The sequence below is a fragment of the Chlamydotis macqueenii genome, chromosome 6, assembly GCF_036417535.1.
Source record: "Chlamydotis macqueenii isolate bChlMac1 chromosome 6, bChlMac1.mat, whole genome shotgun sequence".
In the NCBI taxonomy this organism is placed as follows: Eukaryota; Metazoa; Chordata; class Aves; order Otidiformes; family Otididae; genus Chlamydotis; species Chlamydotis macqueenii.
Window position 1 is genome coordinate 45,561,381 of NC_141561.1, and position 140,002 is coordinate 45,701,382.

Genomic DNA, 140,002 nt, shown 5'->3' on the forward strand with positions numbered 1-140,002 from the left:
GCCATCTCTGGGGACCCGTCTGGAGCTGGCTGGGTGCTGCTGCTCGTGCTGTCCCGCGATGCAGCTGCAGCTGAAAGCCCTTCTCAGAGCCCTGAGTGCCCTCCTGAAGAGGGAGGGCCTTTGCCGTTGAGCCGGGGCATGCGGGAGGGTTGCAATGCCTGTCGGGGAAGGAGAGCTGTAGGTGGCCGGAACACGGCTAGCCGTCTTGTGCGCAGGGCGACTGGCCTGGCCTGGGTGCTGCTCATCGGGACGGCTGGGCCTGGCCGGCCCTCAGCGGGGCAGCGCTGGACTCGGGGACATACCTGGGTCCTCCTCGGGGACGTCTCTGCAGCTGGAGGAGGGCGGTGCGCCACCTCCGTGCTTGGAGGCCACCTGCACAGGAAGAGCAAGAGCACAGACAGGGGATGGAAAGGGTGTCAGCAGGATGCCCTGGAGAGCACCAGGCATCCCCCTGCCATACAGACCGTGGGCGCTGCCACTGCCTCCGGCGCCTCGGGATGCCCGGTGCTAGCAACGTGTGCTTGGCTCATCTGGTGCCAGGGGTCCCGAGCCAAGGGAAAAGTTGCTGCGTCCCCTCTGTCCTCCTCATCTGGGGCAAGGCGGGTGGTGCCAGCATCTGCCGCAGGGTTTTGAGGCACTGGAGGAGCCACGGAACCCTCATGCACTGCCAGGATGACCCTGGCTTTGCTGGCCCCTTCTTGACTCTCTTCAGACGAGGGTGCAGCCACGTTTTCTCCTTCCTTGCATGCCCCTGGGACAAGAGAGGTTGTGCTGGCCTCTCCCTGAGGCTCTGCAGCCAAGGGAGCCTCAGCGTCCTGAGGTGCTGCAGGTCTTCTTGCTGCCCTCGCTGCGTCCATGCTCTGCGCCAGGTCCCGCTGCTCTGCCGGCCGCTGGCCGAGTTCCTGGGTGGCAGCCACAGCCTCGCACACATCCTGGCTCGCAGTGCACTGGGCTGTGTCCAGCAGAGCCACGATGTCGGCACTGGGGCTGTGCAGGGCAGACGGCTGCTTCTCCACCTGTGCTGCCGTGGCCTGCTCATCGAGAGCAGGAGAAGCTGGTGCCTTTGCCACCTCTTGTGCCCTTGGAGCAAGAGGCGCGCTGTGCCCCTCTTCCTCAGGAGCTGTGCCCAGGGCAGGAGGCACACTCTGCAGGGGCAGGGCTTCGCTGTCCTCCTCCTCCTCAGCCAAGGCCCCTGGCTCCCCCTATAAACACATGAGGAACAAGAAGAGAGCTAAGGAGAATTTCCGTCCTTTGTTGGACAAGGAGGGAAACAGTGACTCAGGCCGAGGAAGAGGTCGAGGTAGTTGATGCTGCCTTTGCCTCTGCCTGTAACAGAGCAGTTGTTCTCAGGATACCCAGCCCGCTGGGGTGGAAGACTGACGGGGAGCAGAATGAAGCCCCCATCATCCAAGAGGCAATGCTTTGCGACCTGCTACCGCACTTAGACACGCACAAGCCTATGGGGCCAGAAGGGACCCACCCAAGGGCACTGAAGGAGCTGGTGGAAGCGCTCACCAAGCCACTTTCCACCACTGCCCAGCAGTCCTGGCCAAGCGAGGAGGCCCCGGCTGACTGGAGGGCAGCACGCGTGACGCCCGTCCACAGGAAGAGCCAGAAGGAGGATCCAGGGAACTACAGAGGGATCTGGAGAGGCTGGATGGATGGGCCACACTTGAGGATGAGAGCGGAGGGTCCCCAGGGCGAGGGAGGAGGGTTGGGGCCATGGGCACCGTGTGTGGGCCCTACAGAGAAGCAGGGCTCGCTGGTGGCCAGGAGGGCTGGAGCTCTGCTGGGACGCTGGAGGGCTGCCCTGGCGTAGTCCCTGCTCGGCGACAGCAGGAAGCCTCTCAGCAGGGACAGCGAGGCCATGCTAGCCCCACTGATTCTGAGCCCCTTTGCTCACACAAGCCTCCTGCCAGTGCCACGGCCAAGAGTCCCAGCACGGGGGGAGCTCATTACCGTGGTCATGCTGATGCTCTCTAACGAAGAAAGTGAGCAGATGCTCCCACAGTCCCAGAATCTTGGTCTGAGGAAGGGATTCTCTGGATGCTCCTCTGGCAGTGTCTGGCCTAGGTGGAGGGCAAACACGCAAGAGCTGTTAGCACACAGCGCTGTTGCCAACACGCTTCCCAGACGGTGCCAAGAGCTGTCAGCTCGGCACGGCTCAGGCTGTGTTGGGGCCGGCTCCCAGGCCCCAGCAGCCCTGGCATTCGGGCACCACCCTGTCCCCCGCCCACAGGACCCCTGCTGCCAGCACACTGAGGAAAGGAATCCCGGCGCTGAGCCGGTTGTGCTCACTGGCCTCGACCCTGCCCAGCCCCGTGCGGCCCTTCGCTCACCGGTCTTCAGCGGCTCGACCATGGTTATCTCGTAGGGCTCCGGCGCAGAGCTGCTCTCCTGGGAAGCCCCCAGCTCCTCCCAGGCCACCCTGGGGCGGCTGGGGGGTCTCTTTTCCATCCTGTGAAATGGAGGAAAGTGGGGGCAGAGGGGGAGCAGCGGCCCCGTGCCCGCCACGCGCAGGGCACACACTGTCCTGCAGGGGACTGGGAAAGAGTGAGTGTTGCTGCAGCACATGCCAGTAGTGAGGCTTACAAGGGAGACCCGGAGCAAGATCTAGAGCAGGCTGAGGCCTCCTGATCCTGCAGGACAGCAGTGTGCGGCCAGAGCCTGCAAAGCCCCCTCCCACACCGTGCCCACAGTCAGGGAAGCTGCCCTGCTTCTAGGATGCAGAGCCAGCCCTGCCAGCCCAGGAGAAGAGGAGAGCCGGCTGCCAAAATCGCCCCCTGAGCCGACTGCAATGCCACAGCTGCCTCATGGAGGACCCCAAGGCTGCTACTGGCCTGGCTGCCGTGCAGGAGCCCGGGAGCGGCCAGCACCGCTTACCTGGTCTTGGCAAAGGGAGTGGAGGCGCAGTGGGTGGTGGTGGGGCTCTTCTTGGGGCTGGGGATTCTGGCAAAGGCAGAGCAGCACACGCATTAACTGCGAGGGTTTGCGTGATCGTAATGCTCTCGCCAGAGATGCACGCAACAACAGGAGCCAGGAGCTCCGAGGAGGTGAGGGGCTCTTGCCCTGCACAAGGTCACGGCACGGGGCTGGACCTCTCCCTGCCACCCTCCTCCCAGCCAGCGCGTGCGCACGGGCATGGGGCTACGTGGGCCCAGCTCCTTCCAACAGGCAGGCACGTGCTACCAGCCCTGTCCCAGATGCTGAGAGCAGGGGACAGGGGCCGGGAGACACCGGGCGCTCTCACCTCCGGTAGAACAGCAGGTAGGCCTGCTGGGCCAGGACCACTGAGATGTTGCTGGGGCGGACCAGGTCATCGTCCATTTGGTACCACTGCCCGTTGCTGGCCTGCGGAAGGAGAAGAGAGAAGGGGGTCGGGCTGTGTCCGGGGACCCTCCTGGCCTGAAGAGCAGCAGGAACAGCGCCCGCCAGCAGAGCCCCTCCCCCCAAAACCCACAGGCGGCCCAGGGCAGGCAAGGGGACTCTGCGAGAGCAGACCTCCACGCTTCTGTGGCAGAGCACAGCCTGCACCCCCCACCCACTGCTCCACACCACTCCATCTGCTGAGCACCCTCCTTCCTGCGCCCCACCAGCAGGGACCCACCAGCGGCCAGCAGCCCCCAGCCCAGACTGGAGCCAAGAGAGCGCCGCGGGCTCACCTTCACGTGGCAGTAGTAGTGCCCTGACTGGCTGCTGGTCCCAGCGTGCACCAGCACGGCATAGAGCCCATACACAACAGGATCCCCGTTCTCCTGGGACATGTAAGGGCGGACGTTCAGGAGCTGGGGATACGGCACGTTCTGCGGAGAGAGGACGCCTTGGGAGCCTGCACAGCAGATGGCTTTCTTGCTACAGCAAGAGCAGCTCAGTGGTCCTACGCGTCCCATCGCTCGAGGGAGGGGGACGCGCTCTCCCCAGGCAGAGGTCACGCTGAGGAAGATGCCATGATGAGCCAAGCTCCCCCCGCACCACACAGCTGGGGAGGGGCTGCAGGACTGCAGCAGAGCTCACGCTGTGCACAGGACCCCCTCCCACCCTGCCCTGGGCAGTGGGGCCTGGGGCCAGGAGACAGCCCCTCATCGGTGTTGCCAAGCACTCACCTTTGTGATTTTGCCTCCACCAAATTTAGCAACGCGGTTCAGCCTGAGCATGAGAACGTTGGAGGCTCGGTGGATAGTGAAGCCTTTGCTTGCTGACACTTTCTGCATGCACCTGGAGAGGAAGAGCTGGAGCTGTGTTCCACCACCCAGATGATTGCCAGCCCTGGCCAAGCGGCAAACCCCACAGAAACGACCCTGACGACCCCAAGCACCGCTCCAGGGCAGCTGCTCACGGCCACGTCTGCTGGCCCACGTCCTGCTCACGAGGGGAGGGAGCTGAGGAGTGGCGGGCTTCATCGCAGGCTTCCATGGCCACATACTTCACGGTGTGGCCACGGAGCAGGTAGAGAAGCCCTCCCGTAGAGCGACAGGCTTTCCACCTGCTTCCCACCAGCACACCCGCAGGCCCCTTCCCGCCCGCAGCCCCACACACTCACTTGGCACATGTGTAGGCGTTCTCCCCGCGCAGCACAGCCGGCCTCACAAAGTGCTCCAGCGCCTGCTCGAGGTTTGCGGCTTGCTGCAAGGACAGAGCAGAGGTCAGGGCACGAGCGGCCTGTCCACACGACAGACCAGCTCCCTGCCGAGATGCCGGCCCCAAGACAGAACCCAGAACATGAGCACAGGGCCACGGACGGCGCCAAACCTGTGAGCCGGCCACCAGCTAGCCGCTGGCCAGCATGCCGCGAGGGACGGCCCCACTGCCCCTCACCACCACAGAGCCCCGGCGGAGGAGTCGTGGCTCACGCTCAGGCAACGGGCACTGCTCTGCCCGGCACAGAAGGCAGCGCAACAACGGAAGCTGCTTCCCCATGGCCTGCAGCGTGCCTTGGCACTGGCAGGTGAAGGAGCCTTGAGAGCAGGCACGGGGCAGCTGCAGGAACATCCCCGCGAGAGCAGAGCTCCTCCCCGTCCCCGACCCTGCCGCACTACCTCGATCTCCAGCGTCAGGTCCAGGTACGGGTCATAGGTGTCCGAGACGCCCTTGCACAGCGAGCACTTCACTGCGACAGAAAGAGGAGTGAGCACAGCCTGGCACCACACCTGCACCCGCCACCAGCCCAGCGCAGCGCAGGCAGCTGCAGTATTCCTGCTCTGCGGGTGTGGGCTCTGGGATGGCAGCACCGCGATTCACAGCCTGGCAAGGAGGAAGGCTGGCAATTCCACGGTGCGCTGGGACAGCAAGTGCTGCTGGAAAGCTGGCAACACAGGTTCCTTTGCTGGTGGCAGCGAGCCGGGGACCCGCAGCCAACAGCCTTTTCCATGGCTGCCACAGGGGCCACCACCCACTGCTGCCGCAAGACTGAGCAACTGCAGACACCCAGCTGTGGGGAATTTGCACAGCTCAGCAATCTTCCCAAAGATTTGTACTGCAAGGCTGTCAGGGAAGCAGCAGCGCTGAGAGTCACAGGCCCAGGACCTGGCGGCCAGCACTCACCACGGGACCGCAGGTAGCCGCCAAAGATCTGGTGAACCAGCGTCGTGGCCTGGGTCTGGCGATCCAACCTAGAGACAGCAGCACCAGATCACGCACCACCCCTCCACAACGGCCGCCCCCGCCGGCCACCGCTGTCTTCTCAGCGCAGCTCCCCTGCGCGCTCCGGCCAGCCAAGGGGCTGCAGAGCTGCGGGAGCAGAGGGAAGTCGCAGCCTCTGCCAGGCTGCCCTCCCAGTGCCGGGGCTCACAGGGTGACACCGGGCTCCCACGCGCACCTTCCTCTAGAAGGAGCAGAAACTCCTGGCCGCAGCTCAGAGCTGGGCGCTGCACACAGAGGCCACGCAGGCTGCCCGGGACAGAGGGCCCAGGGGAAAGCTGCTCTCCCGCAGCCACAGAGCTGGGGCTGCCCTAGCAAGCACGCCTGCATTCCTCAACCACTGGGACAGCATCCAAACCCGTAGCAGCCTCAGCATTTGGGGACAGGAGCGCAGCTGTGCTGGGGCAGAGGGGTCAGGAGAAGGGAGAAGGCAGAGCTGTGTCACAGAGGGGCAGAGGGGGGCCATGCACCCCCAGGCCCCTGGAGGCAGCACCTCCCTCTAGGAGTCCCAAGTGGGGGACACGCTCACCCTACCGTCCCCTCCCGCGGGCGCAGGGGACCAGCGAGGGGGCAGCGCAGAAGAGCAGCCGTGGGCCGTCAGAGGCCCCACATACCTGCTAGAGCCATTCAGGCAGGCCTTCTGCATGGCATCAAGGGTGCAACACAAGAAATCATGCGCGTCCTCCTGCCTGCCGAACTGCATGTGCCAGGCAATCCCTGCAGGAGAGGGAGGAATCAGCCCCAGCACGTGATGCAACAGATGCAGACCTGTCCTCCCTCCCTCCCTCCCTCACTCCCTCGGGGCAGGGACTCGGGGTCTGAGCCCCCTCAACCCAAACCACACGACAGACTCATGCCGGCCACGGAGGAAGCTCCATGCAGCCCCTGGCAGGCTCCGTGAGTCACCTCTGAAGAGCCAGCTTGCCAAGACCCGCCCCGATCTCCCGCCTTAGGCACCGCGCTCCTGCACGGTGACGGGAGGGGAGGGAAGGGCAGCCATCCTTACACTTGAGGCCCTGGATGATAGACACTGGCTTTATTGCTGTGCCGCTGCTGGAAAAAGCCTGGAACGTGTGCTTCTCCATAACACACAGCATGCAAAAGCCTCTTCGCTGGCCTGCAGCAGGAGAGAAGACAGGACGTCGGGACAAACCCCGGAGAGATGGAGGCAGGACAGGGGGCAGGGGACCTCCGGTCCAACACAGCTCAGCCGCGCTCAGTTTTCCCTAGGAGCTCTGTGCTCCGGTGCAGCTCGGGGGCATCCCGGGTGCACAGGGACCACCACACGCCACCCCAGCTGGCGCAGCCCGAGTCACAGTACCAGCCAGCGCAACCCCCCAGACGAGACACTGTCCACGTGGACGGAAAACAGGTCACAGGGACGCGCTGGAGGAGCCCAGCGCTCGGCCCTGAGGGGCAGATCCCAGCAGAGCCCTACGCACAGGGCTGCGAGCCCCGCGTGCTCCCCTTGGGCACAGCTGGGAGCGGTGCCCGCCGGACTCCCTTTCAAAGCCCCCCAGCAACAGCAGCTGCTGCCTGCACGCAGCCTTGGGCCCTGCCCTCACGCGCTCCCCGCAGGCAGGGGCTGTGTGGGACCCCCAGCTCAGCCCCCAGGAAGCCAGCAGACCCCCTTGGACCCATCTCAGTCCTGGCTACGCCCAGCAGAGACAAAGCCTCCCCGGACACAAGGATGACCTCTGGACGGAGAAACAGGCAAGGAGGGAGCAGAGCAGGCGCATCCCGACACCCGCACGGCCCTGGCCAGAGCCACGCACAGAGGTGCTGAGCGCGGCGCCGGGAGCAGGACAGGCGGGCACTCCTCCTCCCCTGCCGCCCGCCGAGCCGGGCCTCCCCACTCACAGGTCTGGCTGTGCTCCCTGGAGAGCAGGTAGTTGGCGAGCGGCGGCGTGTGGGTCAGGCACTGCAGGCCGGCGTTGAGGAAGCAGGTGTTCCCCACGTTGTGCAGCCCGGCGCCGACTGGGTACATCTGCTCCCACTCCATGGAGAGGCGCTCCGCAGGGAAGAGCACCTTCTGGGGTGCGGGGATGCCATCTCCCACGCTCCCCAACTCACGGCCGCTGCCTGCGGGGAGAGGGGCGGTGAGCCGCAGGGCTGCGAGCGCGGGGAGGCTCCCCCTCGCCCTCTCTGCCTACCCTGCTTGCCAGGCAGCCCCTCCTCGGGGCCGCGCTGGCCGTCAGCGGCCTCAGCCTGGGGGCCGAGCAGCGGGTACTTGCCCCGCAGCTGCTCCCATGGGCAGGAAGAGCTGCGGCTGGTGGGCTCCAACTCCATCTCCTGCAGCTTCTCCAAGGAGGCAGCCAGCAGCCCACCCAGCTCCCCCTCCTCGCCCGCCTCCCTGCGGCCCAGCTTCAGCGCCTCCTCCATCTTCCTCCCGGTCAGGATGATCCAGTCCAGTGGCCCTGGCTGCACAGCCAGCAGACAGGTGACCGGGCGTGGCCGGACTGTTCTGTTTGGTTCCGCTCGTGGCGCCAGGCAGCGTCTTGTCGGGGCAACGGAACGTGGCCTAGAACCACCGCTGGCCCAGCCCCTCTGCTTGGTGCCCCTAAAGCCCTGGCGGAACGCTGAGGCCGGGGCACCGCAGTCGCCGTAGCCACCAAACACACCGGCCTGGCAGCGCTGTGTGCCAGACAGGGAGTGGAGGCCGAGCCGGGGCTGCGTGCCCCAACTCAGAGCAGAGCCCAGGGCCCTGTGTGCTGCGGTAGGCGCTGCTGCCGAGGACACACCGCCTTGCCCTCACCATGTCCTGCCTGCACTATAAGTTCTCCTCCAGCCTCAAGTACCACACGCTCATCTTCAACGGCCTGCACATCTCCCTGCGCGACCTCAAGCGCCAGATCATGGCCCGGGAGAAGCTGAAGGCGCCCAACAGCGACCTGCAGATCACCAACGCCCAGACCAAAGAAGGTGCGTGGGGGCGGCGGGCGCGGGGTGGGAAGCGACAATGGGATTCGCCCTCCATCCCTAGCTGGGACTTGTGCTGGGAGCCCCACAGAGCTGTTCCTTCCTCGCGGCTCTTCTGACAACCACCGCCAGAGCTGTGTTTCAGCCACACAGCCAGGCTACAAGTGCCCGCGCTTCATGTGCAACGTGGAGAGCTCACTAAGGTTTTGCTTTCCGGGAATTCTTCAGGGAAAATGATACGGAAATGTGGGAGGATATCTGATAAGAACAGGCTTGCCAGATTTCTTTGAAATCTGCTGGAGGAAGCTGAACGGGATGGCAATGGAACAGGTGGCTGGCTTGAAGAAAAACAGCGGGTTTGGTCACTTAACTTTGCCTTCAACTTCTTGTACGCCGCGGCACTGGAAAACTGGTTCTGTGGCTGTTGCAGAAACTGCTCCCCAGCAACATTTTGGGTCAAGAGTGCAGCTGTGAGTTGGAATCTCAGCAGAGCCCTTAAAGCCATCGTGCACTTGAGTGTTGGCTGCCTCTGAAGGACAGTTTGGCATTTCTTGTTAATAGAACTGCTGCTGTACACCAGGGACACTGCCACGCAGATGCTATGGAGCATCAGTTCATCATTCATTTCTAACCGTGGGTGGTTTTTTCCCTGATAGTGCACGTTAACGGTGTCGGGCCGGTACTGAAGTTTTGTGGCAGAACATTTATGGTGAATATAAGCAAGAAGGATTCTTAGAGAAGTCATAAATTCATTTAAATCTGCTCAATGGTGCTTGATTCTTGGAGCTGATAATGGGTTTGTATTACTTAGTATGATGTTTCCGTTTGGTGATCTGCCATCTTGAGGAGCTTGAATGTGATTGGAGACTTTGGGATGGGATTTTCAGAAATAATGAGACTTGTAAATTGTTTTCACTCCTTGAACATTATCTTTTTTCCTTTAGTTCTCTGGCACCCTTACAACAGTCTTTTCTTTAGAATGTGTTCTAGAGTTTTTTATCTCTTCCTGATTTATTCCTGTATTGCTTTCAGAATACACAGATGATGATACCTTGATTCCGAAGAACTGCTCGGTAATTGTGAGACGAATCCCTGCTGGAGGAGTTAAAGCTCCCAGCAAAACCTCTGTCCCGTGAGTGTCCCTAAAGCATTGTATTCTTTGGTAGCGGGTGCAGTCTGTTCACTTTTTCCTGGATATTGGCGTACAGAGGCATTCAGATTTCTCTTTCCTGTTAAAGCTGCTGTTAATTTTTGTTGTGATGGGGTAGGTTTGAACGTCCCAAAGCAGACGGACATTTTTAAGCCTGCTGGGACAGTACGTTTGTCACAGGACTCCTAAATCACACCAGATCCTAGGAACTGCTGTCAGGTGACATTTCTACTCCTGTTTTCAGCCCATGCAGCAGATGTAACACATTTGGTATTTTTGGCGCTGCCATGGCTAAATATGGTCAGGTGACTGATCTTTTTGCGCTAAGTACACTTGCCCTTCGCAGTGTCTAGGCCATCACTGTTCTTTCTTAGAAACTCAGTTCTGTATCTGGTGCCTGTTTGTAACACCAGGGATCTACAGCTTGGCTACAGTTACCTTCCTGGTTTGATGGCTGGTTATTTAAGAACAGGACACTGTAGCACAGATTTCCTGGTTTTGATACTTAGAGAGCAGAGGCAAAATACCTGAGGACTTCCTCTTGCCCTGTTGTGTTCTGTCCCTGGAAGTCTTGGAATAATTTGTGACAGAGTAGAATTGGGATGTTTGTGGTTGTTTTTAGTGGCACTGGATGTTCCAGGAGAGAACAGTTTATGTATATGAATAAATTCCCACATTCGCTGGGCTATCAGTACATAAGGTGCTGATGTTGAGGCTTTATAATCTGTTTTCACTGCTTTCTGTGGGGTACAAGTGCTTTATTTCAAGTTCTGATCACCTTTCTTTCTTTCTTTTTCTAGAAGTCCAGCTGAGCCAGTGAGCGGAACACCAAAAGCAGTATGTAAAAACACACCCTCACACTTGTTCCTACACACCGCGCTTGATTCCATACCCACATACACACATACTTGTGCACTTTATATAAAACACACACACACCTGTGTCATTTTTGCCATTTTCACTTTGTGTCCTTCGCTTTTGTTTTAAATACTTTTTTTTTTGCCTAATGCAGTTTACAGACGTTATCAAAAACCACTGAGAAACCACTCTTGTTAAAGTTGGTGCTGTTCCTTACATGGGACTTGAGGTTCCAACAAATACCAAACCCAACACATCCCATCCATGTTGAGAACAGTTCTGTGAGGCTAACTGATTCCTTTTCACATCCTTCAATACTTGGGTCTTTATTCCTAGAACTGGATAATTGAAGTGATGTTGGTTGGGCCCCTCTGAGGGCTTAAACTTCTTTAATAGATTGCGGTGGATTTAACTCTCGTTGTGACACAAAGTGGTCTTCTACAGCTCTGCATTTGATCTTTCCACTTTATCTGATGAAGCAGTTCAGTTTAGCAGTTTGTCTGCAAATGAAAATATCTAAAACCCAGTGTGGAGATCTTGCTGCAGGGTTAGAGCCGGGTGCACCTGTGGGTAAAATCCCCGTCGCTTTCCTGAACTTCTGCCTGCAGCACATTTTTGGATCTGGGTGACTTCAGGGTTGATGCTGCTTTAATTTCCCAAAGGTGAAGCCTTTCTTTAGTGTACTGCCACTTGGAATTTACCCGTGGAGAAGGGACAGCATTTTTCTTCAGAGTTGACAGCACTGCCATTCGGCTGCTGAAATATAAAGAAGTAACAGAAGGAGATACTTGACTGGTGATGGTCGAGATCTTGATTTGTCACTCGGGTCGAATACTATGCGTAACTACGCATTTCAAAATAGTCCTGATAGCAGAAAAGTTACTAGGTGGTGTTTTGTATTTTTCACCTTTCTTTTAAGGATAACTGCTTTCTCTTCTCTGGAATGGTGAGAGGCGTTCCTCTAACCCTGGATCATTGGATCTGATCCTGGATAAGCTGTCATCTAATCCAGAAGTTCATGAACAAAGTATAAGCTTTTGTGCATACTTGCTGCTTTTGATATTTGTTTAGGAGAAAAGAGTGCCACCACTTTCGTAAGAAAATCAGACTGTTGCCTGCAGGCCATACAACAACTGCTTCCTGAAAAAGGACAAGAACTAATTAACAGTTTCTGAACGGTTCCATTTCAGTAACTGGTCGATGATAAACTGTTTAATGCTGGACTCCAATAGACAGCTTTCCTAATTTCTTGTTTGCTTTCCGAGGATTGGGCCAGGGTCCCTCTCCGAGATATTCTGGAGCAATAGGTTGATCCCAAGCGGGTTTGGTTATTTTCATTTCTTCTCAGGAACCACAGAGGCACTCTTCAGCGGTCATAGGCTGGGACTGTGTTTTGAACAAACTCAAATGACAGCAGGTTGGAAATGCCTCTTTCAGTGACACTCAGAGGACAGAGTGCAGACGTTCAGACTACAGCAGAGGTTCACTGTTGCTGTGTTTTGCTTGTAGAACTTGACTATGTGTTTAATGTGTTGTGAACAGGTGCACGGCTCTTCCGCATCGATTTCTGTGTCCCAGCTTACACAGGTATAGATATGTTCTGTCAAATACTTAAAAGAAAAAAAGTGTTTGCTCGGTGTTTTTAAATGTTATACGGTGATGTACAGCTGTGTGTATATTTGATGCTGTCGTGTAAAGAGTAGTTCTCAGTTTGGGAAGACACCTGAGCAGCCTCTACATAAGGCTGCATAACATCAAGTATTTCAGGAAAATTCAGGAACACGACACAGAGCAGCTCAAAAGTGTTGCTTTAACCTCTTTAGTGCAGACTGGCAGTGTGTGCGGGCAAGGTGCTAACAGATTTCTGGTTTATTATTGCTAATCAACAGTCACTCCCTTACACCCTGCTGGTATCCGGACCAGTGTGTCATGAAAACATTTGAGCAAATACTGCTTAAAAAAAAAACCCAGCTGCCTTCAATAATGTGAACACGTAGTTCTGTGTAAGGTTGATGTTACAATTTGAATGTTGAAAGGACACAGTCAGCTGGAACAAAAACCTGCAGGTTGTGCTAACTGTCGTTAAATCACTTAATGTGAAGACGTTAGTAGCGGGGGAACGCACAGTTTGGCCTGCCTACAGCACACGGTGGCCAGGTTTCTACTGAAAAGAGTATTTTGTCCTGATGAGGGATTATAAAAAACCTGATTCCTTTTAATGCTTCTGTGTCTGAGGCTGAATTTCAGCAAGCAAAAAACAATTTTCCTAGTCTTGTGTGTCCTTTTATTGCTGTAAAATGAAATAAAGATACAGGCATACATCTTTCTCAATTCAAGGTACAGTTGATACCTTCTCCTTTGAATATCTGCAGATAAATTCCAGTTTAAAAATACTGGAGAGTAGAAATTGTTCTACGCACAGCTTCTCTTTGAAGAAGGCTGGATGGGTCACACACGTCTGTGTGTAAGGGGCAAACAGAGCCCAGGGTTCTGAGTGCCCCAGAGCGCTCTTTTCCAGGGGGTTCACAGGCACAGAAACACCATGTAACGGCGTAAGGACCCCCAGAACACCGTCGGGACACCTGTGTTTTGTATGAGCAGCTGTTTCTGCGCAAGCGCAGCCAGCGCCGTGCTGCTCTTTACAGCAGTGGGTGAGTGCTGGTGTCGTTGGCTGTGTGGGCTGAAGGGTGTTTCTAATGTGTGTCAAATAATTCCCCGTTACACAGACTGCCAACCTGGCTGAAGCCAGTGCCACCGAAGAAGAGAAGATAAAAGCTATGATGACGCAGTCTTGCCGTGAATATGATCCAGTCAAGTAGGTGTTGATAATGTCAAATGTGTTCTTTGGAGCCTGTGGACAAATTGTAGAGAGACACATGCATACCTTTTTCTTTTTTTTTTCCCAAAAAACTTCTAGTTACGTGAAGAATCCCTTGGCTGCCCCTCCACCATCATATACTTGCTTCCGTTGTGGGAAACCTGGCCACTACATAAGGAACTGCCCAGCACATGGGGTAAGACCGTGGGGGATTTGTGGTGTTACCAAGCTTTTAATTTTTGTGCCGTGGCACTTAGGTAACAAATCCGTGAATGCTCACGTTAAGAGTTGTTTCTCCTGGGGTGAAATACAGAGCTTATACGGCAATGCTGCAAAGGCCTTCAAACTGGAAGGGAAACCTGGAATTATCAGTGTAACTGTTTTGGATTTTCTACGTCATGGACATTAAATTTGTCCACAGATGTTTCTCTGTGAACTTTCGGGCTTATTTTTCTATATTTCAGTATTAATGGAAATTTTTCTGGTTTTAGGTTTTTTTTTCAAAGACCGTTCACAGTTTTTAGTATTTTGTGTAAACACAAGATGTTTCTGTTGACCCCATCTGTGGAATATTTGCTGATGTGAATTCCACAGCCTCTGGTTGAGCATTCCTGCCATTTAGCGTTGGGCACTGAATGGATATGCATGAGGTGTGAATCCAGCCTTCCTACAGAGACAGTGAATGTCAGTTTCCCCAGTGACTGGTTCAGAGCACTGAACTGAGCTCTCCCTCTGAACTGCGCTTTGCAGGAGGAGCGGGTTTGTGTCTCTTCTCTGAGTGGAAGGAGCCAAGGGATATCTCACCCTTAGGAACCTGAAGTTAAGCCAAAGAACATCGACTGAGTTCAAAGCACTGCTCAAGGCTTTGGGTCATCCTGGCTATAGTCATTTAGGAAATAAGTATTTCAGCCGAGCAGCCCCTACGATAGGTGAAAGGAGAGGAGTAAAGGCTTTGCCGCCTAAAATCATCATTGAAATGTCATTTTGCGTGTGGGTGTTAAGATGAGAGATGTCTGCGTTTCTTTTCTTAACAGGACAAAAAGCTGGGGTCTGTTCCCAGACTGAGAAAGAGCACAGGAATTCCAAGGAGTTTCATGATGGAGGTGAAAGATCCCAGCACAAAGGGCGCGATGATAACCACTGACGGAAAATACGTCATACCATTTATTAATGCGTAAGTATGGAATTAACTGGACTGACCAAGAAGCGAACGAGGGAAAGCATGCGTAGATGTCCGAGTGGCAGTGCAAGCCAGCTGGCCAGGCTGTGTCATTTCGAGGGAGGAAACACTGTCGTTGTATCCTCACCTTCAAATCCGGGATCCTTTCCCATATGGAATTAGGGTGGTACCAACTGCTCGTGCCCCTGGAAGTTGGTTAAATTGCGGGTACGCTAAGGATCTGTCTGTCTGCAGAACATTTCAGTAGAGTTTCCAGGCAAGTCGTTCTCATTGAGAGCTCGTTTTGCTTCTGGTTGATCTTTCAAAGGCTTCTTGCAAAATTTAACCAATTGCTGTTGGACAGAGATTTCCTCCCGCTCTGACTTTGATCAGATCTCATGTGTGAAGCAGACTGAGGTTTTCCTGTGACTCTAAACTAAAAAAATCCTGCTGTGTGCTGAGAAGAGTGGCTGTTTGACAATGCACGTGGCAGCACTTCCGTTCTTCCGTCACGGATCTCCTTTAGTGGAAGCTGTGACATAGACTTCTGTCATTTATAAAATGTAGTTGCACAGAGATAACTTTATCCTGAGCCTGCAGTTCACATTTCCCCTCTGGCAAAGGAGAGGGGGGTTCGTTTCACCTGATTCCTAGCTGTCCAAAAGTTATTTTCCTAGTCTGAGCTAATCTCTTAGTTGATCCAATGAATGGGAGAATTCTGCAGAAGGAAAATTGTTCCTCCCTCCCTCTTGTAGTGCTGTCGCTGTAGAAAAGTATTTTGAACAACTAAGCCTGTGTTTTGGAAGGGGAATGTGCAGGGAGAAGAATTCCATCTGTTATTCAGGACATGGTTTAGTAGGCGTGGTGGTGTTAGGTTGACAGTTGGCCTTTATGATCTTGGAGATCTTTCCAGCCTTAAAGATTCTATGACTCTATGATCTTGCTGTGGTAAAATCCAAAGCTTGGAAATGTTTTCCTTTACCCATCTTTAACTTTTGTCTTTTTCCTTCCCCAACCCCCCCAGGGAAGCTTATGCTAGAGGAAAGAAGGAGAAGCCTCCTTTTCTGTCAGAGCAGCCACCCTCCTCCTCCTCAGATCCCGTTCCAGAGGAGCTGTTGTGTCCCATGTGCAAAGAGATCATGACTGACGCAGCTGTGATTCCCTGCTGTGGAAACAGTTACTGTGATGAATGTGAGTGTTACCCCCATGTTTGTTGATTCAAAAGATCACATCTGACCTTCTGAAAGCAGATACAGGAGATAACGGCTGTACTTGGAGACCAGTTCTGTTTCACACTGAAGTACACTGTGACTAGGAAAGGTCTCTTCTTGTATAAAGGAAAAAAGGCAGAAAGCTTTTTTCCCTTTTTACCTGTTGTTAAATCCTCTTTACATGTGGAAAGATGAGTGGGAGGAGAGTGCGGAACTGTGCAGGTGATTACAGCGTGAGATCTTGAAAGCATTGAGCTTGTCCACAGCCCGTTCTCTCATACAGAATTCTGTAGCCAGCTCTGGTGATTTCCTGTGGTCTGCAACCAACAGATAGTCAGGCATTTAATGCACATTCTTCTCCACGGGAGAGCTGGATAAAACCCTCAGAACTGGAACCTACTAATGTTTTTTGAGATGTGTTTTATTCGTTAATGTTGAGCTTGGGGATCGCTCGCTGTACTAGACAGCTGAAAAAAGTCGAGTCAAAACACCAGGACAGAGCCTTCTCCACAGCTTCCAATGTTACAACAGTGAAATATCAAAACCGTACAGGTATTTGCTTCGTACTAGACATTTTGTACGCTGTTGGACAATTAGAGCTCCATGCTCTCCATTCAAGACCACATTCACCCATTAATCAGAGATGTCTTTTTATCATTGGTTAGAACTCACAAAATATCCATGGTTGGGCTAAAATCTGTGTTGATGATTCTAATTCTTCACAGGCATTAGAACAGCGCTGCTGGAATCTGAGGAACACACCTGCCCAACGTGTCACCAGACAGACGTTTCTCCAGATGCATTAGTTGCCAACAGGTTCCTACGCCAGGTAACGTGATGACGTTTCCGTAAACTGTTTGTCAGAAAAGTCTACTTGCAAACAGCTGGCAGGGAAGGAAGCATTCACTGACACGGCCTTAAGCAGGGCTGGATTGAATACGGCTCAGTTTCCTGCTCAAGTACATGATCTGCTGTTACAGAAGCTCACAACGCTGTGGAGGCCATGGGGCAAATTCAGGTCCCGCTGTTGTTTAACAGGATTGCCTCCCTTTCAAGTTTGGTGTTAACAGTGAAGGCCCTCAAAGACAGAGACTCTGCGTTGCCAGTCATTGATACCGGTGTTTAGTGCCATCTGTTCACACCTCTGTGTGTTGATTTATTGTAGGGCTGATAGCACGGACAGGAATACACAAGGGGTTGTACCCTGTGGAGGCTTTTCTTCGTACATCTCCTGAAGTTTCCTGTCACCTCTTTGTAAATGTTTCTCTGCCTCTAGGCTGTGAACAGCTTCAGCAACGGAACTGGCTACACAAAAAGGCGCTCTGCGCAGATTCGGGAGCCGCAGCAGCAGCCGCCGCCACTGCCACCACCTCCACCACCACTCCTGGCTGTTACCCCTCCTGCTGCTCTGGTGAGTGCTGCTGAACTCGCTACATCTTCCTCGCTGTCCGTCGGCAGTGTGTTGGAAGAGAAGCTCAGTTTTATGTCAACACAAGCAGCGAGTCTTGTATTTCAGTAGAGCTTATTTTGCAACTCTTGCTTGTATTCACAAGGGCTGTCAGGCTCCTGCACTGAGACAGCCAGCACTGCCGAGTCTGCTGGGCCCCCCAGGACAGCCCATACCCACAGCTGGTAAGTGACAGGAACTTCAGAATTTCTTAAATAAAAAAATCTTCAGATAAACTGAATGGGATTTTTTTTCCCTTTTCCCTCTCCCCACTCCAAAAGGTCACCCCATGAGAGCCACTGCAGTTCACTGCTCAGGTGCCAGACCGGGCTGGGAACGGTAAGTGTTCTACAGAAATGCAGTAGGTGACTACTTGTCACCTGTTAAATGAGGCCGTAACACATCACTTATACAGCAGCTGATTTATAATGGAATACGTATGCGCAGAGAGCTGTGGAAAATACAGGCGGTAATTAATTTTTAAATGGCTTAATTGGACTTGGCTTTAACAAAGGGGTTCTGTGCTTGCAGTAAGATTATTTTACAAAAACCTCTGCTACGTGATTGAAAAGAGGACTCTGAACAATGAATACTTTTTGAGCAAACCATAATTACATATAAAATCTAAATCTAATTAAAGGATCAGGTGGAAAGCCAGGCTTTTGATTGCTGGCTGAACAGGGCTGTAGAAATTGATTTCCCAATAGAAATCAGCCTCCGACATGATTCCTTTAACAACTTAGCCGATACTGCTGGAGCAAATGATTGGAAAATTCCACACTGTTATTTTAGGACAACTTCAGGGATGGTGACTCAACCACTTCCCCGGGCAGCCGGTTCCAGTGCCTGACCACCCTTTGGTGAAGAGATTTTTCCTGATATCCAATCTAAACCTCCCCTGGTGCAGCTTAAGGCCGTTTCCTCTCGGTTCCTCCGTGAAGGAGAAGCAGATTGTCTAGAAGGATCAGGAGGAGTTCCACTCCACCTCTCTGTCGTCAGATGCAGTGGATGGTTCAGGAGATCAGCAGTGATGGCAGTTTCATGTGTGGGTTGCCAGCTCAGATACGGCAGCGGTTACAGGTGACGGACAGTTATAACTGGGCAGCAGTTGTTAAGGAACAAGCGTCGCTTTTGCTAAAGCTTCTCTGTAACGACAGCCTTCTCCTCCCGGCAGCCATGAGGAGGCTAGAAACTGAATAGCTGTGGCTGCTGGATTTCCTGCGTCTCCCTGTTCTGCTTGTAAGCATTGCCTCAAAGCACCGGGGAGGAGATACATGAGAGAAATTGTCTTCATTTCCTCCTTTCTGTATCTCCTGTGGATACATGGAGAGATTTTAACCGGGACTCTCTCTTAGTCATGCTGTCAGGGTCTTTCCTAGAGCAATGGCATGGAGTCGTATGACGAGAGGCGGAGTGTAGAAGCGTTACGATATGATTTTGCTTGAAATGCGATCGCTGTCCTTGGTCAGAGCGAGAGGTATGTGCCAGATTTTGCTGGGACACCTGGCTAGAAGTGTTGATCAAATAGCCCTGTATGTAGGATTGCAGGACAAGTATTTTTCACCCCGTTCCAAGCACCACCTAAGTATGAAGCGAAGTAGACTAAGCTGGCCTTTTAGAGTTGAGCTTTACTGTCTCCAGGCTAAATCACGTTTTCTTGGTGTTTGTTACTGCCCTGTAGCCGTTAGGACTTGCTCTTTTTCTATCTTACTGCAACACAACTGATTTGCACTGGATGTAGTTGTGGAGCAGTGAAAAATGTGCACGTTCACATACCAGTAGCGGCCAGTATGCACCAGTTTAAATCAGTCAACAGCTATGGTCGTTCATGGGACAGACCATACATACACTGACCCTTCCTGTTTGCTTTTCCACTGACAAAGCAGCAGTTGTGGAGAGGTAAAGAAACCAAACCAAATTTGGGAGGTAAAGAACTGGGGAGAGTGACTGTTTTGAATTAACATCATCTATTTTTTGTGTGTGCTGTGGTTTTTTTAAGATCCAAGTCTCCTCATCTTGCTTCATCTTACTCTTTCAGCTACTCCAATTCAAGATCAAGTTCCTCCCGCACTAACTCCTCCTCTCGATCACTTAGCCATTCCCGTTCCCGTTCCTACCTGCGATCACCACCTCATCCAAGAAGAGGCAAAGGGAAGAGCCGTAACTCTCATGCCAGGTCAAGGTCACGTGGCTCTCGCCATTCCAGATCAAGGTCACCCCCCTACAGAAGATACCGTTCACGATCGAGGTCCCCAGGGTTTAGAGGTCGGACTCCCACTGAACGGACTGTACCTGAAGGGGGACGAGAGCGGGGGAACGTTAACAGATACAGAGGTGTTCCACCATATCACAGGAAGGCTTATGAAAGAAGGAGTAGCCATAGAGAAACAGTGTGAAACAGGAGTAGAAACAATATGGAAGAGTAGTATCCAGTTTCATTATTAGTATGTCTTAAATTCCTTAATTTTGCTATAGCCTTACTAATGTTTTGTGGGTTTTGGATGTGTTTTGTAAACCGTTTCAGTTCAGACAAATTAGTAATGTATCTGTAAAGTGTTTTGTAAATGTTAATGGAAATTATTTTGTAGATGTCGATCGCGATTATGTTACTGTGGGGAAAAGACTGTGTATATGAGAGAACCATTTATTAAAATTTTGAAACGAGTTGGAGTCTTTGGTGAATTAATGCATATGAAGACGAAACCATGAGTGGTTGATCTGAGCGACAGGGGCTTGAAGGTCCAAATAACCGACAGTCACTCCCTTAGACCCTGCTGGTGTCTGGACCAGTGTGTCATAAAAACATTTGAACAATTCTACTTAACAAAAAAAAAACCCAACTGCCTTCAGTAATGTGTTCTGCATAAGGCTGATGTTACAATTTGTATGTTGAAAGGACACAGTCAACTGTAAAAACCTGCAGGTTGTGCTAACTGTCGGAAAATCACTTAATGTGAATGCAAAATTAATCTCCCAGCTCCCAACCTGTGTGTCCTTTTATTGCTGTAAAATGAAATCATGACACTTGCATCTGTCTTTCTCAATTAAAGGTGCAGTGGATAGCTTCTCCTTCAAATAGTCTGCACCTTAAATACCAGTTTAAAAATGCTGGAGACCATAAATTGTTCTACGCACAGCTTCCCTCTGAAGAAGGCTGGATGGGTCACACACGTCTGTGTGTAAGGGGCAAACAGAGCCCAGGGTTCTGAGTGCCCCAGAGCGCTCTTTTCCAGGGGTTTCACAGGCACAGAAACACCATGTTTCGTACTTCAGCCCTGACCGGGACCAGACCACGCAGTCTCTCTCTCGTTCCCCCACCCTCCGAGAGAATAGGGGGAGAACTGGTAAACAAAAAAAAAACAGAAAAACACGTGGGTTGAGATTGAACAAAAAGTAAATTTAACAGCAATAACAGAAAAACAAAACAAAACAAAACAGTGATGGAATACAAATACAGTATAATGGCTTACAAATCTCCACACCCAGTTTCTTCCAAGTAGCAGGAGGCTCCCCTCAGCACCCTCCTCACTGACACCCTGAGCAATGTCAGACGGGATGGAACAGCCCTTGGGCTCAGCTGGGTAAATTTACCCCAGCTGTTGGCTCATTAGTTAACTATCCCAGCTGGGTGCCCCAGCCATAGGGGCCACCAGCTCCAGTTCTCTGCACAGCCCAGGTGAATATTAACTCTGCTCTAGCCAGAACCAGGACACCCATATGCGCTGCCGCACTGTGGCAGGAGATTGCTGCCCGGCTGGAGAATCTGGTTGTAAAAGTCCGTCACGTAGATGCTCACGTACCCAAGAGTCGAGCCACGGCAGAACACCAAAATGACCAAAGGATGGATCAGGCTGCTACGATTAAAGTTTCCCAAGTGGGCCTAGACTGGCAACACAGGGGTGAGCTATTTTTAGCTCGGTGGGCCCATGACACCTCGGGCCATCAAGGAAGAGACGCAACATACAAATGGGCTCGTGATCGAGGGGTGGACTCGACCATGGACACTATTGCACAGGTTATCCATGAATGTGAAACATGCGCTGCTATTAAGCAGGCCAAGCGGTTAAAGCCTCTTTGGTAGGGAGGACGATGGCTGAAGTATAAATACGGAGAGGCCTGGCAGATTGATTACATCACACTCCCACAAACTCGTCAAGGTGAGCGCCACGTCCTTACAATGGTGGAAGCCAGCACTGGGTGGCTAGAGACCTATCCCGTACCCCACGCCACTGCCCAAAACACCATCTTGGGCCTTGAGAAGCAAGTTCTCTGGCGACATGGCACTCAGAAAGAATTGAGCCAGACAACGGGCCTCATTTCCGAAACAACCTCATAGACCCCTGGGCCAAAGAGCACGGCATCGGGTGGGTATACCACATCCCCCATCACGCACCAGCCTCTGGAAAGATTGAACGGCACAATGGACTGCTGAAAGCTACACTGAAAGCAATGGGTGGTGGGACCTTCAAAAATTGGGATAAACATTTAGCAAAAGCCACCTGGTTAGTCAACACTCGGGGATCCACCAATCGAGCTGGCCCTGCCCAGCCAGAGGGCAGAGGGTGATAAAGTCCCTGTGGTGCATCTAAGGAGTATGTTAGGAAAGACGGTCTGGGTTATTCCTCCCCTGGGCAAAGGCAAACCCACCCGTGGGATTGCTTTTGCTGAAGGGCCTGGATGTACTTGGTGGGTGATGCGGGAGGATGGGGAAGTCCCTCGTGTAGCTGAAGGAGATCTGATTTTAGGTGAAAATAGCCAATAATTTGACCTGTATATAATCATTTCTATAGTCCTTACATGTCACGTCAAAGGTATTGCAGCAAGGAACACCCTGATCAGTGAAGAATGAGCTTCAATAAAACCGAGAGAGATGCAACGGTGATGGAACAGGAACTGGCGCCCAACAACTTCCTCAAGATCAACATCTTCCACTCGCAGACCATGGGCATGATACACCAGCCACGCAAGATGTACCAACTGCGAGTTCCAGGTGCAGCAGGCAACAACCCCACACTACATACCATCTCTCTTGTCCTGAAAGACTGTCAGGACAGATGGAGCCCAAAGTCATGGACTAAATGAGCTCAACAGACTGAAGGAGTTACATCTCTGTGTATATACACACACACGTATATATGTATATGCATGACGTAGATTGTATGGAATAAGGGGTGGACACTGTCCGGGTTTTGGCAGGGATGGAGTTAATTTTTCCTCTCAGTAGCCGGTGTGTTTTGGATGCCCTGTGTGAAGAATGTTGATAAACACCCTGATGATATGAGTTGTTGTGAATGAGACCAAGGACACCGTCCTGCTTTCCAAGTCTCGCTAATTTGCAGATGCGGGAAGCTGGGAGAAAGACAGACAGAATAACTGACCCAAACTGGCCAAAGAGAGTGTTCCATGCCTGAACGCCATGCTCAGTAGAGAAGTGGGGGCTGGCCAGAGCGGGTATCTGCCTTCCTGGCATCCATCTTCCTTCCTCGTTTGCTGGCATCGTTCCCTCTCCCTTGCTGGCTCCCTTTTGCTCCTTTGCTTGCTGCTCAGTTTTGTTTCCATGATCGCTGCTCGGGACGGGCTCTGTCGGTCATTGGGACATCGGGTGGTGAGAAAACACATATTGTTCACTTTGTATATTTTAATATCCGTATATTCTGTTATTATTGTAGTTTTCCCTTGTTATTTTAGTAAATTGTCTTCATCTCAACCCATGGGTTCTCCTTCCTTCCCCACTGGGGAGGGGGAGTATGAGCGAGAAACTGTGTGGTAATTCGGGCTAAACCATCACAAAGGAAAAAAAAGGTTGCAAAAATGAGCAAAATGATTAACGCTTTGATGGCGCTTTATTTTGGGGCACTTTTGATGTTGGGCACTGCTATGCTTGTGTTGGTTTACCTGTGTTCACCTTGTGATTGTCCTCATGAACAATCACCCTCCTCTTCTGATCCCCCAGAGCCACAGGCCTCAAACTTGGCCTGGGACACATTTTTAGTTTGGTAAGATAAAACGTTGTTAATTAGATTTAGAGATGTTAACATAATTTACTCAGATAAGATGTTGTTAAGTAGATATAAGGGAAAATGTTAATTAGATTTAGATATGTCCTCCTTTTGAAGGCCCGAATCATCATTTTTCATTGCCAGCCTTCATGTTTAGGGCACAAAGCCTCATTTCTTAGTCCAAAGCTGCATCTTCAAGCCACACAATCCTATTTAAAGGGCCCCAAATCCTCAATTTAGAGACTAAATCATCACTGTTCTGGTTTTGTTTAGCGAGGGGGGCCTAAGGTGGCAGCTTCTATCGGAAACTGCTAGAAGTTGCTCCTCTTTGTTCAGTGGACTCGGCCGGGACTAGGGCGGACCCGCTGCTGGCCAAGGCCGAGCCAATTGGTGTCAGCACGTTCCATGATAACGCCTCTGCCGTAACACATTTAAGAAGGGGAAAACAGACAAAAAGGAAGTAGAGAAGATGTGAAGGAGCTGAGCAGGACAGAGAGGGGGAGGCGCGAGCCTCGTGGGCCTTGCAGGTTTCACCCTCTGGCCTCCCGCCGGGCGGCAACTGGGCCCAACTGGGCCCAGCCCGGCTGAGAGAAGTGGGGAGGAGAGGAGATGTGAATGAGATGTAAAAACGTCCTGAGAGGTGTCTGCCAGCCTGTTGTGAAGAATTTTCCTTGTGAGAGGAACGGAGACTGCGTAGTTTGGTCCCGATCGGGGCTGAACTACGACAATCATTTTCCGGGTCAAAGGGCTCATTTCAGTGTCCAAAGACCCAGTTTTAACATCTGGTCACATGTTTTTAAAGTTCAAACTTCAAGTCTCATTTTTAGGGCCCAAACTCTCATTTTGGTTGTCCAAACAGTCATTTTCAAGATCTAAATTCTCATTTTTAGGATACAAACCCTCATTTAGAAGATCAAACCCTACTCCAAAGGTTCAAAGACTCATTTTAAGGGCCCAAAGTATCATTTTTATTGCCTCAACTCTGATTTTGAAGGTTGAAAGGCTCTCTGTTAGGGTCCAAGGCCTCCTTTCCAGGTCCAAACACTCTCTTTAGCTCCCAAAGCTCCCATAGTCTAATTTGTAGGATCCATTCTGGAATTTTTAGGGCTTAAAGCCTCTTTTTTTTTTGTTTTCTTACAATACGATAGAATAGAGTATTTAAGTTGGAAGGACCTACAACGATCATCTGGTCAAACTGCCTGACCAGTTCAGGCCTGACCAGGTTAAAGCTCGTTAATACCGACACTGCCCAAGTGCCTCTTAAACATTGACAGGCTTGCGGCATCGACTTCTCATGGCCAAAGCCTCATTTTTATTTTCCAGACCTCAATTTTGAGGGCCTGAATTCTCTCCTACAGATTTCAAAGCCTCGTTTTTATGGTCCAAACCTTCACTTTAGGTCCAATGTCTAATATGTGGCCTGACTCCTGATTTTCAGGGTCAAAGCCTCAGGTTTAGTTTGCAAAGTCTCCTTTTCAGAGCCCAAACATTGCTTTAAGACACTGAAGCTCATTGCAGTGTCCAAAGCCTCATTTCCGTTTCCAAACCATCCGTTACAGGGCTCCAAGCTTCATTTCTGGAGTCCAAATTCTCTTTCACAGGGCCCTAACCCCACTTTTACAGCTCAAAGCCTTCATTTTAGGAATCACAACATTATTCAGGCCTAGAGCTTCACTTTAAGCATCTAAACTCTCATTTTTAGGGCAAAGCCCACTTTTTATAGGTCCAAAGATGCACCGAGAGAGTCTGCACTCTCACTTTTGGCCTGCAGGAAAGGCGGCAAGAGTGGAAAAAGCTGGGCACCCTGCAGGGGCGGGGCAGGCTGGCTCCACCAATCACGCCGTGTGGGAGAGCAGCACGTGATGATTGATAAGCTGTCTGACCCGTCATTAGATGGGAGGAGCAAGGGGGAAATCCCAGGCAGCCAATCAGAGGAAGCATTGCCCCAGGTGGAGGGCGGGCACTGCAGCCCAGCAGGCTGACCACCCGGGGACAATCACAGCCAGCATTGCCTCAGGGCAGGACCAAATGAGGGCAGAGTGACAGCCAAGAGGACCAATCCCAGACAGCATTGCCTCAGGGCAGGCCCAAACGGGGGCAGAGTGACAGCCCAGCGACCAATCCCAGGCGGCATCCCCTCGGGCGCAGGCCGAGCACCGCCCCCGCGCGGCCGGGCCTGGTCAGCAGCTGCGCAGGACGCCAAAGACGCCGTGAGGGTGTGCGGGCGTAGAACTGGCAGTGCCAGCGCCCGGCGAGAGCTGAATCTGCCGCTGCCGTGAGAGAGCGTGAAAGCTGTGTCTGCACAGACAGGAGCAGCAGCAGCAGGGCTGAGGAGAATCCCCGTCCCTGGCGGGGGAGGGGCAGCGCGGGGACAGAGGCTGAGGAAAAGGCTGCGGCGCTGAACGCCTCCTGCGCCTCATCTGTGCCGGCGAGCTGTGCTCAGGGTGCCCAGCCCCCGAGCCAGAGACCGGCACGGGGAGCACGATGCAGCCCCCACCCCCCGGGGGAAATGGTCAGCGCCCTGCGACCGCACTGCGACACACACAGATCTGCGGGGCCGGGCGGGACCCGCCCGTTGGGGCTGAGGGTGCTGGCCGAAGCGCTCGGCAGGCCACTTTCCACCACTGCCCAGCAGCCCTGGCCGAGCGAGGAGGCCCCGGCTGACGGGAGGGCAGCACGCGTGACGCCCGTCCACAGGAAGAGCCACAGGAGGATGCAGGGAAGCACAGGCCTGTCAGCCTGGCCTCAGTGCCGGGGAAGGCTGTGGAGCAGATCAGCGTGAGTGCCGTGGCCTGGCCCGGACAGGACAGCCAGGTGAGCGTTGTGAGCTTTTCTTGGCCTCAGAAAGTGTCATGGCTGAGGGAAGGCTGTGGGAACGTAGTCACGGACCCCCGCTGCATGCTAAGTGAAATCATTTATTGTTACAGCTTATGTGCTTATCTACCCTCCCATCGCCCATCCACCCCCAGATGTCCTTTCTCTTGTTTTCCTTCTCTTGGAAAGTCCCTTGTTTCTCATTCTCGTGGCTTCTTGTTTCTCATTCCCGTGGCTTCTGATACTCGTCGTCCCCAACAATTCCCCCTTCTTGTTTAAAGTAATTTTCTACTACAGCATTCTTCTGCTGTTACAGACATAACAACTGCAGCAACCTCCTTACCTACAAAGCCAGTGACTAGTTTTTTGCAAGCCTCTGTTGAAACAAGCCATAAGTTCTGCTGACAATGTCTTGTATCCTAAAGCTTCCCTTCTCCTGCCATGGCTTCTTCCTGCGAGCAGGATTGTATCCCTCCCCCAAGGACGGTGCGCTTTCACTGGCACCGTACTGGCTGGAGAAATACCCACATCTCCCCTGCTTTGTTTCTGAGAAGAGGCTTGTTCCAAGGCTTTATCTATTAAAGTCTGCACACATTTCCACACGCACGGAATGCAGATCAAAATGCACATCTAAAAGGAATGAATGAGCATCCTACAGCTACTTGTAGTAAGCTTTTGTCAACCCACCAAAAAGATTTCTGGATACATCAAAGCCATCCCTTTGTTGCCGTTTCTGTACTCCTTTTTGCAAGTTTTGAATGCTTTTGTGAATGGATTCCGAATGATCAGACAGATTCACGCAGCAAAGCCCATCAAAATCCTGGCAACCGTGATTTTGTGCTCATAATAAAAAATCTATTGCTGCTCTGTTCTGTTACCACCCCGACTACACCGGAGACACCGCCGAGCAGGAGGGTGCTTATCAGCAGGGTCAGGGCAGAGAAAGGAGGCAGGCGCAGCACCTTCAGGGCTCCCCTGTTGTTCGCAGAGTGCGCTCTGGGCCCTGTCTCTCTCCTGCGCCCCGAGCCGCCTCTGTTTATCCCCTCGGCAGATTCAGAGGAAGAGTACTGACCAGACGCTGCTGCACGCGTGGCCAGCGCACGCAACCAGGCCTGTCAGATGTGCTCTGCAGGCTGACAGCGGTTCTGTTTTGTACAGTAGTGTCACGTGCAGCACCTGCATCAGTCAGCAGCGCTGACAGTGCCGATGCAGTTGCATTTGTTTGCTTAGCAAGCCAACAGCCCAATTTATTTAGCGTAGCGAAGCCTGGGCACTTGCCACACCAAGTGCAAAGACTGGAGCAGCAATAATTTCACTTGGGTTCCCAAACTCTGTATTGTCTTGGCAGTCAGATTCAAAGCTACGTGTACTTCGTTTAGGTCTTTTACGCTGTAAAATCACTGCGTTATTGGGTGTAAACATCCCCAAGGTTCCCATGGTGCAGGGCCCCCCATATGGGAGGGCATCCCTGCCCATGCACGGTCCCCACATATGAAAAACCCCCATCAGGGCGGGCACTGGAGTAGTGCTGGGTTTTGATAGTTCCCTACACATTTCTGCTTTCCGTGACTGATGTCCACGGAGCTGCCACACAGCTCGTTAACAATCCGATGAACGCGAGGCAGCCTGGAGCGCCGGTCGTACCCATCGCGCAGGGATCCACGTGTTCACTGCTGCTGTAGAGACACAAGCGTATCCTTTTCCCCACGTTACAAGAGGGAACGGTCCTTCCCAGTTCCCTGCTTCCAGATTCTGAACCATCCCCGGAGCTTGCCCTCGGATGGCCTCAGGTACAGGAGACGATCCAAAATGTTTCTGTATTGGGGAAGAATTGTCACTCCAACCATTTAGACAACTGAGCACATACATTGCTTTCGCTGACTTTTCGTTTGCAGATCTCCCTTCCGTTCCCCCTTCTTGTTCTAACAGCATATTTTTAAGTGTGCCATGGGCGCGTTGAGTGACGGCCTGTCCAGTGGGGTTGTGCGGGATACCAGTAACATGCTGGGTGCCCCACAGAGCAAGGACGTTTTGGACTGCGCGAGAAGCATACGCTGGCCCGTTACCTGTTTTGACATGCGTGGGAACCCCCATGAAAGCAAACGCTGACGTCCAGTGTTGGCAAACATCTTGAGCACGTTCTCCTGCATGAGCAGAGGCAAACAATAAGCTGGGATGGGTGTCGATAGTTACATGCACATATTTGTGTGGGCCCAATGACGGGACGAGAGTTATATCAGATTGCCACAATTCTTGAGAGCACAAACCACGCGGATTAACCCCATATCAAGGGGGCGTAACTGTGTTCTGGCAGCTGCTTCAGGAACGCACAGTTGCCCGAGCTTGTTCCCGTGTCAGCTGTAATTGTCGTTGAAGGGCTGCAGAGTTTTGGTGATAAAATTCATGGGACAGCTCAGCCTGCGTGAGTGTGTTTGGAACGAGGGCCGCGTTAGTGAGAGCATCTGCTCTCGCGTTACCTTCTGTGACAGGTCCTGGGAGCGGGGTGTGAGCTCTCAGATGTACAGTAAAGTGAGGACGATCCCGCACATGTAACACCGATAACAGCTGTTGAAACTGGTCATACAGCAAAGGATTATTAATTTCCTTTAGCACTGCCCGCTCAGCGCGTTGTATTACATTGAGCACACGGGCAGAATCGGAGACAACACTGAGGGGTTCATCTTTCCACTTGTACAAAGCTCGTACCACCGCCGCAAGTTCTACAGTTTGGGTCGAACCTTCGACCGATTGTGCGTCATGATGCCACTCACCATCCTGCTTCCAAACCATTACAGATTTGTGCGTTTGTCCTGATCCATCTGAAAACATTGCCAAGGCATTTTCCATGGGAGTGTAACTGAGCAGAGTTGCTGGATGCAACGTTAACTCTCCTAAAAATTGCAGCACTGGTTGCTGGGGCCAACGAATGGAAATCTGTAGCAAAACTGTTTGCAATGCGTCTGTGCTTCTGGGGTGAGTCTCCTAGGAGAGGGTAAATCTGAGTCTCCTTTACGCGTTTGGAAGAGTGGAGAAAGCAATTCCGTAGAGAGGCCTAATCCCGGGCGTACCCAGCTGACAGCTGCCAGCAATTTCTGCAAATCGTTTCAGGTAAACACTGTTGGAGGGGTTTTAACTTTTGCGACACAATTGTTCTTTCCATAATTTGTCAGCCGAGATACTGCCAGGGACACACCTCTTGAATTTTTCCTTGAGCAATAGCCAATTTAAATCTGGATAATGCACTGGTGATAGCATTAAGAACTCTGTCTACCAGAGAATCATCAGGTGCTGCAATTAGGATGTCAGCCCTATAATGATAAACGAGGCTATTCCTATGCAAGCACCTTACTGGTGCTATGGCTGGTGCGACGTACCATCGGCAGATGGTTGGACTATTTTTCATACCTTGCGGAAATACCGTCCAGTGATATCGCTGGCTGGGTTCTCCCATATTGGTTGAAGGCACAGAAAATGCGAGTCATGGACCATCCTCAGGATGCAAAGGTATAGTGAAAAAATAATCTTTTAAATCAATAATGACAATATTCCAGTCTTGAAGTATCATTGAAGGAGATGGTAACCCCTGTTGCAAAGGTCCCATACCCTCAATTACCAAATTTACTGCCCTTAAATCCTGTAAGAGTCGCCATTTACCTGATTTTTTTCTGTATTACAAACACAGGTGTATTCCAGGGGCTGTCTGTTGGCTGTCTGTGTCCAAGCTGTAATTGCTCGTCAGCTCACTCATTCAAATGGTGCAGCTTTTCTCTTGCTAAAGGCCACTGGCCGACCCAGACAGGAGTATCTGTAACCATGTCAGGTTTTGGGTAAGCTGCCCTTCCCCGCCGGATGGGGAGGGTGCCTGGCGGTGGCCACGGCCCTGGGCACATAAGAAGACAAAAAAAAAAAAAGGCCTGAGGTTTGAGACAAGAACAGGGAGAGATCCTTAAAGCTCCTGTTACAGGCAAAACAGACTTGACCCGGGGAAACCATTTATTACTAAAACCAAAGCAGGACAATGAGAAAGGGAACAAGACAACCTCCCCCCCAACCTCCCTCTGCCTGGACTTAACACCATCTCCACCTCCTTCCCACCCCTGAGCGGGACAGGGCAGGGGTAGGTGGGTAGAGGGAATGGGGGCCACAGTCAGTTAAGTAAATGTTGCTTTATGCTGCAGGTTACTAAGAGGAAACCTACAATAATAACAAAATATAAGAACATTAATATATACAAAATGAACAATGTACAATTTCTCACCACCCGATGTCCGAATGACCGGTACGCTGTCTGCCTTTGGCCCAGCTCCCTGCACCTGCTCGTTAACGAGACTTGGAAGGCCAGACAGTGTCCTTGGTCTCATTAACAACAACCCTAATCATCAGAGCGTTTTTATCAACATTCTTCGCATACAAAACCCAGAGCTACTGAGAGGAAAATTAACTCCATCCCTGCTAAAACCAAGACAGTATTCACCCCTTATTGCACACCATTTACTTCATGCTTACACGCACACACACAGACTGCCTGTGTCTGTCTAGGAAACTTTTAATTTCCGCCGGACTGTCATCTGTTAATTTGTCTGTTTGCACTGCCTCTCCGTTTCCACTTAGAGATCTTATAACTTAACGCTGCACCTTGCACGGCAACAATACCAACCTGGATGTATCCCTTGTTCCAACGGGGTCGACCTGCGACACCGCGCACACCAGAACACTCAGCTGTAGCGCAAATAGAAATCAGCGGGAATAAGCTGATGTCCACACCAACAGCACTGAACAGTAACAAAAACATGACACTGTCGACACAAAGGACACAGACACAAACACGCCGCCTCTGTAACGAGGAAGACTGGAGGCTCCTTTTCCAGATCTATGGGACCTGGATCAAAGGGATTTTCCGGCTCGCTGTCAGTCTTTGTTTCCACGAGCGGAGGAGCGGACAGGGTAACGGGTGCTGTCGGATCCCCTTTCTGCGCGTGATTCTTTAAGGCTTCAAACATTACACGCCACACCGGTCATAACCTTTGAGCAGCAGGGTCACCCCGCGTTGCACAGGCCCACTGCTCAACACTTACACTGTCCCAGGTGCCCACCGTGCAGACATGAGAGGTGTTAGCATTTGATATGTGGGCGGACACCCAAACCAACAAGCTCTTCAGGTCAGGGTTATTAATAGCACAGTTCTGTTCCTCTAACGCTTTTGTTAGAGTCGTTAAAATTGATTTCTGTTCCTTTGAAGCAGCGCTTCTCGTCGTTCCTAGCCGTGTTGCCTCCCTTAGTCGAGGTAAGGGATACTGCACAGACTTCCCCAGTTCGGCCAGGTTTCTTTAGAGCCGCGCTCCCTTCGTTCCCGGCCGCTTACCTCCCTTCCTCGAGGTAACGAATTCGCTGCGCAGGCTTCCTACCAATCGGCCGGGCGTTCCCACCGGAATCACAATCTTCTAATCTTCACTACTTCTAACAAGTCCCTGTTCGGGTGCCATTTGTGGGAACATAGTCACGGACCCCCGCTGCATGCTAAGTGAAAATCATTTATTGTTACAGCTTGTGTGCTTATCTACCCTCCGATCGTCCAACCACCACCAGATGTCCTTTCTCTTGTTTTCCTTCTCTCAGAAAGTCCCTGGTTTCTCATTCCCATGCCTTCTTGTTTCTCATTCCCATGGCTTCCAACACTCGTTGTCCCCAACAGAAGGCTGGCAGCACGACGTCCTCAGGGCAGCTGAATGCCTGGGGCACTGTCAATGCACCCATCCCTCGTGTGCCTCCCCACGCAGCTCCCTCTGGGGGCTGTGCAGACTCAAGGCCAGCTGCCATCTACGGGCACGCGGGTTAACTCCTTCCTTGGCAGGCAACGGGGCTAAGAGTTGGCAATCGGGACAGGCTGCAGGAATACTACGTGCCTGCGTCATGGTTAGCTGAAAATGCCTTTTAAGTGCTCTAGCATTTTGATGATGAAAGGAATGTGACAATTTAGCTTGCTCAAATCGATTGGGAACTATCGCAGACATGGTGTAGAAATCTGCTAATTGATTACTTTCCATTATAGGACCAGGCAAATCCCTGTGAGAGCGAACATGCATCACATAGAAATCATGCTTTCTTTGATCTATTAAGGACCAAAGCATGCGAAGTTCAGCCATTAAAAAAGAGCTATCCACATTCTTAATCACTGAATAATCAAGTCTCGCTACTATCCCTGCTACATAAAATGAATCTGTGACAAGATTAACAGGCTCATCCTTAAATTTTAACAAAGCCATGTTTACTGCAACCAACTCAATTACTTGAGTTGAGCCTTGCGGAACAATTTTTACTTCATGTGGCCATTCCGCCTCTTGGGATGGTTTCCATCCCACGGCTGCTTTCCTTGAGTTGCCAGAGCCATCTGTAAAGACAGTAATGCCTTGTGCAGGGCTTGGTCTGCAACGTAATTTTGTATACAGGGGCAATTTAGTAACTTCAGCCCAGATTCGATGTTTGGGATAATGAATAGAGATTTGGCCTTGAAAATCAGCTAAAGCAATTTGCATATCGAGATTCTCAGCAAGAAGCCAATTCAGATTTTCTTTGGTTGCAGGAACAAAAATTACACATGGATCTATTCCATCAAGAGCCTGTAATCTGGCCCTTCCCTTTCGTATCAATTGAGCGTAAGCTTCAAGAATTGTTACCACTGTTTTTGATTGAGAATGTGGCAAAGAGAGCCATTCAATTACTCATAGAGGGTCTTTTGCACTCTCTGCCCATTGAAAGAGAACTGCAAAAGGCTGAAAGACATTAGCAATTATTGCCACCATGATTGGTAGTTCAAGGAGACTTTGCCATCCTTGCCGATTTTCGATTGCCTGTGAAAAGAAGAAATAGTGAAAAAGCAGTCCTTTAGGTCAATCACTGTTAAAAGCCAATTGGCTGGAAGCGTAGATGGTGAGGGCATCCCTGGCTGAAGAGCTCCCATAGGCTCAATTACAGCATTAATTGCTCTGAGGTCATGTAGCAAGCACCATCTACCGTTCTTTTTTGGAGTACAAAAACCAGGAGTGTTCCAAGGGCTCACGGAGGGCGTGATGTATCCAGCGGCCCAACTGCTCCTCCACCAGTCTATGCAGTTGTTCCAGGCGTTCTCGACGTAGGGGCCATTGGTCGACCCACACCGGTTGTTGTGTTAGCCAGGTGAGTTTGAAGATGGGTTGCTGCCAGGCTCTGATCGGTTGTTCGATGGTCTCTGCATACAATTTCTCTGTTTTGGTTCTGCTGTGTGGACCGTACTTCCGAACTGTCCAAGCACGTCTCAACCCCATAGGGTGCACGGAACTGGAGCAATGAACGGAGCAGCACGGGCTACCTGTCCATCTGGTCCAATGATCACTCAAAGATATGCGCTCTGTTTTGGTCGCTTCCACAATCGTGGAAGCAGGGTCTGCTGTGGGCCATTCTGACGGCCAGGCAGAACTCTGGATTACAGAGACATCCGCACCAGTACCTACAAGTCCTGCAAAACAAGGTCCGTCAATGGTGCATGTTATCATTGGTTGTGTCCCCTTTATAGATTTTGTCCACAATACCTGCGGTTTTCCAGTGCTGTCAAAACCTTTTTTACCTGAATGTCCAGATTCCCCAGCAGTTTCCCCTTGAAAAGGTACAAGCTGTGTGATACGCTGTCCTGCCGGGATAACACAAGGAGGCACCGGTGTCCATGCCATGCTTTGAATTTCTCCACTGTAATCTGAATCAATGATTGCAGGTAAAACAAAAAGTCCCAGTTTAGTGGTTGATGATTTACCAATTAACAAGGCATGCATCCCTTTTTCCATCAGACCCCAAACTCCCGTCAGGATAAGAACTACGACAGTGGTTATTGTGACTGAGTGGGCAGCGGCCAGGTCCAGCCCCGCACTCCCTGCGGTGGCTGGAGTGAGGTCGCCCACCACACAGTGTGACACGGATTTATTTGACTGTCCGGGGCACACAGCCTCGCCCCCCGCCTCACGTTTCCCGAGCGATCTGATAAGGGCTGCCCATCAGCGATATCTGGAACGACATTCATTAGACCAACGTTTTCCTTTCCTGCAACGAGGACAGTCCCGGGGCGGAAGAATTTTTCTGTCTGCTTTTTTGGGGCAATCTCTCTTTAAATGTCCCAGAGCACCACAGCGATAGAACCTGCCTTGTCCTGACCTTTTATCCGATATCTTTAACGGTGCTGCGAGGGCATCAGCTAAAGCGTCAGCTTGGGGTCCTGTTGAGCCAATATCGACACGCTCTGACCATTTCAGCCAAAGAGGGAGTACGGCTTTTCATAGATTGCAATACGCGCTTACAATCATTGTTAGCATTTTCAACAGCCAATTGTAATAGCAACGGCCCTCTTGCATCATCGTTGTCGATCTGCCGCCCTGAAGTAGCTGGCAGACAATCTATGAAATCTGCATATGGCTCATCAGCTCCTTGCGGCACCTTAACAAAAGATTGAGGTCCTTCGCCCCTTGATGCTGGAATTCTTCGCACTGCCGGAAGAGCAATATGTCTAATTTGAGCATACGCTTCCCGCGTGAACTGTGCCTGCAGGAGCGGGTTACTATGAGCACCTTCTCCTGCCAATTGTTCGTATCCTATGGAAATCTGTTGATTTAAATTTGTATCGCGTTGCACAGTACATCCCTCCTTAAAGTCTGCATGCCACATGATGAATTGTGTAGGTGTTAACACCATTCTCATTAACGATTTCCAATCATGTGCAGCCAGAGTATGCGACTCTGCTATTGCCTCAAGTAAGGTTGTGGTAAAAGGAGAATGTATCCCTCCCTCCTTTACTGCTCGTCGCAGCTCCTTTATGGCATCATAACTAAGAGGCTGCCGAACCGGCTGCTGATTAGCTTGGTACATAATCAGACAGGCTAAGGCAATTTGCCAGTCACCATTCTGCAGTGCCGCTTTCTTACGCTCTTCCCGGATATTGCGCATTTCAGCACTCACAGCTGCATGACTAGCATTCACATCTCGCGGAGGAGGGAACAGATCAGGTTTCTTTTCAGAGCCTACTGAACCCACATTAAATAGATCTACCTCCGGAGAGGTTTTGTTATTAGCAAGCGCAGTATCAGGAAAAGAATTGATAGGTGGAACCCGAGGCAAATCTGGCGCGAGAGACTGCGGCAACGACAGCGACAGTAAAGGCGCGGAAGCAGGGTTTACAAGCCGAGGTCACAGGGGAACAGGAATACAGCACGGATTTTTCTGCACAGACCCGCAGCACGGAGTTCTCTGGGCTAACCCCGCCCCCCCACCAGTTTCTGGGGAGATGCCGTTGTTACCGAGGGACGCGCTCACAGGTTGAGGGTCTGGTAATGGGGGTGCCGACGCCTCAGGCAAAGAAGTATCAGTAGATTCTGTTGAAACATTTCTGATGGTTAGCATGATTTGTACCCAGGTGGCTAAGTTTTTGCAAGCTAGGCTGTCTCCTGCTGTGGCGGCCTTTTGAAGGCTTGCACCCGCTCCTTCCCAAGCCTCTAGTTGAAAAGTCCCATCTGCAGGAAATTGTGGATGATTATCACAAATCCACTCTAATAAAGGCATTAATTGTGGGCTGGTGACAGTCCTGCCCTGCGTTTTTAGCATTCTTCCCATTACGTCAATGCCTTGCATCTGCTCCGAGGATGTTTTCCCTCCCATGGTTCCCGGTTGCTCACCTGTATGCAGGTGATGAGCACGCTTTCTGATGTGTGGATCCTCAGTCCCGGTTTCTGGATGCCGGCCTTTGATTCAACTGGGCTGTGCCACCAGTGCGGGCTCTACTCAAGCCTCTTTTGAAGTCTCTGTCCCTGTTCGGGCGCCGTCTGTGGTGTATTACGGCACGCACTCACTCATGGTGCAAGTGAGACAAAGTGAGGGCAAAGTTTATTTTTACAAGCAGTGTTTTACACTCTTTACCCGGATGCTCTTTGTCTACGATTTCTATTCCTATAGGGCAACTATTAGCACAAGCTCTACCACCCCACCATTTGTCCAATCAGCTTCACGCTCCTGATTGACGTTGTAGCATTGTTCTTCATCACGTACTTCTTATTTTGTCCATCATACCGATGCTTCTCAGCACGTACTCCCGCTTTGTCCATTGTTCTCAGATCCTGTTCATTTCGATACATTCACCCATATTCCCAGCCGCATAACTCACTTCGCTACATTTGCTCACATCGAAACACTTGCTCACATTCGCATCCACTACACAAGGCCAGCAGCCATCTCTGGGGACCCGTCTGGAGCTGGCTGGGTGCTGCTGCTCGTGCTGTCCCGCGATGCAGCTGCAGCTGAAAGCCCTTCTCAGAGCCCTGAGTGCCCTCCTGAAGAGGGAGGGCCTTTGCCGTTGAGCCGGGGCATGCGGGAGGGTTGCAATGCCTGTCGGGGAAGGAGAGCTGTAGGTGGCCGGAACACGGCTAGCCGTCTTGTGCGCAGGGCGACTGGCCTGGCCTGGGTGCTGCTCATCGGGACGGCTGGGCCTGGCCGGCCCTCAGCGGGGCAGCGCTGGACTCGGGGACATACCTGGGTCCTCCTCGGGGACGTCTCTGCAGCTGGAGGAGGGCGGTGCGCCATCTCCGTGCTTGGAGGCCACCTGCACAGGAAGAGCAAGAGCACAGACAGGGGATGGAAAGGGTGTCAGCAGGATGCCCTGGAGAGCACCAGGCATCCCCCTGCCATACAGACCGTGGGCGCTGCCACTGCCTCCGGCGCCTCGGGATGCCCGGTGCTAGCAACGTGTGCTTGGCTCATCTGGTGCCAGGGGTCCCGAGCCAAGGGAAAAGTTGCTGCGTCCCCTCTGTCCTCCTCATCTGGGGCAAGGCGGGTGGTGCCAGCATCTGCCGCAGGGTTTTGAGGCACTGGAGGAGCCACGGAACCCTCATGCACTGCCAGGATGACCCTGGCTTTGCTGGCCCCTTCTTGACTCTCTTCAGACGAGGGTGCAGCCACGTTTTCTCCTTCCTTGCATGCCCCTGGGACAAGAGAGGTTGTGCTGGCCTCTCCCTGAGGCTCTGCAGCCAAGGGAGCCTCAGCGTCCTGAGGTGCTGCAGGTCTTCTTGCTGCCCTCGCTGCGTCCATGCTCTGCGCCAGGTCCCGCTGCTCTGCCGGCCGCTGGCCGAGTTCCTGGGTGGCAGCCACAGCCTCGCACACATCCTGGCTCGCAGTGCACTGGGCTGTGTCCAGCAGAGCCACGATGTCGGCACTGGGGCTGTGCAGGGCAGACGGCTGCTTCTCCACCTGTGCTGCCGTGGCCTGCTCATCGAGAGCAGGAGAAGCTGGTGCCTTTGCCACCTCTTGTGCCCTTGGAGCAAGAGGCGCGCTGTGCCCCTCTTCCTCAGGAGCTGTGCCCAGGGCAGGAGACACACTCTGCAGGGGCAGGGCTTCGCTGTCCTCCTCCTCCTCAGCCAAGGCCCCTGGCTCCCCCTATAAACACATGAGGAACAAGAAGAGAGCTAAGGAGAATTTCCGTCCTTTGTTGGACAAGGAGGGAAACAGTGACTCAGGCCGAGGAAGAGGTTGAGGTAGTTGATGCTGCCTTTGCCTCTGCCTGTAACAGAGCAGTTGTTCTCAGGATACCCAGCCCGCTGGGGTGGAAGACTGACGGGGAGCAGAATGAAGCCCCCATCATCCAAGAGGCAATGCTTTGCGACCTGCTACCGCACTTAGACACGCACAAGCCTATGGGGCCAGAAGGGACCCACCCAAGGGCACTGAAGGAGCTGGTGGAAGCGCTCACCAAGCCACTTTCCACCACTGCCCAGCAGTCCTGGCCAAGCGAGGAGGCCCCGGCTGACTGGAGGGCAGCACGCGTGACGCCCGTCTACAGGAAGAGCCAGAAGGAGGATCCAGGGAACTACAGAGGGATCTGGAGAGGCTGGATGGATGGGCCACACTTGAGGATGAGAGCGGAGGGTCCCCAGGGCGAGGGAGGAGGGTTGGGGCCATGGGCACCGTGTGTGGGCCCTACAGAGAAGCAGGGCTCGCTGGTGGCCAGGAGGGCTGGAGCTCTGCTGGGACGCTGGAGGGCTGCCCTGGCGTAGTCCCTGCTCGGCGACAGCAGGAAGCCTCTCAGCAGGGACAGCGAGGCCATGCTAGCCCCACTGATTCTGAGCCCCTTTGCTCACACAAGCCTCCTGCCAGTGCCACGGCCAAGAGTCCCAGCACGGGGGGAGCTCATTACCGTGGTCATGCTGATGCTCTCTAACGAAGAAAGTGAGCAGATGCTCCCACAGTCCCAGAATCTTGGTCTGAGGAAGGGATTCTCTGGATGCTCCTCTGGCAGTGTCTGGCCTAGGTGGAGGGCAAACACGCAAGAGCTGTTAGCACACAGCGCTGTTGCCAACACGCTTCCCAGACGGTGCCAAGAGCTGTCAGCTCGGCACGGCTCAGGCTGTGTTGGGGCCGGCTCCCAGGCCCCAGCAGTCCTGGCATTCGGGCACCACCCTGTCCCCCGCCCACAGGACCCCTGCTGCCAGCACACTGAGGAAAGGAATCCCGGCGCTGAGCCGGTTGTGCTCACTGGCCTCGACCCTGCCCAGCCCCGTGCGGCCCTTCGCTCACCGGTCTTCAGCGGCTCGACCATGGTTATCTCGTAGGGCTCCGGCGCAGAGCTGCTCTCCTGGGAAGCCCCCAGCTCCTCCCAGGCCACCCTGGGGCGGCTGGGGGGTCTCTTTTCCATCCTGTGAAATGGAGGAAAGTGGGGGCAGAGGGGGAGCAGCGGCCCCGTGCCCGCCACGCGCAGGGCACACACTGTCCTGCAGGGGACTGGGAAAGAGTGAGTGTTGCTGCAGCACATGCCAGTAGTGAGGCTTACAAGGGAGACCCAGAGCAAGATCTAGAGCAGGCTGAGGCCTCCTGATCCTGCAGGACAGCAGTGTGCGGCCAGAGCCTGCAAAGCCCCCTCCCACACCGTGCCCACAGTCAGGGAAGCTGCCCTGCTTCTAGGATGCAGAGCCAGCCCTGCCAGCCCAGGAGAAGAGGAGAGCCGGCTGCCAAAATCGCCCCCTGAGCCGACTGCAATGCCACAGCTGCCTCATGGAGGACCCCAAGCCTGCTACTGGCCTGGCTGCCGTGCAGGAGCCCGGGAGCGGCCAGCACCGCTTACCTGGTCTTGGCAAAGGGAGTGGAGGCGCAGTGGGTGGTGGTGGGGCTCTTCTTGGGGCTGGGGATTCTGGCAAAGGCAGAGCAGCACACGCATTAACTGCGAGGGTTTGCGTGATCGTAATGCTCTCGCCAGAGATGCACGCAACAACAGGAGCCAGGAGCTCCGAGGAGGTGAGGGGCTCTTGCCCTGCACAAGGTCACGGCACGGGGCTGGACCTCTCCCTGCCACCCTCCTCCCAGCCAGCGCGTGCGCACGGGCATGGGGCTACGTGGGCCCAGCTCCTTCCAACAGGCAGGCACGTGCTACCAGCCCTGTCCCAGATGCTGAGAGCAGGGGACAGGGGCCGGGAGACACCGGGCGCTCTCACCTCCGGTAGAACAGCAGGTAGGCCTGCTGGGCCAGGACCACTGAGATGTTGCTGGGGCGGACCAGGTCATCGTCCATTTGGTACCACTGCCCGTTGCTGGCCTGCGGAAGGAGAAGAGAGCAGGGGGTCGGGCTGTGTTCGGGGACCCTCCTGGCCTGAAGAGCAGCAGGAACAGCGCCCGCCAGCAGAGCCCCTCCCCCCAAAACCCACAGGCGGCCCAGGGCAGGCAAGGGGACTCTGCGAGAGCAGACCTCCACGCTTCTGTGGCAGAGCACAGCCTGCACCCCCCACCCACTGCTCCACACCACTCCATCTGCTGAGCACCCTCCTTCCTGTGCCTGACAGGGACCCACCAGCGGCCAGCAGCCCCCAGCCCAGACTGGAGCCAAGAGAGCGCCGCGGGCTCACCTTCACGTGGCAGTAGTAGTGCCCTGACTGGCTGCTGGTCCCAGCGTGCACCAGCACGGCATAGAGCCCATACACAACAGGATCCCCGTTCTCCTGGGACATGTAAGGGCGGACGTTCAGGAGCTGGGGATACGGCACGTTCTGCGGAGAGAGGACGCCTTGGGAGCCTGCACAGCAGATGGCTTTCTTGCTACAGCAAGAGCAGCTCAGTGGTCCTACGCGTCCCATCGCTCGAGGGAGGGGGACGCGCTCTCCCCAGGCAGAGGTCACGCTGAGGAAGATGCCATGATGAGCCAAGCTCCCCCCGCACCACACAGCTGGGGAGGGGCTGCAGGACTGCAGCAGAGCTCACGCTGTGCACAGGACCCCCTCCCACCCTGCCCTGGGCAGTGGGGCCTGGGGCCAGGAGACAGCCCCTCATCGGTGTTGCCAAGCACTCACCTTTGTGATTTTGCCTCCACCAAATTTAGCAACGCGGTTCAGCCTGAGCATGAGAACGTTGGAGGCTCGGTGGATAGTGAAGCCTTTGCTTGCTGACACTTTCTGCATGCACCTGGAGAGGAAGAGCTGGAGCTGTGTTCCACCACCCAGATGATTGCCAGCCCTGGCCAAGCGGCAAACCCCACAGAAACGACCCTGACGACCCCAAGCACCGCTCCAGGGCAGCTGCTCACGGCCACGTCTGCTGGCCCACGTCCTGCTCACGAGGGGAGGGAGCTGAGGAGTGGCGGGCTTCATCGCAGGCTTCCATGGCCACATACTTCACGGTGTGGCCACGGAGCAGGTAGAGAAGCCCTCCCGTAGAGCGACAGGCTTTCCACCTGCTTCCCACCAGCACACCCGCAGGCCCCTTCCCGCCCGCAGCCCCACACACTCACTTGGCACATGTGTAGGCGTTCTCCCCGCGCAGCACAGCCGGCCTCACAAAGTGCTCCAGCGCCTGCTCGAGGTTTGCGGCTTGCTGCAAGGACAGAGCAGAGGTCAGGGCACGAGCGGCCTGTCCACACGACAGACCAGCTCCCTGCCGAGATGCCGGCCCCAAGACAGAACCCAGAACATGAGCACAGGGCCACGGACGGCGCCAAACCTGTGAGCCGGCCACCAGCTAGCCGCTGGCCAGCATGCCGCGAGGGACGGCCCCACTGCCCCTCACCACCACAGAGCCCCGGCGGAGGAGTCGTGGCTCACGCTCAGGCAACGGGCACTGCTCTGCCCGGCACAGAAGGCAGCGCAACAACGGAAGCTGCTTCCCCATGGCCTGCAGCGTGCCTTGGCACTGGCAGGTGAAGGAGCCTTGAGAGCAGGCACGGGGCAGCTGCAGGAACATCCCCGCGAGAGCAGAGCTCCTCCCCGTCCCCGACCCTGCCGCACTACCTCGATCTCCAGCGTCAGGTCCAGGTACGGGTCATAGGTGTCCGAGACGCCCTTGCACAGCGAGCACTTCACTGCGACAGAAAGAGGAGTGAGCACAGCCTGGCACCACACCTGCACCCGCCACCAGCCCAGCGCAGCGCAGGCAGCTGCAGTATTCCTGCTCTGCGGGTGTGGGCTCTGGGATGGCAGCACCGCGATTCACAGCCTGGCAAGGAGGAAGGCTGGCAATTCCACGGTGCGCTGGGACAGCAAGTGCTGCTGGAAAGCTGGCAACACAGGTTCCTTTGCTGGTGGCAGCGAGCCGGGGACCCGCAGCCAACAGCCTTTTCCATGGCTGCCACAGGGGCCACCACCCACTGCTGCCGCAAGACTGAGCAACTGCAGACACCCAGCTGTGGGGAATTTGCACAGCTCAGCAATCTTCCCAAAGATTTGTACTGCAAGGCTGTCAGGGAAGCAGCAGCGCTGAGAGTCACAGGCCCAGGACCTGGCGGCCAGCACTCACCACGGGACCGCAGGTAGCCGCCAAAGATCTGGTGAACCAGCGTCGTGGCCTGGGTCTGGCGATCCAACCTAGAGACAGCAGCACCAGATCACGCACCACCCCTCCACAACGGCCGCCCCCGCCGGCCACCGCTGTCTTCTCAGCGCAGCTCCCCTGCGCGCTCCGGCCAGCCAAGGGGCTGCAGAGCTGCGGGAGCAGAGGGAAGTCGCAGCCTCTGCCAGGCTGCCCTCCCAGTGCCGGGGCTCACAGGGTGACACCGGGCTCCCACGCGCACCTTCCTCTAGAAGGAGCAGAAACTCCTGGCCGCAGCTCAGAGCTGGGCGCTGCACACAGAGGCCACGCAGGCTGCCCGGGACAGAGGGCCCAGGGGAAAGCTGCTCTCCCGCAGCCACAGAGCTGGGGCTGCCCTAGCAAGCACGCCTGCATTCCTCAACCACTGGGACAGCATCCAAACCCGTAGCAGCCTCAGCATTTGGGGACAGGAGCGCAGCTGTGCTGGGGCAGAGGGGTCAGGAGAAGGGAGAAGGCAGAGCTGTGTCACAGAGGGGCAGAGGGGGGCCATGCACCCCCAGGCCCCTGGAGGCAGCACCTCCCTCTAGGAGTCCCAAGTGGGGGACACGCTCACCCTACCGTCCCCTCCCGCGGGCGCAGGGGACCAGCGAGGGGGCAGCGCAGAAGAGCAGCCGTGGGCCGTCAGAGGCCCCACATACCTGCTAGAGCCATTCAGGCAGGCCTTCTGCATGGCATCAAGGGTGCAACACAAGAAATCATGTGCGTCCTCCTGCCTGCCGAACTGCATGTGCCAGGCAATCCCTGCAGGAGAGGGAGGAATCAGCCCCAGCACGTGATGCAACAGATGCAGACCTGTCCTCCCTCCCTCCCTCACTCCCTCGGGGCAGGGACTCGGGGTCTGAGCCCCCTCAACCCAAACCACACGACAGACTCATGCCGGCCACGGAGGAAGCTCCATGCAGCCCCTGGCAGGCTCCGTGAGTCACCTCTGAAGAGCCAGCTTGCCAAGACCCGCCCCGATCTCCCACCTTAGGCACCGCGCTCCTGCACGGTGACGGGAGGGGAGGGAAGGGCAGCCATCCTTACGCTTGAGGCCCTGATGATAGACACTGGCTTTATTGCTGTGCCGCTGCTGGAAAAAGCCTGGAACGTGTGCTTCTCCATAACACACAGCATGCAAAAGCCTCTTCGCTGGCCTGCAGCAGGAGAGAAGACAGGACGTCGGGACAAACCCCGGAGAGATGGAGGCAGGACAGGGGGCAGGGGACCTCCGGTCCAACATAGCTCAGCCGCGCTCAGTTTTCCCTAGGAGCTCTGTGCTCCGGTGCAGCTCGGGGGCATCCCGGGTGCACAGGGACCACCACACGCCACCCCAGCTGGCGCAGCCCGAGTCACAGTACCAGCCAGCGCAACCCCCCAGACGAGACACTGTCCACGTGGACGGAAAACAGGTCACAGGGACGCGCTGGAGGAGCCCAGCGCTCGGCCCTGAGGGGCAGATCCCAGCAGAGCCCTACGCACAGAGCTGCGAGCCCCGCGTGCTCCCCTTGGGCACAGCTGGGAGCGGTGCCCGCCGGACTCCCTTTCAAAGCCCCCCAGCAACAGCAGCTGCTGCCTGCACGCAGCCTTGGGCCCTGCCCTCACGCGCTCCCCGCAGGCAGGGGCTGTGTGGGACCCCCAGCTCAGCCCCCAGGAAGCCAGCAGACCCCCTTGGACCCATCTCAGTCCTGGCTACGCCCAGCTGAGACAAAGTCTCCCCGGACACAAGGATGACCTCTGGATGGAGAAACAGGCAGGAGGGAGCAGAGCAGGCGCATCCCGACACCCGCACGGCCCTGGCCAGAGCCATGCACAGAGGTGCTGAGCGCGGCGCCGGGAGCAGGACAGGCAGGCACTCCTCCTCCCCTGCCGCCCGCCGAGCCGGGCCTCCCCACTCACAGGTCTGGCTGTGCTCCCTGGAGAGCTGGTAGTTGGCGAGCGGCGGCGTGTGGGTCAGGCACTGCAGGCCGGCGTTGAGGAAGCAGGTGTTCCCCACGTTGTGCAGCCCGGCGCCGACTGGGTACATCTGCTCCCACTCCATGGAGAGGCGCTCCGCAGGGAAGAGCACCTTCTGGGGTGCGGGGATGCCATCTCCCACGCTCCCCGACTCACGGCCGCTGCCTGCGGAGAGAGGGGCGGTGAGCCGCAGGGCTGCGAGCGCGGGGAGGCTCCCCCTCGCCCTCTCTGCCTACCCTGCTTGCCGGGCAGCCCCTCCTCGGGGCCGCGCTGGCCGTCAGCGGCCTCGGCCTGGGGGCCGAGCAGCGGGTACTTGCCCCGCAGCCGCTCCCATGGGCAGGAGGAGCCGCGGCTGGCAGGCTCCCACTCCATCTCCTGCAGCAGCAACTTCTCCAACGAGGCAGCCAGCAGCCCACCCAGCTCCCCCTCCTCGCCCGCCTCCCTGCGGCCCAGCTTCAGCGCCTCCTCCATCTTCCTCCCGGTCAGGATGATCCAGTCCAGTGGCCCTGGCTGCACAGCCAGCAGACAGGTGACCGGGCGTGGCCGGACTGTTCTGTTTGGTTCCGCTCGTGGCGCCAGGCAGCGTCTTGTCGGGGCAACGGAACGTGGCCTAGAACCACCGCTGGCCCAGCCCCTCTGCTTGGTGCCCCTAAAGCCCTGGCGGAACGCTGAGGCCGGGGCACCGCAGTCGCCGTAGCCACCAAACACACCGGCCTGGCAGCGCTGTGTGCCAGACAGGGAGCGGAGGCCGAGCCGGGGCTGCGTGCCCCAACTCAGAGCAGAGCCCACGGCCCTGTGTGCTGCGGTAGGTGCCGCTGCCGAGGACACACCGCCTTGCCCTCACCATGTCCTGCCTGCACTATAAGTTCTCCTCCAGCCTCAAGTACCACACGCTCATCTTCAACGGCCTGCACATCTCCCTGCGCGACCTCAAGCGCCAGATCATGGCCCGGGAGAAGCTGAAGGCGCCCAACAGCGACCTGCAGATCACCAACGCCCAGACCAAAGAAGGTGCGTGGGGGCGGCGGGCGCGGGGTGGGAAGCGACAATGGGATTCGCCCTCCATCCCTAGCTGGGACTTGTGCTGGGAGCCCCACAGAGCTGTTCCTTCCTCGCGGCTCTTCTGACAACCACCGCCAGAGCTGTGTTTCAGCCACACAGCCAGGCTACAAGTGCCCGCGCTTCATGTGCAACGTGGAGAGCTCACTAAGGTTTTGCTTTCCGGGAATTCTTCAGGGAAAATGATACGGAAATGTGGGAGGATATCTGATAAGAACAGGCTTGCCAGATTTCTTTGAAATCTGCTGGAGGAAGCTGAACGGGATGGCAATGGAACAGGTGGCTGACTTGAAGAAAAACAGCTGGTTTGGTCACTTAACTTTGCCTTCAACTTCTCGTACGCCACGGCACTGGAAAACTGGTTCTGTAACTGTTGCAGAAACTGCTCCCCAGCAACATTTTTGGGTCAAGAGTGCAGCTGTGAGTTGGAATCTCAGCAGAGCCCTTAAAAGCCATCGTGCACTTGAGTGTTGGCTGCCTCTGAAGGACAGTTTGGCATTTCTTGTTAATAGAACTGCTGCTTTACACCAGGGACACTGCCACGCAGATGCTATGGAGCATCAGTTCATCATTCATTTCTAACCGTGGGTGGTTTTTTCCCTGATAGTGCACAGTAATGGTGTCGGGCCGGTACTGAAGTTTTGCGGCAGAACATTTATGGTGAATATAAGCAAGAAGGATTCTTAGAGAAGTCATAAATTCATTTAAATCTGCTCAATGGTGCTTGATTCTTGGAGCTGATAATGGGTTTGTATTACTTAGTATGATGTTTCCGTTTGGTGATCTGCCATCTTGAGGAGCTTGAATGTGATTGGAGACTTTGGGATGGGATTTTCAGAAATAATGAGACTTGTAAATTGTTTTCACTCCTTGAACATTATCTTTTTTCCGTTAGTTCTCTGGCACCCTTACAACAGTCTTTCCTTTAGAATGTGTTCTAGAGTTTTTTATCTCTTCCTGATTTATTCCTGTATTGCTTTCAGAATACACAGATGATGATACCTTGATTCCGAAGAACTGCTCGGTAATTGTGAGACGAATCCCTGCTGGAGGAGTTAAAGCTCCCAGCAAAACCTCTGTCCCGTGAGTGTCCCTAAAGCATTGTATTCTTTGGTAGCGGGTGCAGTCTGTTCACTTTTTCCTGGATATTGGCGTACAGAGGCATTCAGATTTCTCTTTCCTGTTAAAGCTGCTGTTAATTTTTGTTGTGATGGGGTAGGTTCGATGTCCCAAAGCAGACGGACATTTTTAAGCCTGCTGGGACAGTACGTTTGTCACAGGACTCCTAAATCACACCAGATCCTAGGAACTGCTGTCAGGTGACATTTCTACTCCTGTTTTCAGCCCATACAGCAGATGTAACCCATTTGGTATTTTTGGCGCTGCCATGGCTAAATATGGTCAGGTGACTGATCTTTTTGCGCTAAGTACACTTGCCCTTCGCAGTGTCTAGGCCATCACTGTTCTTTCTTAGAAACTCAGTTCTGTATCTGGTGCCTGTTTGTAACACCAGGGATCTACAGCTTGGCTACAGTTACCTTCCTGGTTTGATGGCTGGTTATTTAAGAACAGGACACTGTAGCACAGATTTCCTGGTTTTGATACTTAGAGAGCAGAGGCAAAATACCTGAGGACTTCCTCTTGCCCTGTTGTGTTCTGTCCCTGGAAGTCTTGGAATAATTTGTGACAGAGTAGAATTGGGATGTTTGTGGTTGTTTTTAGTGGCACTGGATGTTCCAGGAGAGAACAGTTTATGTATATGAATAAATTCCCACATTCGCTGGGCTATCAGTACATAAGGTGCTGATGTTGAGGCTTTATAATCTGTTTTCACTGCTTTCTGTGGGGTACAAGTGCTTTATTTCAAGTTCTGATCACCTTTCTTTCTTTCTTTTTCTAGAAGTCCAGCTGAGCCAGTGAGCGGAACACCAAAAGCAGTATGTAAAAACACACTCTCACACTTGTTCCTACACACCGCGTTTGATTCCATACCCACATACACACATACTTGTGCACTTTATATAAAACACACACACACCTGTGTCATTTTTGCCATTTTCACTTTGTGTCCTTCGCTTTTGTTTTAAATACTTTTTTTTTTGCCTAATGCAGTTTACAGACGTTATCAAAAACCACTGAGAAACCACTCTTGTTAAAGTTGGTGCTGTTCCTTACATGGGACTTGAGGTTCCAACAAATACCAAACCCAACACATCCCATCCATGTTGAGAACAGTTCTGTGAGGCTAACTGATTCCTTTTCACATCCTTCAATACTTGAGTCTTTATTCCTAGAACTGGATAATTGAAGTGATGTTGGTTGGGCCCCTCTGAGGGCTTAAACTTCTTTAATAGATTGCGGTGGATTTAACTCTCGTTGTGACACAAAGTGGTCTTCTACAGCTCTGCATTTGATCTTTCCACTTTATCTGATGAAGCAGTTCAGTTTAGCAGTTTGTCTGCAAATGAAAATATCTAAAACCCAGTGTGGAGATCTTGCTGCAGGGTTAGAGCCGGGTGCACCTGTGGGTAAAATCCCCGTCGCTTTCCTGAACTTCTGCCTGCAGCACATTTTTGGATCTGGGTGACTTCAGGGTTGATGCTGCTTTAATTTCCCAAAGGTGAAGCCTTTCTTTAGTGTACTGCCACTTGGAATTTACCCGTGGAGAAGGGACAGCATTTTTCTTCAGAGTTGACAGCACTGCCATTCGGCTGCTGAAATATAAAGAAGTAACAGAAGGAGATACTTGACTGGTGATGGTCGAGATCTTGATTTGTCACTCGGGTCGAATACTATGCGTAACTACGCATTTCAAAATAGTCCTGATAGCAGAAAAGTTACTAGGTGGTGTTTTGTATTTTTCACCTTTCTTTTAAGGATAACTGCTTTCTCTTCTCTGGAATGGTGAGAGGCGTTCCTCTAACCCTGGATCATTGGATCTGATCCTGGATAAGCTGTCATCTAATCCAGAAGTTCATGAACAAAGTATAAGCTTTTGTGCATACTTGCTGCTTTTGATATTTGTTTAGGAGAAAAGAGTGCCACCACTTTCGTAAGAAAATCAGACTGTTGCCTGCAGGCCATACAACAACTGCTTCCTGAAAAAGGACAAGAACTAATTAACAGTTTCTGAACGGTTCCGTTTCAGTAACTGGTCGATGATAAACTGTTTAATGCTGGACTCCAATAGACAGCTTTCCTAATTTCTTGTTTGCTTTCCGAGGATTGGGCCAGGGTCCCTCTCCGAGATATTCTGGAGCAATAGGTTGATCCCAAGCGGGTTTGGTTATTTTCATTTCTTCTCAGGAACCACAGAGGCACTCTTCAGCGGTCATAGGCTGGGACTGTGTTTTGAACAAACTCAAATGACAGCAGGTTGGAAATGCCTCTTTCAGTGACACTCAGAGGACAGAGTGCAGACGTTCAGACTACAGCAGAGGTTCACTGTTGCTGTGTTTTGCTTGTAGAACTTGACTATGTGTTTAATGTGTTGTGAACAGGTGCACGGCTCTTCCGCATCGATTTCTGTGTCCCAGCTTACACAGGTATAGATATGTTCTGTCAAATACTTAAAAGAAAAAAAGTGTTTGCTCGGTGTTTTTAAATGTTATACGGTGATGTACAGCTGTGTGTATATTTGATGCTGTCGTGTAAAGAGTAGTTCTCAGTTTGGGAAGACACCTGAGCAGCCTCTACATAAGGCTGCATAACATCAAGTATTTCAGGAAAATTCAGGAACACGACACAGAGCAGCTCAAAAGTGTTGCTTTAACCTCTTTAGTGCAGACTGGCAGTGCGTGCGGGCAAGGTGCTAACAGATTTCTGGTTTATTATTGCTAATCAACAGTCACTCCCTTACACCCTGCTGGTATCCGGACCAGTGTGTCATGAAAACATTTGAGCAAATACTGCTTAAAAAAAAAACCCAGCTGCCTTCAATAATGTGAACACGTAGTTCTGTGTAAGGTTGATGTTACAATTTGAATGTTGAAAGGACACAGTCAGCTGGAACAAAAACCTGCAGGTTGTGCTAACTGTCGTTAAATCACTTAATGTGAAGACGTTAGTAGCGGGGGAACGCACAGTTTGGCCTGCCTACAGCACACGGTGGCCAGGTTTCTACTGAAAAGAGTATTTTGTCCTGATGAGGGATTATAAAAAACCTGATTCCTTTTAATGCTTCTGTGTCTGAGGCTGAATTTCAGCAAGCAAAAAACAATTTTCCTAGTCTTGTGTGTCCTTTTATTGCTGTAAAATGAAATAAAGATACAGGCATACATCTTTCTCAATTCAAGGTACAGTTGATACCTTCTCCTTTGAATATCTGCAGATAAATTCCAGTTTAAAAATACTGGAGAGTAGAAATTGTTCTACGCACAGCTTCTCTTTGAAGAAGGCTGGATGGGTCACACACGTCTGTATGTAAGGGGCAAACAGAGCCCAGGGTTCTGAGTGCCCCAGAGCGCTCTTTTCCAGGGGGTTCACAGGCACAGAAACACCATGTAACGGCGTAAGGACCCCCAGAACACCGTCGGGACACCTGTGTTTTGTATGAGCAGCTGTTTCTGCGCAAGCGCAGCCAGCGCCGTGCTGCTCTTTACAGCAGTGGGTGAGTGCTGGTGTCGTTGGCTGTGTGGGCTGAAGGGTGTTTCTAATGTGTGTCAAATAATTCCCCGTTACACAGACTGCCAACCTGGCTGAAGCCAGTGCCACCGAAGAAGAGAAGATAAAAGCTATGATGACGCAGTCTTGCCGTGAATATGATCCAGTCAAGTAGGTGTTGATAATGTCAAATGTGTTCTTTGGAGCCTGTGGACAAATTGTAGAGAGACACATGCATACCTTTTTCTTTTTTTTTTCCCAAAAAACTTCTAGTTACGTGAAGAATCCCTTGGCTGCCCCTCCACCATCATATACTTGCTTCCGTTGTGGGAAACCTGGACACTACATAAGGAACTGCCCAGCACATGGGGTAAGACCGTGGGGGATTTGTGGTGTTACCAAGCTTTTAATTTTTGTGCCGTGGCACTTAGGTAACAAATCCGTGAATGCTCACGTTAAGAGTTGTTTCTCCTGGGGTGAAATACAGAGCTTATACGGCAATGCTGCAAAGGCCTTCAAACTGGAAGGGAAACCTGGAATTATCAGTGTAACTGTTTTGGATTTTCTACGTCATGGACATTAAATTTGTCCACAGATGTTTCTCTGTGAACTTTCGGGCTTATTTTTCTATATTTCAGTATTAATGGAAATTTTTCTGGTTTTAGGTTTTTTTTTCAAAGACCGTTCACAGTTTTTAGTATTTTGTGTAAACACAAGATGTTTCTGTTGACCCCATCTGTGGAATATTTGCTGATGTGAATTCCACAGCCTCTGGTTGAGCATTCCTGCCATTTAGCGTTGGGCACTGAATGGATATGCATGAGGTGTGAATCCAGCCTTCCTACAGAGACAGTGAATGTCAGTTTCCCCAGTGACTGGTTCAGAGCACTGAACTGAGCTCTCCCTCTGAACTGCGCTTTGCAGGAGGAGCGGGTTTGTGTCTCTTCTCTGAGTGGAAGGAGCCAAGGGATATCTCACCCTTAGGAACCTGAAGTTAAGCCAAAGAACATCGACTGAGTTCAAAGCACTGCTCAAGGCTTTGGGTCATCCTGGCTATAGTCATTTAGGAAATAAGTATTTCAGCCGAGCAGCCCCTACGATAGGTGAAAGGAGAGGAGTAAAGGCTTTGCCGCCTAAAATCATCATTGAAATGTCATTTTGCGTGTGGGTGTTAAGATGAGAGATGTCTGCGTTTCTTTTCTTAACAGGACAAAAAGCTGGGGTCTGTTCCCAGACTGAGAAAGAGCACAGGAATTCCAAGGAGTTTCATGATGGAGGTGAAAGATCCCAGCACAAAGGGCGCGATGATAACCACTGATGGAAAATACGTCATACCATTTATTAATGCGTAAGTATGGAATTAACTGGACTGACCAAGAAGCGAACGAGGGAAAGCATGCGTAGATGTCCGAGTGGCAGTGCAAGCCAGCTGGCCAGGCTGTGTCATTTCGAGGGAGGAAACACTGTCGTTGTATCCTCACCTTCAAATCCGGGATCCTTTCCCATATGGAATTAGGGTGGTACCAACTGCTCGTGCCCCTGGAAGTTGGTTAAATTGCGGGTACGCTAAGGATCTGTCTGTCTGCAGAACATTTCAGTAGAGTTTCCAGGCAAGTCGTTCTCATTGAGAGCTCGTTTTGCTTCTGGTTGATCTTTCAAAGGCTTCTTGGAAAATTTAACCAATTGCTGTTGGACAGAGATTTCCTCCCGCTCTGACTTTGATCAGATCTCATGTGTGAAGCAGACTGAGGTTTTCCTGTGACTCTAAACTAAAAAAATCCTGCTGTGTGCTGAGAAGAGTGGCTGTTTGACAATGCACGTGGCAGCACTTCCGTTGTTCTGTCACAGATCTCCTTTAGTGGAAGCTGTGACATAGACTTCTGTCATTTATAAAATGTAGTTGCACAGAGATAACTTTATCCTGAGCCTGCAGTTCACATTTCCCCTCTGGCAAAGGAGAGGGGGGTTCGTTTCACCTGATTCCTAGCTGTCCAAAAGTTATTTTCCTAGTCTGAGCTAATCTCTTAGTTGATCCAATGAATGGGAGAATTCTGCAGAAGGAAAATTGTTCCTCCCTCCCTCTTGTAGTGCTGTCGCTGTAGAAAAGTATTTTAAACAACTAAGCCTGTGTTTTGGAAGGGGAATGTGCAGGGAGAAGAATTCCATCTGTTATTCAGGACATGGTTTAGTAGGCGTGGTGGTGTTAGGTTGACAGTTGGCCTTTATGATCTTGGAGATCTTTCCAGCCTTAAAGATTCTATGACTCTATGATCTTGCTGTGGTAAAATCCAAAGCTTGGAAATGTTTTCCTTTACCCATCTTTAACTTTTGTCTTTTTCCTTCCCCAACCCCCCCAGGGAAGCTTATGCTAGAGGAAAGAAGGAGAAGCCTCCTTTTCTGTCAGAGCAGCCACCCTCCTCCTCCTCAGATCCCGTTCCAGAGGAGCTGTTGTGTCCCATGTGCAAAGAGATCATGACTGACGCAGCTGTGATTCCCTGCTGTGGAAACAGTTACTGTGATGAATGTGAGTGTTACCCCCATGTTTGTTGATTCAAAAGATCACATCTGACCTTCTGAAAGCAGATACAGGAGATAACGGCTGTACTTGGAGACCAGTTCTGTTTCACACTGAAGTACACTGTGACTAGGAAAGGTCTCTTCTTGTATAAAGGAAAAAAGGCAGAAAGCTTTTTTCCCTTTTTACCTGTTGTTAAATCCTCTTTACATGTGGAAAGATGAGTGGGAGGAGAGTGCGGAACTGTGCAGGTGATTACAGCGTGAGATCTTGAAAGCATTGAGCTTGTCCACAGCCCGTTCTCTCATACAGAATTCTGTAGCCAGCTCTGGTGATTTCCTGTGGTCTGCAACCAACAGATAGTCAGGCATTTAATGCACATTCTTCTCCATGGGAGAGCTGGATAAAACCCTCAGAACTGGAACCTACTAATGTTTTTTGAGATGTGTTTTATTCGTTAATGTTGAGCTTGGGGACCGCTCGCTGTACTAGACAGCTGAAAAAAGTCGAGTCAAAACACCAGGACAGAGCCTTCTCCACAGCTTCCAATGTTACAACAGTGAAATATCAAAACCGTACAGGTATTTGCTTCGTACTAGACATTTTGTACGCTGTTGGACAATTAGAGCTCCATGCTCTCCATTCAAGACCACATTCACCCATTAATCAGAGATGTCTTTTTATCATTGGTTAGAACTCACAAAATATCCATGGTTGGGCTAAAATCTGTGTTGATGATTCTAATTCTTCACAGGCATTAGAACAGCGCTGCTGGAATCTGAGGAACACACCTGCCCAACGTGTCACCAGACAGACGTTTCTCCAGATGCATTAGTTGCCAACAGGTTCCTACGCCAGGTAACGTGATGACGTTTCCGTAAACTGTTTGTCAGAAAAGTCTACTTGCAAACAGCTGGCAGGGAAGGAAGCATTCACTGACACGGCCTTAAGCAGGGCTGGATTGAATACGGCTCAGTTTCCTGCTCAAGTACATGATCTGCTGTTACAGAAGCTCACAACGCTGTGGAGGCCATGGGGCAAATTCAGGTCCCGCTGTTGTTTAACAGGATTGCCTCCCTTTCAAGTTTGGTGTTAACAGTGAAGGCCCTCAAAGACAGAGACTCTGCGTTGCCAGTCATTGATACCGGTGTTTAATGCCATCTGTTCACACCTCTGTGTGTTGATTTATTGTAGGGCTGATAGCACGGACAGGAATACACAAGGGGTTGTACCCTGTGGAGGCTTTTCTTCGTACATCTCCTGAAGTTTCCTGTCACCTCTTTGTAAATGTTTCTCTGCCTCTAGGCTGTGAACAGATTCAGCAACGGAACTGGCTACACAAAAAGGCGCTCTGCGCAGATTCGGGAGCCGCAGCAGCAGCCGCCGCCACTGCCACCACCTCCACCACCACTCCTGGCTGTTACCCCTCCTGCTGCTCTGGTGAGTGCTGCTGAACTCGCTACATCTTCCTCGCTGTCCGTCGGCAGTGTGTTGGAAGAGAAGCTCAGTTTTATGTCAACACAAGCAGCGAGTCTTGTATTTCAGTAGAGCTTATTTTGCAACTCTTGCTTGTATTCACAAGGGCTGTCAGGCTCCTGCACTGAGACAGCCAGCACTGCCGAGTCTGCTGGGCCCCCCAGGACAGCCCATACCCACAGCTGGTAAGTGACAGGAACTTCAGAATTTCTTAAATAAAAAAATCTTCAGATAAACTGAATGGGATTTTTTTTCCCTTTTCCCTCTCCCCACTCCAAAAGGTCACCCCATGAGAGCCACTGCAGTTCACTGCTCAGGTGCCAGACCGGGCTGGGAACGGTAAGTGTTCTACAGAAATGCAGTAGGTGACTACTTGTCACCTGTTAAATGAGGCCGTAACACATCACTTATACAGCAGCTGATTTATAATGGAATACGTATGCGCAGAGAGCTGTGGAAAATACAGGCGGTAATTAATTTTTAAATGGCTTAATTGGACTTGGCTTTAACAAAGGGGTTCTGTGCTTGCAGTAAGATTATTTTACAAAAACCTCTGCTACGTGATTGAAAAGAGGACTCTGAACAATGAATACTTTTTGAGCAAACCATAATTACATATAAAAACTAAATCTAATTAAAGGATCAGGTGGAAAGCCAGGCTTTTGATTGCTGGCTGAACAGGGCTGTAGAAATTGATTTCCCAATAGAAATCGGCCTCCGACATGATTCCTTTAACAACTTAGCCGATACTGCTGGAGCAAATGATTGGAAAATTCCACACTGTTATTTTAGGACAACTTCAGGGATGGTGACTCAACCACTTCCCCGGGCAGCCGGTTCCAGTGCCTGACCACCCTTTGGTGAAGAGATTTTTCCTGATATCCAATCTAAACCTCCCCTGGTGCAGCTTAAGGCCGTTTCCTCTCGGTTCCTCCGTGAAGGAGAAGCAGATTGTCTAGAAGGATCAGGAGGAGTTCCACTCCACCTCTCTGTCGTCAGATGCAGTGGATGGTTCAGGAGATCAGCAGTGATGGCAGTTTCATGTGTGGGTTGCCAGCTCAGATACGGCAGCGGTTACAGGTGACGGACAGTTATAACTGGGCAGCAGTTGTTAAGGAACAAGCGTCGCTTTTGCTAAAGCTTCTCTGTAACGACAGCCTTCTCCTCCCGGCAGCCGTGAGGAGGCTAGAAACTGAATAGCTGTGGCTGCTGGATTTCCTGCGTCTCCCTGTTCTGCTTGTAAGCATTGCCTCAAAGCACCGGGGAGGAGATACATGAGAGAAATTGTCTTCATTTCCTCCTTTCTGTATCTCCTGTGGATACATGGAGAGATTTTAACCGGGACTCTCTCTTAGTCATGCTGTCAGGGTCTTTCCTAGAGCAATGGCATGGAGTCGTATGACGAGAGGCGGAGTGTAGAAGCGTTACGATATGATTTTGCTTGAAATGCGATCGCTGTCCTTGGTCAGAGCGAGAGGTATGTGCCAGATTTTGCTGGGACACCTGGCTAGAAGTGTTGATCAAATAGCCCTGTATGTAGGATTGCAGGACAAGTATTTTTCACCCCGTTCCAAGCACCACCTAAGTATGAAGCGAAGTAGACTAAGCTGGCCTTTTAGAGTTGAGCTTTACTGTCTCCAGGCTAAATCACGTTTTCTTGGTGTTTGTTACTGCCCTGTAGCCGTTAGGACTTGCTCTTTTTCTATCTTACTGCAACACAACTGATTTGCACTGGATGTAGTTGTGGAGCAGTGAAAAATGTGCACGTTCACATACCAGTAGCGGCCAGTATGCACCAGTTTAAATCAGTCAACAGCTATGGTCGTTCATGGGACAGACCATACATACACTGACCCTTCCTGTTTGCTTTTCCACTGACAAAGCAGCAGTTGTGGAGAGGTAAAGAAACCAAACCAAATTTGGGAGGTAAAGAACTGGGGAGAGTGACTGTTTTGAATTAACATCATCTATTTTTTGTGTGTGCTGTGGTTTTTTTAAGATCCAAGTCTCCTCATCTTGCTTCATCTTACTCTTTCAGCTACTCCAATTCAAGATCAAGTTCCTCCCGCACTAACTCCTCCTCTCGATCACTTAGCCATTCCCGTTCCCGTTCCTACCTGCGATCACCACCTCATCCAAGAAGAGGCAAAGGGAAGAGCCGTAACTCTCGTGCCAGGTCAAGGTCACGTGGCTCTCGCCATTCCAGATCAAGGTCACCCCCCTACAGAAGATACCGTTCACGATCGAGGTCCCCAGGGTTTAGAGGTCGGACTCCCACTGAACGGACTGTACCTGAAGGGGGACGAGAGCGGGGGAACGTTAACAGATACAGAGGTGTTCCACCATATCACAGGAAGGCTTATGAAAGAAGGAGTAGCCATAGAGAAACAGTGTGAAACAGGAGTAGAAACAATATGGAAGAGTAGTATCCAGTTTCATTATTAGTATGTCTTAAATTCCTTAATTTTGCTATAGCCTTACTAATGTTTTGTGGGTTTTGGATGTGTTTTGTAAACCGTTTCAGTTCAGACAAATTAGTAATGTATCTGTAAAGTGTTTTGTAAATGTTAATGGAAATTATTTTGTAGATGTCGATCGCGATTATGTTACTGTGGGGAAAAGACTGTGTATATGAGAGAACCATTTATTAAAATTTTGAAACGAGTTGGAGTCTTTGGTGAATTAATGCATATGAAGACGAAACCATGAGTGGTTGATCTGAGCGACAGGGGCTTGAAGGTCCAAATAACCGACAGTCACTCCCTTAGACCCTGCTGGTATCTGGATCAGTGTGTCATAAAAACATTTGAGCAAATACTGCTAAAAATAAACCCCAACTCCTTCAATAATTTGAAGATGTCGTTCTGTTACAATTTGTGTGTTGAAAGGACGCAGTCAGCTGGAACAAAACTGACTGTGGTACTAACTGTCATTAAATCACTTAATGTGAAGACGTTAGTAGCGGCAGAACACGCAGTTTGACCTGCCTACAGCACACGATGCCCAGATTAATACAGAAAAGGGTATTTTGTCTTCCTGAAGGATAATAAAAAGCCTCTAAATGCTTCTGTGTCTGAGGCTGAATTTCAGCACGAAAAACAATTTTCCAGCTCATAAGTTGTGCGTCCTTTTAGTGCTGCAAAATGAAATGATGATACTAGCATACATCTTTCTCAATTCAGGTACAGTCAGTATCTTCTCCTTCAAATAGTCTGCACCTTAAATACCCGTTTAAAAATGCTGGAGAGCATAAATTGTTCTACGCACAGCTTCCCTTTGAAGAAGGCTGGATGGGTCACACACGTCTGTGTGTAAGGGGCAAACAGAGCCCAGGGTTCTGAGTGCCCCAGAGCGCTCTTTTCCAGGAGGCAGCAGAGGAGACAGCAAACCTCCCTTCAGACAGGACATTGCCGTCTGTGACGGCAGCTTCAGTCCCCACGCTGAGCTCCGCTTCTCTCCGCTGCTCAGAAAGCTTTTCTGCCCGGCTGGAGACGCTGGTCCTGCATTGCATCCCCCCTTTCTTGTTAAGCTAGGGAAAGGAAGGGGGATTTAAGCTGAAAAGGTACTCTAAACTTAGAATTTCCATTAAGAAGGAACTTAAAATCAACCCTAGAACGAAGACGTAAGTTCAGTCGCCTCAACCGCACTTCAGCAGAGGAGAGAGCATTTCCCTTGTGCAGCGAGCCCTCTCGGCCCTGACGGATCTGGGCTTTAGTACAGTCTGCCGCAAGCACATTTTTCTGTGCGTGTCTGTGCCAGATCAAGGCCACAGCAAGGCCCTGGAAGAAGTGTCTTCATGACAGCGATGCCGAGCAGCACCTTGCTGAGGTGCTAGAGCGTGCAGGGCTTTATTCACGGTAGCAGACGTGTTCCAGGCGTAAGGATTCCTACAGCTGACAGAGCAGGCGGATGACTGACAAGCTGTCTGACCAGTCGTTGGGTGGGAGGAGCAGCGGGAAATCCCAGACAGCCAATCAGAGGCAGCATTGCCTCAGGGGAGGGCGGGCACTGCAGCCCAGCAGCCCCGCCAGCTGGCGGCCAATCAGAGCCAGATTACCCTCAGGGCAGGACCAAACCGGGGCGGAGTGACGGCCCAGGGGACCAATCTGAGGCAGGATCCCATCAGCGCAGGGCGGGCACCTCACCTGGGTAGAGTGACAGCTGACGCCGCCAATCAGAGATCACTCCCTCAGGGAAGGGCGGGCTCTGCAGCCCAGCAGCCTGAGCACATGGGGGCCAATCAGGGGCAGCATCGCCTCAGAGGAGGAGACGGACAGCCCTCCCAGCCTATGGCAGTGAAGAGCGAGGTGAGCAGAAGGCGGGCTCTGCCGGAGCCGGGCCCAGCTGTGCCATGGCGCAGGTGGGGCCTGCCCCGTGGCTGAGCTGCGCCTGGCCCAGGCCCGGGGCCCCTCTTCATCCCTCCCCGCTGCCCCCCTTTGTCTCCTCTCCCTCTGCCCACCCCCGTGCTCTGGAACCCCCCATCTGCATGGGAGCCCCCGCCGCACACAGAGTCAGTGCCCCATTGGGATGGGGACGGAAAACACCGAAAATAGCAGAACGATAATTAAGGATGATCTTTGACAACAGATGGTAAAATGTGTAGCTTATTTTATCTGACACGGTGTAAGTACACAGAACTGGTCACGAGGAAAGGAGATATTACTCAAACTGACAAGGACAGCAGGAGAAATGTGGAACGAACAAGCTCCTGGCGAAAACATCAGGAGCACGGCTGGACAACAGCCAGCTGCCGTGAGCACTTAATGGCACACCAAGGCCCAGAGGTAAAAAGTGTCACCTCCTCTTCCTTGCGGCCTTCATCCCCAAGGACCCCCGCGCGCGACCACCAGACATCACGGCGCAGGCGCAACAAGAAGGCCGGGGCGCGGACCAGGGAAACGAGTTCCAGGAATGGGTCCGCCTTTCTGGGGAAGGTTATGAATTGTATCGGCGTTTCGCAGTCCTTATGAATATGTAAACGCTCCTGTGTATAATTACAGAAAGGTCCACCGACACAGGCGCGCACCTTTTTGGGAAGCGATCCCCTGTGCGCCCAGTGCGTCGGAAATAAAGTACACCTACTTTACAACCTTCTGGGTTGTGGAGTCTCTTTCTCCGCGTGCCAGGGGATCCCTCCCGCAAGGAGCCTGGGTGGGGGTGTCCCAGCCATCCCTCCTGCAAAAGGCTGGGCTGGTGGGGAAGCCTCCTGCAAGGAGCTGGGGGGGTGCTAGGGGGGTCCCCCTGCACGGAAGGGGGGAAGGGGCTGCAAGGAGCCAGTGGGGGATCCCTTCTGCAAAGATTTAGGGGGTCCCCCTTGCAAGGAGCTGGAGAGACCCCGGGGGCCCTTCCTACAAGGAACGGGGGGTGTCTCCTGCTAGACATGGGGGGGGTCCCTCCTGCCGGGAGCCTGGGGGGGATCTGGGGGTCCTTCTGCAAAATATGGGGGAGTCTCTCCTGCAAGGAGCTGGGGAGGGTCCTGCAGGTCCTTTCTGCAAGGAATGGGGGGATTCTTCCTGCTAGAAATGGGAGGGGGGACCTTCTGAAAGGAGCTGGGGAGGTGCTGGGGGTCCTTCCTGAAAAAAAATGAGGGGGTCCCTCCTGCAAGGAGCTGCGGGGGATCCTCCAAGTCGTTCCTGCAAGGAATGGGGGGGGTCTCTCCTGCAAGGAACTGGGGAGGACCTGGGGGTCATCCTGCAAGAAATAGCGGGGTCCCTTCAGCTTGGGGGGTCCTGGGGGTCCCTCCTGCAAAATATGGGGGTCCCTTCTACAAGAAGCCTGAGGGTCCTTCCTGCAGGAAATGGGGGGCATCCCTCCTGCTAGGAACTGGGAGGACACTGGGGGTACCTCCGCTAAGGTCGAGGTGTCCTGGGGGTCCCTCCTGGCCGGATGGAGGGGGGCTCCCCCCGCAATCCCCCCCCCGCACTCACTGTCGGAAGAGCCGCTCCATGGCGCGCAGCTGCCGCCGGCTGAACTCCCGGAGCTCCCCACGGGGCTGAACACCCGCCGGCCGCTGCCTGGGGCGAGCCCTCGCCACCCAGCCGTCCCAGCGGGCTCTGCGCTCTGGCTCCGGGTTCCACCGCCCGGCTCCGCCAGCTCCTCCGCCACCATGCTGTCCGGATGCCTGCGCCCCCCGCCCCGCCTGCACCCACCCCCTCCGCCTCCCCCAGCAGTCCCGGGGCTCTCCCAGGGATGCTGCTGCCATCCCTTGGGATCAAGGCCTTTTCCAGCCCCGCCTCAACGCATCCACAGACCCCTGCGCCCCACTCCCAGCTGCATCCCTCAGTTACGGGGCGGGGGGCCCAGGGCGGGAGGCAGGCAGCGCCCATCCCAAACCATCCCTTGCACCCCCAGATGCTGCCCGCAGCACAAGGGTCAACCTATGTGGGCGCACAAGGATGCGCCTTGTCCCCAAAATCAGCCCAGGCCAGCCCATGGAGGGGAGCCCCCGCCAGATCTGAGGGGGGAAAAATGGGACGCATCCATAACCAGAGCCTGGCGGCACGGCCGCTCGCCCCCTGCTCAAAGCTGGGCATCGGGCACCGGCCATCGCACACCCCGGGGTGCCCCTGGGGAGCCCTGCCAGAAAATGCGCCCGCAGACGCTGCAGTTTCTGAATCAGCAAGCTGCAGCCCCTCTGTGCTGCTTTTAGGCTTTTTCATCCCATTAAAAAGAAAAAAAAAAAAACAAAAAACCCTCAAATCCCCCGCTGGGGCTGCGCTCACACCCACAGTAGCCTCAGCCAAAAGAATCTGCAGAGGCCTCGGCACAGCCTGCTCCGCGCGAAGCGAGGGCAGAGCGGCTGCAGGGGCCACGTGCACTCGAGCTGCCCGCTCCCCGCACAGACCCCCTCCCCAAAACGCCGCTGCTCCCCAGAAACCGGGGGCTGCTCTCGCCCTCGGGAACGCAAACGGTGGCGGCAGGGCTGCATCTGATGGTGACGGCGGGCGAGCGAGCCCGCGTCACTGCCGCATCCCCGCTGACCGGGACTCCGCTCTCCTCTCACCCGGCCGCTGTAACACAAGGGCACGGCCCACGCAGCTCTTCTTCCTCCCTTCCCAGCACCACATGGCAGCTCGTTCCAGCATTCTTGGCATCCCACATCCCACGTTTCCCATGTCCCCTAGGCTCCAGCTTCCCTGGGACGCCATGGGGACCGGGGGTCACGGGATTTGCACATGTATGGGGACAATTGCGCACATACACGCACGCACACACAAAAAAAACCACAGCAGGCTACAGTAACTCAACCTTTTCTAACAACAAAAACCGCACTACTACAGAAAACCAAGGTCCTACGCGCACTACAGTCACGCCCACGGGCCCAAAAATCTACGAGACTCCTCAAAACAAACCCACACCTCGTTCTGCATCCAAAACTGGAGAGTCCACAGCGCGATGGTCCATGCCTGCTGCAGGCCTTCACCTTCCAAAGGCCCACATGCGGCCCCCTCCTACGCGCCTCCTCTCTTGGCAGGTTCTGCCGTGGGCTCTCTGGCCTTCTGCTTGCCCACGCAGACAGGCTTCTGGGCTTGCAGGGACGCTTCTTTCAGCCTGCGCAAAACGGGAGGGGAAAGCGTCCATCACCGCGTCAACCCCCCAAAACACAGCTGGCCTCCGCACTTGCACCCCTCCTAGGACCCTCCCCACACCATGGGGTGACGCTGAAGGACAGCGGAGCAGCAAGAGCCTCGCACGCACCGGCAAAAACTTCAGCAGGCACTTTCCCTGTGCCCATTCCTCGTGCCCTGGACAGCCCTTCCCATCGGCTCCCACGCCTGGCTCCGTCCCGCACCGGCCCTCCACCCCAGCCGATGCCGCCGCTCTCCCTGGGGCCGGCCCCCCCGCACCAGGGAATTTGCCAAGGGTCCCCCGCTCTGCCACTGCCTGACTGCGCTGGGCCCTGCGAGGCACCCAGACCACGTCTCCCTGCTTCTCACAATTCTTGGTGGGACCACACCAACACGTGACCAGTCCTGGCCAGCGGCACAACCAGGCGTGTATCGCTGCCGCGAGGCTGCACCACTCCTTCCCCCGAGTTTCCCCTCGCTTTGCAGCCCAGGACCTTGGCTCACTCGGACCCGCAGCCACCCACAGCCACACGGCCTCTCTGCTACCTCTTGCTCTCATGGAGCTTCATCGTTTCTTCTCTCTTCTCCAGGCAGCTCTGGAGGCTCTTGAGCTTTTCCAACAGCTTCTGCAGGTGTTTCTGCCTCTGCAGCCCCGCTTGTTCCCTTTCCTCCTGAGGGAGCTGCTTCAGAGACCGCGTTCCTGACAGCTCCCTCATCTTCATCAGGCTTGCCAGAGCACTAATGGTGTCAAGGTACTGCGGAAAGCTCCGGGAATGCATTATTTCCTCGGCTGCCAATTCCTCTGCCACCTACCATCACCCTGCTCAGCCACCTGCTCTCCTTCTGCTCCACTGAGGCAGACAGACAACGCCGCGAGGAACCTGCTGCGCTGCCCTTCCCACTTTGTCTACTTTCCATGCGTGCTTTCCCTGGGCGAGCTTCTCAGAGGGGCTCTGTCCTCACGGACCGTACCCTCTCCTCAAGGATCAGCCCCGACTCCCTGAGGGTAACAGCCCCAGAGAGCTGAGATGGGAAGGGGAGAAGGATGTGCTGTTGCGTGTCCGGGCATCCCCAGACGCCCTGGCAGACGCCCGGCGTGCCCCGGGACCTGCCATCCACACTTTGGCCTCACCCACGTTCCCGCAAGAGCCCTTGCGCCCATCGCTCACTTCGGAAACGCGTTTGAAACCACCCTCCCCTCTACGAGCGCTGGGTACTGTTTCTACACGTCTGTCGCTGACCTACCGTCTTCTCGCTGAGCTCTGCCGCCTTAGCCACCGCCGAGCCTGTCGCCCCATGAGCAGCCTCGCACGAGCCCTCGTGAGGAACGGCGTCAGGAGCCTGCGCAGACAGGGAAAGAGCAATGGAGCCACCGCACTGCCTGGCGCTGGGCTGAGCTGCCTTGTGCGCCTGCCTTCCACTGCACGGGACAGGCTGCCCTGGCCACGCCGCGGTCTGCAGCCTCCCACCCCGGCCAGCTCCAGGCATCCTGGTTTTCCCATCGAGGCCGCAGGCGCCATAAACCACGCCCTGCCTTCTCACCTTGGCGGGCTTTGGTGCTGTTCCTGGCGCCGGTGCCGGCTCCTTCACAAGACTTTTTTTTCGCACTACGTTCCCCAGCAAGTCTTTCACCAGGACCACACACGGCTCTGAACCCTTCTTCTCGCCAGCTGGAGGCAAACAAACACCCACCACGATGTGCCGCTCTCCGTACGACACGCTGCGCCTTCCCAGCTCGGCCCCTTGGAGCCTCGCCGGGTTGCCCGGGCTCGGAGACGGGCACAGGCTACGGAGAACAGCCCGTACACGCCCGCCCTGCAGATATCACTACCCGAGCATCTGGCCATTGCTTTCTCTACATATTTAGGATGCAACCCTACTTCCCTGGGGGACAAGTCGGAGATTGCACCCCTCACCGCTCCTCTGCTTGGGAGCTTCTACCAGCGATGGCACCGCTTGTCCACACTGCTCTCCGTACAGGGAGAGACCCTATGGAGAGGGACCGAAAGAGAATGGCCGAGGCTGGCAGAGGACTCTCACACCGCATGCTAATCCCAAGGCTTTACGAGACCCACGGCTCTGTTCCTTGAGGCGCTGGCTGCTCTCGCTTGCCTCGAGGAGCGCAGCAGCCGAGCGCGGGAGCCCTCACGCACAGCGCCGGGCGCCTGCTCGCTGCTGGCTCCCACAGCGCGGCAGCTCCTGCTGCCAAGCCCTTCGCCGGCCGCCTCCTGCCAACGCCACCTCCTCACACGGCACCACGCGCTTTTCTGAAGCCTGGCGCTTTTTCTTCTGCAACGCTTTCCTAGCACCTGCGCACACTACCACGCACGGGAGAGCTGCCTTTGCACAGGAACAGCCTGAGCCCCATGCACGTGAGGAGCCTGTGCCCCTGGCATGGCCCATTGCCCCCTCCTCCGCGTTATGGGCTCCACCACACCTGTCAGGCCCTAACGGATGCCTCTTCCCCCTACAGCCGTGACAGCCTCACTTACCTGAGGACTGACTCTCCTCCAGCATCTTCAGTCTGCCCCGGAGCTCGTCCATGCCTGCTTTTTGGCGCTGGATCGTTTCCTCGTGCCTCTGGCCTCGGCACCTCCTGCCCAGGTTGACCAAGGCCCACACCAGCTGCAGGAAGAAGCAGCCCAGTCAGTTCTCGCCCAAATCGCCTCCGGCTCAACACGAGCTCAGCTTGACCCCGGTTTAGACACCGCCACGCTGAAAGATGCCGCGCCCTCAGCAGGTGCCAAGAGCCAAGCCCGTGGGGCGTCTCTCCCCACAGTCTCTTGGCAGATTGGTGGGGTAGAGGAGCGGCAGCAGAGACCCCTTCCGTGGTCCTCTGTGCCGGCCTCACGCCACCAAGGGCATCAGCCCTGCAAACGCTCCGGAGAGCTGGGAGAGGGACGGCGCTTGGCTCTCAGCAGCCCCCTCAGTGTTTTTCTCTGGCACTTGGCGCCACCACAGAGGATTTTATTCCCTTGGACACAGGCACACCGATCCGCTCGGTGGCCTGCCTTTCTACGTGATCACAGAATGAGAGAATGGTTTGGCTTGGAAGGGACCTTTAAAGCCCACCCAGCCCAACCCCCCCGCAAGGAGCAGGGACATCTCCAACCAGACCAGGTTGCTCAGAGCCCCGGCCAACCTGGCCTGGGATGTTTCCAGGGATGGGGCATCCACCACCTCTCTGGGCAACCTGGGCCAGTGCTCTACCGATGATGTCCTACCAATGGCATGCGTGATTCTCTTCTACACTACACCCGTGCACACAGACCCCCACAGTTCCTTTGCTTGCTGCACCGCCCCAAACATCCAGACACTCAGGAGAAGGGAGGCCCTTCATCCCACCCTGCCCACTGCTGCAAGCTCCCCGCTCGGCTCTGGCCGCTGTCGCCCCGCCCTTTGCTCTCAAACAACAGCTGTGCTGGGCTGCAGCTCTGGCGCCCGGCGCTTCCCCTCCCCATCGCTACGTGCGCACCAGGACAGGCGCTACCTCCCGCTCAGCGTCAGGCTCCGAGTCACCGCCTGGCACCCAGCCTTCCTCGTTGGCACGCCCTCTGCCACCCTTGCCGTACAGGATGTACGATGCCTACAGTCCCTCCAGCTGCTGCCGCAGTCACCTTGCAGTTCTTCCCTTTTCCCGTGCCAGGGAACTCAAAAGGGGATTCAGCGCGGGGGACAACAGTCCCTCCATTCCCGTCCTGTGCAACACGCTACCCCTGCTCCTGCGCGCTCAGCCCTGTCACTGCTTTTGTGGTGCCAATCCCACCAGCAAGGTTGGGAAAAGGAGCCAACGCTTGCAGATCTTCCCCTCCGTCGCCCCCGCCTCTGCTTGGCAATTAGCACAACCATCCGCACACACCACACCTCGCGCTTCCAAAGCGCTGCGCCCACACCCAGCTCCTCACCCGCTGGCAATGCCCGTGCAGGAGCGCGGCTGACGCGGCTCGTGGGTGGCACAGGCAGCCCCGCTCCTGCCTTCGGCCAGCTCGGAGCATGCCTGAGGCGGGCTGGGGCACTGGCCACTCTCACCGGCACACTGACAAACACCACGTGCGCCATCGATACCCTCAGCAAACCCAGAGCTCGGCAGCCTCCGCACGGACTCACCCTCCTAAAGGCTTCAGCCACCTTCGCCGGTATCCCGGGAGCCTCTTCCACCTTCACCACCGCTTCTTGCGAGGCGTCCCTCAGCGCCTGACACTCTGCTTGGGCTTGCCTGTGCCAAGAGACAAGACCCTTGAGGGACACCGTGACGGACAGCAGCTGCCCAAACAGCCTGCGGAGAGCAGCACCCCGGGCACCCGTCGGTGACTGTCGCGGGGTGGGTGGGAACGTTCAGCTCAGTTCGTGGAGACTTCAACACACGGCCACTGGCACGCGTTCCACTCAACTCCTATCTCAGTTCACGTGGCGCTTGCATAGAGCCCCCATCGCTGAGCTCCGCTCCGCGGCTCTCACACACACCTTTGGCTCCCGGGGAGGTCCCAAAATGCCACCAGCTGCTGGGAATCCACTAAGCAGCTTTGGCCAAGGCCCCAGTTCACGGCTGCATGTACCTTAACTCGTTAGCTGCTGCTTGCAGAGCTCGATCCTTCTCCTTCATCACCATGGACATCTCCAGCAGCTCCCTTCTAAGCAGGTGCAGCTCCTGCTCTTGCTGTTTCACCTGGCAGATGTTCTGCTCCACTTCTGACTTCAGCTGCTCGCTCAGCTCCCCTAGGCACACCACAGCTCCATGGGTGTCTGGCTCCCCCATCACCCAAGCCCTGGGGGATCCGCACCTCCCAGTGATCCGACGTCTGCGACCACGTCCCTTTTTCCCAAGGCGTTGTCATAAGGGTCGTCAGCCATCATAGGGATTGTCCCCACAAACCCTCACCCTGCCCTCGCTAGCAGCCCTCGCCTCCTGGGCCCTGCCACCAGACCTTGCTTCCCCAAGTCACAGCGCAGGGCCGGTCTCTGTCAGGGCAGATGCCGCAATCACAGCTCGCTATGGCTACTTGCCTTCTGCTTCGAGAAAAGTGGGGTCGCCAGCATTTCCTGGCCTGCCCGCTTTCACCCACCTGCCTTCCTCATTCGCTTCGCGCTGTTATGGCCAGCAAAAGTGGGCCACGCGCATCCCTTTGCCTCACACCTCAGGCTCCTTTCTGCCCCATACAGCCTCCCCAAAGCAACGTCACGCCCACTGAGGGATCCCCGGCCAGGCTCTCCCAGTTTAAAGCCTCAGGCCACCTGCGGCTCCAAGGTGTGTACTCTTAACTTGAGCATTCACGGATTTGTTGTGTAAGTGCCAAGGCACAAAAATTAAAAGCTCAGTAACACCACAAGTCCCCCACAGTCTTACCCCATGTGCTGGGCAGTTCTTTATGTAGTGGCCAGGTTTCCCACAACGGAAGCAAGTATATGATGGTGGAGGGGCAGCCAAGGGATTCTTCACGTAACTAGAAGTTTTTTGGGAAAAAAAAACCAAAAAGGTATGCATGTGTCTCTCTACAATTTGTCCACAGGCTCCAAAGAACACATTTGACATTATCAACACCTACTTGACTGGATCATATTCACGGCAAGACTGCGTCATCATAGCTTTTATCTTCTCTTCTTCGGTGGCACTGGCTTCAGCCAGGTTGGCAGTCTGTGTAACGGGGAATTATTTGACACACATTAGAAACACCCTTCAGCCCACACAGCCAACGACACCAGCACTCACCCACTGCTGTAAAGAGCAGCACGGTGCTGGCTGCGCTTGCGCAGAAACAGCTGCTCATACAAAACACAGGTGTCCTGACGGCCTTTGCAGCATGGCCGTATAACCAGAACATGGTGGCACACCTTTCTTCTAAACAGGTATCTATAAGCAGCAAAATTAAAATTAGTTACAACTTTTTTTTAAATCATGCAGAAAAGCGTATACTTTGTTCATAAATGTCTGTATTAGGTGACCCTAACATGTTATCCATGATCAGATCCAATGATCCAGGGTTAGAGGAACACCTCTCACCATTCCAGTGAAGAAAAAGGAGTTTTCCTTAAAAGAAAGGTGAAAAATACAAAACACCACCTAGTAACTTTTCTGCTATCAGGACTATTTTGAAATGCATACTTACCCATACTATTTGACCCGAGTGACAAATCAAGATCTCGACCATCACCAGTCAAGTATCTCCTTCTGTTACTTCTTTATACTTCAGCAGCCGAATGGCAGTGCTGTCAGCTCTGAAGAAAAATGCTGTCCCTTCTCCACAGGTAAATTCCAAGTGGCGGTACACTAAAGAAAGGCTTCACCTTTGGGAAATTAAAGCAGCATCAACCCTGAAGTCACCCAGATCCAAAAATGTGCTGCAGGCAGAAGTTCAGGAAAGCGACGGGTATTTTACCCACAGGAGCTCCCGGCTCTAACCCTGCAGCAAGATCTCCACACTGGGTTTTAGATATTTTCATTTGCAGACAAACTGCTAAACTGAACTGCTTCATCAGATAAAGTGGAAAGATCAAATGCAGAGCTGTAGAAGACCACTTTGTGTCGCAGCGAGAGTTAAATCCACCGCAATCTATTAGAGACGTTTAAGCCCTCAGAGGGGCCCAACCAACATCACTTCAATTATCCAGTTCTAGGAATAAAGACCCAAGTATTGAAGGTCGTGAAAAGGAATCAGTTAGCCTCACAGAACTGTTCTCAACATGGATGGGATGTGTTGGGTTTGGTCTTTGTTGGAACCTCAAGTCCCATGTAAGGAACAGCACCAACTTTAACAAGAGTGGTTTGTCAGTGGTTTTTGATAACGTCTGTAAACTGCATTAGGCAAAAAAAAAAGTATTTAAAACAAAAGCGAAGGACACAAAGTGAAAATGGCAAAAATGACACAGGTGTGTGTGTGTTTTATATAAAGTGCACAAGTATGTGTGTATGTGGGTATGGAATCAAGCGCGGTGTGTAGGAACAAATGTGAGAGTGTGTTTTTACATACTGCTTTTGGTGTTCCGCTCACTGGCTCAGCTGGACTTCTAGAAAAAGAAAGAAAGAAAGGAGATCAGAACTTGAAATAAAGCACTTGTACCCCACAGAAAGCAGTGAAAACAGATTATAAAGCCTCAACATCAGCACCTTATGTACTGATAGCCCAGCGAATGTGGGAATTTATTCATATACATAAACTGTTCTCTCCTGGAACATCCAGTGCCACTAAAAACAACCACAAACATCCCAATTCTACTCTGTCACAAATTATTCCAAGACTTCCAGGGACAGAACACAACAGGGCAAGAGGAAGTCCTCAGGTATTTTGCCTCTGCTCTCTAAGTATCAAAACCAGGAAATCTGTGCTACAGTGTCCTGTTCTTAAATAACCAGCCATCAAACCAGGAAGGTAACTGTAGCCAAGCTGTAGATCCCTGGTGTTACAAACAGGCACCAGATACAGAACTGAGTTTCTAAGAAAGAACAGTGATGGCCTAGACACTGCGAAGGGCAAGTGTACTTAGCGCAAAAAGATCAGTCACCTGACCATATTTAGCCATGGCAGCGCCAAAAATACCAAATGGGTTACATCTGCTGTATGGGCTGAAAACAGGAGTAGAAATGTCACCTGACAGCAGTTCCTAGGATCTGGTGTGATTTAGGAGTCCTGTGACAAACGTACTGTCCCAGCAGGCTTAAAAATGTCCGTCTGCTTTGGGACATTCAAACCTACCCCATCACAACAAAAATTAACAGCAGCTTTAACAGGAAAGAGAAATCTGAATGCCTCTGTACGCCAATATCCAGGAAAAAGTGAACAGACTGCACCCGCTACCAAAGAATACAATGCTTTAGGGACACTCACGGGACAGAGGTTTTGCTGGGAGCTTTAACTCCTCCAGCAGGGATTCGTCTCACAATTACCGAGCAGTTCTTCGGAATCAAGGCATCATCATCTGTGTATTCTGAAAGCAATACAGAAATAAAAAATCAGTCAATTTGTAAGAATGTACATTAATACGCAATTCCGTAGCATTCAGAGGATCCCTGTACAGATTGAAAAGCCAAATGTTATATGTAAGATCCCGCTTTTATCGTCTCAACACACTAACAGGACATCTCAAGAAATCTGCAGGTTTGAGAATCAAACACAAGCAGCGATTTCTGTTTGATTCTTTCAAAAGAGTTTGAATGCCAACAGCAACATGGTCTGAAAGGTCACTAAAGGAGAGTCTGCCAGTGCATGAGGTTCTTTCCTGATCTAGCTGAAGTTGCTTTTGCCCATTTGCCTTTGTCCATTTTGCCTTCCTAGTGTCTTAACACGAGTCCATCATACCATTCTTCCCACTGGCTCTTAAAACCCCGCTTGCTTTGAGCTTACCTTAGCATTGCTTCTGTCACTAGGTTGCCATTATGGAAAGCAACAGTGACTGAGCTGGAAAGGGTTCGAGTTCTCTGAACAAGTAGGCCATCTTCACTCAAGTGTCACTTTGCTCTTTCCGAGATCGTTTCCACATTTAGTCAGGACTCCTGCACAGACAAAGTGACACAAAAACCATACTTGATGTCCACATGTAAGAGCGCCAAACATCCCATTTAGGCAGAAGATCCTGGTCTAGATTTTCCCTTCCTCTTCTGAAGGTGAGTTTAGGCATCTGCAGCTGATTAAGAAAACCTGAAAGTCACCGTTATGCACACAGACCAACAGTTTGGCACACAGACCTGTTACACTGAAATGTATTCCCTAGCTTGGCCCTGAAAACCACTGGGGGATTTTTGCGTTTTCCCATGAAAACACCCTTACGAAAGCTTCCGGAAGCATCTGTGTCACTAACAGACCAACTTTAACATTTGACACTCATGCAACACACCCTGCCTAGAGGAGGATCTTGCCGCTGTTAAACAGCAGGGATGCTCTGTAAAGTACGAAGCAGATTCCTCCTTCAACTTCACCCTTAGGCAGCACCACACTTAACAGAACCCAGTGAAGCAGAGACTTTTTCTTCTCTGCAGGCTGATTACGTACAGAAACAATGCAACACACCTTGGACAACTGGTGCGATGTCTGTTGGAGGAACACTTGATGGGGTAACATACTGATGAGCATCAACTTTTGTTCTGAAACTTGACCTTCTGTTCCTCACCTGCTATAACAGAATCTACCTCTTTGCCCCATTTCAAAACATTTCTTCTTTTGGAGCGAATCATTGGGCTCCGTCGCGGGCTATGAGCATCCAACATTCTGGTTTTAAGGCTCCGTTTGAGACAGACCCAGCTGTTACAGGAGTGGTGTCAGCCAGCTGGCCATTCAGCCTGCTTGCGTTTGTGAAGCTGAAAGTACCTTAGCAAATAAAGACAAAATTCAGAGACCCTTCTGCAGAAAAGCCCTTAAAGCAAATCAGACATTTTTCAAAAGCTCTTGACAGTTTTATTCAACACCACAGGAAAACCAAAGCCTTCTGAAATGTGTCCCCACCTACATATGTCATGGCATCCACTGGCCTCCTGAGACCCCTAATACTGTGCTGTTGAGTCTCCTCACAAACATTCTCCTGAAAATGGTTTCACTGCCTGTCGATCAACAGCGAGCTTTATGTCCAACCACTGTAAAGGCTGGGGCTGAACTTACACTTCCCGCAGCGAACATACGATTCTGTTTAAGTTTAAACACAAAAATCAGGAAGAGGAAAAAAACAGTAGAACACATTCTAAAGAAAAGACTGATGTAAGGGTGCCAGGGAACTAAAGGAAAAAAATAATGTTTAAAAAGTGAAAACAATTTACAAGTCTCTTTATTTCTGAAAATCCCATCCCAAAGTCTCCAATTACATTTAACCTCCTCAAGATGGCAGATCACCAAACAGAAACATCATACTAAGTAATACAAACCCATTATCAGCTCCAAGAATTGAGCAGATTTAAATGAATTTATGACTTCTCTAAGAATCCTTCTTGCTTATATTCACCATAAATGTTCTGCCGCAAAACTTCAGTACCGGCCCGACACCGTTACCGTGCACTATCAGGGAAAAAACCACCCACGGTTAGAAATGAATGATGAACTGATGCTCCATAGCATCTGCGTGGCAGTGTCCCTGGTGTACAGCAGCAGTTCTATTAACAAGAAATGCCAAACTGTCCTTCAGAGGCAGCCAACACTCAAGTGCACGATGGCTTTAAGGGCTCTGCTGAGATTCCAACTCACAGCTGCACTCTTGACCCAAAATGTTGCTGGGGAGCAGTTTCTGCAACAGCCACAGAACCAGTTTTCCAGTGCCGCGGCGTACAAGAAGTTGAAGGCAAAGTTAAGTGACCAAACCCGCTGTTTTTCTTCAAGCCAGCCACCTGTTCCATTGCCATCCCGTTCAGCTTCCTCCAGCAGATTTCAAAGAAATCTGGCAAGCCTGTTCTTATCAGATATCCTCCCACATTTCCGTATCATTTTCCCTGAAGAATTCCCGGAAAGCAAAACCTTAGTGAGCTCTCCACGTTGCACATGAAGCGCGGGCACTTGTAGCCTGGCTGTGTGGCTGAAACACAGCTCTGGCGGTGGTTGTCAGAAGAGCCGCGAGGAAGGAACAGCTCTGTGGGGCTCCCAGCACAAGTCCCAGCTAGGGATGGAGGGCGAATCCCATTGTCGCTTCCCACCCCGCGCCCGCCGCCCCCACGCACCTTCTTTGGTCTGGGCGTTGGTGATCTGCAGGTCGCTGTTGGGCGCCTTCAGCTTCTCCCGGGCCATGATCTGGCGCTTGAGGTCGCGCAGGGAGATGTGCAGGCCGTTGAAGATGAGCGTGTGGTACTTGAGGCTGGAGGAGAACTTATAGTGCAGGCAGGACATGGTGAGGGCAAGGCGGTGTGTCCTCGGCAGCGGCGCCTACCGCAGCACACAGGGCCGTGGGCTCTGCTCTGAGTTGGGGCACGCAGCCCCGGCTCGGCCTCCGCTCCCTGTCTGGCACACAGCGCTGCCAGGCCGGTGTGTTTGGTGGCTACGGCGACTGCGGTGCCCCGGCCTCAGCGTTCCGCCAGGGCTTTAGGGGCACCAAGCAGAGGGGCTGGGCCAGCGGTGGTTCTAGGCCACGTTCCGTTGCCCCGACAAGACGCTGCCTGGCGCCACAAGCGGAACCAAACAGAACAGTCCGGCCACGCCCGGTCACCTGTCTGCTGGCTGTGCAGCCAGGGCCACTGGACTGGATCATCCTGACCGGGAGGAAGATGGAGGAGGCGCTGAAGCTGGGCCGCAGGGAGGCGGGCGAGGAGGGGGAGCTGGGTGGGCTGCTGGCTGCCTCGTGGAGAAGGCGCTGATGCAGGAGATGGAGTTGGAGCCCGCCAGCCGCGGCTCCTCCTGCCCGTGGGAGCAGCTGCGGGGCAAGTACCCTGAGGAGAAAGACCTGGGAGTGTTGGTAGACGAGAGGTTCAACATGAGTGGGCAATGCGCCCTTGCGGCCCAGAAGGCCAACCGCATCCTGGGCTGCATCAAGAGGAGCGTGGCCAGCAGGTCTAGGGAGGTGATTCTGCCCCTCTACTCTGCCCTGGTGAGACCCCACCTGGAGTACTGCGTCCAGTTCTGGAGCCCCCAACACAAGAAAGACATGGACCAGTTGGAAAGGGTCCAGAGGAGGGCCACAAAGATGATCAGAGGGCTGGAGCACCTCTCCTATGAGGCCAGGCTGAGAGAGTTGGGGCTGTTCAGCCTGGAGAAGAGGAGGCTCCGGGGAGACCTGATAGCAGTCTTCCAATACCTCAAGGGGGCCTACAGGAAAGATGGGGAGAAGCTGTTCAGTAGGGCCTGTTGTGATAGAACAAGGGGTAATAGGTTTAAATTAGAAGGAGGTAGGTTTAGATTGGATATGAGAAAAAAATTTTTTATAATGAGAGTTGTAGAGCACTGGAACAGGTTGCCCAGAGAGGTGGTGGATGCCCCATCCCTGGAATCACTCAAGGCCAGGCTGGATGGGGCTCTGAGCAACCTGATCTAGTCAGGGATGTCCCTGCTTCTTGCAGGGGGGTTGGACTAGATGACCGTTGAAGGTCCCTTCCAACTCTAACTATTCTATGATTCTATGATTCTATGATTCTACCCGCTGCTCGGCCCCCAGGCTGAGGCCGCTGACGGCCAGCGCGGCCCTGAGGAGGGGCTGCCCGGCAAGCAGGGTAGGCAGAGAGGGCGAGGGGGAGCCTCCCCGCGCTCACACCTCTGCGGCTCACCGCCCCTCTCCCCGCAGGCAGCAGCCGTGAGTCGGGGAGCGTGGGAGATGGCATCCCCGCACCCCAGAAGGTGCTCTTCCCTGCGGAGCGCCTCTCCATGGAGTGGGAGCAGATGTACCCAGTCGGCGCCGGGCTGCACAACGTGGGGAACACCTGCTTCCTCAACGCCGGCCTGCAGTGCCTGACCCACACGCCGCCGCTCGCCAACTACCTGCTCTCCAGGGAGCACAGCCAGACCTGTGAGTGGGGAGGCCCGGCTCGGCGGGCGGCAGGGGAGGAGCAGCGCCCGCCTGTCCTGCTCCCGGCGCTGCGCTCAGCACCTCTGTGCGTGGCTCTGGCCAGGGCCGTGCGGGTGTCGGGATGCGCCTGCTCTGCTCCCTCCTTGCCTGTTTCTCCGTCCAGAGGTCATCCTTGTGTCCGCGGAGACTTTGTCTCAGCTGGGCGTAGCCAGGACTGAGATGGGTCCAAGGGGGTCTGCTGGCTTCCTGGGGGCTGAGCTGGGGGTCCCACACAGCCCCTGCCTGCGGGGAGCGCGTGAGGGCAGGGCCCAAGGCTGCGTGCAGGCAGCAGCTGCTGTTGCTGGGGGGCTTTGAAAGGGAGTCCGGCGGGCACCGCTCCCAGCTGTGCCCAAGGGGAGCACGCGGGGCTCGCAGCTCTGTGCGTAGGGCTCTGCTGGGATCTGCCCCTCAGGGCCGAGCGCTGGGCTCCTCCAGCGCATCCCTGTGACCTGTTTTCCGTCCACGTGGACAGTGTCTCGTCTGGGGGGTTGCGCTGGCTGGTACTGTGACTCGGGCTGCTACCGAAATCCGGAATAGAACTCCTTAACAGCAATGAGAAGTTAAGAAGCAGGCACTTCTTTCTTGCAGCGCTGGGCACACGGGGATCGCTCCACCCAGCGTGCACGCCTGTCTCATCCAACAGCACAGTTAAATACACATTTGATATACATATTCAATAGATTTACGAGAAATGTCACGCATAAACATCAACTTTCCGAGAAATCATTATAATACATCTCCTCCCATTCGCGCATGCTCAGTAATTTGAGTCAGGGGTCTTCTGGTGGTCTCGGGGGTCGTCAGGACACCCCCTCCTCAAATTCGTCGGTCGAACCCATTCTTGAAATCTCCGTATGTGGTCCTGAGAACAAGGTCATCTTTTCCTTGAATCTTCTGGCTTAAAAGTGATGGCTTAGAGCCCAAACAACCTACCTGGGCCTCGTTCTACCACCCCCAAACTTTCCCCAACACAATGGGCCAATTATCTAAGATAAGGAGGTGCCATCCTTCTCAGATAAGGAAGTTTTATGTTCCTTAAGGTAAGGATACTTCATATATAAAACTTAACCCTATATTTCTATGGTTAGTAAAATCACTCTACATTTATATTCCAGAATCACATTGATTAAGTATTCTCCTATTATTAACCATTGATATTGTTATTAATTATAATTCTGCTGATTGAAGTCCTCGATACCCAGATCGAGATGGAAGGGTACGGGGTTTCCTAGCAGCGAGCTGGTATTCATAAGGGGTTTGCAACACTTCGAAGGTTTTGCACCATTTGTTTCAGAAGTTTTGCAGCACCGGGACCTGTCACAGAAGGTAACGCGAGAGCAGATGCTCTCACTAACGCGGCCCTCGTTCCAAACACACTCACGCAGGCTGAGCTGTACCATGAATTTTATCACCAAAACTCTGCAGCCCTTCAACGACAACTACAGCTGACACGGGAACAAGCTCGGGCAACTGTGCGTTCCTGAAGCAGCTGCCAGAACACAGTTACGCCCCCTTGATATGGGGTTAATCCGCGCGGTTTGTGCTCTCAAGAATTGTGGCAATCTGATATAACTCTCGTCCCGTCATTGGGCCCACACAAATATGTGCATGTAACTATCGACACCCATCCCAGCTTATTGTTTGCCTCTGCTCATGCAGGAGAACGTGCTCAAGATGTTTGCCAACACTGGACGTCAGCGTTTGCTTTCATGGGGGTTCCCACGCGTGTCAAAACAGGTAACGGGCCAGCGTATGCTTCTCGCGCAGTCCAAAACGTCCTTGCTCTGTGGGGCACCCAGCATGTTACTGGTATCCCGCACAACCCCACTGGACAGGCCGTCACTCAACGCGCCCATGGCACACTTAAAAATATGCTGTTAGAACAAGAAGGGGGAACGGAAGGGAGATCTGCAAACGAAAAGTCAGCGAAAGCAATGTATGTGCTCAGTTGTCTAAATGGTTGGAGTGACAATTCTTCCCCAATACAGAAACATTTTGGATCGTCTCCTGTACCTGAGGCCATCCGAGGGCAAGCTCCGGGGATGGTTCAGAATCTGGAAGCAGGGAACTGGGAAGGACCGTTCCCTCTTGTAACGTGGGGAAAAGGATATGCTTGTGTCTCTACAGGAGCAGTGAACACGTGGATCCCTGCGCGATGGGTACGACCGGCGCTCCAGGCTGCCTCGCGTTCGTCGGATTGTTAACGAGCTGTGTGGCAGCTCCGTGGACATCAGTCACGGAAAGCAGAAATGTGTAGGGAACTATCAAAACCCAGCACTACTCCAGTGCCCGCCCTGATGGGGGGTTTTTCATATGTGGGGACCGTGCGTGGGCAGGGATGCCCTCCCATATGGGGGGCCCTGCACCATGGGAACCTTGGGGATGTTTACACCCAATAACGCAGTGATTTTACAGCGTAAAAGACCTAAACGAAGTACACGTAGCTTTGAATCTGACTGCCAAGACAATACAGAGTTTGGGAACCCAAGTGAAATTATTGCTGCTCCAGTCTTTGCACTTGGTGTGGCAAGTGCCCAGGCTTCGCTACGCTAAATAAATTGGGCTGTTGGCTTGCTAAGCAAACAAATGCAACTGCATCGGCGCTGTCAGCGCTGCTGACTGATGCAGGTGCTGCACGTGACGCTACTGTACAAAACAGAACCGCTGTCAGCCTGCAGAGCACATCTGACAGGCCTGGTTGCGTGCGCTGGCCACGCGTGCAGCAGCGTCTGGTCAGTACTCTTCCTCTGAATCTGCCGAGGGGATAAACAGAGGCGGCTCGGGGCGCAGGAGAGAGACAGGGCCCAGAGCGCACTCTGCGAACAACAGGGGAGCCCTGAAGGTGCTGCGCCTGCCTCCTTTCTCTGCCCTGACCCTGCTGATAAGCACCCTCCTGCTCGGCGGTGTCTCCGGTGTAGTCGGGGTGGTAACAGAACAGAGCAGCAATAGATTTTTTATTATGAGCACAAAATCACGGTTGCCAGGATTTTGATGGGCTTTGCTGCGTGAATCTGTCTGATCATTCGGAATCCATTCACAAAAGCATTCAAAACTTGCAAAAAGGAGTACAGAAACGGCAACAAAGGGATGGCTTTGATGTATCCAGAAATCTTTTTGGTGGGTTGACAAAAGCTTACTACAAGTAGCTGTAGGATGCTCATTCATTCCTTTTAGATGTGCATTTTGATCTGCATTCCGTGCGTGTGGAAATGTGTGCAGACTTTAATAGACAAAGCCTTGGGACAAGCCTCTTCTCAGAAACAAAGCAGGGGAGATGTGGGTATTTCTCCAGCCAGTACGGTGCCAGTGAAAGCGCACCGTCCTTGGGGGAGGGATACAATCCTGCTCGCAGGAAGAAGCCATGGCAGGAGAAGGGAAGCTTTAGGATACAAGACATTGTCAGCAGAACTTATGGCTTGTTTCAACAGAGGCTTGCAAAAAACTAGTCACTGGCTTTGTAGGTAAGGAGGTTGCTGCAGTTGTTATGTCTGTAACAGCAGAAGAATGCTGTAGTAGAAAATTACTTTAAACAAGAAGGGGGAATTGTTGGGGACGACGAGTATCAGAAGCCACGGGAATGAGAAACAAGAAGCCACGAGAATGAGAAACAAGGGACTTTCCAAGAGAAGGAAAACAAGAGAAAGGACATCTGGGGGTGGATGGGCGATGGGAGGGTAGATAAGCACATAAGCTGTAACAATAAATGATTTCACTTAGCGTGCAGCGGGGGTCCGTGACTACGTTCCCACAGCCTTCCCTCAGCCATGACACTTTCTGAGGCCAAGAAAAGCTCACAACGCTCACCTGGCTGTCCTGTCCGGGCCAGGCCACGGCACTCACGCTGATCTGCTCCACAGCCTTCCCCGGCACTGAGGCCAGGCTGACAGGCCTGTGCTTCCCTGCATCCTCCTGTGGCTCTTCCTGTGGACGGGCGTCACGCGTGCTGCCCTCCCGTCAGCCGGGGCCTCCTCGCTCGGCCAGGGCTGCTGGGCAGTGGTGGAAAGTGGCCTGCCGAGCGCTTCGGCCAGCACCCTCAGCCCCAACGGGCGGGTCCCGCCCGGCCCCGCAGATCTGTGTGTGTCGCAGTGCGGTCGCAGGGCGCTGACCATTTCCCCCGGGGGGTGGGGGCTGCATCGTGCTCCCCGTGCCGGTCTCTGGCTCGGGGGCTGGGCACCCTGAGCACAGCTCGCCGGCACAGATGAGGCGCAGGAGGCGTTCAGCGCCGCAGCCTTTTCCTCAGCCTCTGTCCCCGCGCTGCCCCTGCCCCGCCAGGGACGGGGATTCTCCTCAGCCCTGCTGCTGCTGCTCCTGTCTGTGCAGACACAGCTTTCACGCTCTCTCACGGCAGCGGCAGATTCAGCTCTCGCCGGGCGCTGGCACTGCCAGTTCTACGCCCGCACACCCTCACGGCGTCCTTGGCGTCCTGCGCAGCTGCTGACCAGGCCCGGCCGCGCGGGGGCGGTGCTCGGCCTGCGCCCGAGGGGATGCCGCCTGGGATTGGTCGCTGGGCTGTCACTCTGCCCCCGTTTGGGCCTGCCCTGAGGCAATGCTGTCTGGGATTGGTCCGCTGGGCTGTCACTCTGCCCCGTTTGGGCCTGCCCTGAAAGGATGCTGCCTCTGATTGGTTCTCTGGGCTGTCACTCTGCCCTGGTCTGGGCTGCCGTGAGGGGATGCTGGCTGTGATTGTCCCAGGGTGGTGAGGCTGCTGGGCTGCAGTGCCCGCCCTCCACCTGGGGCAATGCTTCCTCTGATTGGCTGCCTGGGATTTCCCCCTTGCTCCTCCCATCTAATGACGGGTCAGACAGCTTATCAATCATCACGTGCTGCTCTCCCACACGGCGTGATTGGTGGAGCCAGCCTGCCCCGCCCCTGCAGGGTGCCCAGCTTTTTCCACTCTTGCCGCCTTTCCTGCAGGCCAAAAGTGAGAGTGCAGACTCTCTCGGTGCATCTTTGGACCTATAAAAAGTGGGCTTTGCCCTAAAAATGAGAGTTTAGACGCTTAAAATGAAGCTCTAGGCCTGAATAATGTTGTGATTCCTAAAATGAAGGCTTTGAGCTGTAAAAGTGGGGTTAGGGCCCTGTGAAAGAGAATTTGGACTCCAGAAATGAAGCTTGGAGCCCTGTAACGGATGGTTTGGAAACGGAAATGAGGCTTTGGACACTGCAATGAGCTTCAGTGTCTTAAAGCAATGTTTGGGCTCTGAAAAGGAGACTTTGCAAACTAAACCCGAGGCTTTGACCCTGAAAATTAGGTGTCAGGCCACATTTTAGACATTGGACCTAAAGTGAAGGTTTGGACCATAAAAACGAGGCTTTGAAATCTGTAAGAGAGAATTCAGGCCCTCAAAATTGAGGTTTGGAAAGTGAAAATGAGGCTTTGGACCTTAAAAATGAGACTTTGGCCATGAGAAGTCGATGCCCGAAGCCTGTCAGTGTTTAAGAGGCACTTGGGCAGTGTCGGTATTAACGAGCTTTAACGTGGTCAGGCCTGAACTGGTCAGGCAGTTTGACCAGATGATCGTTGTATGTCTGTTCCAACTTAAATATTCTGCTCTGTTGTATTCTAAAAAAAAAAAAAAAACCAAAAAAAAAACCCAAAAAGCAGGCTTCTTTGGGCCCCACTCTTGCAGACTGGATCCTACAAATTAGTCTTTGCGAGCTTTGGGAGCTAAAGATAGTGTTTGGACCATAGCAGTGAGCCTTTCAACGCTCAAAATCAGAGTTGAGGCGTTAAAAATGATACTTTGGGCCCTTAAAATGAGTCTTTGAACCTTTGGAGTAGGGCTTGAACTTCTAAATGATGGTTTGTATCCTAAAAATGAGAATTTAGATCTTGAAAATGACTGTTTGGACAACCAAAATGAGAGTTTGGGCCCTAAAAATGAGACTTGAAGTTTGAACTTTAAAAACATGTGACTGCACCTTAAAACTGGGCCTTTGGACGCTGAAACGAGCCCTTGGACCCGGAAAATGATTGTCGTAGTTCAGCCCCGATCGGGACCAAACTACGCAGTCTCCGTTCCTCTCACAAGACAAGTTCTTCACAAAAGGCTGGCAGACGCCTCTCAGGACGTTTTTACATCTCATTCACATCTCCTCTCCTCTCCACTTCTCTCAGCCGGGCCGGGCCCAGTTGGGCCCAGTTGCCGCCCGTCGGGAGGCCAGAGGGTGAGGCCTGCAAGGCCCACGAGGCTCGCGCCTCCCCCTCTCTGTCCCCACTCAGCTCCTTCACATCTTCTCTAATTCTTTTTTTTCTGTTTTCCCCTTCTTAAATGTGTTACGGCAGAGGCGTTATCATGGAACGTGCTGACACCAATTGGCTCGGCCTTGGCCAGCAGCGGGTCCGCCCTCGTCCCGGCCGAGTCCACTGAACAAAGAGGAGCAACTTCTAGCAGTTTCCGATAGAAGCTGCCACCTTAGGCCCCCCTCACTAAACAAAACCAGAACAGTGATGATTTAGTCTCTAAACTGAGGATTTGGGGCCCTTTAAATAGGATTGTGTGGCTTGAAGATGCAGCTTTGGACTAAGAAATGAGGCTTTGTGCCCTAAACATGAAGGTTGGCAATGAAAAATGATGATTCGGGCCTTCAAAAGGAGGACATATCTAAATCTAATTAACACTTTCTCTTATATCTACTTAACAACATCTTATCTGAGTAAATTATGTTAACATCTCTAAATCTAATTAACAACGTTTTATCTTACCAAACTAAAAATGTGTCCCAGGCCAAGTTTGAGGCCTGTGGCTCTGGGGGATCAGAAGAGGAGGGTGATTGTTCACGAGGACAATCACAAGTTGAACACAGGTAAACCAACACAAGCATAGCAGTGCCCAACATCAAAAATGCCCCAAAATAAAGCGCCCTCAAGGTGTTAATAATTTTGCTCATTTTTGCAACCTTTTTTTTTTTTTCTTTTTTGCTGAGGCTGGGAACTGGCCCTCGTGGAGCTGGTGGCTGTGTGATCCTGGTCATTGGAACTGGGGTCTGGATACGCAGCAGGAAAATGGATTTCCACGCCTCCAGCCCAGAGCGCGTGTGTGGTTTGGGCCTAGAAACTTCTATCCCATATTTAGGCCCAGCGAATAAATACCACCACTATAAATTTGTTGTCAGTTTCTATACCACGCCATGGATCCATGGTTGTTTCAAAAGAAAAACCATCTCATAGAATTCATATTGCTGATGGCGTGGTGTGGCACACAGAGCAAATGTGTTTGACGCCAAGGGGTGAGGCAGTAGTTATAAACTGCATACGAGGTACAGCACGTTGAATGAATTGTATAGAACAGGGAACGGTGCGTGGTACAAACATCAGCATGGCGAATCCACGGAACAAATAGAATAGGATTCGCTTGACCCATGGACTCCCAGGGAGCCAAGAAAGTGTGTCAATGTCCCGGCCTTTCCGTGTCTGGTCAGGCGCGTGGGCTAGCTCCTGTATTCCTGCGGCAATTTGTTTAACAATTTTCCTGCTCTCATCAATTTTTAAACAGCAATTAGAACCATTCAGTTTACCACAAACACCTCCTTCTGCGGCTAGCAGATAATCGAGAGCCATGCGATGCTGTAATATTGCTGTTGGCGTTTGTGTGGCCTGATCTGCCTGTAGGTCAAAGGCATGGGCCGTTTCGTTAGTAATCATTTTTAAATCGACTTTCACATACCCAACAATTAGTCGGGTTAAAAGCGTTGGCCACCTGCTGCCCTAGAGCTGTGAATTCATTTTGCCACCCCAAGCCAAAGAGGGGCGCAGGTGTTTCCCCAAATATCAAAGGCGGCAACAATGGTCGACCAAAACAATGTTTGTGATAATATGCCAAACATCCTATAAATATTAATAAAACAATCGGCGATGAAATCATACAGGCAGTCAGCAGCTTCATATATTTCTTCAGGCTGGCGTCAAAAGATTTCATCTGGAAAAGAAAAGAAAAACCAAACTCGGCTCTTTTTAAAGGAAGCGGAAGCAGATCGTTGTGAGAAGGATGGAATAACCCACTGCTGTTAGTTTTATGCTCCTTCCCAAAGGCATCTTTTGCTTTCCATGCATCTGTGTTCAGAGCGCTGGTGGGTACCAGTGGTACAGTTCCGATGGCGGGTGCTCGGCCAAAACAGGTTTTCCTGGAAAATGGGAAGGGTTTTGTTTGTGGTCAGGGCCCGAGATGGCAGGTACCAAGCCGGGGGGTTTTGGACAAAAGGCCGTGATTCTGGGGCACCCGTGTCAGTTAGAAAGGTTACTGTTTTCTCCGTGGCCCTACAGCCACTGTAACCAATAATCTCCTCTCATATTTACGGTGAGTTGTTTTACAAAAGTCCGTCCTCTGTTTCCCCCCACCTTCGGGGAATGGGGAACGTAGTTTCCTTCCGCCCTCTTTTCTGCATCAGTTTCTTCCCCAAGGTCGATCAATGGTGGGGCACTAGCGGTTGTTTCAGAATTAACTTTTTACCCCGACCATGTTTGTACCAGTTTCTCAAACTTCTGGGTCGGAAGCCCATCCATTGAATCTCGGGGAATGCCAGTCTGGAGCTCCAGTTGCCACCATTCCTGAAGGCTGAGGGGTCTCCCTTCCCCATGATCAATGGGTCGGACCGACTTCGAATCCTGACTGCTCTTGACCAGCGCCGGCCGCCCTTTGCCCGGAGCCACCACCAAGACCGTACTTCCTCCCAAAGTTAACGAGTTCTTGGGCTACTTCTCCCCGTGTCCACACTTTCCTCCCTGTCCTCCTGTGATCGGGGGTCACTGTTCCCTCCAGAGCGCCTGTGGGTCTGTCTGCTATGGGGGTCCTTTGTATCTTCCCCTGTAGCTGGACCTCGGTGGGGTTCAGAGAATCAGGAAGTCCTCGAATTCGAGGAGTCGTCCGTTCCAGAACCACAGGCATCATCACTGGAGAGCCCTGGTCAGGTCTGAGCTCTCTGTCATACATCATCTGCAAACAAGCCTGGGGGACGCTCGTTGGTTTCTCCCTCGCACACATCTTCAGTTTTAACTGGGAGATTGTCCTGGTTCAGCCCCACTCGGGACCAGACTGCGCAGTCTCTCTCTCACTCCCCCCACCCTCCGAGAGAACAGGGAGAGATGATATAAGAAAAACGGCTCAAGGTTTGAGATAAGGACGGGGAGAAATCCTTAACATTACCGTTACGGGCAAAACAGACTCACGCGACCTGGGAAAAACTATTCATTTCTTTCTAAAACCAAAGCAGAAGACCGAGACAGGGAACAAGATAACCTCCCCCCACCCCTCCCTCTTCCCAGGCTTAACATTATCTCTACCACCTTCCCCCCGAGCGGCACAGGGGGGAAGAGGGAATGGGGGTTGCGGTCAGTCCATCACGCGTTGTTTTATGCCGCTTCTTCGTTGTCAGGAGAAGAACTCCTCACATTCCTCCCCTGCTCCAGCGTGGGGTCCCTCCCACGGGCCACAGTCCTTCGTGAAACTGCTCCGGCGTGGGTCATCTCTTCCACGGGGTGCAGTCCCTCCAGAACGGCTGCCCCAGCGCGGGCCCTCCACGGGCCACAGCCTCCTTCAGGCACCCGCCTGCCGCGGCGTGGGGTCCTGCATGGGCTGCAGGGGGATCTCTGCTCCTCCTCGGGCCTCCGTGGGCTGCAGGGGGACACCAGCTACTGAGAGGAAAATTAACTCCATCCCTGCCGAAACCAGGACATGGCCTCTTCTTCCTCAGCCCCAGCAGCAGCCGGGGCACTGTGTGAGGGTCCCTGCGCCGGCGGGCTGGAATCTGCGTGGGCTGCAACGGGAGGCACTGCAAGGGGCAGGGAGATGATGAGCGCAAGTCCATGCCCTCCCTCCCCAGAGCACAGCCTTCGCTTGTCCCCAGGTCCCAGACGTGGCCCAGGGGACCCTGTCCCCCCAGCTGAAACCCTCACCGCTGCTCGTGTTGCTGCAGTCGCGGCACTCCCAAGAGTCAGCATCCTTCGCCACGGCCGAGCAGAGCTGGTGGGTCCCGCAGGAGGCACAGGAGCTGCAGAGCAGAAGTCTCCAGGGCCTAGGGGAGCAACGAGACCCACTGCCACCAACGGCCCCTGAGCTACGGGGTGCCAGCCCCGGCGCTGTGCTGAGCCCAGCTCCAGCCTGCTCCCGCCCTGGCAGCCGGGGCTGAGCTGCCGGCACGCACCCCATGCCAGGCCTGGCTCAGCATCCCAGGGAACCTCCATAGAATCATAGAATCATAGAATGGTTAGGGTTGGAAGGGACCTTCAAAGGCCATCCAGTCCAACCCCCCTGCAAGGAGCAGGGACATCCCCAACCAGAGCAGGTTGCTCAGAGCCCCAGCCAACCTGGCCTTGAACGTTTCCAGGGATGGGGCTTCCACCACCTCTCTGGGCAACCTGTTCCAGTGTTCTACAACCCTCATTGTAAAAATTTTTTTCCTAATATCCAAGCTAAATCTACGTCTCTCTATTTTGAAACCGTTACCCCTCATCCTGTCACAACAGGCCCTACTGAACAGCCTCTCCCCATCTTTCCTGTAGCCCCCTTGAGGTACTGGAAGACTGCTATCAGGTCTCCGCGGAGCCTCCTCTTCTCCAGGCTGAACAGCCCCAACTCTCTCAGCCTGTCCTCACAGGAGAGGTGCTCCAGCCCTCTGATCATCTTTGTGGCCCTCCTCTGGACCTTCTCCAACTGGTCCATGTCCTTCTTGTGTTGGGGGCTCCAGAACTGGACACAGTACTCCAGGTGGGGTCTCACCAGGGCAGAGCAGAGGGGAAGAATCACCTCCCTCGACCTGCTGGCCACGCTCCTCCTGATGCAACCCAGGATGCGGTTGGCCTTCTGGGCCGCAAGGGCTCATTGCCGGCTCATGTTGAGCTTCTCGTCCACCAGCACTCCCAAGTCCTTCTCCTCAGGGCTGCTCTCAATCCATTCCCCACCCAGCCTGTGCTTGTGCCTGGGATTGCCATGACCCAGGTGCAGGACCTTGCACTTGGCCTGGTTGAGCTCCATGAGGTTGGCACAGGCCCACCTCTCCAGCCTGTCAAGGTCCCTCTGGATGGCATCCCTCCCTTCCAGCGTGTCGACGGCACCACACAACTTGGTGTAATTGGCGAACTTGCTGAGGGTGCACTCTACCCCACTGTCCATGTCGCCGACAAAGATGTTGAACAGGGCCGGGCCCAGCACGGACCCCTGAGGGACACCACTCATGACCGGTCTCCACATGGACATTGAGCCGTTGACCACCACTCTCTGAGTGCGGCCATCCAGCCAACTCCTTATCCACCGAGTGGTCCGTCCATCAAACCCATGTCTCTCCAGTTTAGAGAGAAGGACGTCGTGCGGGACAGTGTCAAAAGCTTTGCACAAGTCCAGGCAGATGATATCCGTTGCTCGTCCCTTGTCCACCGATGCCGTCACCCCATCATAGAAGGCCACCAAATGGGTCAGGCACGATCTGCCCTTGGTGAAGCCGTGTTGGCTGTCACCAACCACCTCCTTGCTCTCCGTGTGCTTTAGCATGGTTTCCAGGAGAATCTGCTCCATGACCTTGCCAGGCACAGAGGTGAGGCTGACCGGCCTGTAATTGCCCCGGTCCTCCTTGTTCCCCTTTTTAAAAATGGGGGTTATGTTCCCCCTCTTCCAGTCATTGGGGACCTCACCAGACCGCCACGATTTCTCAAATATGATGGCCAGTGGCTTGGCAACTTCATCCGCCAGTTCCCTCAGGACCTGCGGATGGATCTCCATCCCTGCCCAAAGAAGGAGACAAAGGCTTCGTCTCCTCACTGGGGCTGCAGGGACCGCGGTCGGCGGCACTCACCCACTCGCTTCCGCCTGCTCCCGTCCCAGCGGGCACAGGCACTGGCTGGCGTCGCAGGAGCTGTGCCGCAGGGAATGGTCTGCAAAGGCCCCGTCCTCCTCCCAGGCAGCATCCCTGCAAGAGCAGGGGAGCGCTCAGCTGCGGGGGCGTGGGGGACACCCCGCCGGCAGCCGGGCAGGTGGAGGGGATGGACTGGAGCATGGCCCAGGAGGAGGGAGGCAGAGGGGAGGGCAGGGCACCCACCTGTCAGGGATTTTGATGCCCAGGCGGAACATCTCCGCCTGGAAGGTGGCCGTGTCCTGGCACAGAGGGCAGCGGAAGTGGTAGAGCCCAGAGCGCAGCGCCTGGCCCTGGGGTAGAGATGGCATCAGCATGAGCAGCGCAGGGGTCCCGTTCGCCCCCCCGCAGCTGGGTGACAGGGTGCAAACCAGGGCTGATGACCACGCCAGGGGCCGGGGGCGATGCCGCCTACCTGGATGCAGCGGCGGTGGAAGCAGGCGCTGGCGCAGGCGGGACAGAGCAGGGTGTCGTAGCAGGGCTGCCCCGCCACCACCTCCTGGCAGATGAGGCAGAGGCTCTGCTCCTGCCGCAGCGCCCGCACCCTCTGCACTGGCCGGTGCTTCCAGCAGAAGGATCTGTGGGACGCAGGAGACAGCTGAGCCCCAGCCTCCTCCAGCCCGGCCCCATCCCCAGCCCCAGCCCCGGGGGGCAGCTCCACTCACTTGTACGCCCCGAAGAACTGGGAGACGCAGCCTCGCTCGCTGCCGCAGGGGAAGTGGAAGATTCTACGGCAGCGCCGGCGCTGGCAGATGACCAAGGCGCCCTGCAGCCGGCAGATGCAGCAGCGCTGGGGATTGCACAGACGTGGACGGCATCAGCGCCGCACAGCCCCGGGGAGCCCGGTTCGCCCTCCCTCAGCACAGCCCCGCCACGTTTTGGTGGGCTGCCTGGCCCGTGACATCGTGCCACCTTCCCCTCCAAACCCCCAGTTTCTGCAGAAACGGGCCTTTTTGGGTGGAGGAGGAGCTGGGGGGCTCCTGGCAGCTGGCTGCCAGAGCATCCCTGGTGGGGTTACTGGCGTGTGCAATGCCGGACACAGGACATTGGGACCACGGTGGGGACACGTGCCCCCCAGCCTCACCTTCCGTGCCACGCGCTTCAGCTCCTGCCGGATGTCGGGGAAGAGGAAGCCGTAGAAGCCCTCTTCATCGGCCCCTCTCTGGCTCAGCCCGCTGGCGTGGTACTGCACGAGGGGAAAAGAGGGCACGTGCCAGGGGCTGCTGGCAGTGCAGGGCTGGGGACTGGGGGGTTTAGGGACCAGGGGCTGTTGGGGACTGGGGGCTGTGGAGCCCCGGGACTCACCAGGCAGTTCTCGTGGACGCAGAGCCGATTCTGACAGCACAGCTGCCCGACCACCTCGGGGTCACAGTCTGCCCGATGGCACAGGCTGCACGCTGTGGGGGGACGGCGGCACTGTCACTCCCAGCACCACGCAGGGGTGCCGGGGGAGGATGATACCGGCAGCGGGATAGGGGAGAGGCCAGAGCACGTTCCCAGGGCATGGAGGCCTCTGCTCGCTCAGCTGGGCACTGGCCAAAATCCCCTCTGGCCGGTGCCCGGGGCGATGCTCTGCGCTCACCTTGCTCCCTGGGGCCCTGGCGCCTCCTTTTCTGTGGGGGAGGCTCACAGGAGGCTCCTGCCTCCTGCTCCAGCACCGCTGCGGGACACTGGGCCGGGGGGGACCGTGGCCTCACGCGGCGCCCTGACCTCAGCTCCATCACCACAAGTGGCTGCAGCAAAGGAGATGCCTGGATGTGGGGACGTTGGTGCAGTCAAAGCCCGTTCTGATCCTCCAGCATCCGTGGCAAACGCGCCACTGAGCAGGGGGCAAGTGGGCGGGGGCATTGGTCCAGCCCGGGGTCTTTGTGACACGGCACCGCACGTCATAGAGTCATAGAATGGTTGGGGTTGGAAGGGACCTTCAAAGGCCATCCAGTCCAACCCCCTGCCAGGAGCAGGGACATCTCCAACCAGATCAGCTTGCTCAGAGCCCCGGCCAACCTGGCCTTGAACGTTTCCAGGGATGGGGCATCCGCCACCTCTCTGGGCAGCCTGGGCCAGTGCTCCACCACCCTCAGTGTAAAAAACTTTTCCCTAATATCTGATCTGAATCTCCTCCCTCTATTTTGAAACCGTTACCCCTCGTCCTGTCACAACAGGCCCTGCTGAACAGCCTCTCCCCATCTTTCCTGTAGCCCCCTTGAGGTACTGGAAGACCGCTCTCAGGTCTCCCCAGAGCCTTCTCTTCTCCAGGCTGAACAGCCCCAACTCTCTCAGCCTGGCCTCATAAGAGAGGTGCTCCAGCCCTCTCATCATCTGCGTGGCCTCCTCTGGACCTTCTCCAACTGGTTCATGTCCTTCTTGTGTTGGGGGCTCCAGAACTGGACACAGTGCTGCAGGTGGGGTCTCACCAGGGCAGAGCAGAGGGGCAGAATCACCTCCCTCGACCTGCTGGCCACGCTTCTCCTGATGCAGCCCAGGATGCGGGTGCCTGGGATTGCCATGACCCAGGTGCAGGACCTTGCACTTGGCCTGGTTGAACTTCATGAGGTGGGCACAGGCCCACCTCTCCAGCCTGTCAAAGATAGCATCCCTCCCCTCCAGCGTGTCGTGTTGCTTTTTTTTAAAAAAAAAAACCAAAACCCAACAAAGAAACCCACCACTCACATTCACTTTTCCCTGACCGGGAATCAAACCCAGGCCACAGAGATGACAGCACCAAATCCTAACCACTGGACCTCCTGGGAGCTGCCAGGTCTTTTATTTTCCCCCAGATATAACGCCAGATACGAGAAGCACAGATTATTGAGGTCGCACTGGGTGCACAAGAGGGTCTCGCCATGTTTTCCTCCTCTTTCCTTTGCTAGATGGTACAATCCCAACTTTCCCACTGCTGGCTTCATCTCCGTGCCTTCAACCACCCACAAAACACCCCAGAAGACAACATTTTCTCCTTTTCTTGCGTCTGATGTATGAGTGGCTGATTCCTCTAAAAATGCAGGAACGTTCAGGTGGAGAACTGACCTCTTTCTCTTCTCTTGGGGTGTGTCCTGGAGGAACCCAGCCCAACACCAAAGCAGGGGAAATGCCTGGTCACAGCACAAACGCGTTGCCTGTGGATGGGGCAGCAGAAGCAAGTGGAGTGGAATATTTTTTACCATTTCTGGCAAAAGATGAGACCATTTCTGTCTGGTTTTGAGTCGAGGACCTTTTGTGTGTGAGGTGAATGTGGATCCCAGCATGAACAGCCCTTGCAGGCAGCGGGGCAGCTCTGTCCTTTGGGGTGATGGCCCACAAGGCAGAGAGCAAGAGGCTGGGAAAATGGGCTGAGACACAGCAGTTTTGGGGTCTGGGCTTGGGAGATCAAAGTGGGAGAGGAGTGCATTTCCCACAGGGGTGTGGGGGGTTTGGGAGCACCCAGAGAGGGAAGTGGGGTTCGCTCTTCTCGAGAGATGGTGCAAAACCCCACTTCACCCCATTTCTGTAGTGTGGTGGTTATCACGTTCGCCTCACACGCGAAAGGTCCCCGGTTTGAAACTGGGCAGAAACACCACTTCCAGGGGTTTTCCCCTACCTCGCTGGCACATAGTGAAGGACTTCCAGAGCAACAAGAAAAGCTTCTATAGGCCCTTCAGGGATAAAAGGACGTGCAGGGAGAATGTAGCCCCCCTCTGGAAGGAAACAGGTCACCTGGTTACCTGGGACATGGACAAGGCTGAGGTGCTCAATGACTTTTTTGCCTCAGCCTTCACCGATAAGGGCTCTTGTTGCACCACCCAAGTTGTGTGTCCTGGTTTTGGCAGGGATGGAGTTAATTTTCCTCTCAGTAGCCGGTGTGTTTTGGCTTTCATATGTGAAGAATGTTGATAAAACTCTCTGATGATACCAGTTGTTGTGAATGAGACCAAGGAGACTGTCTGGTTTTCCAAGTCTCATTAAAGTCCCGTTAACGTGCAGATGCGGGAAGCTGGGAGAAAGACAGACAGAATAATTGACCCAGACTGGCCAAAGAGTGTTCCATGCCATGAACGTCACGCTCAGTAGAGAAGTGGGGGTTGCCTGTGGGAGGGGGCATCCATTCTGGCATGCATCCTTGGCATCCATCTTCTTGCCATCTCCCCCGCTTGCTGGCATCGTTCCCTCTCCCTTGCTGGCTCGCTCTCCCACCCCTTTGCTTGCTGCTTGGTGTTGTTTCCGTGATCGCTGCTTGGGACGGGCTGCATCGGTCATTTGGACATCAGGTGGTGAGCAATTGTGCAATGTTTATTTTGTATGCTTTGTATATATTAATATCCTTGTATTCTGTTATTTTTGTAGCTTTCCTTTGCTATTTTAGTAAACTGTTTTTATCTCAACCCACGAGTTTTCTTTTCTTCCCGATTTCTCTCCCCCATCCCCTGAGGCTGTGTGGTGACCAGGCCAAACCACCACGGTCTTTTTGGCGCCCAACGTGGGGCTCAAAGGGGCCTCACTACATCAGTCGTGAGATCATCAGACCTCAGTCTGAGGATCCAAGGTTCGAGCCCCCGGTCAGTCCCAGAGGGCTGAGGACAGGTCTGAACACCGTGTGTTGAAAACAGATTTGTTCCAAGCACTCCTTGTGCCGGTTTGGTCATCGCTGGGCACAAAGTTGTTTTATTTGCTCTCGGAGTTGTTTTCAGAGCTGTATTGGACAGCAGCTCACTTGCTGCTGTTTGTTGGTGTTTCTGTGCGGTTTATCAACGCTGTGTGTTGGATCAAAGGTATCGCTCTGCTGTGCTGTGTGGCACTGGTTTGCTTCACGAGATCACTGGAAACGGGACCGATTTCGTATTTGCACTCAGTGGCGGCGGGAAGTGCGCAGAGCGAGGAGGCCGAGGCAGCTCTGCCCGGGTATTTCGGGAGCCATCTTGAGGGTGTTGTTTGGAACTATACCTGTTGTTTTGTTCCGGGAAGCCAGGCCGCGGGGGGAACATCTGTTTACAGCTTTCCCCACTTCTCCAAGCTGATTTCAACAGCTTTTGAGTATTTTGAATACCCCTGGGATACCCCAGCCACAGTGTTCATGTCGGCAGGTCTCTTGCAGCTATCTCAGACCTTGATCGTGATTAAGTTGAGACAACTATTTAAAAATATTATGGCTGCTCCAACCCCAGCAGCAGACGCTGTGGCTACTCCAACTCCTGCTACAAATGCTGCAGCTACTTCAGCCCCTACGGCAGGCACTGCAGCTACCCCAGCCCCTCTCCGGGCACTGTGATTGCTTCGGCCCCCATGCCAGACACTGTGGCTACTCAAACCTCGGCAAGCAGTACCAAAGAGAAACCGAAAAACCAACCCCCGCCAGTTTCAGTTGCCCCTGTACATAAGAAATGCACCAACAAATCAGTTTGCATAGTGAGAGATGATGATGAACCAGGGCCATCTCAAGAACAGGGAGAGGCAGAAGGAGAGGTAGTCACCTGGTCCCTGTCCCTGAGTGAGCTGCGAAAAGATTTCAGCCAAGGGGAACTTGTCACCTGGTTGCTCCGACGCTGGGACAGCAGGGCCAGTAGCCTGGAATTAGAAGGCAGGGAAGCCAGGCAGCTGGGATCCCTGTCTGGGGAAGCGGCCATTGACAGGGCGATTGGAAGAGAGTCAGCAGCCTGCAGCCTCTGGAGGAGACTCCTGACAGGTGTGAGGGACAGGTATTTCTTTAAGGAGGATATTGTCTGCCGCCAAGGAGAGGACACAAGGAAGTGGGACGGAAAGCCTACCTCGGCCCTAGAGACATGTGTCCATGAGTTGTGAAGTAAAACAATCACAAAGGGAGGTTCTTCCAGGAAAACTGCTGCTCTGTCTCTGGTGGGCAGTTCCCCAGACAGCGCAGAAGGGCTGATCTCACCTCTGATCCGATGGAAGGGACTTCTGATTCATATTCACAGAAAGTGAATAGAGAATATTACAAACAGGACTAGAGGGGCCCTGCCTCCAGCCAGGCGGAGGAGAGGGACAACAGAGTTTATTGGACTGTATGGATTCAATGGCCTGGCACATCAGACCCACGGGAGTATAAGGCTCTAGCAGACACCGGTGCACAGCGTACCCTAATGCCAGCGAGCTGTAACGGCGCAGAACCTGTTTGTATTTCTGGAGCGACAGGAGGATCCCAAGAGCCGACTGCATTGGAGGCTGAAGTGAGTCTGATGGGGAAGGAGTGGCAAAGTGACTGGCCCAGATGCTCCGTGCATTCTTGGTATAGATTGCCTCAGGAGTGGGTATTTCAAAGACCCAAAAGGGCACCAGTGGGCTTTTGGTGTAGCCACCGTGGAGACGGAGGAGAATAAACAGCTGTCCATCTTGCCCAGACTTTCAAAGGACCCTTCTGTTGTGGGATTACTGAAGGTTGAGGAACAACAGGTAGCAATTGCTACCACCACAGTGCACTGGCGGCAATATCGCACCAACCGAGGCTCCATAATCCCTCAAGCTGATTCGTCGACTGGAGAGCCAGGGAGTGATCAGTAAGTCCCGCTCACCCTTTAACAGTCCAGTATGGCCAGTGTGAAAATCAAGTGGAGAGTGGAGGTTAACAGTGGACTGTCGTGGCCTAAATGAAGTTACACCACCGCTGAGTGCTGCCGTGCCGGACATGTTAGAGCTTCAGTATGAACTGGAGTCAAAAGCAGCCAAGTGGTACGCCACCATTGGCATCACCAGTGCGTTCTTCTCCATCCCTTTGGTACCAGAACACAGGCCACAGTTTGCTTTCACTTGGAGGGGGGTCCAGTCCACCTGGAATCGACTGCCCCAGGGGTGGAAACACAGCCCCGCCATTTGCCATGGACTGATCCAGGCTGCACTGGAAAAGGGTGGAGCTCCAGAACACCTGCAGTACATTGATGACATCATCGTATGGGGCAACACAGCAGCAGAAGTTTTTGAAAAAGAGGAGAAAATAATCCAAATCCTTCTGAAAGCCGGTTTTGCCATAAAACAAAGCAAAGTCAAGGGGCCTGCAGAAGAGATCCAGTTTTTAGGAGTAAAATGGCAAGATGGACGTCGTCACATTCCAATGGATGTGGTCAACAAAATAACTGCTATGGCTGCGCCGACTGACAAAAAGGAAACACAGGCTTTCTTGGGCGTTGTGGGTTTCTGGAGAATGCATATTCCAAATTACAGTATGATTGTAAGCCCTCTCTAGAATCATAGAATCATAGAATCATAGAATGGTTAGGGTTGGAAGGGACCTTCAAAGGTCATCTAGTCCAACCCCCCTGCAAGGAGCAGGGACATCCCCAACCAGAGCAGGTTGCTCAGAGCCTCATCCAACCTGGCCTTGAACGTTTCCAGAGATGGGGCCTCCACCACCTTTCTGGGCAACCTGTTCCACTGTTCTATAACCCGCATCGCAAAAAATTTTTTCCTAATTTCTAATCTAAATCTACCCCCCTCTATTTTAAAACCATTACCTCTCGTCCTATTGCAACAGGCCCTACTAAACAGCCTATCCCCATCTTTCTTGTAGGCCCCCTTGAGGTACTGGAAGACCGCTATCAGGTCTCCCTGGAGCCTCCTCTTCTCCAGGCTGAACAGCCCCAACTCTCTCAGCCTGTCCTCATAAGAGAGGTGCTCCAGCCCTTTGATCATCTTCGTGGCCCTCCTCCGGACCTTCTCCAACTGGTCCATGTCCTTCTTGTGCTGGGGGCTCCAGAACTGGACACGTACTCCAGGTGGGGTCTCACCAGGGCAGAGTAGAGGGGGAGAATCACCTCCCTCGACCTGCTGGCCATGCTTCTCTCTAGGAAGTGACTGGAAAGAGGAGCGGTTTTAAATGGGGCCCTGAACAACGACAAGCCTTTGAACAAATTAAACAGGAGATTGTTCATGCAGTAGCCCTTGGGCCAGTCCGGACAGGACAAGATGTGAAAAACATCCTCTACACCGCAGCCGGGGTGTAGAGTCTCTGGCAGAGAACATCAGGAGAGACTCGAGGTCGACCCCTAGGCTTCTGGAGCCGGGGATATAGAGGATCTGAGGCCCGCTATACTCCAGCTGAAAAAGAGATACTGGCAGCGTACGAAGGAGTTCGAGCTGCTTCAGAAGTGATTGGTACTGAAGCGCAGCTCCTCCTGGCACCCCGACTGCCAGTGCTGGGCTGGATGTTCAAAGGGAAGGTCCCCTCTGCACATCATGCAACTGATGCCACGTGGAGTAAATGGGTCGCACTGATCACACAGCTAGCCCGGATAGGAAACCCCAATCGCCCAGGAATCTTAGAAGTAATCACAGATTGGCCAGAAGGCAAAGATTTTGGAATGCCACCAGAGGAAGAGGTGACACGTGCTGAAGAAGCCCCACCATATAATAATTTACCAGAAGATGAGAAGAGGTATGCCCTGTTCACTGATGGGTCCTGTCGCATTGTAGGAAAACATTGGAAGTGGAAAGCTGCTGTGTGGAGTCCTACACAACGAGTTGCAGAAGCCACTGAAGGCCAAGGTGAATCTAGTCAGTTTGCAGAGGTGAAAGCCATCCAGTTGGCTTTGGACATCGCTGAACGGGAAAAATGGCCAAAGCTCTATCTCTACACTGACTCATGGATGGTGGCAAATGCTCTGTGGGGGTGGTTAAAGCAATGGAAGCAGAGCAACTGGCAGCACAGAGGCAAACCCATCTCGGCTGCCGCACTGTGGCAGGAGATTGCTGCCCAGCTGGAGAATCTGGTTGTAAAAGTCTGTCACGTAGATGCTCACGTACCCAAGAGTCGAGCCACGGCAGAACACCAAAATGACCAAAGGGTGGATCAGGCTGCTACGATTAAAGTTTCCCAAGTGGGCCTAGACTGGCAACACAGGGGTGAGCTATTTTTAGCTCGGTGGGCCCATGATACCTCGGGCCATCAAGGAAGAGACGCAACATACAAATGGGCTCGTGATCGAGGGGTGGACTTGACCGTGGACACTATTGCACAGGTTATCCATGAATGTGAAACATGCGCTGCAATTAAGCAGGCCAAGCGGTTAAAGCCTCTTTGGTAGGGAGGATGATGGCTGAAGTATAAATATGGAGAGGCCTGGCAGATTGATTACATCACACTCCCACAAACTCGTCAAGGTGAGCGCCACGTCCTTACAATGGTGGAAGCCAGCACTGGGTGGCTAGAGACCTATCCCGTACCCCACGCCACTGCCCAAAACACCATCTTGGGCCTTGAGAAGCAAGTTCTCTGGCGACATGGCACTCAGAAAGAATTGAGCCAGACAACGGGTCTCATTTCCGAAACAACCTCATAGACCCCTGGGCCAAAGAGCACGGCATCGGGTGGGTATACCACATCCCCCATCATGCACCAGCCTCTGGAAAGATTGAACGGCACAATGGACTGCTGAAAGCTACACTGAAAGCAATGGGTGGTGGGACCTTCAAAAATTGGGATAAACATTTAGCAAAAGCCACCTGGTTAGTCAACACTCGGGGATCCACCAATCGAGGTGGCCCTGCCCAGCCAGAACTGTTACATATTGCAGAGGGTGATAAAGTCCCTGTGGTGCATCTAAGGAGTATGTTAGGAAAGACGGTCTGGGTTATTCCTCCCCTGGGCAAAGGCAAACCCACCCGTGGGATTGCTTTTGCTGAAGGGCCTGGATGTACTTGGTGGGTAATGCGGGAGGATGGGGAAGTCCCTCGTGTAGCTGAAGGAGATCTGATTTTAGGTGAGAACAGCCAATAATTTGACCTGTATATAATCATTTCTATAGTCCTTACATGTCACGTCAAAGGTATTGCAGCAAGGAACACCCTGATCAGTGAAGAATGAGCTTCAATAAAACCGAGAGAGATGCAACGGTGATGGAACAGGAACTGGCCCCCAACAACTTCCTCAAGATCAACATCTTCCACTCGCAGACCATGGGCATGATACACCAGCCACGCCAGATGTACCAACTGCGAGTTCCAGGTGCAGCAGGCAACAACCCCACACTACATACCATCTCTCTTGTCCTGAAAGACTGTCAGGACAGATGGAGCCCAAAGTCATGGACTAAATGAGCTCAACAGACTGAAGGAGTTACATCTCTGTGTATATACACACACACGTATATATGTATATGCATGACGTAGATTGTATGGAATAAGGGGTGGACACTGTCCGGGTTTTGGCAGGGATGGAGTTAATTTTTCCTCTCAGTAGCCGGTGTGTTTTGGATGCCCTGTGTGAAGAATGTTGATAAACACCCTGATGATATGAGTTGTTGTGAATGAGACCAAGGACACCGTCCTGCTTTCCAAGTCTCGCTAATTTGCAGATGCGGGAAGCTGGGAGAAAGACAGACAGAATAACTGACCCAAACTGGCCAAAGAGTGTTCCATGCCTGAACACCATGCTCAGTAGAGAAGTGGGGGCTGGCCAGGGCGGGTATCTGCCTTCCTGGCATCCATCTTCCTCCCTCGTTTGCTGGCATCATTCCCTCTCCCTTGCTGGCTCCCTTTTGCTCCTTTGCTTGCTGCTCGGTTTTGTTTCCATGATCGCTGCTCGGGACGGGCTGTGTCGGTCATTGGGACATCGGGTGGTGAGAAAACACATATTGTTCACTTTGTATATTTTAATATCCATATATTCTGTTATTATTGTAGTTTTCCCTTGTTATTTTAGTAAATTGTCTTCATCTCAACCCATGGGTTCTCCTTCCTTCCCCACTGGGGAGGGGGAGTGTGAGCGAGAAACTGTGTGGTAATTCGGGCTAAACCATCACAAAGGAAAAAAAAGGTTGCAAAAATGAGCAAAATGATTAACGCTTTGATGGCGCTTTATTTTGGGGCACTTTTGATGTTGGGCACTGCTATGCTTGTGTTGGTTTACGTGTGTTCTCCTTGTGATTGTCCTCGTGAACAATCACCCTCCTCTTCTGATCCCCCAGAGCCACAGGCCTCAAACTTGGCCTGGGACACATTTTTAGTTTGGTAAGATAAAACGTTGTTAATTAGATTTAGAGATGTTAACATAATTTACTCAGATAAGATGTTGTTAAGTAGATATAAGATAAGAGAAAATGTTAATTAGATTTAGATATGTCCTCCTTTTGAAGGCCCGAATCATCATTTTTCATTGCCAGCCTTCATGTTTAGGGCACAAAGCCTCATTTCTTAGTCCAAAGCTGCATCTTCAAGCCACACAATCCTATTTAAAGGGCCCCAAATCCTCAGTTTAGAGACTAAATCATCACTGTTCTGGTTTTGTTTAGCGAGGGGGGCCTAAGGTGGCAGCTTCTGTCAGAAACTGCTAGAAGTTGCTCCTCTTTGTTCAGTGGACTCGGCCGGGCCTAGGGCGGACCCGCTGCTGGCCAAGGCCGAGCCAATTGGTGTCAGCACGTTCCATGATAATGCCTCTGCGGTAACACATTTAAGAAGGGGAAAACAGACAAAAAGGAAGTAGAGAAGATGTGAAGGAGCTGAGCAGGACAGAGAGGGGGAGGCGTGAGCCTCTGGCCTCCCGCCGGGCAGTGACTGGGCCCGACTGGGCCCGGCCCAGCTGAGAGAAGTGGGGAGGAGAGGAGATGTGAATGAGATGTAAAAATGTCCTGAGAGGCATCTGCCAGCCTGTTGTGAAGAATTTTCCTTGTGAGAGGAACGGAGACTGCATAGTTTGGTCCCGATCAGGGCTGAACTACGACAATCATTTTCCGGGTCCAAGGGCTCATTTCAGTGTCCAAAGGCCCAGTTTTAACATCTGGTCACATGTTTTTAAAGTTCAAACTTCAAGTCTCATTTTTAGGGCCCAAACTCTCATTTTGGTTGTCCAAATAGTCATTTTCAAGATCTAAATTCTCATTTTTAGGATACAAACCCTCATTTAGAAGTTCAAGCCCTACTCCAAAGGTTCAAAGACTCATTTTAAGGGCCCAAAGTATCATTTTTAATGCCTCAACTCTGATTTTGAGGGTTGAAAGGCTCACTGTTAGGGTCCAAGGCCTCCTTTACAGGTCCAAACACTCTCTTTAGCTCCCAAAGCTCCCATAGACTAATTTGTAGGATCCATTCTGGAATTTTTAGGGCTTAAAGCCTCTTTTTTTTTTTTTTTTTTTTTTTTACAGTACAATAGAATAGAGTATTTAAGTTGGAAGGGACCTACAACGATCATCTGGTCAAACTGCCTGACCAGTTCAGGCCTGACCACGTTAAAGCTCGTTAATACCGACACTGCCCAAGTGCCTCTTAAACACTGACAGGTTTGGGGCATCGACTTCTCATGGCCAAAGTCTCATTTTTAAGGTCCAAAGCCTCATTTTTATTTTCCAGACCTCAATTTTGAGGGCCTGAATTCTCTCTTACAGATTTCAAAGCCTCATTTTTATGGTCCAAACCTTCACTTTAGGTCCAATGTCTAAAATGTGGCCTGACTCCTGATTTTCAGGGTCAAAGCCTCAGGTTTAGTTTGCAAAGTCTCCTTTTTAGAGCCCAAACATTGCTTTAAGACACTGAAGCTCATTGCAGTGTCCAAAGCCTCATTTCCGTTTCCAAACCATCCGTTACAGGGCTCCAAGCTTCATTTCTGGAGTCCAAATTCTCTTTCACAGGGCCCTAACCCCACTTTTACAGCTCAAAGCCTTCATTTTAGGAATCACAACATTATTCAGGCCTAGAGCTTCATTTTAAGCGTCTAAACTCTCATTTTTAGGGCAAACCCCACTTTTTATAGGTCCAAAGATGCACCAATAGAGTCTGCATTATCAGTTTTGGCCTGCAGGAAAGGTCTCTTTAACATTCTTTATTAGATTTAGATATGTTAACATAATTCACTTAGTTAAGGCGTTGTTAATTAGCTCCACGGTGTTATTGTTAAGAAAAATATTGTTTATTAGTTTAAAGTTGTTATTTATTAAGAATGGTATAGGTTAGAGAAATATTTTTGTTTGTTTTCATTGAGCATTTCTATCTCTTGCACACTCACACAAAGTTTCAGAGCAGGCTGCTTGCACCATATACATCCACCCCATGCGGCCTCTACCTCTGTCCTTTCCTTTCTTTCTTCTTCTCTTTGCAGCCAGCACCTTATCTCACTCTCTCCCTTTCTGCCGCATTTTATCTCGCTTTGGTCTTCTTCGTCGCGTTATGGATATCGTTTGATGTTATCACATTTTGATGTTGTAGTTTGGTAATTACAATTGGATGATTTTGTACCCTGCCTGACAAACAATAATGGTTAGAACTGTGGTAAGAAAAGCAAGGAACTATTGTGATATGTTTTTTTTTCTCTTTTTGCTCTTCCTTTCTTTCTCGCCTTTCCTCTGTCATTCACGCCACCACGGAACCCCGTCCCTGAGGCAACAATGTTGAGCCCCGGGGTGGTGTAAGAGACTGCGTGGGATGTTTGTCTCACCGCTGTCGGAACATCAAACCACACCTGCCATCCCCGTCACAACAGCAGAGCAGCAGTCAAACCACAGGACTGGAGGCTTCCTGTTCTCTTGCGAGCCTGAGTATGACAGAGCCGATTCCGAGAACTTTAGCCTTACCCTCCCACACGCATGCGCCCAGACCCAAGGCCAGAAACAACCGAGGGGCCCAGAGTCGGTATTGGGCACGCACACCACCGCCGAGCGAGGGACGCAGTCAAGCAAACCGGCTCTCGGAATATGCAGCGTGATTCTCGGAAGGACAATGGATGTGCAATGAGACGACCCAATAAAGAAACTGAAACAACCAACATTGGATGCAATGTTCCCCCGCCAAGTGAACTGGACTGTCGGGACACCGCAGCTCCGTGGTGGCAGCTATTGCAACCTAACGGGGTTTTTCCCCTCTTTTTTCCCTTTCTTTCTCTCTTTCTTTGGCATTTGCGAACTTGCTGTCGGGCAAATAAAGTTGCCTGGCAATTGACTCCCTTTTGAGCCTTAATTCTGTTCCCAAGAAAACGAGCAAAACCTCACTCCGGTGTGTAAATCTGCAGTGAGAAATTGGTCCAGCCGCCCCTGAGGTCAGCTAGAACACAAGAGGGCCTTCCTCTCATCCGAAATCGGAGTGTGACACCCAGCTCGGAAGTTTGGTCTGTACCATTTCCGTAAGGCAGTGCGCATTGAAGAAACTGCCGGACGGTTCCTGTGCACAAACACAGGAGAGGAGGGCTGCAGGAGACAGCGAGCTGCAGGTTGTAAGGGCTGCAGAACGGCCGTCATCCTGTCCTGTCCATCGTGCTCTGCGAATGTCTTAGCCACGCTTTGACCTGGCGGCCAGGCTCCCAGCACACGCCAGGCCTCAGCAGAAGCTGCGTGTCCAGCCAAACCCTGAGCAGGAGCTGAGGGAACAGTTACAGTGGTGGCAACGTCATGGCAGGCAGAAGGGGACGGGTGTCAGAGCAGGCAGCAGGTCACTTGTGGCCATGTCACAGTGGGCAGCAGGTCACTGCTGTGTCACAGTGGGCAGCAGAGTCAGCAGTGGCCACGTCACTGTAGTGTCACAGTGGGTCTGTGAGACGGCCGTGCCGGGGTACGAGAGCGGACACGGGGCGGTGGGTCCTGCATCCTGGAGGAGCGTCTGGATGATGAACGCAGGGTTGAGCTCCCACATGGCTGTTGCCACTAAGGAGCAACTCGCCAGCGTAAGGCGGATCAGGACAGACTTCTGGGATGGGATGGAGCACAGCTTCCAGATGCCCAGCATCACCGACAAAGGTACAGGCATCCACAGCCACCACAGGAGGGTTGCCGTGACCAACAGCGGCAGCGCTGAGCGAGCCAGACCACACCACAGCCATCTCCAGGGCGTCTCCATCTGGGGCTGGGGACAGCAGTGACACTTTACATCTGCCAATGCACACAGATCAGAGGATGCTGAAGGGCTGAGAGCCAGCAGATACAGAGCGTGACCTGGTTTTCCTTTGCTTTCCAGAGCTAACAGCCGTCTGGGACGCGGTGGCTGGCTATGTCCAGAATCAGCTTCTGCTGCACAAGGTGAGGTGACACCTGCATCCTCCTAGTCCAGCCAGAGAAGTCGGGAGTCCCCATGGCCATGGGGCATGGCCTGCGGTTACTCGTCCCCTCCTCAGAGAGCAGGAAACCCACCCCAACAATCCCCATCAACCGACACACAGGGCTTGTGCGATGCGCCATGGCTGTGGCAGGTGGGATTGTACCGCAGGGAGAGCCCTGGATGCTCTCGGGCTGCCTCTGCCCTGACTCCAGCACTGCTCTTGTAAAGAGAAAGGCTGAGGGAGAGGACTTGGCATCTCCTCCTTAAAGCTCTCCCCACTGCCCTGGCTTACGCCTCTGAACAGCAGGAGTGGTCAGGGGCGGGTCCAAAGCCCCATCTCTGGTCAGGGTCACCCCCAACTCTTCCCTTCAGCAAGTCCTCACCCTTGGGCCCTTCCCTTCTCTTCCACTCACAGGGGGTCCGAATTCCAACCCTTGGCTCCTTCGATGTGGTCCCAACACAGACCCAGGTTGGGAATGGAATTGGGATTCTGTGGAGGCCTGTGTTTCGCCTCGCCAGGTGCCTTGGTGAAGTCCACAATCTCATGGACAATAAAGACGACGTGCCTGGTAAGACAATGGATTAAACACTGGCGCACTGCGCTGTTGGGGTGAAGGGGGGGAACGCATCCCCTTCTAAGAGCAAACTGCCCCTCTGTGGAGCAGGCCCAGTAACGGCGCCTTTCTGGGCCACGACTGCAAAAAGCAGCCCTTGAGAAAGGCATGTGGAAGGGCCACGAGGTGATCATCTCTGTCCCTCTCGTGTGATTTTCCAGGCAAGAAGGAGCTGGAGCCTCTGAAATATGCCAAGGTGACCAAGGATGCCTCTGTGTCCCGACAAAAAGTGATGGATTGCATCCTAGGCACCACCTCCCTCTTGTCTCTCTGCCTGGGGAAGGGGGAGAACATCGCCCTTGTCCTCAGGGATGTGGGGGTGCTCCTCATTGAAGGCAAGAGGGTGCAAATGAGATTCTACTATGATTTCCTGGAGAGGCTATCTGGGAAGAGGATCCAGGAAGAGGCTACATTCAAGGTGAGCCTTTGGCTTCCACCACCGCTTTGGGAGACCCACAGCGGTTCCCCAGCACTGCTTGCGTGCGGCCTGAAAGGACACGGCCCATGCTCAGGCCAGGAGAGAGCACGGTTCCAGCAGCTCTTGCTGCCCTCAACTCCTCCACGACTGAGTACCTTGCCCACGTTGAGGATGTCCTGCCATCTCCATGTTCCCGCACTGCAGGTTCCCCAGCTGCTGGATGTGGTGGTGTCGCCCATGGTACCCATTGCTTCCCTGACCTTCACTGGTCGCGTCATCGTCCTTCCCGAGTGAGTCCATCGGCAGCTTTGGCCTCTGGCACGCACGAACAGGACAGGGCAGGGGATGGGGCGTGGCTGACTTAGGAAAACAACGGTCTGTACAACAGTGCCAGGCTCTGCCTGTGAGCAGGGGACCATGGCAAGTGGCAAGGGCCAGTGGTGCCGTGGCCATGCTGGTGTCGTCTTTTGTCTCCAGGTTTGAACTGGAGGTGGTGGCCAAATCACCGCCCAGGGATTCCCTGAAGGCCTTGAAAAATGCTCCTAGTGAGGACAAGTGCAAGGAGGAAAAGGGTTTGCGACCTGTCACACGGGGCAAAGAAGGTAAAGCCGCTCCCGAGTCCTTTCCCTAGCTTGGGCAACCTTCTTCTGCCATCTGATGGGAAAACTCGCAGGCAATGACCGTCACAAAATGTGACTTGCGTCAAAGCTTCATGCAGAGCTCGGCGCAGTCTTTTCTCCTAAAGACTTGCTGGCTTCACAAGAACCCAGCCCTGGGGTGGGATGTGCCCAGGACGCCCAGCCCCGAGTACAGCAGGAGGGTGGGCATCCAAGGACCTTTCCTCACTCGGGGAATTACATCTCCAAAGGAGACTCTGTCACCTCCCTGGCGTTATTCAACTCCTCCTGCCACATCTGGCACCGTTAATGCGTCTGCAGAAGAGCCCGACAAGCACCGCTGTTGGGGAAGGTGCCAGGTTTTGGGAGGTGGTGGCTGCGAGGGGGCAGATCAGCCCTCTCGGAGGTTTTGGGAAGAGGCCTGAGCACCCCTGTGTGTCACAGGGGTCAGCAGCGTCACAGCCATGCTCTCCTGACGAGGTCTCTCCTTCCTGGTTCCAGTGGGATTTCCTGAACTGCCCTTGCCTGCCCCTGCCAGCTCGACTGGTAACGAACGCAAGCAGCTCAGGGACGAGGAGGCGGTGGGGGGGAGGAAGAACCCTCGGGTCAGGTGAGTCTGGAGGTTCAGGGCTGACGTCTCCATGGAGTCGTTTCCTGACCCAGCAAGAGCCCACTCCCCAGCCCCGAACACTCGCCACTCATCGCTGCCCTACAGAGTCCAGAGGGGCGGGATGGGGCTGCCGGGAGCCCTCCCTTTCACAGGGCTGGTTCCCCTCCTTCCCTTCGGGAGAGCCCCAGCGTGGCCTCCTGAGCTGCGCATGGGGGCAGCCGTGTGCCAGTCGAGGGTCCCGTCTCAGGGGCTTTCCTCGCTGGAGCTGAGCACAGCCATCGACTGAGCTGCTGGTGCTGCGCCATCAGGCACCTGGCTCATGAGGGAACGATGCGGCCCCAAACACACCGCGTCCTCACACAGACCCCTCCCACTGTGTCCTTTCAGGCGCCTACCAGCGATCTCAGGGGCCTCCTCTGGAAAAGAACAGCCCATGACCGGCCAACCCAAGGGCAAACCCATGCCCAAAGGCCAAGCATCAAAGCTGAGCCAAGCACAGACAGCGAAACCTCGTAAGTGCAGAGGAGGAGGAGAAGGCGAAAAGAAAGTTCCTGTTGGAAGCAAATTACTGTCAGCGAGCTCTGAGGCCAGGGTGCCTGAGCAGCCCACCTACAAGTTCTTCACTGCACAGCCACCAAGACCTGAGACCGCACAATTACCAATATCAAGGCCTGAGAGGTTCTGGTCCGTGCTGAAAGAGCCGCAGAAGACCATATTAGCGGGATACAGATTTGAGCCCCCAATTTTCATGCCACCAGTGTACGAGGGGTCCAGGTCTACACAGTGCCCCCCACTGAAGACCAGGTCCAGGATGCCATGGCCCTGGCTGGAGTGACGAGGGCTTGGGGTGCCCGGAGCAGAGGGAGCCCCCCCTGGGGTGGCAAACCAGGTACGTGATTGGCACCGGTGTCATTCCTGGGTGCTAAGGAGGAGAAAGGCTTTTGGGGTGGGGCTGGCACAGCTGGGAGCAAAGGGCTGCTGCTGGAGAGGCTGCAGAGAAGGGGTAAACAGAGGGAGAGAAACGGCTGCCCTCCCATCAGCGTCCTGACCTGAACCCATCCAGAGGGCCCGCGTGCGCGCAAAGAGCTCCCCAAACCGGCAGCATTGTTTTAGAAGTCTCTCTGCTTTTGCAGCAAGTCCTCTGTCTTCGGGACACAAGGAGCTCGGGAAAGAGAGGAATAAAACCACGGAAGAGAAGTTGCAGAAGTGTTCTGACTCCAGCTGTTCGGAATGGTCCTTCACCAGAACGGGGCAGGAGGGTTTGCAGCTGGCCATGGCTCTAGGATCAGCCCAGCAGGGTCCTGCAAGCGGGGCCATCGGAGGGCCCTTCCCTCAGGACCTTTTGCGTGGGTGCTACGGAAAGGAACCTGCGTTCTGGGGCAAGAGAGGTGTCGTAGTTCAGCCCCGATCAGGACCAGACTACGCAGTCTCTCTCTCACTCCCCCCACCCTCCGAGAGAACGGGGAGAGAAAATATAAGGAAAAACGGCTCGAGGTTTGAGATAAGGACAGGGAGAAATCCTTAAAGTTACCGTCACGGGCAAAACAGACTCGACTTGGGGAAAACTATTCATTTATTACTACAAACAGCAGGAGAATGAGACAGAGAACAAGATAACCTCCCTCCACCCCTCCCTCTTCCCGGGCTTAACATTATCTCTACTACCTTCCCCTCCCAAGCGGCACAGGGGGGAAGAGGGAATGGGGGTTGCGGTCAGTTCATCACATGTTGTTTCACGCCGCTGCTTCATGGTTGGGGGAAGAACTCCTCGCATTCCTCCCCTGCTCCATCGTGGGGTCCCTCCCACGGGCCACAGTCCTTCGTGGAACTGCTCCGGCGTGGGTCATCTCTTCCACGGGTGCAGTCCCTCTAGAACAGCTGTCCCAGCGGGCCCTCCACGGGCCACAGCTGCCTTCAGGCATCCACCTCCCCCGGTACGGGGTCCTTCACGGGCTCCAAGTGGATCTCTGCTCCTCCGTGGGCCTCCATGGGCTGCAGGGGGACAACCTGCTCCACCATGGTCGTCACCACAGGCTGCAGGGGAATCTTGGCCAGGAGCTGCATTACTCCTCCCCCTCCTTCTGAACTGACCTTGGCACCTGCAGCCGTTCCTCACAACAGGCTGGTAGATGTCTCTCAGGATCTTTTTTTACATCTTATTCATTTCTCCTCTCCTCTCCACTTCTTGCAGCCGGGCTGGACCGAGTCGGGCCCAGTCGGCTGCCTGGCGAGAGGCCAGAGGGTGAGGCCTGCAAGGCCCATGAGGCCTGTGCCTCCCCCTCTGCGCCTCTGTCCCCGCTCAGCTTCTTCACATCGTCTCTTCTCTTTTTTTTTTTTTTCTGTTTTCCCCTTCTTAAATACGTTATTGCAGAGGCGTTATCATGGAACATTCTGCTACCAATCGGCTCGGCCTTGGCCAGCAGCAGGTCCGCCCTAGGCCTTGCCAAGTCCCCTGAACAAAGGGCAGCGACTTCTAGCAGTTTCCTACAGAAGCTACCACCTTAGGCCCCCCTCACTAACAAAACCACGACAAGAGGGCAAGTGGGCACCTGGAGCAATGTTGTGAAGAACTGGATGTCCCCGCAGTGGACAGGAGAGGATGCAAGTGCGGCTGGGGAGGCACGGAGGGCAGCTCCGTGCAGGGGCAGTGGAGGCCACCTGAGCTTTCACCCAGGGCCGTCAGGGAGCGGGGAAGGAAAGAGCGCAAGGCTGAGCCCAGCTCCGCTGCGCTGGACTTTCTCCTTCCTCCTGGGGTAGAGCCAGGGCTCTCTACTACCCTATTTCCCTCCCAGAGTATCCAATTTATGTCCCATTTACACCTCTGCTTAGGAAATCCTCCAAGTAGCTCTGCCGTTTGGCCATCCCGTGGGCCACCCGCAGCCACAGGAGCTCCGTCTCCAGTCCCAGCACTATGGCGCTCGTGCGGCCTCCCGTGACCTGGCATTTTCCTCCTTGCCCAAATCCATCCTGTTCGACTCGGGAACCAAAGTGTCCTTAGGGGAAGCTTCTGCTTAGGCTCCCCTCAGCATGCGGGGGAAGGGCCCACCCTGACGTCACCCTAAAGATTCAAGCCCTGACCTTCAGCAAAGGTTGCTCCTGAGGAGAACAGCGCCAGTGAGTGAGGAGCGTCTGCAAAGCTGGAGGGCACTTTGCAGGGGCGCACCTTTCTGCACCGCTTTGCAAGAGATCCCCAGGGGCCAGGCTGGGAATTTGAACATCCTGGTGAGGTGCCAAAGTGGAGAGATCTACGCAGATTTGGGAGCTCGGTGCTGGGATGAGCTGCGTCTCGCTGGGGAGTCTGGAGTGTCACCCTGTCCAGCCGAGCTTCGCAAATCGGGTCTTTCTCCTGAGGGAAATCATAAACCCATGGAGTAATTCTGCTTGGCGGGGACACTGAGAGGTTTCCAGCCCAACTCCAAGCTCAGAGCAGCTCCCATCAGGCTGACCAAGGACATGCCCAGCTGAGGTATGAACACCACCACAGTCTTGCCCCTCTGGCTATGAGATCTGTCCACGCTTTGGGTTAAAAAGTCCTCCTTTTGAAGTCCCGAATCATCATTTTTCATTGCCAGCCTTCATGTTTAGGGCACAAAGCCTCATTTCTTAGTCCAAAGCTGCATCTTGAAGCCACAAAATCCTATTTAAAGGGTCCCAAATCCTCAATTTAGAGACTAAATCATCATTTTCAGGGTCCAAAGGCTCATTTTTTAAGGTGCAGTGATATGTTTTTAAAGTTCAAACTTGAAGCCTAATTTGTAGGATCCAGTCTGTAATTTTTAGGGCATAAAGCCTCTTCTTATTTTTTTTTTTTTTAGAATACAGTAGAGTATTTAAGTTGGAAGAGACCGACAACGATCATCTGGTCAAACTGCCTGACCAATTCAGGCCTGACCACGTTAAAGCTCGTTAATACCGACACTGCCCAAGTGCCTCTTAAACACTGGCAGGCTTCGGGCATCGACTTCTCATGGCCAAAGTCTCATTTTTAAGGTCCAAAGCCTCATTTTTATTTTCCAGACCTCAATTTTGAGGGCCTGAACTCTCTCCTACAGATTTCAAAGCCTCGTTTTTATGGTCCAAACCTTCACTTTAGGTCCAATGTCTAATATGTGGCCTGACACCTAATTTTCAGGGTCAAAGCCTCGGGGTTAGTTTGCAAAGTCTCCTTTTCAGAGCCCAAACATTGCTTTAAGACACTGAAGCTCATTGCAGTGTCCAAAGCCTCATTTCCGTTTCCAAACCATCCGTTACAGGGCTCCAAGCTTCATTTCTGGAGTCCAACTTCTCTTTCACAGGGCCCTAACCCCACTTTTACAGCTCAAAGCCTTCATTTTAGGAATCACAACATTATTCAGGCCTAGAGCTTCATTTTAAGCGTCTAAACTCTCATTTTTAGGGCAAAGCCCACTTTTTATAGGTCCAAAGATGCACCGAGAGAGTCTGCACTCTCACTTTTGGCCTGCAGGAAAGGCGGCAAGAGTGGAAAAAGCTGGGCACCCTGCAGGGGCGGGGCAGGCTGGCTCCACCAATCACGCCGTGTGGGAGAGCAGCACGTGATGATTGATAAGCTGTCTGACCCGTCATTAGATGGGAGGAGCAAGGGGGAAATCCCAGGCAGCCAATCAGAGCCAGCATTGCCTCAGGGCAGGCCCAAACCGGGGCAGAGTGACAGAAATAATTTCAAACTATTTCTTCTCTAGTGTTGTACAGGTCTCGGCTATCGGAATTTAGCTTCTTTGTCCTGTTTCTGTGCTGTTCTTGAAGGAACTTTGTAGAGCTCCTGGAGAGATAACTTTGATCACAAAACTCAATGTAAGAAATTGTGCCACTGAGTAATACCACGCTGTGAAAACTGAGCAGCTCATGAGAGAGAAGGAAAATCAGCTCTTGTGTGCCACTGCTTAATTAACCGAGGCAGATCAAGGGACTGGCGTGGATCTGGTTTAGGAAGAGGTGAGACTGCGGTTTTGTGGTGTCTTCTCCTACAACAGGAAGTGGTAGTTCTGGACTGCTGATGCCAATTCTGTTGCTAACCGTCTGGATAGATCTTTGGTATCTTTCCTGTGTTTCCCCTGATCCTCCTGGGCTCATCTATGCTTATGCTACTTTGGAGTGATGATCTACAAAACCAAGAGCATTTTTGGCAAAGAATTCGTTTTGTCTTTAATGGCACATGGACTATTTGGAGGAGTTCTTTTTGTTTGTTTGTTTGTTTGTTTGTGGGTTTTTTTGCTTGTTTGTTTGTTTTTTTCCGAACTGACCTGTTGATGTGTGAGGATGAAAATACTGCCTCATCCGGATAGATGGACTAGAGTCACTCAGCAGCCCTGCTTGACTTCCTCAAATGAAAGCATTTTATGTACAGAGTAAGTGCTGCCACTGTGTTCCTACACACAGTGTTAGCGTACAGGATCCAGAAGGAGTGCATGGTGTTAACGAATCCAGAAACTGTGGTCTGGTATCGTGTCTGTCTAGATGCAGAGGAGGGGAGCAGCTCCTGTGAGGAGGCGGAGGAGGAGAAGAAGAGGTTGAAAGAGTAGCAGCTACAGGAAAAGACAGGTAAACCGATTGTAGGTGTTAGAGATGGTTGTAGGAATGCAAGACCGACTTGTGTAACTTCAGGAAAAACGCTGTTTAAACACAAAAGGCAAAGGAACTCAACAGACAGCAGCTGATGTTAGAGAAGAACGTAGGAATTACTGTTGTGGTGGCAAACGTTGAAACGGAGTAATTACGACAGGCTCTGAAAACGGAAACAAGAAAACCTCTAGAAGTCAGGATGCTTGTTATACCCAGTAGTAGCTGGGTATAATGAGGTGTGTGGACTATGCTGAAGCCCTTTTGGACAAAATCAGCCAAAAGTGGTGGAATAAATGTACCAGCACTTTTCCTGTTCTTTGCACAAAGTACTTCTCTGGCAAAAATCTGCAAAGAGGAGGAGGTCGGTGCTTTCTCTGTTATTTGGTAGGTCATTACTGATACTGCTAATAAATCTGAAATAACTCCCAGCTCAAGAAGCTAAAGGTGTCCTTTCTGTGAATGTGGTGCTGAGTCAGATGAAAGCAGCTTCCCGGTGGAATGGTGCTGGGACCTCTCGGCATGGATTGTGTCTGCCCGCCTCTTCCTGCTTGCCCGTGGCCCAGTAGGAGGTAGAGAGAAGGAGCCCAACACATTGCAGAAGCAGGGTAATTGTTTATTGGAAGCGCAATATGTGGATGCGTTAGATGAGTACTGGCTCTCCTTGTCTGTAATGATTTGATTTTGGTGTTTCAGCTCTGTAGGCACGCTTCTTGTGAACAGACAGAAGCCTGGTGTAATGCTTGAGTGTGGGAAGGCAGCCTGGGCTAAGGGTCTGGGTGTTCCTGGCCCCTTGGCTGTAGCGGTTTGAGGAGGGGGGTGGGGAGAAGCAGGTCGTGTGGTTGTTGAGCTGTCGGGGAGCAATGCCTTGGTGGTTCCCCTGCGGGGCCTGCAGAAGAGTCCCTTGTCCTGCTTGGGCAGCCAAGCTGGTTGTCGTGGTCCCCCAGCTGCTGGCAAGGGCTTTTCCAAAAGGGCCAGGAAGGTCTCTCAAACAGGGTGAGGGATTTGAGGGAGGGAGGCAGCACAGGGAAATTTGTGCGCGGGGAAATAAAACTCGGTGATGCACGTTCTGGAAGGGGAAGGTGACGCTGCTTTCCCAGCTCTTTCCTCAGGGGCGTTGGATGTGCTGGTGTGTTAGGCTCCTGTGGTCAGTGGCACCAAGGCCAAGGCAGGGATGGCTTGTGTGTGAGACAGAGGAGAAGGGATGGCACCTATCAGGTCCTTCCCTTGTCTCTTGACGGGTGACGAACGACTGGCTTTTGGGCAGCTTGGTCTCGCGGGTACTTGGTGTTGGTTTTCCCAGGGGGATTCTGTGGTTTGTAAAGGTGAGTTCCAGCTTCATCCTTGCCCTGCAGCAGAGGCAGAAGAGTTCCTTGGTTCCGGTTCTGTTTCCGTGGCGCCTGTGGGCAGATGTTGTCTGTGGGACTTCCGTGGCAGTTGGCCGCACTCCTGCATTGAGCGTGGAGCTGGAAGGAGGCGAGAGACGTGGCTCTGCGGTTCCTGCATCGCAGGAGCTGTAGGAGCACTTCACGCCTTCCCTGTGTCCTGTGGCATCGCCCATGTGGCATCTGCATCTCTGAGGAGCCTTGGGAGCCATGCCGTGTAAGGAAGGGCGGAGGAACAGCCCACCCAAGCATGTCCGGTTCCTGCTCCCCAGCACGAGCTGGCGGGAGGAGCCTGAGTGGGAGAGGAGACAGGCTGCTGCCACCGAGCTCTCAGCCCCAGCTGAGACCCATTGGCCGCCTGTCTCGATAGAGCGTGGGCAGACTGACGAGGCCGACCAGCCACCCGTCAGCAGCAATTGGCGGAGGAGACTTGCGGCTCGCCTGCGTGGACGGCGCAACCCCGCTCGACTGATGCCAGCCCCCCTGGTGCACCCGAGCCCCCAGTCCACTAACTTGGATTTGTGTGGTTTGTGTCCATTGTATTTATGAATTGAGGAAACCCTTTTGTGCCTGATGCACAGTCGTTGTTGTGTTACCTGTTGCATTTATCTGTTTCTTAAAGATGTGGAGAGGAGAGAAGGTGCTGCTGCGGAGCTGTCAGCCCCAGGGGATCTGTTGGCTGATGCCCTGTGCGTCTTGGAGGAAGATGGGCAGACTGGCAAGGATGATCGGCCACCCCTCAGGCGGAGGTGGTGGAGGAGACTTCTTGCCAGTCTGCGTGGATGGCACAGGAGCCGTGGAGGGAACAAGACCTGTGGAGCAAAGGCTGAGCCTCTGGCAGAGGCTGCTCCAGAGCCTCTGGCAGAGGCTCTTCCTCTGGCTGTTCCTCTGGCAGAGGCTGCTCCAGAGCCTCTGGCAGCGAGTGATCCTCTGGCAGAGGGTGATCCATATCCAGATCTTCATCTTCTGGCAGATCTTGTGCCAGATATTTGGGCAGATCTTCATGTTCTAGCACATCTTCTTGCAGATCCTCTGGGGGATCCAGACCAGTTTGCACAGAGTGTTAGTTAGTCTTAGTTTGTTTTGACTTGTGTTTGTCTGGTTCTCAAATATTTGTAATTTTCCTTTAAAAAAAAATCTGATAGTTCTGTTGTTGTTGTGTTGCAATAAATAATTGTAAAACTCGTTTAAAACTCATTTCTGTTGTGTTTTTTGAAAGTAAATGGCAAGTCTACCTACTACTTGTGTGTTGCTTTGTTTTTTGGGGGATGAAAGCAGATGGTTGCCAGTCACACTCGGTTTTGGTTAGTAATGGGTGGGTGTAACGGTGCAGTCTTTAGAGAAAGCCTGGTTGTGAGAGAAGGGGTTAAAAGAAAACTCCTAAGTAGGTATAGCATTAATCAATTGCAGCTGTGCACACTAAGGCAGATGGTGCTCTGTGCTTTACTAACCAGCCATCGTGCAGACTATCTAAAGCGAGAAGTCTTGTCTCCCTCCCAAGGACAGTTCTTGATAAGAGCGGAGGGGCCTTCTGCGTGAACCAGCCAGAACCGACCCTGCGGGCTGGACAAGAACCAAAGCATAACCGAGTCTGCACGAAAACAAAGGGTTACTAGCGGTGACGAAGAGGAGCAGCTCATCTTCATCCCCACGACCCCCGACGACCACCACCAGGAGGCACTGCGCAAGCACAGGTGGGGGGAGTTTATGAAAATGGCCCCTTGGGACTAATTTTAATATGAAGCGAGGATAGATCGTGCATATGTACAGGTGAATTACAGAACTTCATGTGTATGTAACACCTGGATGTATAAATTCAAAGTGAGGTGCCGCGTCAGGTGCGCACGGTTTTGGCGGGACTACCCCCCATGCTGCCCGGCGCTGAATAAACATACCTACTTTACAATCTCACAGATTGTGGAGTCCGTTTTCCACACGTCAGTTTGGCGAGCCAGCCAGGAGGATCTCTGCTTGGCTACGGGAGCAGCTGTGGAGCGGACACTCCTAGGCGCGCCCCGAGCACTTTCCTCGGAGGAGCCTCCGCTGCCAGCCGCTCACCGCGGGAGCAGACAACAACCTCCTGAAGCCGCGGACCAAACGGTATGTTTAATGGTAGGGGCCTGTAAGTCGTACGCGTGGCTGGGGCAGCTGGTAAATCGCGCAGAGACGTCTGGCGTGCAGCATAGTCCCCGTTGGGTGGGTACCCAGCTTGGTTGGTTTGGGGCGCCAATTGGGACTCCCTGACCGATAGAGCGGCCGCTAGCGATCTTGGGAGTGGATCGAGTGAGTCTGTGTTTTGCCGGTATTGATTTCTGGCTGTCGTAATAAGGCATTTGGCGTTGGCTACTGGTTTGGACTTGTTGAACCACAGTGTTCGTGTGAGGGATTTTTGTGTGTGTGATCTTCTGTGCTGCGTGGTAAAATTCTATGTTGTGTGCAGGACCTTCTACAGTGTAAATACCTGTGTTGTGAGAGCGTGAGTGAGTCCCGGGAATCTGAGCAACGCTGTGACTGTGTGTGTGGCGTGAGGTCTGTCCAGCCACCCCTAGCCACCCAGATTCTTCTGAGGTGGGCTAGAAAGCAAGGGGACTTTCCTCTTTCTGAAGTTTCTTGTATGATTGTGTGACCACTGTGAGTGTGCAGATGTCCATGAGAGTGTGGACACTGTGAGCACCTTTGTATGTCGGCACGAAGAGAGCTTACATAGAGGTGTGAGAGACGATTTTCTGTGTGGATTGTATTGTTTGTGTGCGAAGACTGAACTGGATCCAAAGTGTGTGTTTGTAACCGCGGTAGTAGTTTATTGTGTTTTGTCATTGTAGATTCCTTTGTTGCCTTGTGGTGGGACCCCGATGGTCCTGAATGGTGTCCTTTACACCACGATAACTCTTGTAAACCTGTATTTGTTCCAGAGTGTAAGTGTTGTAGTGAAAAGTTGTGGGTAGAGTTTGGCTGGGATTTTGAGTGTTCTAACTGTAAAATTTAGACAGAAATTAGGATAGGAAAGAAAGGGCTCTGTTTGTGTACGGCAGAAAAGAGGGATAAATAATAAATCAATAAATATGGGAGGGGGTCAGAGTGGAGGAATATTAAGGAAAAGTCCTCTAGGTTGTGTACTTGCTCACTGGAAAGATATTGTTGGGACTGGAGGTACAGAAAGTAAGAAGACCCTTATCAAATATTGCAATCAGTGGTGGCCGTTGTATAAGCTAGAAGGCAAGGCTAAGTGGCCACTCAATGGGTCAATAGATTATAACACCCTTTTACACCTGATGCTGTTTTTAAGAAGAGAAGGGAAATGGGACGAGGTTTCCTATGCAGATATGTTTTTCACCCTCCGAAACCACCCGGAGTGGCAAAGGGGCTGTGGAATGGTACCCCCACAGGACCCTATGGTACTCGCGCTTGAGCGAGAAAACAACAAGGAGCGTAGAGGTAAACTGAGGCGGTGCTGTTCTGCATGTAGCATTGGACAAAGATGTACTAAGACAGATAAAATTCACCAGACATCAGAACAAGATTTAACTGATTTGTTTAAGCCTCCCCCTCGACCACAGGAACAGGATGCGGACTCGGACAGAGCTTCGACCCCCCCGGACAGCCCCGTATCTTCCCATACCAGGAAGAAATCCGCTCCAACGATTTTGCAAGCACCTCTCCGGGAGGCGGTGGGGCCAGATGGTGGGATGATGTTAATCAAAGTACCCTTTTCTACTGCTGACCTAGGGGAATGGAAAAAGATTGCAAAAGATTATAGAAGTGACCCGGTAAGTGTAACTAAACATTTCCAATTTATTGTAAAACAACACAATCCTGATTGGAAGGATATACAACTATTACTGCAATAGATGACTGTGACAGAGAAACAACTGATTTTAACAACAGCAGGGAAGCTGGCCGAAGACCATTATAAGATTACAGGAGGGGATATTAAGGAATATTTCCCTCTCCAAGATCCAAAGTGGGATGTTAATAGATCTGTACATATGGTAAGATTACAGGCGTATCAGGAGTGGACTTCAAAGGGAATGGAGAGGGCAATCCCCAAAACTATAAATTGGTCAGCTTTGTATGCAATCAGACAGGGCCCTTCCAAGTCCCCATCTGAGTTCCTGGATCGACTGAGGGACGCGATGCGCCGCAGCACACCGCTGGATCCTGGGTCAGAGAAAAAACCCTGGAACCGCAGTGGGAAGGACCGTATCAGGTACTCCTCACCTTCTTCACAGCAATCAAGATCAGAGAGCAGAGCGCCTGGATACACCGCACTAGGGTAAAAAGAGCACCTAAGTCTACATGGAGGGTCACACAAGTACAGCCTCAAAAACTTGTATTATCACGACGCTAGTCGTTATCCTGACAAATAAAGTCGGGGCACGGGAAAGTAACACATTTCTGCAGCTCCATGAAAAAGTTGCTAAAGTCATGAGTTGGTCTGACTGTTGGTTATGCTCGCATCTGCCGAAAAACGTGGGAGTGGACACCCCGTAACGGCTATGGTCTTCCCAAAAGGTCTCAAGGCTTTCCTAGGCATGTCTCCCGAGGCATATGCAGAGATAAAATGGGAAGATCTTAATTGGCAGATAAACTTAAATTTATGGGATGAAACCCAAGGTGTACCGTGCATTCAAGGGTGCAATTTTACAACTGCCGCACCACTTGTGGGGGAAACTAGCACTGCTCCAAGGTGTAAGGGGAAGACATTTGTAGGACAGTACCCCAATTGTACCAGCTATCTTCAGTGGGCAGGAGACCAGATCCCAAAGGCCAAAGGCGCTAAATACTTGTGGACAAAAGACAAGTCCACAAGAATAAAAAAAATCAAACTGATGGGATTCCCCGCCCCACATGGTTGGTACTGGATTTGTGGACATACAGGATATAAAGTCTTGCCATTTGATTGGGCTGGCCGATGTGGAGAGTGGGGGAGGATGCTACATCCCACTGGAGAGTGGGGGAGGATGCTACATCTTTGGTGGGAGCCAGCAGTTTTGTAAAGTGGCTGCTGAGACTTCATCCTCCCCCTTACCCTCTTCCCGCTTTCAGCTGAATTTTAAAAAGCACAGAAGATAAAAAAATCATCTATCCTTCCCTCCCTCCACCCCCTAAGCCCCTTGTGCTATGGAGGGAGACGAAGCAGGCTGTCTCAGCGAGATGGCAGTAAGATTTGTGCCCCACTCACCTGGGCAGGTGTCCTGGGCATCACAAATTCTCGCTGTTAGGCTGAGTAGAGCCAGGAGGGTTGGGGCTGCCCTCCCCATGGCCAGCACTGTTCTCTGCTCTCTGCGCAGCTCCCCTCATCAGTGTCCCAGGCGCTGTGGTTGGCACTGACCCATCTAAGCTTTTTATACCTAACAAAAAAAACCCAGTCTAAGCCCCACCTCTGTGTTTGCCCACTGCCTGCTCTCAGATCGGGGACTCTGGCATTTTCCCAGATAAGCCACTTCCCACAAGTCTGATGGAGAGAGTTCTTGCCCAGCCTGCTTCACCTCTCTCCTCTGCAAATTTTGGATGCCTTTCCCTTCCCATATTTTATATCTAGAGGAAATGAACCAGCAAAAACATAGGTTTAGTGAAGTGCAGACAGCTCCCTTCATCTTGCCTGCTAGTGGCCCTTTACAAAGAGCAAAGCTTACCATGTAGATGGGGAAACTGAAGCACTGGGAGACACAAAGCCCAAGGTCAGCTGAGGCCACTGACAGGAAGAAGCCACACAGTCTTGCTCATTCTCCGATGCTCTGCCTGCCAGGCAGCCCAGCATCACTTATTAACCCTTCAAACAAAGGTTTCAGTTTATACATGATCCATGACTGATACGGAGTTAAAACTCTGTGTATCCAGGCAAGGTTAGGAGGGCAGAGCATATCTGATTTTTTTTTTCCCATATGTTTTTTTTTTTTCTCTAGTCCCTGGTCATTGTGATAGTGAGTAGGATTTCTGTTTTGCATCGCTGCTGCTATACCCTATGCTCTGCCCATTTGTGGTAGCAGCACTAGAGGTCTAAACCGCCTCATCAGGTTTGAATCCCATGTTACCTTCAGCCACAGTGCCTGTGAAGTTTATGAATTTTAGCAGAGGGCAGAATTTAAGTTTTTTATTCCTTATTGTTGCATCTCAGTTGAGAAGAGACTGATTTCTTCGAGTCTTTCCTAGCTATCAGGATATCAGATGCAGAACACAGCTTCCCCCTCAAGCGCTTTCTTCTATCATGAAGTCCCTCTACCATCCCAAATTACAATGATACATGACAGCCTGCTTTAATGTTAAACAAATGGGGGAAGGCAGGGGAGAGATAAGTATTTGATTGTCACTTTAAATTTTATGTCTCCCAAATAATGCATACATACAGACACTCATCTGCACATTCTTCTACATATTCATAAATGCATGCATATAAAATAATAACTTAGTAGATATTGCAACTATTGTTGTTCCTGAGAACCAGTTCTGGCAGGGAAATGCACTTCTTTACTTTCCTGCCCCCATCTGAAAAGAATGCAGGGAAATCAGAGGGATTGTGATCAGACTGGTTGCATTCAAGTCTGGGTTTTCCTTTACATGGGAAAAAGTGTCTCACTGTGGAAAGCACTGTGCGTGCAATTCTTGGAGCAAAATGAGAGCATCTTCTTTCTTCAGCCTTTCAGAAAGAAAGAGAAAAAGATGAGCAGGTGCCTCTGGGCTGCTGGGAGGGAAAGGTCTATGCAGGGCAACCATAGGGTGACTGGAGACTCTCTCATCTCTACAGCCTGTGCTGCTCATCTGGGACGGACTTGTGTCTGCGCCATGGGGCAGGTGGAGATGAAGAAGAACCACCCTCCAGCACTGAGAAGCCTTCTCCTGCCCAGTGCCTTATATCCTATGCTCTTTGGAAATGGCTGCAATACCTTGTTTCAGCTATTTGGAGACAAAAGCTGCTGCCCTCAGCCGTTTCCCTTGGTAAATCACTCCAAAAAGCAATGTCAAAACCAGCCTTGCAGATTACTCCATCGTTACAGTATCTCAAGGTCTCCAGGCTAGATCTGTCCTGTCAAAAAAAAAAAAAAAAAAAAAAGAAAAAAAAAAAGAATGAGTTTGCCCCACTTTTCCCATTTGCTCTGTTAGTGGCCAGCTCTGGGTTGGACAGAGAATGCATGTTGTGGAGGCAGCTGTCATGTACCTGCATAGCACTGATGCATCCCCTTAGATGTTACCAGCTGTGGGCACCATCCAGCCTGGGGAACACCTGGAGACATCACCCCACTTCCATGCGAGGAGAGCAGCAGTGTCCTTGTGGATGCACCTACTTTTGGGAGCAGGAGGGAAACTGTCAATAAACAAGTTTAGTTCAAAGTAAGTCAGGCCCCCAAGGGTAGATTTTGAAATTGGCCCAGTGATCAATATGTCCTTAATTGCTTTTCCTCATCCCATGACCCAGTGAAGACTGCAGAGGGCTGATCATTTACACCATCAGCAACTCTTTTTTTCTCTGTAGACTCTACCCTGAGCCCTGGGAAATGTCCTCTGTGAGTCTCGAAAGTCCAGGATCACTCTGAGGATGAGAAAATAAGAATTTTGAGCACACTGGGTGAATGGAGAGCACCTCTGAACACTGTGACCCATGACTTCACCTCTAGAGACATAAATGCCAAGTGAAGTCTCCAGAATTGAACTGATCTGCAAATCCTTAAGAAATCAAGCTTAGCAAACCAGAACACACAACCAGATGACAAAGTTTTTGTGGAAGCATCATAACTGTGTGCAACAGGTAATTTTGCACTGATTAATGCAAAATTATAGGTAAGATCCTGTCTCCTGGTGGGGTCCTGGGGCTTTGCTGCCACCAGGATGCTAGAGCTTTGCAGAGAGGATGGGGAAAGCTGCAAGCACTTAAAACAACAAGCAGCAAACCGCAGCCATTGTATTCCTCTGATCTGTGCTAACTGAACAACATTGCCACGTGACTCCTAAAGGTGCAAGAATGGCAGACGGTTGGCACTGGGGAGCTGGGAGACTCTGACAGATTTGACTTTAAGGGATGTGAAATAAGAGCTTGCTGGAGAGTTGACACCATTGCAGGTGCTCAAGGGGAGCTTCCATGTGCTTTGGAGATCTGCCTTGTGGGAAAGGAGTGATGCCAGCCTGGAAGGGTCGTTTATCATCCAAAGCAGCAAGGAAAGATGTTCTTCTGGCTTAGCCTTTTGTGAGCTGTGCTATTTACAGCTCTTCACTATGTGCAAATAACAGTTTTCTGGGGTTTTTTTGGATGAAATTTTATATTTCAAAGGGAGAATTTCTTCAGCCCATAGCCAGTCTTAGTATTTGTGGTGGGGACATTTGCCCAAGCTAAGATAGCAGTTTTTTCAAAATATATCCCTTGGTTTTGTCAACATACGGCATCTTTGAGAGCCCGAGCTCCTCAATGCTAAGAGCCCTGCTGCACATTTCTCTTGTCCTTACTACAAAACCAGTTCCAAGGAGTTCCTGAGGCCCCAAAAAGGCACAGGTAACTAGCAGAGTTTCTAAAAACAGTTGTCTTCACAAGAGAGGAGAAATTCCTTCCTTCCTTCCTCCCTCCCTATTTTGTTCACTGAATTGATGTCCATTGTGGCCTTGATAGGACTATGGAGTGACTTTGCTACTCTGAAGAGTATAAGATTTTGATCAAACATTTACTTTATTTTAGTTTTTCTTTTTTTTAGCATAAATGAATGTTGTAGAAAGTGCCTTTTCCCTTAGCCTGAGTAAAGACAAAGGACTTAGCATTGCTGGAGTTGGACCTTTGTCCCGTGCGGAGCTAAAATGCAGCTGAAATCCAGCTGGCAACAAGCTGTGTCACTGAAAAATTTCCTGAAGGCTGCAGAAGAACCACAGCCTTCCTGGCAGGCTATGTTTGCCTCAATTTCATCTCCAACAGCTGGCAGGAGTATTAGTATCCTTTGCCTGTCTGCCAGTTGATGCCATCTGCAACCCTGTCATGAGCTCCACTGTGGTAAAAGCCATTGAGGTTGGAGCTGTGGCACTGGTGGTACCACCAGGCACCTTCGTAGGTTTGTCATAGTTTAGCCCCACTCAGGACCAAGCTATGCACTCTCTCTCTCACTCCCCCCAACCTCTGAGGGAATAGGTAGAGATAATATAAGAAAAAAGGATCGAGATTTGAGATAAGGACAGGTAGAGATCCTTAAAGTTACCATTATGGGCAAACCAGACTTGACTTGGGGAAAAATATTTATTTATTACTAAAACCAAAGTAGTATAATGAGACAGGGAACAAGATACCTTGCCCCTACTACTCCCTCTTCCTGGGCTTAACATTATCTCTACCTCCTTCCCCCCCAGAGCGGCACAGGGGGAATAGGGAATGGGGGTTATGGTCAGTTCATCACTTGTCGCTTTATGCTGCTCCTTCCTCATCAGGTGAGGAACTCCTCACATTTCTCCCCTGCTCCAGGGTGGGGTCCCTCCCATGAGCTGCAGTCCTTTGTGAAACTGCTCTGGCATGGGTCGTCTCTTCCATGGGGTGCAATCCCTCCAGAACAGCTGCCCCAGCAGGGCCTCCATGGGCCTCCTTTAGGCACCCACCTGCCCTGGCGTGGGGTCCTCCCCGGGCTGCAGGTGGATCTCTGCTCCTCCGTGGGCCCCCACGGGCTGCAGGGGGATCTCTGCTCCTGCATGGGCCTCCGCGGGTTGCGGGGGCACAGCCGGCTTCACCATGGACATCACCACGGGCTGCAGGGGAATTCTGGCCAGGAGCCGCATTACTGCTCCCCTCCTTCTTCACTGACCTTGGCGTCTGCAGCCGTTCCTCTCACAGAAATCCTTCACAACAGGCAGACAGACGCCTCTCAGGTTCTCTTCACATCTCATCTCCTCTCCACTTCTCGCAGCTGGGCCAAGTAGGGCCCAGTCGGCCGCCCAGTGGGAGGTCAGAGGGTGAGGGCCGCAAGGCCCACAAGGCTCGTGCCTCTGCCTCTCTGCCCCAGCTCAGCTTCTTCACATCGTCGCTTCTCTCTTTTTTTTTTTCTTTCTGTTTTTCCCCTTCTTAAATACGTTATTGCAGAGGCATTATCAGAGAACATTCTGCCACCAATTGGCTCGGCCCTGGCCAGCAGCGGGTCCACCCTAGGCCCAGTCGAGTCCACTGAACAAAGAGGAGCAACTTCTAGAAACTTCTCACAGAAACTATCGCTGTAGTACCCCCTCACTAAACAAAACCAACACAAGGCTGCAGTGCAGTTATTAGAGTACACGTTGTTATCATGTTCTTTGGTTGAAACCAGCATGTTTTTGTGTTTGACTCATGAATCCTCTGTGAAGAAAACCAGTAAAACTCCAGCTTCCATGTGTCACTTGAGCCCTGTCCCCACCACCATGACTGGTCCATCCTCTGTGGCCTTCTAGGAATGCAGTCTTCTTCAGTGACGCGAAGTCCCTCCCACTTCCCCTTCCTCCAGCCACGGGTGGTGAGGACCTGTCGAGCAAGAGTGGAGGAGACAATTTGGACTAGTGACACAGTCTCTGGGATCAAAGATATTTAGGTCTGTCTTGTCTCTCTCTTGCTGCTATTACCTGCCTGTGACAGTGTCCTGTCTGAAGTGCTAGAAAAACCAGACATGAAAATAGTTATCAGTTGCTATTTTAGGTGTCCAATACATTCCTGCAGAGGATGCATACCGTACAGAGGGTGGAAGCAAGGAGAGGTAGCCTGCAAGGATTACACAGAGGTTGTCTGTTATGACCCAGGGCCGTAGCAGGTTTGTGATTCCCTCAGACTAAATTAAGGTGAAACGACACCAAATGACCGAGTTAACATTTTATTTAACATCCAGTGGAATGACTTAACTTTGAAAACTTGGAAAGCATAAAAGGGGTTGATAGCCAGGGTTCTTATTGGAATATTTCTAAGAAGGAAAATGAAAATAGAAAAGAGAAAGAGGAAGAGAGGGAAAGAGATATCATCACCCTTGGATCCAGCCATGATGATGACGAACAGCCACACAGATCCTCCGGTGGGATGGCAGGTGCACAGATTCTGGTGGCGGGGACGTGGTGACAGGCGGCCACGATGGTCTTCTGCTGGGGTGGGGCTCACCACGTGGCTCCCTGAGGCAGTGTCTTTTATAGCCTAATCCCTGCCTCCAGTTTTGTGCCTTGAAGACTTCTATGGCCTGGTTCCAGAGAGTTCTGAGTCCTCTGTGCATGTGCTAAGCAAGCACTAAATGTGAGGGGTGGTCGGAAGCCCCTTCCTCAGATGACCGCTGTGTGACCCCTGGCCATGTCTGGCAAGAGGTTAACAGGGGCCTGGGGAGCTGCACATCCCCCATGCAGCTTCTACTGGCCCTGTGCAGGCTGCACCCTGCGCCACAGCCACAACGATATTTGAGACATCAACACACAATAACTCTTCCTGTCCCCAACGTTGTCCGAGCAGCCAGGGATCAAGTAAGGCAGGCTAAAGCCCTGACAGAATTGAATCTGGCCAGGGACATCAAGAGCAACAAAAAAAGCTTCTATAGGTATATTGGGGACAAAAGGAAGTCCAGGGAGAATGCAGGCCCTCTCCAAAAGGAGACGGAGACCTGATTACCTAGAACATTGAGAAGGCTGAGGTAGTTAATGACTTTTGCCTCAGTCTTCACTGATAAGGGCTCTAGCCACATCACCCAAGTTGCAGAAGGATGGATTTGACGGATGGACCGCTCAGTGGATAAGGAATTGGCTGGATGGCCGCACTCAGAGAGTGGTGGTCCATGGCTCAATGTGGAAGTGGAGGCTGGTGAAGAGTGGCCTTTCTCAGGGGTCCGTATTGGGCCCGGCCCTGTTTAACATCTTTGTCAGCGACATGGACAGTGGGATAGAGTGCACCCTTATCAAGTTTGTCAATGACACCAAGCTGTGTGATGCCGTCGACACACTGGAGGGAAGGGATGCCATCCAGAGGGACCTTGACAGGCTGGAAAGGTGGGGCCATACAAACCTCATGAAGTTCAACCAGGCCAAGTGCAAGATCCTGCACAAGGGTCAGGGCAATCCCAGGCACAAATACGGGCTGGGCAGAGAATGGATTGAGAGCAGCCCTGAGGAGAGGGATTTGGGAGTGCTGGTGGATGAGAAGCTCAACATGAGCTGGCAATGTGCGCTTGCAGCCCAGAAAGCCAACCACATCCTGGGCTGCATCAAAAGCAGCATGGCCAGCAGGTCAAGGGAAGGACACTGTCTGTCTTTCCAAGTCTCGTTAAAGTCTTGTTAATGTGCAGATGCAGGAAGCTGGGAGAAAGACAGACAGAATAATTGACCCGAACTGGCCAAAGAGGGTATTCCATGCCATAAACGCTATCCTCAGTATAGAAGGAGGGGTTGCTCATTGGAGGGGGAATCCTTTCCATCCTTGGCATGCATCCTTGACATCCATCTTCTTTCCATCTCTCTTGCTTGCTGGAATCGTTCCCTCTCCCTTCCTGGCTTGCTTTCACCGCCTTTGCTTGCTGCTTCGTGTCGTTCCCATGATCATTGATTGGGACAGGCTGTGTCCATCATTAGGACATCAGGTGGTGAGAAATCCTACATTGTCCATTTTGAATATTTTGTATATATTAATATCCTTATATTCTGATATCTTCGTAGTTTTCCTTTTCTATTTTAGTAAACTGTTTTTACCTCAACCCACGAGTTTTCCTTTTTTCCCAATTTCTCTCCCCCATCCCACTGGGTAGGGGGAGGGTGAGCCATAAACTGTGTGGTGACTCAAGCTAGACCACCACACTAAGTTATTTGCTATGACCAAAAAATGTATTCAGCCATAGAATGAACATACATTCAGTCATGGCACAAGCGTGGAGCCAACTAGGAAAACATAAAAATGCAGATGCAATATTGCCAGTTGAATTTGCAAGATGAGATTGGACCAAACCCCCACCTGGTGGGAAGCCAAATTCAGATAGGCTATGAAAGACCGTAGAAGGCACGCTTGTTGCCGCACGAGAAGTGCCTGCTCCGGAGGCTTCTTGCGAGCAGTGCTAAAACATCGCATTTCTGTGCTTTCCTGAACAGCTTGCGCTGGGACAGTTACAGCCGTGTTTTGCAAGCTGTCCGGGGTTCTGAGGCACTAAAAGTGCGGATGTGTGGCGACTGTCCAAGACGAGAACCGGCTGCTCTGAAAGCCCTTCCTGCTCTTCACGTACGCTTTCTAGCAGCTCTACGGACACACACGCGTCAGCCTCTTCACTGTCCTACACAGCTAGCACGCTGGCAGTTACCGTCAACTTGGAAGCAGCCGCACAGAAGGAAGTCAGACAATTACTCCAACACCGGAAGTGCCTGCTCTAAAAGTTCTTGCTGCTCCTCACCGACTCTTCCCACCACATCTACAGGCTCAGAAACATTGAGTCTCTGGGCTTTCCTCCACCAGCAGGACTCTGACACTTACCATCACCTAGAGCTGCTGCACAGTGAGAAATAAATCTTAAAAATCACGAACTCAGACGATTGCTTTAACACCAAAAGTGCCACCTCTGAAAGTTTACTGGTGTACATGGTGGCAAAAGTCAGAGTCCTGATTGTCTAGGAAAGAACGGAGCCCCAGTGTTGCTGGGCTTGTAGATGCGGTGGCAAGAGCCACTGAGGGGTTTTCAGAGCTGGCACTTCTGGTGTGGGATCTATCATCCAACGTTCATGATATATAAGAGTGTTTTCACTGGGCGGCCATAAGTACACCGTGGTAAACGTTGGAGTGCTGGTGTTCTAGGAAATCTCACAGTCCCAATATTTGTGAGCCTGTAGATGCGGTGGCAAGAGCCGGGCAGGAGAAGCAAGAGCTTTCAGAAATGTCACTTCTGGTGTGGGAGCAGTCTTCTGACGTTTGTGATTTTTAAGATTTTTTTCAAAAGGGACTGCTGAGTTGAGTTGATGGTAGACGTCGGAGTCCTGGTGTCCCAGGAAATGCCGGATCCCCAATGTTTGTGAGCCTGTAGATGTGGTGCCTAGAGCTGGTGAGAAGCAGCAAGACATTCCAGAGCTGACACTTCTGGTGTGGGAGCAGCTGTCTGACATTCACCATTTTTAAGCTGTGGTTTAACACTAGGCGGACAGCTCGAGCTGGTGTTAAACGTCGGAGTCCTGGTGGTCTAGGAAATCCCGGAGCCCCAATGTTTCCTGGCCTGTAGATTTTTTTTACGCCTGTAGATCTTTACCACCCTGTCCTGGTGGTCTAGGAAAGCCCGGAGCCCCAGAGTTTGGAGCCTGTATGTGTGGTAGCAAGAGCCGGTGAGGAGCAGCAAGGGTATTCAGAGCTGGTCACCATGTAACAAAAGGTTCAGGATTTTTAAGATTTTTTCCCACTGAGCAGTAGGGACTGTTTCTCACTCCTTACAAATGAGTCCTTCGTCAGGAAAAGAAAAAAAAAAACAGACTTCCTCTTCCATTAATTGTTTCTCTAAGCTATATGGGTACGTGACTATGTTTTATAACTGTATTCTTGTCTGGTTCTGGCTAGGATAGAGTTAATATTTACCTGAGCTGGGTGGAGTACTGAAGCTGGTAGCCCCTATGGCTGGGATAGTTAACTAATTAGCTAACTGCTGGGGCTCAGTATGTAAGTGAGGAGGGTGGTGAAAGGAGCCTCCTGCTACGTGGAAGAAACTAGGTGTGGAGATTTGTTGTAAGCCATTATACTATATTTGTATTGCATCACTGTTTTGTTTTCTTCTGTCATTACTGTTAAATTTACTTTTTGTTCAATCTCAACCCACGGGTTTGGTTTTTTTCCTGGTTTTCTTTTGTTTACCAAATCTCCCCCTGTTCTCTTGGAGGGTGGGGGGGGAGTGAGAGAGAGACTGCGTAGTCTGGTCCCGATCGGGGCTGAACTACAACAATTCTTTAAGAGCATACATATATAGTTGTGATTAACTTATTGTCCCCTATATCAATCCCCCCTTTTTATCACACTAAGTAAATTCTTTTACTTAAACAGTTTCCCTGAATGATATGAAGCATCATACATGGTTTTGTTTAGTGACGGGGGGGCCTAAGGTGGTAGCTTCTGTAGGAAACTGCTAGAAGTCGCTCCCCTTTGTTCAGTGGACTCGGCCGGGCCTAGAGCGGACCCGCTGCTGGCCAAGGCCAAGCCAATTGGTAGCAGAATGTCCCATGATAATGCCTCTGTGATAACGTATTCAAATAGGGGAAAACAGAAAAAAAAAAAAAAGGGAGAGATGTGAAGCAGCTGAGCGGGGGGCAGAGGCACAGAGGGGGAGGCGCAGGCCTTATGGGCCTTGCAGGCCTCACCCTCTGGCCTCTCGCCAAGCGGCTGACTGGGCCCGAATTGGTCCGGCCCGGCTGCAGGAAGTGGAGAGGAGAGGAGAAGTGAATAAGATGTAAAAAGGATCCTGAGAGACATCTACCAGCCTGTTGTGAGGAACGGCTGCGAAGGAGTGGGAGGAGTAATGTGGCTCCTGGCCAAGATTCCCCTGCAGCCTGTGGTGACGACCATGGTGGAGCAGGTTGTCCCCCTGCAGCCCATGGAGGTCCACGGAGGGGCAGAGATCCACTTGGAGCCCATGAAGGATCCCGTACTGGGGGAGGTGGATGCCTGAAGGCAGCTGTGGCCCATGGAGGGCCCGCTGGGACAGCTGTTCTGGAGAGACTGCACCCCGTGGAAGAGATGACCCATGCCGGAGCAGTTTCAGGAAGGACTGTGGCGTACGGGTGGGACCCCACAACAGAGCAGGGGAGGAATGTGAGGAGTTCTTCCCCCAACCATGAAGCAGCAGCGTAAAACAACGCGTGATGAACTGACCGCAATCCCTCCTGTGCCACTCGGGGGGGGGGAAGGTAGTAGAGACAATGTTAAGCTTGGGAAGAGGGAGGGGTGGAGGGAGGTTATCTTGTTCTCTGTCTCATTATCTTGCTGTTTGTAGTAATAAATGAATAGTTTTCCCCAAGAGGAGTCTGTTTTGCCCGTGATGGTAACTTTAAGGATTTCTCCCTGTCCTTATCTCAAACCTCGAGCCGTTTTTCCTTACGTTATCTCCCCCTGTTCTCTCGGAGGGTGGGAGGAGTGAGAGAGAGACTGCGTAGTCTGGTCCTGATCGGGGCTGAACTACGACAGTGTTACTTTCTTAAACATTCTCCAAACCCATAGGTACAGCACAATAGTTAATATTAATAAAATTCCTAAGCTAATCAATAAGATCACAACGGGGCGCACCATAGTATTAAGGATCCCTGTTGCCTCTGTCCCAGCCCCACTCATGCCCTGAGTACATTTCCATTTTGTGCATAACCACAGTGGCCAAGTTTAAGCCCGACCGTTTAAAAGGTGGTCCCATGCTTCCTGTAAACCCAAGGGAGGCGTGAGACCACGGCCATTTGGTGTCCTTTTGATTACAAGTTAGTGGTAAGATGCAGGAAAATATTGTAAGCCCAATCACAATTCCAATTAAACAATTGGTCATTTTAGGATTTAGTTGGTCTAGTGGATTAGTACAGCTACTTCTGTAGATAATGTACTGCCTTTGGTGACCTGCTAAAATGGGTTTTATATTTCCTATAATAAAATGACAAATAAGATATAAACTGCACCGATGACAGATTTGGGCGAGATTAGTTACTGGCCGGTCCCGGTTTCTTTGTCCGGTATCGTTTGCTGTGGTGTCCCTCCGGTTCACTACTGCTTTTGGCTCACTTACTTGTTACCCACATTGTTCCCGCCCTTATCCGTTCGAACGAGTTTAAGTCTCAAGTCTTCGTTGTTGTCTGGAGTTACTTTCCACAAGGTTGCAGAGGCTCTCTTGATCCGAGTATGGTGTATTCAGGAGTTCTGTCCCTTTACCTTAATTGCCGTGTAGGTGGAGAGGAGGACTTGAAAAGGTCCGGCCCACTGTGGTTCCAGAGTTTTTTCTGTAAGAGACTTAACATATACATAGTCCCCTGGTTGTATATCGTGAACAGGCCCATCCAGACCCCTACTACGTGTTCCCATTGCATGTTTTTCAATTCTTTTTAATTGTTTGTTTAGTGCCACCATATAGGAGGTCATTATTTCTTCACCAATTTGTGAAGACGTTCCCTTTTGTACCCCATAGGGTCGTCCATATAGAATTGCGAATGGACTAAGCCCTTCTCTTGCTCTTGGTCTGGTTCGTATTCGTATAAGAGCTAATGGTAAAGTTAGATTAGTTTCCTGACCCAACTTGACAATCTGTTGTTTGATTGGGTGATTCATTTTCTCCACCTGGCCACTTGATTGTGGTCGGTAAGAGGTATGTAATTGCCACTCTATCCCTAGATGGTGGCTAATTGCTTGTACTATTCTGGACACAAAATGTGGTCCTCTATCCAAGGACATTACTGCTGGGACTCCAAACCTAGGTACTATTTCCTGGAGCAGTATTTTGGTTACTTCCCAGGCTTTAGCAGTTCCGCACGGGAAAGCTTCTGGCCAGCCTGAAAAGGTATCCGTAAGTACTAATAAGTATCGATACCCCCCTTTTCTAGGGAGTTCTGAGAAATCAATCTGCCAACGTTGTCCCGGACCATTCCCCTTTCCGATTTTTTCAAGTTTCGGCCCTTTTACAACTTCAGGATTAGTCTGGAGACAAAGATCACATTGTTGAGTTACTTGTCTAACGGTAGTGTCTAAGTTTCGCGCTATTATGTTCCTGATGAGATCTTTATATAGGGCTTCTGCCCCCCCCTCCCCCCAGTGTCTTTTTCTATGTTCTTCTCGGACTACTGACCATATCATGTAGGAGGGAATTACTACCCTCCCGTGTGAGGGGTAGTAATTGGCCCACCCTTCCTCATTATATGACCCCTTTAGATCATTAATAAGTTTGCCGACTTCCTTTGTGTATTCTGGTTTACCTTCTAGAAATACCTGTCCATCAGGTATTAGCGCACCCTCTACCTTGATTGTTTCTCTAGCTGCTTGTTTTGCTTCCCTATCTGCCAGCTCATTTCCTCTTTCCAATTCTGTGCTCACTTTCTGGTGTGCTTTAATATGCATAATTGCCACCTTTTTGGGAAGCTGGACTGCATTCAGGATTTTCAAAATCCCTTCTGCGTGTTTGATGGTTTTTCCATGAGAATTTAACAGTCCTCTTGCCTTCCATATTGCTCCATGGGCATGTACCACCCCAAAGGCATATTTAGGGTCAGTCCAAATGTTTACAGTCCTTCCCTGGGCTCTCTCCAGGGCTCAGGTAAGGGCTATGATCTCGGCCTTTTGGGCTGAGACGTCGGCTGATAGTGGCCTGGACTCTATCACCTTTTCAAAAGTGGTAACAGCATATCCGGAATGTCGCCTTCCATTTAACATATAGCTGCTTCCATCGGTGAACCAATGTTCGGCTCCATCGACAGGGACATCTTTAAGATCCGTTCGACTAGAATACATGGTTTCAATTGTTTCCACGCAGTCATGACTCACCGGCTCCCCGATGTTCCCATCAAGGAATGAGGCCGGATTGATGATGTTTGTGGTCACGATTTCAACATCATCCTGTTCAACCATTATAGCTTGATATTTCAGGAACCTTTGTGGGGAAAGTCAATGCTCTCCTTTTGCTTCAAGGACCGCAGATACAGTCTGGGAAACTAGGACAGTCATTTTCTGGCCTAGAGTGAACTTTCAGGCTTCTTGAATGTTTAGAATGACAGCTGCTACTGCTCTCAGACAGCTGGGCCACTGTCGTAGTTCAGCCCCGATCGGGACCAGACTACACAGTCTCTCTCTCGCTCCCCCCACCCTCCGAGAGAATAGGAGGAGATGATATAAGAAAAACGGCTCGAGGTTTGAGATAAGGACGGGAAGAAATTTGTAAAGTTACCGTTACAGGCAAAACAGACTCGACTTGGGGAAAAACACTCATTTATTTCTAAAACTAGCAGGAGAATGAGACAGGGAACAAGATAACCTCCCCCCACCCCTCCCTCTTCCCGGGCTTAACATTATCTCTACTACCTTCCCCTCCCGAGCGGCATGGAGGGGGGAGTCGGGGGCGGGGGGGGGAATGGGGGTCGCAGTCAGTTCATCACGCGTTGTTTTACGCCTCTGTGTCATCGTCGGGGGAAGAACTCCTTGCATTCCTCCTCTGCTCCAGCGTGGGGTCCCTCCCACGGGCCACAGTCCTCCGTGAAACTGCTCCGGCGTGGGTCATCTCTTCCACGGGGTGCAGTCCCTCTAGAACAGCTGTCCCAGCGGGCCCTCCACGGGGCACAGCCTCCTTCAGGCCTCTACCTGTTCCGGCGCGGGGTCCTCCACGGGCTGCAGGTGGATCTCTGCCCCTCCGTGGACCTCCATGGGCTGCAGGGGGACAACCTGCTCCACCATGGTCGTCACCACGAGTTGCAGAGGAATCTTGGCCAGGAGCCGCATTACTCCTCCCCCTCCTCCTTCACTGACCTTGGCGTCTGCAGCCGTTCCTCACAACAGGCTGGCAGACGCCTCTCAGGACCCTTTTTACATCTTATTCACTTCAACTGCTCCTCTCCACTTCTTGCAGCCAGGCCGGGCCGAGTTGGGCCCAGTCGGCTGCCCGGTGGGAGGCCAGAGGGTGAGGCCTGCAAGGCCCACAAGGCTCGCGCTTCCCCCTCTCTGCCCCCCGCTCAGCTGCTTCACATCTCTCCCTTTTTTTTTTTTTTTCTGTTTTCCCCTATTTAAATACGTTATCGCAGAGGTGTTATCACGGGACATTCTGCTACCAATTGGCTTGGCCTTGGCCAGCAGTGGGTCCGCTCTAGGCCCGGCCAAGTCCACTGAACAAAGGGGAGCGACTTCTAGCAGTTTCCTACAGAAGCTACCACCTTAGGCCCCCCACTAACAAAACCAGAACAGCCACCCTTTCGCAGCGGCATCCAGCTGTTTGGAGAAGTATGCTACCGCCCGTCTGTATGGTCCCAAATCTAGTGCCAATATTCCTAGTGCCATTCCTTGTTTTTCGTGGGAAAATAGAAAAAATGGCTTACTCACATCAGGAAGTCCCAATGCTGATGCCGACATCAGGGCTTTCTTCAGCTGATGGAAGGCTCGATCTGACTCAGCATCCCACTGGAGATCCTTTTGGTTAGCTGCTATCAGGGAATAGAGTGGCTTAACAGGCAGACCATAATCACATATCCAAAGTTGGCACCACCCGTCATTCCTAAGAATGTCCGTAGTTCCTTTATAGTTTGTGGTCGGGGGCTTTGGCATATGGCCTCTTTCTGGGCTTGTCCTAGGATCCGTTGTCCGGCACTGATCTCGTACCCCAGGTACGTGACCTGGGGTTGTAACAACGCCTGTGCCTTTTTCTTAGAAACCCGATATCCCTGTAGTCCCAGGAAATTTAACAGACTCACGGTCCAAATGACACAGGATTCTTTGGTTCTGGTTGCAATAAGAAGGTCGTCTACATATTGTAACACCTTCCCTTCTTCTGATGGTGGTTCCCATGATTCCAAGTCCTTTGCTAGCTGATTCCCAAAAATTGTGGGGCTATTTTTAAAACCCTGCGGCAACACCGTCCATGTGAGCCGGGTCTTTCGACCACTTTTGGGATTTTCCCATTCGAAAGCAAAAATTTTCTGGCTGGCTTCATGGAGAGGGAGGCAAAAGAAAGCATCTTTTAAATCTAGGACCGTAAACCAAGCTAAATCAGGTTTTAGCATGGTTAATAGGGTATAGGGGTTAGCTACCACAGGTCCTCTGTTATTTTGTTGATGGCTCTTAAGTCTTGAACTATCCTATAGGACCCATCAGGTTTCTTAACTGGAAGTATAGGTGTATTGAATTCTGACTCACATTCTTTTAGTAGTCTTAGTTCTATGAACCGCTCTATGACAGGACAAATTCCTTCCCTAGCTTCCCTTTTCAGTGGGCAAAATGTGGGATTTTGGTGTGAAATGGGGGGATTTGGGGCAAAATGTGGGAATTTTGGTGTGAAATGGGGGAATTTGGGGCAAAATGTGGGATTTTGGTGCGAAATGGGGGAATTTGGGGCAAAAAAGCGGGATTTGGGGCAAAAATGCAGGAATTTGGGCGAAAAATGGGGGATTTTGGGGGCAAAATGTGGGATTTTGGTGTGAAATGTGGGAGTTTTGGGCAAAAATGCGGCATTTGGGGGCGAAACGGGGGAATTTGGGGGGAAATCGCGGGATTTTGGGGCAACAATGTGGGATTTTGGTGCGAAATGGGGGAATTTGGGGCAAAAATGTGGGAATTTTGGTGCGAAATGGGGGAATTTGGGGCAAAAATGCGAGATTTGGGGGGCAAAATGGGGGAATTTGGGGGGAAATTCCTGGATTTTGGGGCAAAATGTGGGCTTTTGGTGTGAAATGCGGGAATTTGGGGCAAAAATGCGGGATTTTGGGGGCAAAACGGGGGAATTTGGGGGAAATCACGGGATTTTGGGGGCAAAATGTGGGATTTTGGTGCGAAATGGGGCAATTTGGGGCAAGAATGGGGGATTTTGGGGGCAAAATGGGGGAATTTGAGGCAAAAATGCGGGATTTGTGGGGCGAAACGGGGGAATTTGGGGGAAATCACGGGAATTTGGGGCAAAATGTGGGATTTTGGTGCGAAATGGGGGAATTTGGGGCAAGAATGGGGGATTTTGGGGGCAAAATGTGGGAATTTGGGGTGAAATCCCGGGATTTTGGGGGCAAAATGTGGAGTTTTGGTGTGAAATGTGGGAGTTTTGGGCAAAAATGCGGCATTTGGGGGCGAAACGGGGGAATTTGGGGGGAAATCGCGGGATTTTGGGGCAACAATGTGGGATTTTGGTGCGAAATGGGGGAATTTGGGGCAAAATGCGGGAATTTTGGTGCAAAACGGGGGAATTTGGGGCAAAAATGCGGGATTTGGGGCAAAAAAGCGGGAATTTGGGGCAAAAATGTGGGATTTTGGGGGCAAAATGGGGGAATTTGGGAGGAAATTGCGGGATTTTGGGAGCAAAATGGGGGATTTTGGTGTGAAATGGGGGGATTTGGGGCAAAATGTGGGAATTTTGGTGCGAAATCGGGGAATTTGGGGCAAAAATGTGGGATTTGGGGGGCAAAATGGGGGAATTTGGTGGGAAATTGCGGGATTTTGGGGCAAAATATGGGCTTTTGGTGTGAAATGCGGGAATTTGGGGCAAAAATGCGGGATTTGGGGGGTGAAACGGGGGAATTTGGGGGAAATCACGGGATTTTGGGGGCAAAATGTGGGATTTTGGTGCGAAATGGGGGAATTTGGGGCAAAATGTGGGAATTTGGGGCAAAAATGGGGGAATTTGGGGCAAAAATGCGGGATTTGGGGCAAAAATGCGAGATTTTGGGGGCAAAATGTGGGCTTTGGTGTGAAATGTGGGAATTTGGGGCAAAATGTGGGAATTTTGGTGTAAAATGTGGGAATTTGGGGCAAAAATGCGGGAATTTGGGGCAAAAATGCGGGATTTGGGGGGCAAAATGGGGGAATTTGAGGAAATCACAGGATTTTGGGAGCAAAATGTGGGATTTTGGTGCGAAATGCGGGAATTTGGGGGAAAAATGTGGGAATTTGGGGCAAAAATGCGGGATTTGGGGGGCGAAACGGGGGAATTTGGGGGAAATCACGGGATTTTGGAGGCAAAATGTGAGATTTTGGTGCGAAATGCGGGAATTTGGGGCAAGAATGGGGGATTTTGGGGGCAAATTGTGGGAATTTGGGGTGAAATCCCGGGATTTCGGGGGCAAAATGTGGGATTTTGGTGTGAAATGGGGGAATTTGGGGCAAAAAAGCGGGATTTGGGGCAAAAATGCAGGAATTTGGGCGAAAAATGGGGGATTTTGGGGGCAAAATGTGGGATTTTGGTGTGAAATGTGGGAGTTTTGTGCAAAAATGTGGCATTTGGGGGCGAAACGGGGGAATTTGGGGGGAAATCGCGGGATTTTGGGGCAACAATGTGGGATTTTGGTGCGAAATGGGGGAATTTGGGGCAAAAATGTGGGAATTTTGGTGTGAAATGGGGGAATTTGGGGCAAAAATGCGAGATTTGGGGGGCAAAATGGGGGAATTTGGGGCAAAAATGCAGGATTTGGGGGGCGAAACGGGGGAATTTGGGGGAAATCACGGGATTTTGGGGCAAAATGTGGGATTTTGGTGCGAAATGGGGGAATTTGGGGCAAGAATGGGGGATTTTGGGGCAAAAATGGGGGATTTTGGGGTGAAATCCCGGGATTTTGGGGGCAAAATGTGGGTTTTTGGTGTGAAATGTGGGAGTTTTGGCCAAAAATGCGGCATTTGGGGGCAAAACGGGGGAATTTGGGGGGAAATCGCGGGATTTTGGGGCAACAATGTGGGATTTTGGTGCGAAATGGGGGAATTTGGGGCAAAATGTGGGAATTTTGGTGCGAAATGGGGGAATTTGGGGCAAAAATGCGGGATTTGGGGCAAAAAAGCGGGAATTTGGGGGAAAAATGGGGAATTTTGGGGGCAAAATGTGGGATTTTGGTGTAAAATGGGGGAATTTGGGGCAAAAATGTGGGGTTTTGGGGCAAAATGGGGGAATTTGGGGAAATCACAGCATTTTGGGAGCAAAATGTGGGATTTGGGGCAAAATGGGGGAATTTGGGGCAAAAATGTGGGATTTTGGGGGCAAAATGGGGGAATTTGGGCGGAAATTGCGGGATTTTGTGGGCAAAATGTGGGATTTTGGTGTGAAATGGGGGGATTTGGGGCAAAATGTGGGAATTTTGGTGCGAAATGGGGGAATTTGGGGCAAAAAAGCGGGATTTGGGGCTAAAATGCAGGAATTTGGGGCAAAAATGGGGGATTTTGGGGGCAAAATGGGGGAATTTGGGGTGAAATTGCGGGATTTTGGGGGCAAAATGTGGATTTTGGTGTGAAATGGGGGAATTTGGGGCAAAATGTGGGATTTTGGTGAAAAATGGGGGAATTTGGGGCAAAAAAGCGGGATTTGGGGCAAAAATGCAGGAATTTGGGGGAAAAATGGGGGATTTTGGGGGCAAAATGTGGGATTTTGGTGTGAAATGTGGGAGTTTTGGGCAAAAATGCGGCATTTGGGGGGAAATCGCGGGATTTTGGGGCAACAATGTGGGATTTTGGTGCGAAATGGGGGAATTTGGGGCAAAAATGTGGGAATTTTGGTGCGAAATGGGGGAATTTGGGGCAAAAATGCGAGATTTGGGGGACAAAATGGGGGAATTTTGGGGGAAATTCCTGGATTTTGGGGCAAAATGTGGGCTTTTGGTGTGAAATGCGGGAATTTGGGGCAAAAATGCGGGATTTTGGGGGCAAAACGGGGGAATTTGGGGGAAATCACGGGATTTTGGGGGCAAAATGTGGGATTTTGGTGCGAAATGGGGCAATTTGGGGCAAGAATGGGGGATTTTGGGGGCAAAATGGGGGAATTTGAGGCAAAAATGCGGGATTTGTGGGGCGAAACGGGGGAATTTGGGGGAAATCACGGGAATTTGGGGCAAAATGTGGGATTTTGGTGCGAAATGGGGGAATTTGGGGCAAGAATGGGGGATTTTGGGGGCAAAATGTGGGAATTTGGGGTGAAATCCCGGGATTTTGGGGGCAAAATGTGGAGTTTTGGTGTGAAATGTGGGAGTTTTGGGCAAAAATGCGGCATTTGGGGGCGAAACGGGGGAATTTGGGGGGAAATCGCGGGATTTTGGGGCAACAATGTGGGATTTTGGTGCGAAATGGGGGAATTTGGGGCAAAATGCGGGAATTTTGGTGCAAAACGGGGGAATTTGGGGCAAAAATGCGGGATTTGGGGCAAAAAAGCGGGAATTTGGGGCAAAAATGTGGGATTTTGGGGGCAAAATGGGGGAATTTGGGAGGAAATTGCGGGATTTTGGGGGCAAAATGTGGGATTTTGGTGTGAAATGGGGGGATTTGGGGCAAAATGTGGGAATTTTGGTGCGAAATCGGGGAATTTGGGGCAAAAATGTGGGATTTGGGGGGCAAAATGGGGGAATTTGGTGGGAAATTGCGGGATTTTGGGGCAAAATATGGGCTTTTGGTGTGAAATGCGGGAATTTGGGGCAAAAATGCGGGATTTGGGGGGTGAAACGGGGGAATTTGGGGGAAATCACGGGATTTTGGGGGCAAAATGTGGGATTTTGGTGCGAAATGGGGGAATTTGGGGCAAAATGTGGGAATTTGGGGCAAAAATGGGGGAATTTGGGGCAAAAATGCGGGATTTGGGGCAAAAATGCGAGATTTTGGGGGCAAAATGTGGGCTTTGGTGTGAAATGTGGGAATTTGGGGCAAAATGTGGGAATTTTGGTGTAAAATGTGGGAATTTGGGGCAAAAATGCGGGAATTTGGGGCAAAAATGCGGGATTTGGGGGGCAAAATGGGGGAATTTGAGGAAATCACAGGATTTTGGGAGCAAAATGTGGGATTTTGGTGCGAAATGCGGGAATTTGGGGGAAAAATGTGGGAATTTGGGGCAAAAATGCGGGATTTGGGGGGCGAAACGGGGGAATTTGGGGGAAATCACGGGATTTTGGAGGCAAAATGTGAGATTTTGGTGCGAAATGCGGGAATTTGGGGCAAGAATGGGGGATTTTGGGGGCAAATTGTGGGAATTTGGGGTGAAATCCCGGGATTTCGGGGGCAAAATGTGGGATTTTGGTGTGAAATGGGGGAATTTGGGGCAAAAAAGCGGGATTTGGGGCAAAAATGCAGGAATTTGGGCGAAAAATGGGGGATTTTGGGGGCAAAATGTGGGATTTTGGTGTGAAATGTGGGAGTTTTGTGCAAAAATGCGGCATTTGGGGGCGAAACGGGGGAATTTGGGGGGAAATCGCGGGATTTTGGGGCAACAATGTGGGATTTTGGTGCGAAATGGGGGAATTTGGGGCAAAAATGTGGGAATTTTGGTGTGAAATGGGGGAATTTGGGGCAAAAATGCGAGATTTGGGGGGCAAAATGGGGGAATTTGGGGCAAAAATGCAGGATTTGGGGGGCGAAACGGGGGAATTTGGGGGAAATCACGGGATTTTGGGGCAAAATGTGGGATTTTGGTGCGAAATGGGGGAATTTGGGGCAAGAATGGGGGAATTTGGGGCAAAAATGGGGGATTTTGGGGTGAAATCCCGGGATTTTGGGGGCAAAATGTGGGTTTTTGGTGTGAAATGTGGGAGTTTTGGCCAAAAATGCGGCATTTGGGGGCAAAACGGGGGAATTTGGGGGGAAATCGCGGGATTTTGGGGCAACAATGTGGGATTTTGGTGCGAAATGGGGGAATTTGGGGCAAAATGTGGGAATTTTGGTGCGAAATGGGGGAATTTGGGGCAAAAATGCGGGATTTGGGGCAAAAAAGCGGGAATTTGGGGGAAAAATGGGGAATTTTGGGGGCAAAATGTGGGATTTTGGTGTAAAATGCGGGAATTTGGGGCAAAAATGTGGGGTTTTGGGGCAAAATGGGGGAATTTGGGGAAATCACAGCATTTTGGGAGCAAAATGTGGGATTTGGGGCAAAATGGGGGAATTTGGGGCAAAAATGTGGGATTTTGGGGGCAAAATGGGGGAATTTGGGCGGAAATTGCGGGATTTTGTGGGCAAAATGTGGGATTTTGGTGTGAAATGGGGGGATTTGGGGCAAAATGTGGGAATTTTGGTGCGAAATGGGGGAATTTGGGGCAAAAAAGCGGGATTTGGGGCTAAAATGCAGGAATTTGGGGCAAAAATGGGGGATTTTGGGGGCAAAATGGGGGAATTTGGGGTGAAATTGCGGGATTTTGGGGGCAAAATGTGGATTTTGGTGTGAAATGGGGGAATTTGGGGCAAAAATGCGGGATTTGGGGGGCAAAATGTGGGAATTTGGGGAAATCACAGCATTTTGGGAGCAAAATGTGGTATTTTGGTGCGAAATGCGGGAATTTGGGGGAAAAATGGGGGATTTTGGGGGCAAAATGTGGGATTTTGGTGTGAAATGGGGGGATTTGGGGCAAAATGTGGGAATTTTGGTGCGAAATGGGGGAATTTGGGGCAAAAATGCGGGTTTTGGGCGGCAAAATGGGGGAATTTGGTGGGAAATTCCGGGATTTTGGGGCAAAATGTGGGCTTTTGGTGTGAAATGCGGGAATTTGGGGCAAAAATGCGGGATTTGGGGGGTGAAACGGGGGAATTTGGGGGAAATCACGGGATTTTGGGGGCAAAATGTGGGATTTTGGTGCGAAATGGGGGAATTTGGGGCAAAATGTGGGAATTTGGGGCAACAATGTGAGATTTTGGGGGCAAAATGGGGGAATTTGGGAGGAAATTGCGGGATATTGCGGGCAAAATGTGGGCTTTTGGTGTGAAATGTGGGAATTTGGGGCAAAATGTGGGAATTTTGGTGTAAAATGTGGGAATTTGGGGCAAAAATGCGGGATTTGGGGCTAAAAATGCGGGATTTGGGGGGCAAAATGGGGGAATTTGGGGAAATCACAGCATTTTGGGAGCAAAATGTGGGATTTTGGTGCGAAATGCGGGAATTTGGGGGAAAAATGTGGGAATTTGGGGCAAAAATGCGGGATTTTGGGGGCAAAATGTGGGAATTTGGGGTGAAATCCCGGGATTTCGGGGGCAAAATGTGGGATTTTGGTGTGAAATGGGGGAATTTGGGGCAAAATGTGGGATTTTGGTGAAAAATGGGGGAATTTGGGGCAAAAAAGCGGGATTTGGGGCAAAAATGCAGGAATTTGGGGGAAAAATGGGGGATTTTGGGGGCAAAATGTGGGATTTTGGTGTGAAATGTGGGAGTTTTGGGCAAAAATGCGGCATTTGGGGGCGAAACGGGGGAATTTGGGGGGAAATCGCGGGATTTTGGGGCAACAATGTGGGATTTTGGTGCGAAATGGGGGAATTTGGGGCAAAAATGTGGGAATTTTGGTGCGAAATGGGGGAATTTGGGGCAAAAATGCGAGATTTGGGGGACAAAATGGGGGAATTTTGGGGGAAATTCCTGGATTTTGGGGCAAAATGTGGGCTTTTGGTGTGAAATGCGGGAATTTGGGGGAAAAATGGGGGATTTGGGGGGCAAAACGGGGGAATTTGGGGGAAATCACGGGATTTTGGGGGCAAAATGTAGGATTTTGGTGTGAAATGGGGGAATTTGGGGCAAAAATGCGAGATTTGGGGGGCAAAATAGGGGAATTTGGGGCAAAAATGCGGGATTTGGGGGGCGAAACGGGGGAATTTGGGGGAAATCACGGGATTTTGGGGGCAAAATGTGGGATTTTGGTGCGAAATGGGGGAATTTGGGGCAAGAATGGGGGATTTTGGGGCAAAATGTGGGAATTTGGGGTGAAATCCCGGGATTTCGGGGGCAAAATGTGGGATTTTGGTGTGAAATGGGGGAATTTGGGGCAAAAAAGCGGGATTTGGGGCAAAAATGCAGGAATTTGGGCGAAAAATGGGGGATTTTGGGGGCAAAATGTGGGATTTTGGTGTGAAATGTGGGAGTTTTGTGCAAAAATGCGGCATTTGGGGGCGAAACGGGGGAATTTGGGGGGAAATCGCGGGATTTTGGGGCAACAATGTGGGATTTTGGTGCAAAATGGGGGAATTTGGGGCAAAAATGTGGGAATTTTGGTGTGAAATGGGGGAATTTGGGGCAAAAATGCGAGATTTGGGGGGCAAAATGGGGGAATTTGGGGCAAAAATGCAGGATTTGGGGGGCGAAACGGGGGAATTTGGGGGAAATCACGGGATTTTGGGGCAAAATGTGGGATTTTGGTGCGAAATGGGGGAATTTGGGGCAAGAATGGGGGATTTTGGGGCAAAAATGGGGGATTTTGGGGTGAAATCCCAGGATTTTGGGGGCAAAATGTGGGTTTTTGGTGTGAAATGTGGGAGTTTTGGCCAAAAATGCGGCATTTGGGGGCAAAACGGGGGAATTTGGGGGGAAATCGCGGGATTTTGGGGCAACAATGTGGGATTTTGGTGCGAAATGGGGGAATTTGGGGCAAAATGTGGGAATTTTGGTGCGAAATGGGGGAATTTGGGGCAAAAATGCGGGATTTGGGGCAAAAAAGCGGGAATTTGGGGGAAAAATGGGGAATTTTGGGGGCAAAATGTGGGATTTTGGTGTAAAATGCGGGAATTTGGGGCAAAAATGTGGGATTTGGGGGGCAAAATGGGGGAATTTGGGGAAATCACAGCATTTTGGGAGCAAAATGTGGGATTTGGGGCAAAATGGGGGAATTTGGGGCAAAAATGTGGGATTTTGGGGGCAAAATGGGGGAATTTGGGCGGAAATTGCGGGATTTTGTGGGCAAAATGTGGGATTTTGGTGTGAAATGGGGGGATTTGGGGCAAAATGTGGGAATTTTGGTGCGAAATGGGGGAATTTGGGGCAAAAAAGCGAGATTTGGGGCTAAAATGCAGGAATTTGGGGCAAAAATGGGGGATTTTGGGGGCAAAATGGGGGAATTTGGGGTGAAATTGCGGGATTTTGGGGGCAAAATGTGGATTTTGGTGTGAAATGGGGGAATTTGGGGCAAAAATGCGGGATTTGGGGGGCAAAATGCGGGAATTTGGGGAAATCACAGCATTTTGGGAGCAAAATGTGGTATTTTGGTGCGAAATGCGGGAATTTGGGGGAAAAATGGGGGATTTTGGGGGCAAAATGTGGGATTTTGGTGTGAAATGGGGGAATTTGGGGCAAAATGTGGGAATTTTGGTGCGAAATGGGGGAATTTGGGGCAAAAATGCGGGTTTTGGGCGGCAAAATGGGGGAATTTGGTGGGAAATTCTGGGATTTTTGGGCAAAATGTGGGCTTTTGGTGTGAAATGCGGGAATTTGGGGCAAAAATGCGGGATTTGGGGGGTGAAACGGGGGAATTTGGGGGAAATCACGGGATTTTGGGGGCAAAATGTGGGATTTTGGTGCGAAATGGGGGAATTTGGGGCAAAATGTGGGAATTTGGGGCAAAAATGGGAGATTTTGGGGGCAAAATGGGGGAATTTGGGAGGAAATTGCGGGATTTGGGGGGCAAAATGTGGGCTTTTGGTGTGAAATGTGGGAATTTGGGGCAAAATGTGGGAATTTTGGTGTAAAATTTGGGAATTTGGGGCAAAAATGCGGGATTTGGGGCTAAAAATGCGGGATTTGGGGGGCAAAATGGGGGAATTTGGGGAAATCACAGCATTTTGGGAGCAAAATGTGGGATTTTGGTGCGAAATGCGGGAATTTGGGGGAAAAATGTGGGAATTTGGGGCAAAAATGCGGGATTTTGGGGGCAAAATGTGGGAATTTGGGGTGAAATCCCGGGATTTCGGGGGCAAAATGTGGGATTTTGGTGTGAAATGGGGGAATTTGGGGCAAAATGTGGGATTTTGGTGAAAAATGGGGGAATTTGGGGCAAAAAAGCGGGAATTGGGGCAAAAATGCAGGAATTTGGGGGAAAAATGGGGGATTTTGGGGGCAAAATGTGGGATTTTGGTGTGAAATGTGGGAGTTTTGGGCAAAAATGCGGCATTTGGGGGCGAAACGGGGGAATTTGGGGGGAAATCGCGGGATTTTGGGGCAACAATGTGGGATTTTGGTGCGAAATGGGGGAATTTGGGGCAAAAATGTGGGAATTTTGGTGCGAAATGGGGGAATTTGGGGC

At 52.3% G+C, this 140,002-nt stretch overlaps 5 protein-coding genes across 5 annotated transcripts; 3 read left to right on the forward strand and 2 right to left on the reverse strand.

Moving 5' to 3' along the window:
- The first annotated feature begins 8,393 nt into the window (after positions 1-8,393).
- On the forward strand, positions 8,394-19,644 carry LOC147600405 (E3 ubiquitin-protein ligase RBBP6-like). The gene is made up of 13 exons (XM_086751300.1): positions 8,394-8,559; positions 9,589-9,688; positions 9,887-9,925; positions 10,507-10,543; positions 12,107-12,151; positions 13,291-13,379; positions 13,482-13,578; positions 14,417-14,556; positions 15,566-15,732; positions 16,478-16,581; positions 17,029-17,163; positions 18,199-18,346; positions 19,406-19,644. Exons 1-13 carry the CDS (start codon positions 8,394-8,396, stop codon positions 19,642-19,644), a joined length of 1,506 nt encoding a protein of 501 aa, XP_086607426.1.
- Positions 19,645-44,638: 24,994 nt separating this feature from the next.
- On the forward strand, positions 44,639-54,890 carry LOC147600406 (E3 ubiquitin-protein ligase RBBP6-like). The gene is made up of 12 exons (XM_086751301.1): positions 44,639-44,804; positions 45,836-45,935; positions 46,133-46,171; positions 46,753-46,789; positions 48,353-48,397; positions 49,537-49,625; positions 49,728-49,824; positions 50,663-50,802; positions 51,812-51,978; positions 52,724-52,827; positions 53,275-53,409; positions 54,825-54,890. The coding sequence occupies exons 1-12, from the start codon at positions 44,639-44,641 to the stop codon at positions 54,888-54,890; spliced, it is 1,185 nt and encodes a 394-aa protein (XP_086607427.1).
- Positions 54,891-66,552: 11,662 nt separating this feature from the next.
- Positions 66,553-71,806, reverse strand: LOC147600407 (E3 ubiquitin-protein ligase RBBP6-like). Its single transcript, XM_086751302.1, has 4 exons — positions 71,641-71,806; positions 68,834-68,933; positions 67,904-68,015; positions 66,553-66,645 (listed from the first exon to the last, which is right to left on the reverse strand). Exons 1-4 carry the CDS (start codon positions 71,804-71,806, stop codon positions 66,553-66,555), a joined length of 471 nt encoding a protein of 156 aa, XP_086607428.1.
- A 5,984-nt stretch (positions 71,807-77,790) lies between these two features.
- Positions 77,791-87,013, reverse strand: LOC147600408 (E3 ubiquitin-protein ligase PHF7-like). The gene is made up of 9 exons (XM_086751303.1): positions 86,875-87,013; positions 86,598-86,689; positions 86,377-86,478; positions 85,958-86,082; positions 85,708-85,870; positions 85,479-85,585; positions 85,236-85,349; positions 83,344-83,462; positions 77,791-77,942 (listed from the first exon to the last, which is right to left on the reverse strand). Exons 1-9 carry the CDS (start codon positions 87,011-87,013, stop codon positions 77,791-77,793), a joined length of 1,113 nt encoding a protein of 370 aa, XP_086607429.1.
- Positions 87,014-99,636: 12,623 nt separating this feature from the next.
- LOC147600409 (coiled-coil domain-containing protein 81-like) lies at positions 99,637-103,320 on the forward strand. The gene is made up of 8 exons (XM_086751304.1): positions 99,637-99,928; positions 100,146-100,207; positions 100,642-100,795; positions 101,002-101,258; positions 101,463-101,548; positions 101,736-101,860; positions 102,377-102,485; positions 102,873-103,320. The coding sequence occupies exons 1-8, from the start codon at positions 99,637-99,639 to the stop codon at positions 103,318-103,320; spliced, it is 1,533 nt and encodes a 510-aa protein (XP_086607430.1).
- The last annotated feature ends 36,682 nt before the right edge of the window (positions 103,321-140,002 follow it).

Coding starts and splice junctions, on each gene's coding strand:
- LOC147600406 (XM_086751301.1), top strand. CDS start 44,639: ATGTCCTGCCTGCACTATAAGTTCTCCTCCAGCCTCAAGTACCACACG. Junction 46,172..46,752: donor ATCCTAGGAACTGCTGTCAG/GTGACATTTCTA, acceptor TTCTTTTTCTAG/AAGTCCAGCTGAGCCAGTGA. Junction 46,790..48,352: donor TGAGCGGAACACCAAAAGCA/GTATGTAAAAAC, acceptor TGTTGTGAACAG/GTGCACGGCTCTTCCGCATC.
- LOC147600407 (XM_086751302.1), bottom strand. CDS start 71,806: ATGTCCTGCCTGCACTATAAGTTCTCCTCCAGCCTCAAGTACCACACG. Junction 68,934..71,640: donor CAACGCCCAGACCAAAGAAG/GTGCGTGGGGGC, acceptor TATTGCTTTCAG/AATACACAGATGATGATGCC. Junction 68,016..68,833: donor CCCAGCAAAACCTCTGTCCC/GTGAGTGTCCCT, acceptor TTCTTTTTCTAG/AAGTCCAGCTGAGCCAGTGA.
- LOC147600409 (XM_086751304.1), top strand. CDS start 99,637: ATGTCACAGTGGGCAGCAGGTCACTGCTGTGTCACAGTGGGCAGCAGA. Junction 100,208..100,641: donor ATCAGCTTCTGCTGCACAAG/GTGAGGTGACAC, acceptor TTCCACTCACAG/GGGGTCCGAATTCCAACCCT. Junction 101,549..101,735: donor CGCGTCATCGTCCTTCCCGA/GTGAGTCCATCG, acceptor TTTTGTCTCCAG/GTTTGAACTGGAGGTGGTGG.
- LOC147600408 (XM_086751303.1), bottom strand. CDS start 87,013: ATGGAGCTGAGGTCAGGGCGCCGCGTGAGGCCACGGTCCCCCCCGGCC. Junction 86,690..86,874: donor CCAGGGCCCCAGGGAGCAAG/GTGAGCGCAGAG, acceptor GTCCCCCCACAG/CGTGCAGCCTGTGCCATCGG. Junction 85,350..85,478: donor GGCATCAAAATCCCTGACAG/GTGGGTGCCCTG, acceptor CTGCTCTTGCAG/GGATGCTGCCTGGGAGGAGG.
- LOC147600405 (XM_086751300.1), top strand. CDS start 8,394: ATGTCCTGCCTGCACTATAAGTTCTCCTCCAGCCTCAAGTACCACACG. Junction 8,560..9,588: donor CAACGCCCAGACCAAAGAAG/GTGCGTGGGGGC, acceptor TATTGCTTTCAG/AATACACAGATGATGATACC. Junction 12,152..13,290: donor CTGTGTCCCAGCTTACACAG/GTATAGATATGT, acceptor CCCGTTACACAG/ACTGCCAACCTGGCTGAAGC.